We start from the raw sequence: 144,179 nt of genomic DNA, 5'->3' as shown, positions 1-144,179 counted from the left end.
AATCCTAACAGCTGTTTGCCACATCTTATTACCACATGGAACACTGGTTTATTGGATGAGATCCTAAAGTCCTTTGTTATCTCTCACACAGCTTATGTTCCCTATCATGTTTTTAATATTCTGTTGGGAGCCGCCCAGAGTGGCTGGGGAAACCCAGCCAGGTGGGTGGGGTATAAATAATAAATTGTTGTTGTTTGTGGTTGGGGAGAACAAGAAAGAGGCTATATCTTTTCCCCTATGGACTTCCCCTCACCTTCTGTCTTCAGTTGCGCTAGGTGAAGAGCCTTGGGGGCATCGCAGGGAGCATCGCAACTATGATATAGAATGGAAGGTGAGATGTAGGGGACACCAGATTTTGGCATTGGACAGGGCACCACTGAAATTGGAGACCCCAAAGTCCGTAACTGATGCTGATCTCCTGAACCCCCTTTCCCCCGTGTTTCAGGCAAGCTAGTCACATTTCCCCTCTCTTTTTAAATAGCTTATCATTCTTATTCTTCAAAGAGTTTTATATGTTTGAAAATATCCACGAGGTAATTGGGAGAAGGCTGCTTCTCGGTTGTCACAAGGCCCTTCCAGCACACCCTCTCTGACCACAAACTGGTTTCTCTTTGGCTTCAAGCAAAGGTTGAATGTCTGACCCAAATGGGCTGACCCAAATGAGTGTGGTGCTAGAAGAACTATATTTAGAATGTACATTTCATATTCATTCTGCATGAGCATTTCTAGGGCATCATGCAAGCCGTTCATGGTGTGGACATCTTTTCTGTAAGGACTTGTCCTTCGTTGGACAATGTGTTTGCAGCTCCTTTCATGGCAGAGTTCTTGGTTTTCTCCTTCAGTTCATATCACCTTGTTTGTTGTGATGCCACACAGTTAACCTTTACTGGTCCTTGACTGGTTTACTTAAAGATTCAGGTACCTGTTCTGTGCTGGGTCACTAATCTAGACATAGGACAGCTATTTAGGTTGGCCCTAAGGCCATTTCGGAACGTGGGTGGCGCTGTGGGTTAAACCACAGAGCCTAGGACTTGATGATCAGAAGGTCGGCGGTTCGAATCCTTGCGACGGAGTGAGCTCCCATTGTTCGGTCCCTGCTCCTGCCAACCGAGCAGTTCGAAAGCAGAAAGTGCAAGTAGATAAATAGGTACCACTCTGCCAGGAAGGTAAATGGCATTTCTGTGCGCTGCTCTGGTTCGCCAGAAGCGGCTTAGTCATGCTGGCCACATGACCCGGAAGCTGTACGCTGGCTCCCTTGGCCAATAAAATGAGATGAGCGCTGCAACCCCAGAGTCGGCCACGACTGGACCTTTACCTTTATCTAAGGCCATTTCACCCAAGACAGGAAAAAGTCAGGTCTCCCAGCTTGCCAACATGTCTCTTCTGTAATTTTATTTGGAGGAGAGATCTCTGTGTTACCCTTGGGAAGCCCAAGGGGGCCACGTATAGCTGTAGCTGCTACCAGACAACTGTCTTCTACATATTTGTTGTTGTTTTTTTAAAATAATATTTATTGATAATTTCAAAATTACAAGAAAAAGAAAAAATCAAAAACAACACTACAATACAAAAAAGGAAAAAAGAAAACAATAAAAAAGAGAAAAGCACAAGATATGAAAACCAATACGACAATACAACGAAAAATAAAATAAAAAAAAGGAACCCAAATTGCATATCCATAATTTCCATATGCTTGTTTCATTGACCTCCTCACACCTCCGTTTTTGTGTTCTAGTTTGGTAATTATTTCAGCAAATTCTTTCCATCTTTCTCAATTTTTGTTATAGAATTTATCTTAACAATTTAACCTAATAATTAACTCAACATATCCTTACCATCTTTCCCCATATTCTGTTATTCAAATTACCTTAATTTATTTAACTTTATCTTACCCCTAAGTGCCATAAGACTTAAATCTTAAATTTCGAATATACATAGCTCCTGATATCATTTCTGCTAGAGTCATATAGTTTCATTCCCACATTTTCCCTAATATTCATTAGCTGATTTTAAAATTAAAAAAAAAATCCATTATAGATTCTATTCCAATCATATCCAATCTACATATTTGCATGCATGTGTCTCCCTTTGAAAGTGACACAAAAGGTGGGACTCGTTCCATTGTGGAAATGACAGGGATTATCTTGTCTGCAACAATGGAACAGTCCTTGCCATAGTAAAGGCATAAAGAATGCCAGATAAAATATCATTTGTGTTTGTGTAGAAAAAGCGAGATAATGTGCCAAAACAATGGGCTATTTGGGATGCATTCATCTATTTGGGGGGACGACGACCCAGTTGACCATTCTGTCTAGATTTGCTTTCTTTCATTGCACATGGAGCCATCTGGTTTGCAGAACAGAGATTCATAAATAGTTGGTCCTGATTTAGCAGCAGCGGATTGGATATTTTTTTTGTGGGTGGGTTTCCAAAGTGTGCCCGCAATGCAGCAGCTTCTAAAGAGCTAAGGGTATTCATTTGTAGGTTTGTAGCTGCAAGTCAGAGGTGATTCCCAGAGGGAAAACATCCCATTTGTCTTTTTTCATTTCCACCAACGGCATGTACTTAGCTAAAATGGTGATTGTCATAACAGAAATTCCGCCTCATTTGCATTGCTGCTGATAGAGAGTGGAATGAAAAACAAAAGTGGCTGCTTGCATAGAAGACTTTGTTTAAAAAGAGAAAGAGAAAAGAATGGGCCGCTGACCAAATTAATTTATATAAAAAGGGAAAATTAAGGCCTGGCTACAGAAGCAATTATTCTGGAAGGAAGAAACTCATGCTAGCCATAAAAACTGTAGATCAAATACCATCTTGTAGGAACTCGTTCCTCTACCTTTTGGCACTGAGAGCAAAGATCTGGAAGTAAGAGACCCTGAAAGTAATTTTAAGAATTATTGAAGTGCAGCTGTGTGCAGGCAGCTAGCTGGAAAGATTTTTACCCCTAGGATATATTTCTAATTTCGCATGTCGTTGAAGGGTAGTATTCTTATGTTCCTAATGTAGCAGAGGCACACGGAGGTCGTCTATTACAGTTCCAATAAGTGAAATGCTTTAGCAGAAAAATGGTATTAAATTGGGGAGGGTTTTTCTAACAGAAGGCCACAAAATGAAGAGCCGAGAGCATCACTGGCCATGAGCTTGCTTCACCACCGTCAAATATTTTGGGATAAGCCCCTGGGTTATTTTATTATGTTCAGAGCTTGGCTGTCGGGTGAAAAGTGGCTACATGCAGGTATCAACAAATCATCATTAGTCCAAAGTCGACAGAAAAAAATTGTGTGAGTTTTCCAATAATAATAATAAATCCCCTGATGTAATGGATTTGTGTGGGGTATTTTCCCTAAATAGAGGCACGACTTTACCTAATTTAATGCATTTTTGTATGCTATGTTTGGGTCACAAATGTCAGCTGATAACTGCATCATTCCTGATTTTTTCACTATATTAAGGAAGCCAAGTTTCTTCCTTGGCCAACATCATAAGTAGATATGTGGGTTTGTTTTTCCATTTCTGCTGTTCAGCATGGTTGCATTAGCCTTTTATTAAACGAAGGGGCATCTGGCTTACACCTAACTATAGGCTGCACTATCTTTTCTAGAGTGGTACCTCGCAAGACGAAATTAATTCGTTCCGCGAATTTTTTCTTCTTGCGAGTTTTTCGTCTTGCGAAGCACGGTTTCCCATAGGAATGCATTGAAAATCAATCAATGCGTTCCTATGGAAACCGCCTTCAGACCAGGTCCGGGGACAGTCTGTCCCCCGACCTCTTCTGAAGGCTGGGGGGGGGGGGGAACAAGGGCTTTTCTTCCCACCGCCAGCCTTCAGAAGGTTGTTCTGAAGGCTGGCGGTGGGAAGAAAAGCCCTTCTCCCCACCTCCCGCCCCGCAAGCTCCGGGGACAGGAGGGCTTTGCTGCCGACCGCCAGCATTTTAAAAGCCCCCAGGACAGCGGAGACTTCTCTGCTGTCCCGGGGCGATTTTAAAATGCTGGCGGGCGGCAGCGGAGCCTCCGCTGTCCCGGGGCGATTTTAAAATGCTGGCGGGCGGCAGCGAAGGCTTCGCTGCTGCCCGCCAGCATTTTAAGATCGCCCGGGACAGCGGAGAAGTCTCCGCTGTCCCGGGAAGGCAGGCGGGGGGGGGGAGCAAAGACTTTCGCCCCCCGCCGGCCTTCAGAAGAGGTCCAGGACCTCTTCTGAAGGCCGGCGGGGGGCGAAAATCTTTGCTCCCGACCGCCAGCATTTTAAAAGAGGTCCCTGGAGATTTCCCTATGGGCTTTCTTCTTGCGAAGCAAGCCCATAGGGAAATTCGTCTGGCGAAGCACCTCGAAAAACGGAAAACCCTTTCGTCTTGCGAGTTTTCTGTCTTGCGAGGCATTCGTCTTGCGAGGTACCACTGTACATGGTTCACTGACAGCAGAAGGAGAGGGAGAGAGAGAGAGAGAGAGAGAGAGAGAGAGAGAGAGAGAGAGAGATGTGCCCATCCATAAAGAGTGGGTGAATGTATGAGGCTGCCTTAGACTGAGTTCTACTGGCATGTAATGTCTCCTGAATGGCACAGCTCTCCAACATCTGAGATGGGGGGGGGGGCCTTTCCCAGGAAATTGCAGAATGCACAAAGAAGTATACATTATGTACAAAAGAGACTCAAAACTTTTGATTCCTGAGAATGCTTTCTGAGATTCCTTCACCTGCATATGCCAAGGACTGAACCTATGACTTTCTATAGGACATGTGTATTCTACATTTGTGGTTCCTCCCCATGGAACACAACAGAGAATACAGTCTAAAACATGCAGGCTCCAGCCTGCTTAGATTTTGTGCTCTGGCTACTAATCTTGGATGATTTCTTGCCAACACCGTGCATCATGCATCGTTTTATTTGCATGCAGCCTTTCCTTACTTCAAACCACGTTCAAGGTGGCTTACAACCTGTAAAAATTACAAACATCACAAAAGTGGTGTTGTTTAGTTGTTTATTCGTGTCCGACTCTTCGTGACCCCATGGACCAGAGCACACCAGGCACTCCTGTCTTCCACTGCCTCCCGCAGTTTGGTCAAACTCATGTTCGTAGCTTCGAGAACACTGTCCAACCCTCTCGTCCTCTGTCGTCCCCTTCTCCTTGTGCCCTCCATCTTTCCCAACATCAGGGTCTTTTCCAGGGAGTCTTCTCTTCTCATGAGGTGGCCAAAGTATTGGAGCCTCAGCTTCAGGATCTGTCCTTCCAGTGAGCACTCAGGGCTGATTTCCTTAAGAACGGAGAGGTTTGATCTTCTTGCAGTCCATGGGACTCTCAAGAGTCTCCTCCAGCACCATATTTCAAAAACCTTCTTTATGGTCCAGCTCTCACTTCCATGCATCACTACTGGGAAAACCATACCTTTAACTATACGGACCTTTGTCAGCAAGGCGATGTCTCTGCTTTTTAAGATGCTGTCTAGGTTTGTCATTGCTTTTCTCCCAAGAAGCAGGCGTCTTTTAATTTCGTGACTGCTGTCACCATCTGCAGTGATCATGGAATCGCAAAAGTAGTCACAAACAATAATGCACCACAAAGTACACAATGACCCCCTAAATATACCCCAGTCCAAGAGTCTGTTCAACAGCCTCGGCTTTGGCAGCTGAAGTCAATCAGAGCCTATGGAAAAATGGAACTTCCCGAACTTACAGGCCAAGATGGTCAAGCATCTCAATACAATATTAAACCTCCTACCATTAAAAGTTTCAATGTTTGAAGAGGCTGGTGGACATGGCTCAGTCTGGGACCAAACAACCTCTACTTCAACCATCCCTGATGTGGTCCAACCCAGTCACAGATGTCTAAGACAGGGACTTGGGTTCTCCTTTCTTCCCTCAGAAGTTCTGAGACCTCCAGCCAAGTGCAGGGAGAACATCAGTTCATGCACCCATATCTAGTCCTATCATCAATTGCCAGCTGGTGTTCCAGGCTAGAGCAAAGGCCTTCTAGAACCTCCTCTGACTTTTCTCTGAGGTGGGAGGAGGCTGCCTCAGGTGTCCTCTTCAGGAAAGAGAAGTGCTATAGGCCCTGTCAGTAGCTAAGCCCTGTTCAGGCATTTACCTGCCCCACCCCACCCCTTAGAACTAAATGAGGCAGAGGGCAAGGCATGCTCTCGCTACTGCATTCCCATTGCTCAGCCCCAACAACTTCCATGAATTGGAAGGGTAACTAGAGGAGTTGTACTGGGAACCTGATCTCTTTGGGCTCCCCATATGATTTATAACCCTGCCCAGTTAGGTTCTGCATTGTGCCAGGAGCTTACATGGGTAGAGCAGACTTTAATCCAGCAAATGGCTCAAAAATTACTCAAGGGAAATTATTCATCGACTGTAAATAACAGAGATTGATGGATTTTCAGGGAGCTCACAGGTTGGGTACAATGTTCTGGTTAAGAAGGTTAAAGAAAGAGACTTGGGTATTTATTTATTTTAAAGGTTCTGGTCTAAGAAGAACTGACAGAGAAAATGAGGGTAGAAGAGGAAACATATGTGATAACTGGGGGATAGATGAATATTAAATTATAGATCCAGTTACAGATAGGTAGCCGTGTTGGTCTGCCATAGTCAAAACAAAAAAATTTCCTTCCAGTAGCACCTTAAAGACCAACTAAGTTAGTTCTTGGTATGAGCTTTCGTGTGCATGCACACTTCTTCAGATACACTGAAACAGAAGTATCTGGAAGGAATTTTTTTTTAAATTAAATTATAGAGTTTGAGATCCTAAAGCAGGCATGTCCAAAGTCTGTTTCGGGGGCCTAGTGTGGTCGGTTTAATCTGGCCACTGTGGCAGTTTATATCCTGGGGTAAAATTCCCCCCAAAACTCCACAACTTCAATCCTAAAAACAACAACTTTGGTTGGCCTGTTGGTCAGCCCTCACGGCCCTTCACTTCATCAAATCTGGCCCTCTTTGAAAAAAGTTTGGACACCACTGAAGAAAGAGAGTAGCGAGACAGAGTCTAGGCTTTAGAACAGCAGGAGCCTAAATGAAATAGGAGATAAAGGAGGAAATCGAGATTTTTGGCAGTGCTAAAACAGTTGTTTTGAAATGTTTTTTTATTGAAGGTGTTAAGAAATGTGGGAGTGGCCCCTGACTAAAATGATTTCAACAAGGGACATCCTCTTTTGGGGCAGGGAATCAGACTGCCTCATCCATCCAACTGCGGGATCCTTCTAATCCACTCAGAAATGCAAAAACCCTCCAGTAGAAAGTTGTCATAGTTTGGCAGGCTGTTTTAGGACTAATTCTTTAAATATCTAGGCTTAATATTCACCTATAATCTCTCCTGGACCACCCATCTACAATCTGCCTTTCTTGCTGCAACCACGACCTCTAATGCCATTGTCCGATTTTACCACCAGAAGGGCGGCAAACACCTTCCAGCAGCAATTCAAATATTTAATGCCAAAGTTGTCCCTAAATTATTATATGGCTGTGAAGTATGGACTACAGCAATATCAGGTAACTTGGATCTCCCACTTCATATGTTTCTGAGATCTCTTTCCGGCGTCCCGAGATGTGTCTCAGGTGCAGCCCTACGACTTGAGTTCGCCCAGCCCTCAATTGTAAAATGAGCATGGAGTCGAGCCATTTCCTATAGCTCCCACCTACTAGCATCGGATGCTCGAATTAGAGGTGGTTTTTCCAATCTGATCCTAAGAGATATTCATAATTCCCCTTGGAAAACTACAATTAACCTCAAACTCCGCTCTTTTCTCAATCTGAATTGCAAAACTGTTCTTAACTTAGAGTGTATCAGTCCGGCGGCCCTACCTCCAATTAAAAAGAAGCTACAGCAACTTGACTTCTCTAACACAGCTTCCCATGCAAGAGGGCCGTGTTCAGGCCTAGCCCTAGCTATTCCACCCCCTGAAGGGATCCCTCAATACTGCTTCACAATTTCTTCGGAGACTAAGCGAAGGGCCTTTACCTGTGCCCGTCTCAACTGTTTTCCTACAGCAGTTCTGTCGGGTCGTTATTCCAGAGTTCCCATCGCAAATAGAACATGCACCTGTAATGACACGGCTCTGGAGACTATGGAACATGTAATGCTCTTCTGTCCCAACTGGACAGATGAAAGATCTCGGTTTTTAACTCCTCTCGTGAACAAGCTTCATCTCCCAATCCAGCCCTGGATAGTGTCCCTTTTTTTGCAGGATTCTGATTGTTGGATTACCGAGATGACAGCTAACTTCCTGCTCAGTGTGATGAAGAGGAAAGCGGCACTAACTTCTTCTTTAACACCATAGCTGCAGTCGATATGCCGCACAACCGAACGAAGTTCCAAGTAGCCTTATTATACAAGGACAATGGAGCTAGGACAAATCTGAGGAGCCGAAGGACCCTTTAATGATCCTCCGCCAGCCTCAGCAGTTTTTTGTCTTTCTGTTTTTGTACTATCTGTCACTCGATGTTTTAAATCCCCTGTCACTTTTGTTATCCCCCCCTTTTTTCCCCCCTTTCTTTAAGTACTCGCCCAGGACGATATCTACCTTTATCTCCCCACCCCCATTTTATGTTGTTATTTCTATGTATATCATGCTATGGCCACACGGCTAACGCAATAAAATCTATTGTCGACTAATTCTAATACTTTTCATGGTCAGTCAGTGACCGCTTACATATAGAAAATGAGCATTAGCTTGAATTATTCATTCAAGAGTGCAGGATCCAGGAGAGAAGATAACAACTACTTCACTTCTCTCTGGTTGTGTTGCGCTGAGCCAAGTCATGGTTTAACTTCATGTGTCTTCTGAGCCAAGGCTCCCAGTTTAGATCCTGGACAAACCACAAGTTGGAAATCGCAGAACACAGAGCTTGCTTACAGCTCAGGGTCCGTCTGGAGAGCGCTAAACCTGGGTTTGGATGGCACATTGAGCCAGCACAGCAGCAAAATCACCAGGGAAGAATGAAGCAGACACAATCTCCACTCCCAGAACTCAAATGCTCGTTAAGCTGTGGTTTCGCTTAGTGTAACACGTGAACCAAACCAATGGGAGTTTCATTTGAGAGTAAGTTATTAATGTTAAAGAACTTCTGTGCGGGCAGCTACAAAATAGCTGACTTAAGGCATCTGGTCTGCTAAATGTGGATATATTTAACATTCCGAGCTGAAAGAGAACATCTGTGGGAAACTGCTCAGTTTGTAATTTGAGTGTTATAAGATGGATGCATTCATATATGAATCATATTTATGAATGTTGGCGATATTACTAGCAGAATCAAAAAGGAATCTCAGACTTGGCTCATGAGTTCTTACGAACTAACATTACAAGTGCAATCCATTCTGAGGAGTATCTCCATATTTAGAATTTGGTTATTAGACTATAAATTGTTGTTAGTTTCTAACTTTTCATTGTTCCTTTATTTTTTGCCATGTGGGTGTTATAAAACCATTTTATAAAACAACAAACCAGCTTATCCATATTTGGCTGGCAGTGGCAAAAAAATATTTTTAAAAAATAAGTAGAGGAAGAGAAGAACAGGACACTATCCTGATAGGGATGTGAATTGCTACTTCCCCAGTGATCAGATTGATCATTTCGTGAGTGGGGAGGGAGCAAGAATCAGCTGAGGAGGAGGCGCTGTGTGCAACCGAAAGGGTGTGGCCCTTGGCGAGTGAACCTGGCCCTCAGGTCAAAGGGGGCTAGGCATCCTTGCTTTGAAATTAGGCACTCTCTATTGCAAGGTACGGGACGCGGGTGGCGCTGTGGGTAAAAGCCTCAGCGCCTAGGGCTTGCCGATCAAAAGGTCGGCGGTTCGAATCCCCGCGGCGGGGTGCGCTCCCGTTGCTCGGTCCCAGCGCCTGCCAACCTAGCAGTTCGAAGGCACCCCCGGGTGCAAGTAGATAAATAGGGACCGCTTACTAGCGGGAAGGTAAACAGCGTTCCGTGTGCGGCTCTGGCTCGCCAGAGCAGCGATGTCACGCTAGCCACGTGACCCGGAAGAGTCTCCGGACAGCGCTGGCCCCCGGCCTCTTGAGTGAGATGGGCTCACAACCCTAGAGTCTGTCAAGACTGGCCTGTACGGGCAGGGGTACCTTTACCTTTTATTGCAAGGTACATATCACAAAGCAGGCAAGGGACGCAAAGCACACAAGATATTTAGGGCAAAGCAGAAGACGTCTCTTCAGTGAAGAGCTTTTGTTGTGTAGCAAAGTTCCTGACTTCAGCATATCAAAGGACACCGTCATACTTCAATTCATCACAGCAATGAAAGGTTTATTAACCTTATTCTTGTTTTTTTTTAAGAAAGGGAGAAAGAAAATAGAACTTTCAAGGAGACATATTTAATAAGGGCTTTGGAAAAATTGACGGCCTAACTACAAACTGTATTGAGACGCCTGTGGTGCTTTGATGCTTTTGAACTGCCAGGAAAGCCATTATCTAGATTACATTTTATTATGTTTTCTGGTTTTTCATCCTGATAAGGTTTAATGCAGGATCATTACATATGAGAATAGATTTAATCCTGTTTTCTTAGCAGGCTTTAAGGACACCAAGGGGATATTCATATAATAAGATGCAAGGTTGCTATGGAAAGCTCTATAGCAACCCAACATCTTCACAAAAGCAAGCAGCCACTTGTGACAGCAATCTAAATTTACATTTATTTTAGTGTCATTTTTATCGACACTCTTAGTCTCTCATTTTGACAAGATGCTAAAATATATTTTGGTGCCTTTGCTTGAACAAAATTAACACTGTAGCACTGGAATAGAAACAGTTCATAAAAATATTGGGAAATAATAATAATAATAACAGTAGTTTAGCAAAATAAAATTCTAAACTAACATAAAAAATGCTTTATTTCCCCCACAAGAAAATATTGCTACTTTTTCACAAGTATTATCATTTATCATTTATTATTTACCTTGCAGTAATATACTTCATAATGAAGTGTGATGTAATAGTCAGAAAACCTGCTACTAAATGTTTGTGCAGGCTAAATTGCCTGGCATCAGTGGCATCAATGCATACGGTTTGAAATTAAGAGGCCCTGGTAGTTATATACTGAATACTTATAGCTAATAATACATCAAGCCTCAGGACAGAGGTGCAACAGATCACATCAGCAAGGCATGCTCTATCTAAAATTAAGCACTGATTTTCAAGGTATGAAAAAGTGACTTACTTTGACAGAATCATGCCCTAATTAAATGGCTTTCTTCTTACACCATGAGCAGTGTGTGGCAAAATATTTTAATGAGGAAATGAATTGTAATAGATTTTATGCACTTCTGAAATATATGGTTTCTAGCTGTATTCCAAGTTAATATCCAGCTGTTTCCCATTATGCTAGGTGATGTTTTCCCAGTACTCAACCCCAGACATCCCTAGTTAATTCATTCTCCTTTCCACACAAAGAGTCCAAAAGGGATTCTCCAGTTGTTATTATTATTGTGAAATGTTAAGAATAGTCTTCCTCCAGTCCAGTATGTCGAATTTATCTCCGAAAAAAATCCAGCATCCATTATTAGCATAATAATCCATAGTTATTTTCTAGTTGTATATTAATTAATTCCTACCCAATTCCATATCTTCCAATCATTTTTTATGTTGGCCATGATTTCCCATCCTAATTTAACAGGAGAGAATGAGAAAAAAGAGGCTCCTCTTTCTATTTATTCCATTATTTTCCCAAGAGTATCACCATCCCTTCACTATAAATTGTGCGCAGAATCCTTTTTCTCTCAGTTCTATCTCTGCCATCTCAAAATGGTCAATGGTTTCATTATCATCCCCTCCATTTCATCATCTGCTGCCTCCCATTTTACTATTCCACTCTCATGTTCTGGCAGATCTTGATCAGTACACACCCACACACACCCTCCGCAAAGGCTCTGTGTATTCTTTGGTCTGGTCTTTCTCTGATCAATTTCCATTCACCATTTTTTTTCGTCTTGGCTCTGTGCTCTTTCAATTGCTCATCCAATAATTGCTGCACAATACCAACAATCAGTGGTGTGTTTTGTTAGTTTGTTAACAGTCTCCACCTTGAAAACTTGCATGTCTCTTTCAGAAGTGCCTTCTTTTCACGGATGAAGTTTCATTTTTGCCAGCACTGCACAAAAGGGACGGAGAGTTAAAAGTAATAGAAAATGAAGATTCTTAAGAACCAGAACTCCCTTATCCATTTATAATCTTTCTAAGTCAGAAACAATTAGAATAAGCTTTTCACTTTATTTTTCAGTCTGTTTGTTAATGCCTCTTCTTACACCAGCTGTCAGTTTGCATTCCAGTTGAAATAATAATTGGCAGACCAATCACCACAGTTGTAATTCATCCCAATCTCCAAAGTAATTAAAAGAAGGGAAGTTTAGCTGACCTAATGGCCTGAGGCTATTCAGGGCTATTATGTGGTGTCTAGGCATGATGGTGGATTAGGAGGGAGAAATGGTTTCCACTCAATGGAAACCACTGAATGGAAACCTTCAATGGCGCAGACTCATACCACTCATCTTACTGCTGATGGGAATTTGCCTGGCTCCAGTAAACAAACCATTGGTCACCCATGTTGAACTTCCTTTGAATTCCCGCCCTTACCCACCCCACCCCTGGCATGATGTAGGGTGAAAGGTGTAGGGAGGGTGCCCATGGCTGTCCCAAAATGGCCTGGTGGGCCAAATGGGGAGGTCTGCTTGGGCAATATTGCTCTGTGGGGTGGAGGTTCCCCACCCCTGTTGTAGTGGGGGGTTGAAGCCAAAGGTGCTGTGACTCTGCTAGAAGGCAGACTAGTGCACTTCTGTCTGAAAGCCAAAACGGGCCGGGCATTATTTCAGGCATGTCCAAAGTCTGTTTTGGGGGCCTAATCTGGCCCGCCAGGAGGTTTAATCCCGCCCCTGTGGCAGTTTATTTCCTGGGGTATCCTAAAAAACAACAACAACCTCAGCAACTTCAATCCTTAAGCCTCAACAACTATGGTCGGCCCTTTGGTCGGCCCTCACGGCCCTTCACTTCATCAAATCTGGCCCTCTTTGAAAAAAGTTTGGACACCACTGCATTATTCGATTTCTCTTTTTGTTAAAAGCAGCTATAGGGGATATCATACTTGACTGGGACTGGGACACAGGCTGTGGGAGTTAAACTCCCCCCTCTGTAGCACCCTGCTTGTGGTTAACGCTTAGCTGGAATGAAATATTCAACGCAGCAATAGAGAAATTAAAATAATAATTTATTTGTCAGACAAATAAATGAGAGGCACAGTGGTATATGGTTACCAAGCTCTGGCCTGCCTTCCTGCCATTATGGCCAGCACTTATATTCCCTTAATCCAGCCCCCTTTGCTCCTCCTTGGGCTGCCTCTGTCCAATCAGCCTGGTTGGATTTCCTATTGGCTGTTTGCTAGAACCAATCACAATAGATACACCCATTTCCTTCTATCCTTATAAGGGAGACAAAGAGCTATATATAAATGACAAATAAGTAATAATATATCTTACATGGAATCTTAATTACCAGCTCACCTCTTGCCCTCCTTGCCCTATTGCCTTCTAAAACAAATGGTTAATCTTAAATTTTTATCTTAAACATATGTCAAGGATCTTGAGTTTCACATCAACATTGAAAGATCTCCTTCATTTGAAGGTTTCTAAACAAATGCCTGACAACTATATATCAGGACTGCTTGGATGGCGTCTTCTTGTCTGGCAGGGGGGCTAGGCTGGTGGCTGACTTAATTTCAGGATAAATACAACTCTTACAACTATATGAAATAAGAATCTAGCATTTCTTAAATCCTTTGCATAATTACATTTAAGCCAATATATTTAAGCTAATATATTTCATACATTATCATAGGTAACCTTTTAAAAGAATAAAACTTCTCAAAGTAGAAAGGAAGGAACTCAGTAAAAAACAGCTTTTAAAGAAGCCTCTTTAGTTTACACCTCCCCCTTTCACCCTCCTTTCCAGCCTCAAAATAAAATAGGAAGAAGCTTCTTCTTCCCCAGCCAAGCCAGTTGCCTTTCCCAACATTTATTGCCCTTTTTAACTCTCTCAGTTTAAAAAAGAAACTGCTTTTAGAAGATTTCCTAAAAATGCTCTCTTTTTCTGTCAGCTAGATGTTTTCCCCATTTGCCTCTGGCCTTAGAAAATACAGCTCAAGGTTTAAGAGAGGCCCATGGTATCATTTTACTATTTGCCCATTCCTAATTATGTTGGGTCTGTGTAACCTTGCTCTTAACCTGTAATTCCCTTTTTACGACTTTGAGAATTGTTTTCTGCTATAAATCAGGGGGGCCCCTTGTCTTAGGAGAATGGCCAAGGTTTTCTCTGCCTGGCATGAAACATTTGAAAATCTAAGCCCATTTAATTTAGGAACCTGATCAAGATATAAGCCAATATAAGTCTTGATTAAAAATGCAGTCTATATTCAGATGCCACACCTCCTCAGTGCCATTTCTCTAATTTTATTCGCCCCTCAAAGCTGCTGTTTGACCAAGGGCAGAATATCTGTGGTGCAACTGGAGCAATTGTTTTGTTATTAGGATGGTTTGTCTTATTACTGCACTTCATAAGCTTTTTTAGCTGAAAAGCTCTGTCTATTGCAGTTGTATAGTATACGAAAAAAATTAAAATACTGATGCTTCAGGACAGTGGAGTTTCCTTCGCCCCTGGTGGCTACAAGCCTAAAATAACTCCTTAGGAATCAACTGCCTGGGCACACTAACCTGAGCATAAGCTCAATTGAACACAAGTGGGATTTATGCATCTGGAACATGCAGTCATCAGGCCAGATTCAGATTGGTTCAAGCCTTGAGGCTGTACTCATTTGGGAGGAGGCAGAAGAACATGACTCTGTATCGTACAAAGATGCATCGCTCCCGTAAAAGGAACCATATTATTATTATCATTTATTTATTAGTTCATCAATTAAAGCTCCACGCTATCCTTCATGTGAAGATCACAGGCCACTTTATTGTAAAGGGCAGTTTACAGTATGGCGCATGGTTTCTAGCGATTTCATGCTCCCTTAGCTATCTTCACAACAGGAGAGGCGGTGAGGAAAAACAGAGATGACTTAAGTGAAATAAAGTTTAATCTGTGTAACGACACATGTTCAGAGTATTTTCGTTTTTGTTTATTAAAGTTGGCAAAATGCTGCTTCCTGGTGTTTTGCTGAGAGTTGTGAAACTCTGCCAGCTCAAGAATATTTTAATGTAGTCCACAAAAGCTTGTGCTGTAATTAATTAGTCTTTAGACTTGCTATGTGGCACCTTTGGGGGGAGAAAGGGGCCCTCTTTGGGTAATTGCCCCAGGGCCCCCAACCACTGCAATCTGACTTTGCATTTGACTTCCTGGAGAAAACATACATTTAAAGGTGGATATGTGTCCGGCTTTACAGAGGATAGTCCTCTATTAGAAGGTGATCTGCATTTAGTGTCGTTTCAAGGGAAATGATGCTAAGAAGGGAATTTGCCCGCCTACCGTTTGTACCAGGACGAGCCAAGCAGGCAGCCGAGGGCACCTGATCACAGTGTCTTCTCCTATCGTATCTCTCCCTTTGGCCAATGGGAGCTGTCACCCAAAAGATCTGGAAGGCACCAGCTTGGAGAAACCTGACTTAGAGGAAGGCGTTTCTGGTTTTCAGGGCATTTTATCTTTTTATCTCTGTCCTGGCAGCAGGGGAAAAAGAGAGAGAGGTGAATTTGGGCCTCTGGTGTGCCTTAATGTAATTTTAGAACTGCATTTGCCCTAGCCCAGGGGTGCTCAAACTTTTTTGAAAGAGGGCCAAATTTGATGAAGTGAACGTGTGTGAGGGCTGACCAAGACATAAACTGCCACAGGGGCCAGATTAGGCCCCCAAAACGGACTTTGGACATGCCTGCCCTAGTCATATTTGAGAACAGCTCTGAAATCCTCTAAAGAGTCCACCATGACTTGAGATGACGGGAGGCTGTGCCTTCGTTGTGCTCTCCCTCTCTCTGTGCCTCTATTCCTTCCATCCCTCTAAATCAGTGGTTCCATTTGGTGGCCCAGCGGGTTCGCCTATCCCAACCAGGGGGTCTGCGGCACCATTCACATAGCAAAAGCTACCATAAAGAAATCAAGAATGTCAAAAGTAGGGGGTCCACGACTTGGCTTTTGAAAAACAGGGATTTACGGACCCTGACGGTTAGGTCCAGTCGCGGACGACTCTGGGGTTGTGGCGCTCATCTCGCTTTACTGGCCAAGGGAGCCGACATTTGTCCGCAGACAGCTTCTGGGTCATGTGGCCAGCAGGACTAAGCCGCTTCTGGCGAAACCAGAGCAGCACACGGAAACGCCATTTACCTTCCCGCCGGAGCGGTACCTATTTATCTACTTGCGCTTTGACGTGCTTTCAAACTGCTAGGTTGGCAGGACTTAGCTAATTGGGAACCACCGCTCTAAAGCACACAAACACACACCCCTTAAGACCTTTTAATTCTGCATATGTTCTTAAGAATCTGCTGTTCTTTCCCCCTTAATAAATATTTCCTCCCCCCACCCTTCTCTTTAAAAATATTTTAATAATTTTATGTGCTTTTAGTATTTAAAAAAATGTTCCGGGATGTCTCCAGGGTATTGTTTGGTCTCATAAAATACCCTAAACACCAACTGTTAGGTAGGCATGCATATAAATATGGCCTGGATCAAAAGCATTGCATCATTTGAGATGTGGGGGGCTCTGCTATTTAGAGTGGGGGGATTAAAATCCCAGAAGACCTCGGGCATGTCTAAAGCAGCATTTTAGATCTTCGCCTTTGGTTTCAATCTAGGTAAAATTGGTTGAGCTGAAGTCCCATTCAAGTGGGCCAGAAGTTTTCCCACGGCAACTATTTTCAGCTCCTTAAGAAAGCTTCCCACACAGTTGGAGATTTATGGGTTTAAGACAACAGAAACATAATAATTAAAACAAAATACACTATAGGCTTTTTTAAAAAATTCACTCCATTATTAATCACCTCATGAGATGGCCCCAAACTGCTCCATTTCTCAGCTGAAGAGGCAAAGCACTTTATGTTTGATTAATAGCACTTGAGAACTTGAGGAAAATGTTCATGTAATTTCTGGGTGAGAATAAAACATTACGATATGATGAATTAACCTTCTAAAGAAATTGTTTAAAATCATGCCAACAAGTGTGGGAAATCTTTCTTTCTCTGTCTCTCTCTTTTTTTTAACCAACCACAGAAAATTATATCAATTATAAGGAACTAATGTTTCCATACTTTACAAAAGATATTCTCAAGTAATTTTATTATTCCAAAATGTCTATTCTTCTCCAAGCGTAGCTTCAAAAAATGTAAGCAGGCCAACAGGGAAGGAAACTAAAGGCACTTCCAGGCCCTTGCTATATTTGAGGGGTTGAGATTCAATTGTATACCAACCAATTCAGATTGCACAATTAAAGGGCTTTCCAGACTGGTATTTCACTGTGGCACATTAGAGTTAGTTGTGGATATATATTGATTAATAAATTATTCCATGATGTGTCCCTAACACAACCACATTATTCCTGTCATATAGCATATAGCCCAAAAAATGCAGGGCAAAAAAAACCCCAATAGTGTTGGTGGTATGACTTGTTACAGGATTTCAGCAGGAAATTACAGGATATGGACTGACTAAAAATGAAGCAATTATATGCCTGCCCCAACACATTTGCAGGCACAAATAATATTGAAAGTGGGGTTGTATATGACTGCCCTGATCCCACTGTGGCCACAAATAATCATGAATGTGCAATAGAAAGAACGTCTACAGGGGCCGAAATTGGATTTGGTGCTCTTGTGCAACAAACTGGACTTTTTGCAGTACAGAAAGTGATGAGAAAGTGCATGAGAAAGTGTGGGATAACAATGAGGAATAGGGGTGATCAAAAAATTATATTTAATTCAAAAGAGTGACAAAGTTAACCAGGAATTTCAGAATGCATCCGTGGTTTTTTGAATTCTTTTCTCTTTACAGTACCTCATCTTCTATATAACATTTGTACCTGGGCAGGACATCTATGACCTGTTGTTGTACATTATGCAGTACTCATCTTGGCACTGTAGATTGATGGCCTCTTCTGACACCATGTTGCACGACATTATGACATTGTGTCCTTTGTTGAGACGGCGATGGTATATTACAGTGTCATCTCTGTAGTCACTATAAATATTTATGCGTGTCAGCTTCTGAACATCTCCTCTTGGCTCTTTTCTCATATTTTTGTGTTGATAACACCTGCTTCAGCTTACTCCTTTTTGATGGGGCATTTGCAAATATTATTTTACTCTGGTTCAGGTTATCATACATTTTAATACACATGCATGTATATTTCTGAGTGGAGACTACTAAACTGAGGATTAAAACTTGTTAATTTCCCTGTCATTCCATGAATATTTCATTGGCAGGATCTCAGTCCCAATCAGAACGCCCGGGGATTCAGACTTGATGGCAGTTCCTGCTGCTGCTCCATCTCTCCTGTGTGCCTGAGAGATCAGTGTAGCTATAGGGTGTGCATCACTCGGGTGTCTCAATCTGTCCTTGGGGTCCCCTGAATTAGCTGACCTCTGCCCTTTATCTCACAATCCCTACCCCTCTCCTCCCCTTGTGAGCCAGTGCGCTAACCTGCCCCCATCCCCCTCTTCACCTCCTTCCAAAACTGGAAGTCCTTGAGAAATTGCCTGCTGCTAATGAATTGCGATGGTGAGGAATTAATTTGAATCCCTCATACTAACCTATGTATGTCACCACATCCTATTAGCATTGCTTCCCTGAACTGTGATTGCTGCTTACAGCTTCTGTTGTGAAAGTAATTTGAAGGGTGGCTCACAAATACCTTCCTGTGCTGCTTTGTACAGTGTTCCAGGCAATTATTTTCTACCAATACTTCCGGGGATGTAAAACTGGTAACCATTAATAGCACCGTGTTCCTTTGTTTTGATTTTCTTTCTAATAAGAAAGCTTGTTGGCCACATTCGGCATGTTTAACAAAGAAAACCAGTTGATGTCAGTCATCATGATGTATCTGAATCTCTGCTTAGCCACAAGGTTCAGGCTTCCAGGACCTCACATGGGGCCTCAAAATAAAAACAAATCTCACATATGGCCCTAGGGGCATGATATGGAATACAGTCGTACCTCGGAAGTCGAATGGAATCTGTTCCGGAAGTCTGTTTGACTTCCAAAACTTTTGGAAACCAAGGCATGGCTTCCGATTGGCTGCAGGAAGCTTCTGCAGCCAATTGGAAACCGCCCCGGACGTTCATGTTCCAAAGAATGTTCGCAAACCGGAACACTCCCTTCTGGGTTTGCAGCGTTCGGGAGCCAAAACGTTTGACTCACAAGGCGTTCGGGATCCAAGGTACGACCGTATACAGGTTTTATCTGTATGTTGTTGATGATTATTTTACTGTTTTATGCACACAGCTAAGAGATTTTATTTTTTTATTATTGAGCAATTTACTGCATTCCTTAATTGAATAAACGTTGGTCTGCATGCTCCTCGGACTGGAAAGGAAAGTAGACATTGGGAAGCAGATAGGCTGAAGGGCCAAGAAGAAAGAGGTATTAGGAGGTAGAAGAGCCAGGGAAGAGGTACCCACAAAGCAGAAGTAGCTAAGAGATGGAAAAGTAAGCAACTTATTTTAACATGCCACCCTAATCTCGGCTGAGCATCTGCACAAGATTCCAGGAGGTAACAGACTCTCACTCAGGATTGTATTTCTGTTGGGAAATTGAGGCCCAGCGGAGATTAGCATCTTTAAGAAATATGGTTTATTTACACATATTTACTACACCTAAAGCCTTCCATGGAGCAGGTGCAGAGCACCCCAAGATTGTCTCTCATCGCCGCTTCCATAGCTCCAGCAGCCAGTCCTGCTCCTGGGTCTCTCAGGGCAGCTTCCTCCAGGCAGCACCGCATGAAGTTGTTGGTCCTTCCTTCTCCTCCTCCTTCCCAGCAGCCTTTGTAGAAAACAGCTCCTCCCCATCTGTCCACTTGTGAGCGTCTTGCTAAGCTACTGCACTTGGTTTTGGAGTTTCCCTATGGAAGCAAGTGGGTGGAGCCATCCTCCCAACACCAGACCTACTGCTTCTTACCTTGATGGGTCTGAGCTGGTGGTGAGGTCATCTCCACGTGACCTGCCCTGCAGGAGCCCTAGGCTGGTAGGCACTGCTCCTGTTATGTACTGAAGTTCTCACCCTGGGCCAGCAGGGGGATACTGTAGATAGTTATGCAATAAGGGATCGAAAGTGACGTTCAGTGATTGGATAGTTTTAGAAAATTGTTACGGTTACATTGTACTGGAGCTCTATATAAGCAGGCTGACTGAACCCTTCAGTTCAGTTCTGTTCTGGCCTGTGAATAAACAAGAGCTGTTTGAAGAATCGCTGTGTCGTCTGATATGTTCACCCACAACTTAACAGCTCCCACCAGTGCAATTGCCCTGCCCCAGCCTTTTGCAAGTAAGCAGCAGAGAGGCTGGTGTCATGGAGGCAGTTGCATGTGTCTTTTGTGTCCCACTAGGTAGGACATACCACCTGCTTTCAGGCGTGCCTGCAAAGCCTTCCCAGTTTGTCGTAAGAAATACTTCAGCATTCAGCTTTATGGTCCTGCAAGGGGAAATGGACTCTTTTCCGAAGTATGTTCCCATGCCTTTTGAAGTTCCTGCTGCCTATAATTTACGTATACTGCTCCTGTCAGATGACAATTAAAGATTCCATAATATAGAACGTGAAAATTACGCCATCACTGGCATGAATCAATAACGTGCCCTTACTTATGAATGCTCATGGAATTGTTTGCAGTTATGAATTTGATTACAGCTGCTGTATAGTGATGTGAATTCACAACAGTACCAGAATAAATAATATACAATATTTATTTACTAAGCCAAACAGTCCTTGATGTTGCCAACAGGAAAGTTTTTTTCTGGAGGAGCGTAGCAGTGTCCCTAAAATGCTAGATAACACATTTGCCGTCCTGTCTATATTTATGCTCAAATAATTTATTTAAATAATGTTGCTGCTGCGATCTTTATAGCTTCCTGCATTTTGCCACACAAATTTCAGTCTACACTGCAGACGGTGCAATTCATTTGCTAAATGTAATTTCCATCTCTGCATACTAATCGATTTCCTCACAAACACCTGCTATCTGTTATGATAATAAAGCTGCCATTCTAAATTGAAAAGGGGCCAAATGCAGCTTCCTAAGGAAATGACTTAAGTGTCTTTCAATGCTACTAATGCAGTAATGCTTCTGTAGTGCCAACATTTTTTTCCAGAGCATTTGCATTTTATATCACTTGGTTCTGTTCCATAATTTCTCTGTCTATGCATAGCCCAATGCTGAGGAAAGAATCCAAAGGGAAAAATCTTAGTTTTCATCTCCAGACTTTCACTCTAGTACTGACCCGCAGTGTGTGTGCAAATCGGAAACAAGGACACGTTTCTTGGAGACTGGATACTGACCAGAAAATCGAGATATGCATATCCCCCAACTGCTGTTGGAGATTAGGCATATTGTGCACATTCTCCATGAGGTCCGGGGAATGTGCACAACGGCTGGTTGTTATGCACATTAACCGCTCACATTATTCTCAACATATATGTGTATAGGGCTGTTTTGCAGAAGATAGAGAGACTTATTTTGTTGCTGTTTTTGTTGCTTCAGAGGGCAAGATTAGAGCCAATGGATGGAAACTTCAGGAAAGCAGATTTCAGATCAACATTAAGAGAAACTCTCAAACATTAAGAACTTTTCAGTAGTAGAATGGGCTGCCTCAGGAGGTGGTGTGTAAGCAGTGGCTGGATACTCATCTGTCAAGGATACTGTAGTTGCATCCTGCACCACAGCTCCTGCACTGAGCAAGGGTTTTGACTAGATGATCTCCTTGCTTCCTTCCAACTCTATGGTTCTATTATTTTCCCCAATAAACCCCCTAATAGAAATTATCAATCAATGTCATTTTGGGAAATGTTTTGTTAACTTGTACAGTGGAAACCAGCTGAAAGTTTAACCTGTGTTCATAGCTATTGTCTATTTTTCTAGCGAAAGAGGTGCAGAAACGCCTCCCTTGTTCTCTTACAATGGCAATGGCGCTCACCTGTGAGGTGCCTCCACTGAGCTCCAGCTGGGGAAAAAGCCCTTCATATTGCACAATTCTCTGGTTTTCTTTCAGTTTGGGGGTGTGTGGATGGGGTGGAGATGTCCCTCCACGTAACCCAAAGCGCTTTTACCGGCACCCTCCTAGAGAGGGATGCTGGGTTCAGCCCTCCAGCATTGAGCCCCATGTTCCACCTGCCAAACGTTGAGGCGGGACGAAGCATCGCAAACCATGCTGCAAAGATCCTGAGCCAATCCAAGTGGGGCTTGAAGTCACCACCAGTCAGCTGATCAGTGCTGACTTCAAGCACCGCTGGGACCAATAAGCGATTAGGAGCTCCCGAGTGGAACCAATCGCAGTGGAGATTGCATTTGGCACCAAATCTAAAATACGCCAGCCCCACTTTCCAAAGAACAATTCGGAACACCTTTTGAGGCTCTCAGTTGCAGAGGAAGAAAATAACGCAGAAAAGCAGGCCTAAACCTTGGTTTGCCTGGTGTATGCTTGAAAGCTCATGCCGGGGTTTGAGTTCTAATCTGTGGTTGGCAAAACCATGTTCTGTTGTGATGTCTGAATTAAGCTTCTTTCATGGTGCCCATCTGCGTTCCGCTGCAAATTGGCTTATCTAAGATTATCTGCATTATCTGTATTAACTACCAGAGTGTTTCCCTTCTTTCAGCCTTAGCTGCTCAAGCTTATGCACTTAAGGAAGAGAACGACAGTCTCCGATGGCAACTGGACGCTTACCGAAATGAAGTTGAACTCCTGAAACAAGAGAAAGGGCAGCTCTTTCGAACGGAAGAAAGTTTGACCAAGGACCAGCAGTTGCAGTTCTTGCAGCAAACGTTACAAGGCATGCAGCAGGTACTCCTTAACTAGAGGTTTGAACTGTTTTTAAAATCATCCTCCCAAACTGAAGCATGCTGGGGGGGCACCAGAAAGCCCCCACCAAATTTGGCGCACTGCTCTGGAAGAGAACTGATTATTACTCCTGTAACCCAAACAATGGAGAAGCTGAGTGTGCTCATTATTTAAAATTTAACACATAAAATTTCAAAAGAAAAAAAACACCTTAAAAAATTATCTGCCTTTTCTTCTTTTCTTTTCTTTCTTTTCTTTTCTTTTCTTTTCTTTCAATATGTGTATGTTCCCCTCTGGGGTACAGGGAGTGTGCATTCACAAAAAAGATTTTAAAATGAAGAGGTGTAAAGTGTAATTAAATGCAAGGGCGATATTTCAAAAGAGGAAATAGAATGGCTGATATTTATCCATCTGTACATGTTCTCAGACACGTTTTTTGAAACTACATGAATTCTGCCATTGGAGCTGTACAGCAGAAAGCAGCAAGTCACTAAAATAAAGGTGCAGAGAAAAGAATTCAAAATTGCTCAAGCATTGGAGAGTGTATTCCTAGTTGTTTGTGAACGTGGAAGCAGTAACCAACAAATGCCCATTGACACTTGTTGTCTTCCCATTCTGTGTGGCAATTTTAAGTACAATGGGTGGCCTAATAGGTGGAGAATTGTGTTTTACTAGGAACAAAATAATGCTTGAGTATGGGGGAAATGAGATATCCCTACAACCAAGTTCCAGCTGGGAAAAGTACATTTGTATTCCTCTGCCATTTTAATTCCTCTGCAACTGCTGGGATAAGGATGTTTGTATCTACTTCAGCTGCACATAAGGACTGCACATTATTTCTGCAATTATCTAATCTTTTGGAAAAGCCCTCTGTCTGAGGAAGAAGCCTATCAGCGAAAATAAGTGCATTTTTTCTGTTGAAAAATAAGGTAAATATGGCAAAACTGGTTTATTTGCAAGCTACTGCTCCCAGTTCTTCTTTTTTCTCTCTCTTCTTTTCAAGATTTCTTCCCACATTTAAAGGACTAGGCAATCAAAAATTGTATTATCATTTTTTTTTCTTGGGTATAAAAATGGCAACCCTTGCAATTGATATTGTCTGGAAATGAAAATCCATTTGATTTAAGGGCAGTTCAGGCGTTGCACTTATACTTTTTGGAGATAATTCTCCTCATAGAGCTACGTTACAGTTTAATTTCACACCCAGTGTGAGGCCTCTAACAAACAAATGGAAATAATGTCCTGTATCCATGGTAACAAATGAGATATGCTTTACCTGATCTCATGATGGAACTGAATGAGGAAACTACAGAATTTAGCTCTGAAAAAAGCATTCGAGACTTATCTGATCCATTCCCTTGACCTTAAAAACAGGTATTCCATCCAGCTCACATCTACCGTAAATTAGGAGCAAATTGTTTTTGGCATCTGTCTCAAGAGACAATAGAGGAATGTGCCTTCTGGGGGTGAAGTCAAATTGTTGGAGAGTCACAGCGCCTGCTGTAGCTGTAGAGGCCAATACAGGAGAGGCATGTTTTGTTGCATCTGGGGCAGGTGAAGAAGTCCAGTTTCGCTGACGCAGAACAAAATTTGCAGCAGAAGGTTCTCATATCCCATAACCCCTGTGCTTTCACAGATAGTTATTATTCCTTATTATCCAAATTGTGGTCACAAAGTTCAGGTAAAGTCAAATCGCCACTGCATGAAATTCAGCACTTCCTCTTTGACCCCAGCCTTCTGCCTCCAAACATCTCTTTCTCAGCCATCCACTGTACAGTCCCTTCTGGTTGGGTTTGTTTCTGTTTTTCTCCCCGTCTTCTCTGTGCATATTCTTCTCTAGGATATTCTGCTTCTGCTCTAACAGGCTCCTTCCGTCTCCTTGTCCCTTCCACGGCCCACATTTTCAAAGAAATATATGGAGTGTCTGTGCTGACTCAGACTCTGGCCTGGGGCTTTGTCTCCCTTAAGGGTCAACCTCTTGCCCCAAGCTCACAAGAAAACATAGTACTAATTCCTGCAGATTTCCGCAAAGTTTTTTTCTGCCCCTACTGACTTTTCCTCCTTCCCTGCCAACACAACATGCCTAATCCAGCCCCTTGCCCTTGAATGAGTTTTTCACCTGCGCACGGGAGATTGCATTGCAAACTAAACTGGGTTCTCAAAAAAGAGTCATCTGCACTGCCCAATATGATAAATTTATAGAAAGATGGTCCTTTTGGAAACGAAATGTGGATTATAATATTCTTTACCTCCCTCTAAAGGTAACTTTGCAAAGGTGGGGAGGGGAGAATATACAGGGGCTTTTATAAGTTTTTATTTTTTCCTTTCCCCTTTTGCAAAAAGTCTAAATAAGAATAAGAGTGCTTTTCAAAGAATGGCATTAAGGAGAAAATAATAGTGGCTGGGCTCTGTGAATGGATCTGTAAGCTAAATGGATTGTGGGGGGTGTAATGGGATACGGAGATTATTGCCTCCCGGTTTCTGATTCATATCACGCTCAGGGGAAACAGGATTCAGGAGAGGTGACTCACCTGAATGGGGTTTTCAAGGACTGGTTTAAGAACCTGATGGCAAGCTTTTCATTTAGTGCCCATGTTTAATGGCGAGAGAGAGAGAGAGAGAGAGAGAGAGAGAGAGAGAGAGAGAGAGACTATATAAGGTTGCAGTTTCCTATATCTCATATCGCTACTCCAAAAACTGGGAGCAAATCTCAAAATGCAATGTAGAGTTTTGTTTTGCTACTGAATAGCTGGTTATATATATTATTATTGTTATTTTTAAACCCAGTTACCATTTTCCTCTCTAATCGGATCATTTCACATGAGGTGTCATCTGTAACCTGAAAGTTATTAAGATTCTCAGGTTCTTTCGTTCAGGGGGGAAAACTTAAAACACTAGTGACAAAAAATGGCAACGAATCATTCAGTATGGATTGCAGAATATTTCCAGAATAAATGTTGCTTCAGCGGCACATACACTAAAATTGGAATGATACCGAGAAGATTAGCAGGCTAAATGACATGCAGGGTTCTGGAAAGGGAAAATGCATTATATTCTAAGATGCTGTGTTATTCTGGTGTAAGAGATACACATTTCAAGTCAGAGTTGGCAGATAGGCATTTCTTGAATTGGGGCAGGAATGAGGCAGCGGTAGCAGAGCAACTTAGGCATGCGGGTGGCGCTGTGGGTTAAACCACAGAGCCTAGGGCTTGCCGATCAGACGGTCGGCGGTTTGAATCCCCGCGACGGGGTGAGCTCCCATTGCTCGGTCCCTGCTCCTGCCAACCTAGCAGTTTGAAAGCACGTCAAAGTGCAAGTAGATAAATAGGCACCGCTCCGGGGGGAAGGTAAACGGTGTTTCTGTGCGCTGCTCTGGTTCACCAGAAGCAGCTTAGTCCTGCTGGCCACATGACCAGCTGTCTGCGGACAAATGCTGGCTCCCTCGGCCAATAAAGCAAGATGAGCGCCGCAACCCCAGAGTTGGTCACGACTGGACCTAATGGTCAGAGGTCCCTTTACCTTTACCTTTACATACTACACAATATGGGGATGCAGGTGGCGCTGTGGTCTAAAATAGTGGACTTGCCAATCAGAAGGGCGGCGGTTCGAATCCCCGCGACGGAGTCAGCTCCCGTTGCTTGGTCCCAGCTCCTGCCAACCTAGAAGTTTGAAAGTACAGTGGTACCTCGCAAGACGAATGCCTCGCAAGACAAAAAACTCGCTAGACGAAAGGGTTTTTTGTTTTTTGAGCTGCTTCGCAAGACGATTTTCCCTATGGGCTTGCTTCGCAAGACGGAAACGTCTTGCAAGTTTGTTTCCTTTTTCTTAACACCGTTAATACAGTTGCGACTTGACTTCGAGGAGCAGCTCATAGAACGCGGTGTGATAGCCTTTTTTTGAGGTTTTTTAAGACTTTGGTGATTTTTGAAGCTTTTCCAAAACTTTCCTGGCACCGTGCTCCGCAAGACAAAAAAAAATCGCAAGACGACAAAACTCGCGGAACGAATTAATTTCGTCTTGCGAGGCACCACTGTACGCCCAAAAGTGCAAGTAGATAAATAGGTACCGCTCCGGCGGGAAGGTAAACTGGTTCACCAGTGGCGGCTTAGTCATGCTGGCCACATGACCCGGAAAAACTGCAGACAAACGCTGGCTCCCTCAGCCAGTAAAGCGAGATGAGCGCCTCAACCCCAGAGTCGTTCGCGACTGCACTTAACTGTCAGGGGGCCTTTACCTTTTGCATACTACACAATATACCACAAAATCTCAGAATCCTGTGTTTAATATATATTAGCGGGAGGGTGCCCTTGTGTCTTTCATTGAGGCTGGTCTGAAAGGGACACTGCACATGGCGGGGAGAGAAACGTTGGTTTGTATTTAAAGCTACGCATTTCCTGGTCCTGGGCAGCTGCAAACCACAATATGCCACCAGTTCAATGAAATATTCTTGAGAATGGCAAGGCCTGCTATTGAATCAGTAGGGTATGCAAGAGTAATTCAAATGTACCTGATCCAGTACACCCCAAAGCCTCTGATTACGCTTATTCGGTTGTAGCTTCCTATATGTGGATTGTGTTTGCTCATTATGAGTACCAATTATCAGATGAACTTACACATTCTCGTGTTTAGAGAGGATAAGACATTGTGGCAGGGTGCTACTAGCAACAATTCACACAATCCTGCATTGGCCTTCGGAATTTGTGTACGCTTGGGAGCATTTCATGGGTGTTAGCATTCTGGGCCATGCTGACAATATTCATTGCAGAGGCTTGAGCAACCCAGCTTTTGTCTATAGAGCTTTCTATATTTAATGCATCAAAAACACTCAAGATTGGTTTTGAGATGGTGATTTTTCTGGGGTGTATTTATGAGATCTGAGACATGGGATGATGATTGCAGGAAGAGAACGAGCACAGGGTTTCAAGAAATCAGCTGAACTGACTATCAGCAGAGATAATTTTATAATTTCTAAGTGCTATTGTCACCTTTTTGAATTACTCTGTAAATGACAGCAGAGACTTGGGGGGGGGTGTTTCCTATTCATCTTAGAACCCCATCGCAAGAGCTTTAGCTCTAACAAGGCTCATTCAATCTACCGATCCTGTGGCAGCATCCAGGATCTACAGCTTACAGCCCCTGGCCTTGATTTGCTTCGCTTCTTTCCGCCCTTTTCCTCCCCCCATCTGCACTTCATTTGAGCATTGGGGAGAGTGTTAGTATTGCAGCACCCCCTAATCAGCTGCACATTCACCAAAGGCTAAGTTTCAGTGAACTCAGTGGGGATTAAAGGTAAAGGTAAAGGGACCCCTGACCATCAGGTCCAGTCGTGACCGACTCTGGGGTTGCGCCGCTCATCTCGCTTTACTGGCCGAGGGAGCCGGAGTACAGCTTCCGGGTCATGTGGCCAGCATGACTAAGCCGCTTCTGGCGAACCAGAGCAGCACACGGAAACTCCGTTTACCTTCCCGCCACCTATTTATCTACTTGCACTTTGACGTGCTTTTGAACTGCTAGGTTGGCAGGAGCAGGGACTGAGCAACGGGAGCTCACCCCGTCATGGGGATTCAAACCGCCGATCTTCTGATCAGCAAGTCCTAGGCTCAGTGGTTTAACCCACAGCGCCACCCGCCCCAGTGGGGATTACTTCTCAGTAAACCAGCACAGGATAATTTAAGATAACTTGAGAATTGTCTGTCTTTGACCAAATACTTCACCATACATTAAAATCAAAAACATTACGATGCTTCATGGTTCCATGTTCTGTGAACCGCCCTGAGAACTCCAGGTATAGGGTGGTATCTAAATTCAAATTATTATTATTATTATTATTATTATTATTGAAGGCAGTGGGTTTTGCTTTCACTTCACTATTTGTAACAATTGTCCACTCATTAATAGGTTTGAAGCTGACATGCCCAACAGCTTATTTAAAGGAAGTGGTTTTGGGGGGTGAGTGTTTGGACCCCTGGGCTCTCACTTGTGGGGTGTCTCTCCAATGCTTTTTAAAGAGGTGCCAGATCTCATAATTATTCTCTTAGAATGGCAATGGTGCCCACCTGAGAGGTGCTGGAGCTGAGCTCCGGTGAGCTCCGACGGAAAAAAGCCCAAGTTCTACCTTTCTTTAAAACTGGAACCAGTGAAGGTCCTGTGTGAGGGTGTTGAGGCGGTTGGAGGATGAATGGCCGCTAAAAGATTGAGGTTGAATCCCAACGAGAGAGAAGTACTGTTTTTGGGGGACAGGGGGCGGGCGGGTGTGGGGTACTCCCTAGTCCTGAATTGGGTAACTGTGCCCCTGAAGGACCAGGTGTGCAGCCTTGAGGTCATTTTGGACTCATAGCTGTCCATGGATGCACAGGTCAACCTGTGTCCAGGGCAGCTGTCTACAAGAGCCATCTGGTACTCTGGTTAAGGCCCTACTTGCCTGTGCACTGTATCACCAGGTTAGTACATACACTGGTTATCTCCTGCTTGGCCTATTGCAATGTACTCTACGTGGGGCTACCTTTGAAGGTCACTCGGAAACCACAACTAATCCAGAATGCCGCTGCCAGACTGGTGACTGGGAGCAGCCACTGGGACCACATAACACCTGTCCTAAAAGGTCTTATTTGACTCCCAGTATATTTCCAAGAACAATTCAAAGTGCTTGATGTTGACCTTTAAAACCCAAAATGGACTCAGCCCTGTATGCCTGAAGGAGCATCTCCACTCAGCCCAGACACTGAGGTCCAGCTCTGAAGGCCTTCTAGTGGTTCCCTCACTGCAAGAAGAGAGGAGGGGGCCTTCTCAGTAGTGGCACCTACCCTGTGGAACACCCTCCATCTTGGTCTCACTAATGTAGACCAAGAGAAAGCAGAGCAAGACATTTTACACCAGCTTGGCTGCAGGAGTTCCTGGGAGAAGGTGGTACAAGGCACCATCCAACCGTCTTAGGGCTCCACTCCAGATTTGTGTAGGGTTTACTCCTCAGCTTTTTACTTCTCCTGAAGATATCCCACAAGGCCCTGGAGGTTTATGGTTAGAATTTTCCTTCTCCTGTATGGGCTACATTCCCAGGTTGACAAGCCCCATCTTCTTGGCCATTGCATCTGCTATTGGTCTCATCCGCTCAATCTGCCTACGCCTGTCTTCACATGCAGGGAAAGTCCCTAAGTCACTGAGGGTTTGAGACCCATCGGCTACCCTCACCTGGTTTAGATGGCCATTCCCAAGGTGTGGCTGCTGTCGCATGCTGACAGCTTCTAGGAGCCACAGGTGAGAGGTGAGTGGAGGGACCAAAGGTGGATAAACTACCCCAGATGGAGCATGGGTCCCCTGCCAGAGGTACTAGCCCTTCTGCTAACACCCCATACACCCCATATCTACATGGGTCTTTGCAATACACACAAGTTGGCTGCTTCATCCATGTTCAAATCGGCATTCACAAGCAGCACTATCAAGGTGGAGCTCTGGCTGGCAGGGCAACCCAATAACTTCTGGGTTCCCAAGATCCCCGTGGCCTTGAGATGCCCAACCTTTCTCCAAATCTGGTCCTACCATCCTCAGTGTGTATTTCTCTATGCCTGTGACTACATTCACTGGTACACCCTGGCATCCTCCACTTTGCCATCACTGCCCAGGCACATACTGCCCCCCTCGTTAGAATACCATTGTGGGCTGAGGAATGTGCTTTCAGGGAAACCACGTGCTAAAAGTCTGCCTTCATCCTATTATGTGGTTCCATACTGGACTGGTCAATATGACGCCCTTTTTAGAAAGCTTAAGAGTTCCCACATAGAGACCATCATCAGTCATCCGATCTGAGCAGCAGTTTCCTTTTTTGCAGGCTTTGTTCTCAATAGCAGCTCAGGAAGAAAAGCCATATTTGCCTTCTTGGCAACTCAGCATTGATAATAAATATAATAATAATAATAATAATAATAATAATAATAATAATAATAATAATAATTTATTTATACCCTCCCTTCCCGGTTTAAAAACAGGGCTCCAGGTGGCTAACAGCAAATATAAAACATTGATTAAAATGTGACTTAAAAACAGCATAAAACAACATGGAATACAACATAAAATGCAGTATCAATATCAATAAAATTCAAAAATTCAGGGGTCAATTGGGGGGGGGAGAACCCCAGTCAGTAGACATCGAATGATCACCAGGGCTAACTGGCCAAGTTGGTCCTACTAGGGCCAGCAAGGAGACCAGGGGAGAATTTAAATATGGGGTCCCAGAAAGGGTGTCTTCATAGAAGAGGAAAGGGAAAAGGGAAGAGAGGATCAGGCTAATTCAAATTGAAGGCCAGGCGGAATAGCTCTGTCTTACAGGCCCTGTGGAAGGAGATCAAGTCCTGCAGGGCCCTGGTCTCATGAGACAGAGCATTCCACCAGGTTGGAGCCATCACTGAAAAAGCCCTGGCCCTGGTGGAGGATAATCTGGCTTCCTTAGGGTCCGGGACCTTCAAGCTATTTATTCATGGACCTTAGGGTCCTCTGCGGGACATACCAGGAGAGGCGGTTCCAAATGTTGCATTTCAGATGCAATCGATGCATTTCAGATTATGGCTTTGGACAGAATGAGGTGGCTGTGGCCCAGTGACTAATTATATTAAAGGACTGCATTAGTAAATTATTTAGGGGCTGAAGTGTTTACCTCGGTATTATTAAAACCAGAGTGTCTACAAATAAGGCTTTGGCTCAGGTGGATGTGACAGCTTCTCTGCAGATGGCATATCCAACCAAGAGTTTGTGTTCTAATGTGTGGTTAAGCTATTTGTTACATTAAGAGAAGAGCATTTCTCGGCTGAGTGGCAGAAAATGCAGACAGAGATAATTTATGTCTTGTTCAGCTTAGACACAACAGTCACAGCAATAAAAACAGAAAATGAACAGTGTTGCTTGCATGAGACTCTGCCGTCGTGAATATTTATTCACAGGCTCAGGCATCAGTAATCAGAAACATCTTTTTTATTTTTCCCGTGCAGCAATTGTTGAAAATCCAGGAAGAATTAAACAATAAAAAGTCAGAACTTGAGCAAGCGAAAGAAGAGCACACGCACACCCAGACCATACTGAAAATTCTCCAGGACCAGGTAAGTGTGAGCTCTGTTTGCAGAGTTGGGTCCATTGTGCCTCGGTACTGAAAACTTGGCCCAGTAGCATTTGAAATTAGTGCAACGCGGATTTCATCGTCTCTCTCTTGTTAATTACATACGATCCATGTCCTTGCAGTTGTTTGCATATGTAACTGGTTTTAAAGGAGCACACAGTAGAGTTGAAGGAGACGGTGTCGAGGCATAATGGAGCCCTTCCTCTGTGGCAGCGGGAGATCTTTAATCTCATCCCTTGTAGCACATTTTCCTCCGCACAGATACCAGCAATGCCTGAGTGTTTTTCTATCTGAAGACAAATGGATTTGGGGAAAGCTAAATATGCCGGAAAAGCAAACGTATTTCAAATAAAACAGCCATTTCTTTGAAGACCAGTAGCGGGTAAAATGAGTTTAGCATCTCCTGTCTCATTCATGCAGATGCATGCGTGCAGGAGAATGAGTCATGATGACAGCCAAAGATCCCCAGTGTTTCTATACACTTACCCAACAGTGGCAGGAAGCAAGCCTCTTATAAACTTAAGGATTCTGTTGGATACAGTTTTCTTTGATGCTGTACGATGCTGAAAAGCATGGTCCAGGGTGAGATAGTTAAGTCTGTAATAAGGGGATAACCTAATGATTCTGGAATAAAGTATTGGACACAGTTACGTACAGTGGTACCTCGGGTTGCAGACGCTTCAGGTTACAGACTCCGCTAACCCAGAAATAGTACCTCAGGTTAAGAACTTTGCTTCAGGATGAGAACAGAAATCGCGTGGCGGCGGCAGTGGGAAGCCCTATTAGCTAAAGTGGTACCTCAGGTTAAGAACAGTTTCAGGTTAAGAACGGACTTCCAGAGCGAATTAAGTTCTTAACCTGAGGTACCACTGTACCATGTTCGTGTGCTATATTGGTGTTGGAAGTTTAGAAGTGCTTATATTGTCAAGATTGCCATTGTCCATATTCTTTTCTCTCTCCAAGACGGTCAGACTAGCCAGGGAAGGGATAGCCTGCCATGTGTATAAATGTGTCTGCCCCACCCTAAATCTGGGTGACAGGTATTTTAAAAAACAAAATGTGCCCCCTTCAGGCAGCTTCCACTAGTCTGGCCCACTTCCATTATCTGAGCCATGCCGGAAGAAAAATGTGTGGGGTGACAAGAGTCCAGGAAGGTACATTTGTGGAAGAGAAAAGGTTCAGCACATTCCGTTGTCCATAATTGATCCCACCCACTGCTTTAGGGTGGGGACCATATATGGCTGCCTGGTTCACAAAGACTCAACAGAAATCCCTCATTTTATGCTGGGAAGAGGTAGTCATTTGGAAAAGGTGTTTTGGCGAGCAATGAAAGGCAGCTGTGTCTTTGCCAGTTTGGTGCCAGAACTCAGGCTACTAATTACTTTCAGCATTTCAGAAGCCAAACAACATTTACCTGGCAACCATGCAACGATGTCCCTTGCATGGAAGGACCCCTATTTCCCAGCGTAAAATCCAACTCAAGTTTGTCCTGTCACCTTTCAAGCCCTTTCAAGCCTTAAACTTTTAGATGATACACTCTGTGATGTACAAGGAAGGTCCCACAATCAAAAATATTGTAATTTAATATCATCATCAATCTTTATTATGGTCCAGAGACTCATCAAATCGTTACAAAGCAATGCACAATTCATACAGCCTACCTCCAGGTTAAGCAAGCATTTTGTTCAAAAGATAGGGATCATTGGTTCTTGCAACCACTGATAAAAACTTTGCCGCTGCTAATGTTGTAGCGTTTGTCCGGTCTTCCAATAGGAACCTGACATAGCGAGCCTCTGATTTTCCCTGGAAAGGTACCAGCAAGGGTAATACAGTTCAGCCCTGGCTTGCTCGTATTTTGCACAATGCAACAAAATATGTTTTATGGAATCGATGTCTTGAGCACATGAGCAATGTCTTTTCCTTTCCTGAGATTTCCTGAGATATTCCTTTCCTGAGATTTTCAAGTTTTGTGTCCCAGCCCCAGGGGGAAACACATGCCCATGTCCCTCCCCAGAGGAGAGGACGGCAACCCCTAAACATTCTTCTCCTGGCTTGTTAATCTGAAATCAATGTAAGTTGTTCGTTGCAGGTGTTGAAGTCTTAAGTGGGTCAGCACAAATCTTGCCTGTTACAGGCACTGAACAATATAACAAGAGCTCTGCAAGGTGTGTTGCCTATTTCCAAAGCTTGAGGAAAGAGAGGACAGATTCTTTAAGACAGCAAGGAAGGCCAGCAACTGGAAGGAGGCAACCTCATTGCCTCACGATATAGCTGTGGTTTCAGGCAAGTTGTAATTGGTCAACTGAGAAATTGCCTGCATAGAAAAGGGCTGGGAATTAAACATTATGTCATTGTAGTTGGAGCCATTTTAACTGGAGCTGATAAAGCTTTGTAATTTTGGAATCTAATTGAAGTTAATTCATTCTTGATTATCAAGAGATTAAGCAGCTGCCTGAATTAAACAAGGGACCATGTTTGATAACTTGCCTTAATGACGCAGCCGAGGACTTTCACACGTGTTCTCAGCAAGGCTTAGTGGACTCTTGCAAAGATGCCGTTCCTAATACGGAAATCTGAGCATCTGCAGCGATGAACTTTCCCCCCCTATCTAATATTCCACAGATTTAGGCAGGGGCATTCTTGCACATATTTAACTACAGGGTATGCAATATTTTTAAATGGTTATCCATTCATTCTCCCTGTTAAGGATCTCAATTGTTTTGTAATCCGTTGGTTAAAACCACATTCATTATACAATCCATTTGTTAGAATAAACAGTCTGGGGGTAAGTATTGATCCAGCACTGAAGTGCCTTTTCTTTTCTTTGGTTAATATGCCAGCTGGGACCTGTCTTGGATGGAGACAGTTTGGCCAACTGTCTAGACTACTGCAGCGCATTGTACATGGGGCCGCCTATATAAATGGTCCAGAAACTGACATTGGTCCAGAACAGGGATTCAAGATTATTAGCTGGGATGGGTGTTTTGACTATATGGCACTTGTGCTTTTCACCAGTACTAGCTCCCAGTTGATTACTGGACTGCCACCAAATTTAAGCTGCGGAAAAACCTTAAAGCCCTAAACAGCTTGAGACCAGGTTACCTGAAAGGGCATGTTCTCCCATATATACTTGTTGTTGTTGTTGTTTAGTCGTTTAGTCGTGTCCGCCTCTTTGTGACCCCATGGACCAGAGCACGCCAGGCCTCCCACAGTTTGGTCAAACTCATGCTGGTAGCTTCGAGAACACTATCCAACCATCTCGTCCTCTGCCGTCCCCTTCTCCTTGTGCCCTCCATCTTTCCCAACATCAGGGTCTTTTCCAGGGAGTCTTCTCTTCTCATGAAGTGGCCAAAGTACTGGAGCCTCAGCTTCACGATCTGTCCTTCCAGTGAGCACTCAGGGCTGATTTCCTGAAGAATGGATAGGTTTGATCTTCTTGCAGTCCATGGGACTCTCAAGAGTCTCCTCCAGCACCATAATTCAAAAGCATCAATTCTTCGGCGATCAGCCTTCTTTATGGTCCAGCTCTCACTTCCATACATCACTACTGGGAAAACCATAGCTTTTACTATACGGACCTTTGTTGGCAAGGTGATGTCTTTACTTTTTAAGATGCTGTCTAGGTTTCTCATTGCTCTTCTCCCAAGAAGCAGGCGTCTTTTAATTTCGCGGCTGCTGTCACCATCTGCAGTGATCACGGAGCCCAAGGAAGCAAAATCTCTCACTGCCTCCATTTCTTCCCCTTCTATTTGCCAAGAGGTGATGGGACCAGTGGCCGTGATTTTTTTGATGTTGAGCTTCAGACCATATTTTTCGCTCCCATATATACTTACCCAAACTTAATACTGTTTTTGGAGGCCCTGCAGAGGTAATCCTAATAGCCCCAAGATGGGCTGGACATTTTTAGTATGCAGACCTAGTGAAGGTTAGGGCTGTATAGCATTTCTCCACCTCCGCATCCAGCACCAGATTCCAAACTTCCTGAAACTGACCACCTGAGGACTGAGCAGGAGCTGCTAGCCCATCAGGTCACAAGGTTGGCCTCCAGGAGAACTCTAACAGGATTTACCAGCTTATCTGGTAAGCTAATACACTGGTAGGAGGGCCCAGCAGCAGCTAGGAAGGCTGACCACCTAGATATTCTGCAGGGTGGACTACCAGCACTGGCAGAGGAAGAGGAGTGCGGGGGGAGCGCACCGCCCCCGACAGTGCGATCCCAGTGGGGTGCCATCGTGGCTGCCCCCCGCCCGCACTTGGTGCCACGCCCCCAGGACGCACGCCAGCCCCACCTGCTCTCCGCCACTGACTAGAAGTGGGTCTTCAGCCTGTGGCATCTGAATATAGACTGCATTTTTAATCAAGACTTATATTGGCTTATATCTTGATCAGGTTCCTAAATTAAATGGGCTTAGATTTTCAAATGTTTCATGCCAGGCAGAGAAAACCTTGGCCATTCTCCTAAGACAAGGGGCCCCCCTTGATTTATAGCAGAAAACAATTCTCAAAGTCGTAAAAGCTGGAATTACAGACTAAGAGCGAGGACATTGACCCTACATGTTACAGAAGATAAAAAAAGCAGAGATAAACATAATTAGGAATGGGCAAATAGTAAAATGATACCATGGGCCTCTCTTAAACCTTGAGCTGTATTTTCTAAGGCCAGAGGCAAATGGGGAAAAAAAACATCTAGCTGACAGAAAAAGAGAGCATTTTTAGGAAATCTTCTAAAAGCTGTTTCTTTCTTAAACTGAGAGAGTTAAAAAGGGCAATAAATGTTGGGAAAGGCAACTGGCTTGGCTGGGGAAGAAGAAGCTTCTTCCTATTTTATTTTGAGGCTGGAAAGGAGGGTGAAAGGGGGAGGTGTAAACTAAAGAGGCTTCTTCAAAAACTGTTTTTTACTGAGTTCCTTCCTTTCTACTTTGAGAAGCTTTATTCTTTTAAAAGGTTACCTATGATAATGTATGAAATATATTAGCTTAAATATATTGGCTTAAATGTAATTATGCAAAGGATTTAAGAAATGCTAGATTCTTATTTCATATAGTTGTAAGAGTTGTATTTATCCTGAAATTAAGTCAGCCACCAGCCTAGCCCCCCTGCCAGACAAGAAGACGCCATCCAAGCAGTCCTGATATATAGTTGTCAGGCATTTGTTTAGAAACCTTCAAATGAAGGAGATCTTTCAATGTTGATGTGAAACTCAAGATCCTTGACATATGTTTAAGATAAAAATTTAAGATTAACCATTTGTTTTAGAAGGCAATAGGGCAAGGAGGGCAAGAGGTGAGCTGGTAATTAAGATTCCATGTAAGATATATTATTACTTATTTGTCATTTATATATAGCTCTTTGTCTCCCTTATAAGGATAGAAGGAAATGGGTGTATCTATTGTGATTGGTTCTAGCAAACAGCCAATAGGAAATCCAACCAGGCTGATTGGACAGAGGCAGCCCAAGGAGGAGCAAAGGGGGCTGGATTAAGGGAATATAAGTGCTGGCCATAATGGCAGGAAGGCAGGCCAGAGCTTGGTAACCATATACCACTGTGCCTCTCATTTATTTGTCTGACAAATAAATTATTATTTTAATTTCTCTATTGCTGCGTTGAATATTTCATTCCAGCTAAGCGTTAACCACAAGCAGGGTGCTACAAGCCAACTACAGAGAAAAACAATATACAAAATCTCCCTCATCCATGATCATTGGCCGTGCTAGCTGGGGCTGCTGGAGTCCAGCAGTACAGTGGTACCTCGGGTTACAGATGCTTCAGGGTACAGACGCTTCAGGTTACACACTCTGCTAACCCAGAAATAGTACCTCGGGTTAAGAACTTTGCTTCAGAATGAGAACAGAAATCGTGCTCCGACAGTGCGGCAACAGCGGGAGGCCCCATTAGCTAAAGTGGTGCTTCAGGTTAAGAACAGTTTCAGGTTAAGAACGGACCTCCGGAACGAATTAAGTACTTAACCCGAGGTACCACTGTATCTGGAAGGCTACAACATCCCCTTCTCTGCCCTATTGCCTTCCCTGAATGGCTACCCTGCTTCCATGGTGTGGTGTGGTGTTTTCTTTTATACAGTGGTACCTCAGGTTAAGAACTTAATTCGTTCTGAAGCTCTGTTCTTAACCTGAAACTGTTCTCAACCTGAGGTACCACTTTAGCTAATGGGGCCTCCTGCTGCCGCTGCGCCGCTGCCGCACGATTTCTGTTCTCATCCTGAAGCAAAGTTCTTAACGCGAGGTACTATTTCTGGGTTAGCAGAGTCTGTAACCTGAAGTGTCTGTAACCCGAAGTACCACTGTACTTAGAAAGAGTTCCCTCTCTCGCTTTCTCTCTCAACATCTTGTAGTCACACGGAATCTGAGAGATCATTCTGTTTGCAACCATTTGGGATCTAAATGAGCTGCTCTTTCTTTCTGCAGATGTTCCCCTGAGAAGGAAGCCTATCATAGCATGTCAGCCTTTTGAACCAGCCAAAATATATTGCTCAAAAGTAATCATTAGCTAACTGCAATTTAGCAAGCAGCAACTTGCAACCACAGCAAAGTTTCAAATTAACAGCAAGAGGAATGGAAAATGCAATCATTTATTACTCATAAAAGCCAATTTTACATACTTTTTATGCCCTGAGACTGCTTTCTAATCTTATTATTTAAAAAATAATGATCCTGTCTCAGAATTTGCTTCCTTTTATTGTTTTTATTTTCAGCTAACCTATTAGCTTCAAACTAGTTCCAGCAAAAGCTGAAACTATATGTTCCATCTGTTTTGCTCATTGGGATCCTTATAAAAAGCAGTGCTCCAAATAAATCAACAATAAGTATGTGAAATACTCCAGTAAAAAAAAAAAAAATTTTTTTTTTTTGTCTTCACAGTTAAAAAAAAACACCAAGGAGTTTGCAGAAACTAATGGTCGTGACGAATCTCAGGCAAATGTAGGTACAACTTTGTATTTCTTTGTCAAGATCCCATGCTTACTATTTGCACTCTGAAATAAAAGTAACTGCGTTGGGTTAATGGCTAGGGAGACGTCTGCCTTTCCTTGGAATCATAGGTTCACTTCCAAGCATGCTTATTTCAAGACAAATGAACTGAATTTCCCAATATGCCTTTTGGAATTAACACGTCTCTGGTAAGAAATGGCTGTCCTGCTTTGTAGCATTCATCGCAACAAAGCTTTCTTGTTTTTCACTACTGAAAAATGTACGGGACCTAGAAGAATTGTGAAGAATGAAAAAAAAACAAAAAAACCCTGCAGCTTTCAACAATGAGTTTTCAGAATCCTAAGGTCCGTTCTTTACCGTATTTTTCGCCCCATAGGACGCACCGGCCCATAGGGCGCATCAAGTTTTTTTGGGGGGAAATAAAGAAAAAAAATTTATTTCCCCCCCAGGTGCTTGTGGGGCCGGCAGCGGGGAGAAGCGCTCTTCTCACCGCAGCCCGCCTTCAGACCAGGTCTGGGGACAGCGGGAAGACGCGCTGCGCCTCCCAGCTGTCCCCGGAGCTTGCGGGGCAGGCAGCGGGGAGAAGCGCTCTTCTCCCCGCCTTCCGCCTTCAGATCAGGTCTGGGGACAGCGGGAAGACGCGCTGCGCCTCCCCACTGTCCCCGGAGCTTGCGGGGCTGGCGGCGGGGTCTCCCCGCCGTCAGCCTCCAAACCACTTCGGGAGACAGCGGGATGGCGGCGTTCCGCCTCCCTCTGTCCCCCGACCTTGTGGGGTTGGCGCTGGGGCTCTCCTGAAGCCTGCATTCGCCCCATAGGACGCACACACATTTCCCCTTCATTTTTGGAGGGGGAAAAGTGCGTCCTATAGGGCGAAAAATACGGTAATTCTCGCACCCTCCCCAAAGCAGCTTTCTAGACCTTGTAGTAGCAGTGAAGTTTCAGGGCCTAGTTACATTTTAATTATTCTGGTAAAGGTAAAGGGACCCCAGACCATTAGGTCCAGTCCTGGCCGACTCTGGGGTTGCAGCGCTCATCTCGCTTTATTGGCCGAGGGAGCCGGCGTACAGCTTCCGGGTCATGTGGCCAGCATGACTAAGCCGCTTTTGGCAAACCAGAGCAGCACACGGAAACACAGTTTACCTTCCTGCCGGAGCGGTACCTATTTATCTACTAGCACTTTGACGTGCTTTCGAACCGCTAGGTTGGCAGGAGCAGGGACCGAGCAACAGGAGCTCACCCCGTTGCGGGGATTTGAACCGCTGACCTTCTGATCGGCAAGTCCTAGGCTATGTGGTTTAACCCACATTCTTTCACAACTTTCTCAGGGCAGTTTACAATAATGCAGTAAAAACAATAATATAGTAATGAAATACAGGCAAGAACACTTACAAATCTAAAACAACAAATGGCAGAGCAGAAAACGGCTTGTGGAAGCCATTGGGAGCAGAGAAGTGCTGGGATGTCTTCCCCTTCTCCATTCCAAATCCCTCTCCTCAAATCTACCTTTCCCAGGAAAAGGATTGATTTTGTTACACATAGATGCAACATGCAGTCCTACCCTTAAAACTGGTGTGCTAAAGACCCTGAGCTGAGTTGCTTGCCATCCTTACCTGATTTTCTGCGCAGGGGGATTCCTGCTTCCTGTTTCCTCCTTCAGCTGCTCCCCATGTGACAAGGACTGAGGAAAGCAAGAGTGAAGACGAGTGTCTCTCTTCCAGGAGACTCTGTCCGTGCTTGTCAGCAAGTCACAGATGAACATGATAGCTCTACAGTAGCACCCACAGTCCCTGAGGCAGACAGAAAATCTGGCCACCTCAAACCCTTCATCCTCTGCTTGTAGGGATGATGATGATGATGATGATGATGATGATGATGATGATGATGATATTTATACCCCCATCTGGCTGGGTTTCCCCAGCCACTCTGGGCAGCTCCCAACAGAATATTAAAAATAGAATCAAACATTAAAAACTTCCCTAAACAGGGTTGCCTTCAGATGTCTTCTAAAAGTCAGATAGTTGTTTATTTCCTTGACATCTGATGGGAGGGCGCCACTACCGAGAAGGCCCTCTGCCTGGTTCCCTGTAACCTCACTTCTCGCAAGTGAGGGAACCCCCAGAAGGCTCTCGGAGCTGGACCTCAGTTTCCGGGCTGAACGATGGGAGTGGAGACGCTCCTTCAGTCTTCCTTCAGCTAGGAGCTGGGAAGAAGAGGGCTGTGGGCCCGGGGCACAATCTCTCTCCTGCTTAGCTCCACAGCATTTTTTGCCTTTGCACTCTAAAGAGAAATTGCTTTGTTGCAGATTTGGAAGTGGTTCCAGAGAACTATAACTGAGAAATAGGGGACATAGGCTCCAATAATAATATTAATACTAAATAATGCTGAAGGTTTCATTTGCTGCAGTAATGAGCATCATTGATGGATGAGAGCCCTGTAAAGAGCATTTCAAGATTAATACTTCTTCTAAAATGGTGGTTAGTTAATATGCAACAGTGACTTTTGGGGGGAAAGCTTTCAAAAGTACATTTATTACTAAGGAAAGTTTACAGTTCTTTTCCCCTTGAGGCTAGTCTCTAAATCTGAGCCGATCAAAATGCCCTGAGAGGGAAGGATTTGGTGGCTCGTGCTTGGTTATTAGTGGTCTCTGATGCATTTAATGGGATTAGTACCTATTTGATACAGTTGACAAGTTGGATTTAGCAAATACCCTCATATTCAGCGCAAGATCCGTGTGGTGTTGGCAAAGAAATGCAGAGATGCCTGTCCCATATTTTGAAATATCTGTGAGAGGGTGTTACTTAAACTAGTATAAAGAAGTGCATTCCAGACAGGGCTGACAGCCAAACTGTCATCGTGTGCACAACAAAGCTGCACTGCAAGAAATGCTGATCTTTTAGCGTTGCTGTGCAGAAAATAATCCTCCTCAGGACCCGTGAAGCTCCTCCTAGCTTGGAGCTGGCCTTGGTAAGCATCTTTGCAGGGCAATCATCCTTGTTCCTTTTCCTGTTTTAAAAAATAAAATAAGATTGCAGGCAAATGAGACCGGCTTTTTTAGGGAAGCACATAGTTGTCAGGGGAGATGCTATTGCCCTTTCGCTTACCCTACACCCCAGTCAAGGCAAAGTGGAAAGGGAAATGGTTTGTATGTCTTTCCCTTGTTTGGTGGTTGTTTGGTGCTGAGAGCCAGCTGCGCAACATCTCAGAGCAGGCAAATCTAAAAAAATGTAGTATAAATAACTGGGAAACACTGGCCTGTGAGCGCTCCAGTTGGAGAACAGCCTTTACCAAAGGTGTCATGGGCTTTGAAGACACTCAAACTCAGGACGCAAGGGAGAAACGTGCTAAGAGGAAGGCACGCTTGGCAAATCCACACCGTGATCAACTCCCACCCAGAAACCAATGTCCCCACTGTGGAAGGACGTGTGGATCCAGAATTGGCCTCCACAGTCAATTACAGACTCATTGTTAAAACCGTGTTCATGGAAGACAATCTTACTTGGCTACAAGTGATCACCAGAGAAGAAGAAGAAGCTCCCCAGATATTGTTGGATCCCAGTCCTCCTCAGTCACAACCAACATGGCCATTTGGGCATTGTAGTCGGACAGTATGAGAGGCCACCTTGACTGAGAGGACTGCTTGGCAGGGGGTTGGACTCAATGGCCCTTGTGGTCTATTCCAACTCTATGATTCTATGATTTTCGTATATAGCAAAGGGCTGTGGGTACAGGAAGTTCTGCCTCTTTCTCTTCTTGCCTTTGGTGCCAGAGTTTTTCATTTGATATAAAAATCCTTCATCTAGACTATTTCATGCTCTATTTGTTTTGTTTCATGATCAATTTTGACATCTGTAGTTTTAGATTAGGGTGTTGTGGTGGTTCTGGTTCCCCGTGATGAGAGACAAGGAACAGATAAAAGAATAATAAGCTTTTATGCACAATATGGTCCAGCACGGTCGTCATCTGGCAGGTCGGGAGCCCCTAGCGCGTCACGGCCTGATCCACGGAGGGTCACACCAGGAGCACTACCACCATGCAAATACATGGGGAAATATTGAGAAACGAGTCCCCTAAATGCACGTTTGGATTAAAAGGGGGTCCTGAGTTTAAAAAAGGTTGAGGAATACTGTAGTAAAGAAAAGAGGAATCTTTGAATTTCTGTATTTCTACTTTCATTTTCACACCACAGGTTCTAGCAAGGTGGAACATTGATAAGGCAAAACTAAAATGTTAGCTAGTTTGAGAGTAATTTCTAAAACACGCTAGGTAAAAATGTGGAGGCTCTGGCAATGATCATGGTTTGTTCTCAGAGAAGCCACACGATGAATTAAGTCAATCTGGACATGAGCTGGTTGTGTTGAAGACTTTGATCCAGTCGGCTCAAGCTGTGACCCATCGAGCCCAACACTGCCCACCAGCCATATAGGTAAAGGTAAAGGGACCCCTGACCATTAGATCCAGTTGTGACCGACTCTGGGGTTGCAGCACTCATCTTGCTTTACTGGCCGAGGGAGCCAGCATACAGCTTCCAGGTCATGTGTCCAGCATGACTAAGCCGCTTCTGGTGAATGAAGGCAGCGCACGGAAATGCCGTTTACCTTCCCGCCGGAGCGGTACCTATTTATCTACTTGCACTTTGACGTGCTTTTAAACTGCTAGGTTGGCAGGAGCAGGGACCGAGCAATGGGAGCTCACCCCGTGGCAGGGATTTGAACCACCGACCTTCTGATCGGCAAGTCCTAGGCTCTGTGGTTTAACTCACAGCGCCACCCGCGTCCCATATAGTGACCGGCAAAATGCTTAACTGCTGCCATGTTCTTTGCAGTCCAGGCTGGGGGGGAAGGGTCAGGCGCAGGGTGTTGCAACTGTGATGTAGTGAACTGAGCAGAATGGAAGGCAAGAGGTGGGGGGGGCACTGAATTTTAGCCTTGCACAGGGTGCCACTGAAATTTGAGACCCAAGTCCGCCCCTCTTCCTCATACAGCCACACCGGTTTCTTTAGATGCCTCCCACTTTTCTTTCTTGTGTGCATTTGGGCCTTCGATATTTCACCTTTAATAAACTCCCACCCATCTTGGACTGCCTTTTCTTTGATTATTTCTGACCACATTGGGATATCCTGTGTTCGGGCAACATTTTTTACAATGCTGTCTATAAATTAGAGATTTATAGAGATGCCTATAAATTAGCTGCAGACCTTTTATAGGACTACAGTTCCAGACCTTTTATAGGACTACAGTTCCCAAGATGCTGTAAACGGGAACCTTGCAAACTAAACAAGTTTCAAAACTGTTTTTTTTAAAAAAATGTAATATAGACTATCCTAGACATCAACATTGATTTAACCTGTTGATTCTGTCGTTATATATATGAGCCATTTTCTTGCAGAAACAGCTTTTGGTAAATGCATTTCTTAACTGAACGCTTTTCAAACAGAGGTGCTATAGTTTATTCAGTTTGTTATGGAATTCTGAAGCTATGACCATCTCTACAAATACAGGTGCCTCAGTGTTTGGGGGGGGGGGGGTGTCAGCCCATATTATCTCTGCAGCAAAGGGAGCAAAGATAGATGACAGATAGGTTCCCTTGAACAACTCTTATGGTGTGCAAAAGAACTTCCCCGCGGATTGGGCTCAGCGTATGGTAATGCTGCGTCCGTGAGCAGCAGAGCAACAGGAATGGGGTTCTTCGCTTGCCTCTGCTGCGTATTATTCATAACAGAGCAAGAATAACTTAAGTTCAAGGCTCTGCCTGACAGTTGTGAAGCTATTTCACGAATGGCTGGCCAGCTGCATATGGAAATATTGGTTCCAGCCTAGCTGCTTTTCACATTGTTTGAAGCAGCCTCTCGCCTGTTGCCTTCTGCAGCAAGGAAAGCTAAACAGAAGGGGACTCTCAGGCCTCCTGGAGTGGATCTCAGGCCCCTGTGATGTTGCTCTGCTGGCATGTCTCAGCCAGTAACCAACCCCCCAAACAGCACATGTAGGAGAAATTGCAAAGCACAACGGCCAGGTCATGTTGGTGTTGACCTTTAAAGCCCTAAATGGACTCGGTCCTGTATACCTGAAGGACCGTCTCCACCCCCATCGTTCTGCCCGGACACTGAGGTCCAGCGCCGAGGGCCTTCTGGCGGTTCCCTCACTGCGAGAAGCCAAGTTACAGGGAACCAGGCAGAGGGCCTTCTCGGTAGTGGCGCCTGCCCTGTGGAACACCCTCCCAGCAGATGTCAAGGAAATAAACAACTATCCGATTTTTAGAAGACATCTGAAGGCAGCCCTGTTTAGGGAAGTTTTTAATGTCTGATGCTGTATTGTTTTTAATATTCAGTTGGAAGCAGCCCAGAGTGGCTGGGTAAACCCAGCCAGATGGGTGGGATATCAATAGTAAATTATTATTATTATTACTATTACTATTATTATTACTGCTACTTCATACTCCATTTGAGGATGACTTGGCTGCAGTGGCTCCTTGTTCTTAGTGTAGCTCCAATTGCAGCTGCTTAAGCCAGGGGTGCAGAGCCATCCGGCCCATAGGTCAGTCTTGGCCTGCTAGGTAGTCCAATTTGACCTGCAAGGCCATTTTCGCCAAACCATGCTCACCAGTCCATCAGCCGACGACATGGGTGACATCAGCAGATGGGGGTAATGCAGGATTCCTGCATTGGCTCTACACACCTGTTGCCTCAGCCAAGGCAGCAGGATTTCAGGGTTGCCAACAAAGGTCTGTATAGTTAAAGCCATGGTTTTCCCAGTAGTGATGTATGGAAGTGAGAGCTGGACCATAAAGAAGGCTGATCGCCACAGAATTGATGCTTTTGAATTATGGTGCTGGAGGAGACTCTTGAGAGTCCCATGGACTGCAAGAAGATCAAACCTATCCATTCTGAAGGAAATCAGCCCTGAGTGCTCACTGGAAGGACAGATCCTGAAGCTGAGGCTCCAGTACTTTGGCCACCTCCTGAGAAGAGAAGACTCCCTGGAAAAGACCCTGATGTTGGGAAAGATGGAGGGCACAAGGAGAAGGGGGCGACAGAGGAGGAGATGGTTGGACAGTGTTCTCGAAGCTACCAGCATGAGTCTGACCAAACTGCGGGAGGCAGTGGAAGACAGGAGTGCCTGGCGTGCTCTGGTCCATGGGGTCACGAAGAGTCGGACACGACTAAACGACTAAACAACAACGACAACAAAATAATCTGCATTGTTTTGCTGCTGCAAGAGCAATGCATGAGATAAATTGAATTACATTATTCTTATTTGCCTTGATTTTGAAATCATCCATGGTAATCTTCAGGTCTTAACTAAATTTGCTGAGGAAGGTAGCAAATCCTAAAGAGACGATTACACAATCTGGACCTTTTCCTTCCACCTCCGAGAAAGAAAAGGAAGAGACAAAGCTGACCTAGTTTGCAACTGGGAATAGAGAGCTTCCGGAAACAGATCAATAACTTATAATTATCTTTCCTGTAGTTGTAAATTAAAGTAATGATCTTTTTTTATTGAGATGAAAAATGCCAGCAATACTTATTGAAATGGATAAATCCTACATAAGCACCTCTTTTATTTAGTTTTGTTTGTAAACTTTATAGGAAATCAATGTGTTGACGGTACCAGTGGTCAGCCAAGACAGAGAAAAAAATCCTGAGAAGCGAAGCCAGCCACTAAAATCAGAAAAAGAGGCCCTGTTGATAGGTAAGGTGACCTGGGCTCCATTTCTGAATCATAACATCGCCTGCAGCAAATGAGAGGTGGCTTTGCAGGAATTAGCGGCCTTGAAACCGTGTCTTACTGTGTGAGAGACAAAGAATGTCATTGTGACCAGATACATTTGGTGAATAACACTGCAAATGAAAGCATTGTTGCAACATTAAGCATAAGTGTAAAAGAATTAGATCAGTAGAAATGGCACAATCAGTGCAGAGGTTGCAGGCGTGTCCTAATAGTTTGATTCACCCATTGCTTTTTTAAAAAGGATAAGTATACCCTACAGCAGCAGCAGTACAGGTTTCAGTGCAGACTGGGCAAATGAAAAATGACAGCAGAATAGTTTTGCTTCCTTCCTTCTTTCCTTTCCTTTCCTTTCTTTCTGCATATACCCTTTGGCTTCTCAAACGCAACCTGTCCCTGGCTCTTTTAGATTTAAAAAAAGGTGGGTTAAGAACCACAAAATGCTTCTGCATACCTAAAACTTGTTCTACTGACTCTGTTAGGTAAAGGTAAAGGGACCCCTGACCATTAGGTCCAGTCGTGACTGACTCTGGGGTTGCGGTACTCATCTCACTTTATTGGCCGAGGGAGCCGGCGTACAGCTTCCGGGTCATGTGGCCAGCAGGACTAAGCCGCTTCTGGCGAACCAGAGCAGCGCACGGAAACGCCGTTTACCTTCCCGCCAGAGCAGTACCTATTTATCTACTTGCACTTTGACGTGCTTTCGAACTGCTAGGTTGGCAGGAGCAGGGACCGAGCAACGGGAGCTCACCCCATCACGGGGATTCGAACCGCCAACCTTCTAATCAGCAAGTCCTAGGCTCTGTGATTTAACCCACAGCGCTGACTCTGTTACCAGTGCTCAATAATTGAGGTCCTCTCTCCTCTTCACCAACTTTCCCATACAACATCCCTTTGTATGTCCTCAGCAGTTTGGAGCCAGACAGAATAGGTGCACATGCATTCACAAGAAATTTAGAAGAAAACCAGTTTGCGTCAGAGAGATCCCAGCATTTTGGCCACAGAACTAAATGTCAGATAATTCAGGAAGAGTAGCCATTTTAGTCTGAGGCAACATCATGACAATAGTCTGGTGGCACCTAAAAGATGCAACTAGATTTTATGTTGACTGAGCTTGTATCATTTGATGTGGAGAAAGATAAAAGCAGACAGAGGAAGTCTCTGGACGAAAGCACACACTACCAGCTTCTTCTGGTAAGATGTGATTCTTTTTTCTTTTTCTTTCTTTTTACTAAGGAATAAATAATACAGATAAGACAGACAAAATGGGTAGTTTTAAAATGGAAAAATAGAAACCCGCCTGGAAAAAATGTTTCTGTTTGCCCACTAATCTGGATTAAACACAATCCATGCTGAAATTATTAGAGCAATTCAAGACAGTGCAATTTTGGATGCATTTGGTATCCAACATTTTCATGACAAGAACAACTGAAGAAGAAAATGCACAATATTCTCATTTCCATGCCTACAATTTTTTATTGGCAAATTAAGCATTAAACTGAGAGCTGAAACAAATCTTTCCAGAAAGTATTTGCTGTGAAATCTTCCCCTTCATCTTGGTCAGCTGTTGGGGAACTGCAGTCATTGTTGAAAAGTGAGTGATTGCTTTTAAATGTGGTCATCCTAATTGTTTAGCAAATATAAGTGACCTAATTTTAGTAAGAAGCAGGCATGGTCGTATGCAAACCTTATTTTGTTTTGCTATGTTCTGTTTTGCCTAAGAAAATGTTCAAGTTTTGTGTTTGCTTTAATACAGGTATCATCTCTACCTTCCTTCACGTCCATCCTTTTGGAGCTAATATAGAATATCTTTGGTCTTATATGCAGCAGTTGGATTCCAGGGTAAATTGAATTCACTATTATCAGTATTGGGGTTATAGAAATATAAGATTGCGTGTAACTGTGTGGAGCAGATGCAGGACAGAGGCAGAAATCCTAGCCATTCTTGATCAAAGAACTGTCCAAAAGATGTATTGAGTCCCATTCTCTACTGTTTTTGCTGTAAAAGCAAATTGATTAATGGGCACCCTTACATACATAGCCAGGAGACCATTAAGATGATTCAATCTGCCTACACAGTCCAGCCAAACATTGGTCACAGCTGCCCAGTGAACTTGCCCCTAGGGCAGGGGTCTGCAACCTTTAAGACAAAAAGAGCCGCTTGGACCCGTTTCCGAAGGGAAAAAATCTGGGAGCCGCAAAACTCGTCATTATAAAAATAACTTTTTTGTCACTTTTTTTATTATTTCTTTGTTTGACCCCGCAGAATTACTCCTCCTCATAGAAATAAACGTTAAATTAACAAGTTACCTTTTTGTGTGTGTGTGTTCTTCACTCCCCTTCAAAACAGTGACCAGCGTACATGCCCCCTTTCAATGCAGTGACCAGCGTACATGCCCCTTACAATGTAGCGGGCGGGCGGGAAGGTGACGTCGGGACGGTGCGTGACTAACGCACGCACCGCCCCCATGCGACGTCACAGCCAGTACAGCGCCCGCCACAGTGGGGAGTGTTTTTTTTAAATAATATCTTTATTGTCATTGCCCCCTCTCGGGGACAACGAGATTACTGTTGGGGCGCACAATGCGCCTCCTCCCCTCACTAGTATCCGCCCCGGATACTTTTACAAAGGTGTAAAAGAGCCACATGCAGCTCCGGAGCCGCGGGTTGCAGACCCCTGCCCTAGGGGGATGAGCCACACTACCTGCTGAAGGGAAGGGAGAAACCCCCCCGACAGCTGCCTCTCCCAGTCTGGCCATTTTGCCACCATCCGTTTTAACAGGAGTAGCCAACATGGTGCCATGCTGATGCTGTGAGGCACAACTCCCATCAGTTTCAGCCAGTATGGGCATTGCTCAGGGGTTGTGGGAGTTGTGCTGCAAAGCAGTTGGGTGGCACCATGTTGGCTAGTCCTGTTAGACTCAAGTCAGGTAAGATTTGACTACCAAAAGTGTTACCAGGATATCTGTTGCTCCACTCCCTTCAGACACCAACCTAATTTAGATATGTGCTTCCAAGCAGGAATAGCTTTCCCCACTGTTACCAGGACAGGGATCTTAAATCCATCCCTAGTTCATTCACAGATGAATGCCAAGTAAGCCAGTGTGGTGTAGTGGTTCAGAGCGGTAGTCTCGTAATCTGGTGAACCGGGTTCGCTTCCCCGCTCCTGCACATGCAGCTGCTGGGTGACCTTGGGCCAGTCACACTTCTCTGAAGTCTCTCAGCCCCACTCACCTCACAGAGTGTTTGTTGTGGGGGAGGAAGGGAAAGGAGACTGTTAGCCGCTTTGAGACTCCTTCAGGTAGTGATAAAGTGGGATATCAAATCCAAACTCTTCTTCTTCTTCCCTGCACTGTTTGCTGCTGTTGTGATGGGTGCAAAATATGTGCATTTCACCACAAAATAAAAGTGGAGGTGCAGCCATTAAGCCCTGGCAGAACCGGCAAATGTCACAAAAGCTTTTGAACAGAGTTCTCCTGCCGGGAATCTCTGAGCGTTCAGGCTAGGACAGCCAGAAAAAGGTTCCCATGTGTCAGAGGCAGCAAACGTGGCTACAAGGTCCCTTTCAACCTTACTCAAAATTAAGGTGTAATGCACCAGAGTAATATCTGCGCTGGGTGATTTGCAGAACTGCCCACCTCTCTGCGCGAATTCTTCCAAGGGCATTCAAGGAGGGCAGATGAGAGAATGTCAGTGATGCAAACAGAGCTCTGCCTCAGCCATTATGGCAAGGGTCCCCAACTTCTCTGGGTTCAGGCGTACCTGGAAGTCTATGAATTGTGATGGCGATATATCTAATTAGAGCCGCACAAAGGGCAGTCCCGTTCTCAAGTTGCCACCCTCCGGACCTCTTGAGGAGGTACATGGAGAAGGGCCTCAGGTGACGATCGCAGAGTCTGGGTGGGTGCATACGGTTCATTGATCTGACTAAATGTGCTCATGAATGCAGTTCTGCTACTCTCAGCTGCCCAAATCTCTTAAACTCCAGCGGGTGCAGAATGCTGCAGCGAGGCTCCTCACGGGGTCTCTGCCATGGGAGCATATTCACCCAGTGCTTTTCCAGCTGCACTGGCTCCTGGTGGAGTACAGTGTCAGATTTAAGGTGCTGGTTTTGACCTTTAAAGCCCTTCATGGCCTAGGACCCTCGTACCTACGGGACTGCCTCTCCCGGTATGCCCCACGGAGGACCTTAAGGTCCATAAATAGCAACACCCTAGTGGTCCCAGGCCCTAAGGAAGTTAGATTGGCTTCAACCAGAGCCAGGGCCTTTTCAACTCTGGCTCCGTCCTGGAGGAACTCTCTGCCTCATGAGACCAGGGCCCTGCAGGATCTGATTTCTTTCCGCAGGGCCTATAAGAAAGAGTTGTTCCGCCTGGCCTTTGGCTTGGAGCCAATTTGATTCCCTCCCTCCCTCTCTTTCTTTTTTCTTTTCCTTCTCCTCCTGCGATGAGGCTACATTTTAATATTTTAATGTTTCAATATTTTAATGTTGTATTTTAATGTTGTATTTAAGTTGTAATCATTCAACTTGTTTTTATTATTGCTTGTAAGCCGCTCTGAGCCCGGCCTTGGCTGGGGAGGGCGGGGTATAAATAAAAATTATTATTATTATTATTATTATTATTATTATTATTATTATTATTATTATTATTAAACTATTTTGCCTGTTCTCCCAAACACACCTGGCCAGTGGTAGGAGAAGCCAACAGCAACTTGTAGAGAGAAGAGAGGAGGGAAGTCTGTTCGTCACCACCACCACCTGAAAAGCACAGTGGCCTTTGCAATTTGTATTCTTCCCAAGGACTACTGCAAATGTTTTCATCTGAGCTGTGGAAGAATTTGGGGGCTTCACCCCTTGCCTCTTGTCTGAGGCAGGTTTTCATGACCTCCGAAGTTCTTATTCAGACCTGTCTCAAGAGCGTTCTGTAGACATCTCCTAAGAGAAATACAAGAGATATCCCTTAATTAATGGGTGGGGGAGACGTATCAATTACCGTATTTTTCGCTCTATAAGACGCACCAGACCACAAGATGCACCTAGTTTTTGGAGGAGGAAAACAAGAAAAAAATATTCTGAATCTCATAAGCCAGAACAACAAGAGGGATCGCTGTGCAGTGAAAGCAGCAATCCCTCTTGCTGTTCTGGCTTCTGGGATAGCTGTGCAGCCTGCATTCGCTCCATAAGACGCACACACATTTCCCCTTACTTTTTAGGAGGGGAAAAGTGAGTCTTATAGAGCAAAAAATACGGTAATGGCATAAATTGCCCTAGACAAACGATCATGAGAACCCACCCCTGGCAGGATCTGAGCATATCCATCAATTATTTGAGATCACAAGTGTTTGCTGTGTTTTCTTCCTTTTCCTAGATCTCTGCAAATGAAATAGAGATGCTTTTGATGAGGCTTCCACGCATGTTTAAGCAGGAGTTTTCTGGAGTAGGAGCAACACTGGAGAAGAGATGGAAGTTCTGTGCCTTTGAAGGAATTAAAACAACTTGACTGTGGACGGGAATGGAACTGTGTCGGGGGGAGACTGGTGGACATGGCAAGGGCGAGCGGAAGTATTAAAGGGCAACCCTTAGGTTTGGCATACACCTTCCCAGAGTGCTCCAAGCCTGGTTTTAGTTGAATTTGTGATGTCCTCTTGTGAAAATGTAGTTGTGTGCCAGTTCCAATAAAAAAGGGGAGGGGGGGAACAAGACTTCTGAAATGTGACAGTTCTGTTTCCTATGAAAACTCAAAATTAGCTCACTGAGCGAACGAGAAGAATTTTCGGTTCCTAAGCTCAGCGATATAAATGTAATATGTAGTAGATCTTCCTCAAGTTCCATTCCTGAGAGTCTTTCCGTTTAGTAAGAATACAAAAGTGATTTCACAGTAAGAGAAAGTATACCAAAAGCAAACTTGAAAATGTGTCTCAACGGTTATTGTATTTTGTAAATTAAGTTATCTCCTGTACCAGGGACTTTTGCCTTATTGCTAGAGGCCTGAAAAAAAATATGTGATTGGATTCCTTGAGAATGCTTTATCCAAAATATTATTTTTCTATTGTAACTATTCTCCGTTCTAAGTTCATTTAACATAGATTGCATATCGATTTTCATAAACATGTAAATAACGGAGGAAGTCAGTGTTATTGTATTGTATTTGGTATGTAACATTCAGGGTTATTGCATCCAAAAATAAGTATCCAGTTGCATTACTGTTATGGATTTTATAGCAAATATATTAATTTTTCCCAATAAATAGGACTTCTACCATAATGGCTTTTTCACGAGCTGTTATTTGATCCCATCTTATTAAAAATCCCAGTTCAGTGTAATACCATTGCTGTCTTTCTGCTGCAGCAGAAGTCAGAGATCCCATTCATTCTGTTGCTGTGTGTTAGACGTCTGTGTTCTAGTAGGGACAGAATAAAGTAATGTGAGGCTGGATCCGGGGACTGAGAATGGTCACCAAAGGAGCCTTTCACGTTACCTATTTTTTGCTGAAATGAACAAATTCTATCTTATCTACCATCCATCATTCATTTAATTTATATGCTGCTCTTCATCCGAGGATTACAGGGCAATTTACAGCATAGAAACACACAAATACATAACATAATAACAGGATAGTAACCCACCCATCCCCACAGTTTAAAAGGCCATAGACGGTTTAATCAGCCAAATACCAATGTTGCTTTAAAACTTCATCATCCAGATTTCCTTTTTAACTTAAAAAACACAAAATGAAGCATATACATTGCCACATTATGCAGGATATCTAGAAGACCATCAATAGTTGTTTATAGCCTTTTCAAAGTAGGCTGAAGAAATATATTTGTTGTCTTAAAGTAAGAATTGTCTTTTTCTGAAAGCATAGTGTATTAGAATATTCTATTCAGAGAGAGAGAAAGAGAGAGTGAAGTCTCACTGAAAGGTAGAACCTTGTTTTGCAAAAATAATTAGAAGTGAAAGACCCCCCCCCCTTCCCTCAGTGTATTATAACAAAAGGATCGTTACAAAAGGTCTGCAAACATGTTCGTTTATGGTAATTTCCATGTTAAAATTATAGGGAACAACTTATGACAGCCAGTTACATCGGTTTCTCGTTGCAATTATGACAGTGGAGGGATGTGTTAGTTTCTATTTTGAAAAATGTCCATATGGAAAATTTACTGCATTTTGGCCTCACACATTTGGAAACACCTGCATGTGGCATCCCCACGGCTGGACTCAGCTCATTATTTCTTATTTTAATCAGCAAGGGGGGGGGGACTATGTTTCAGTGGCAAGAGACAGCAAAAAAAATTACACTACAGGCATATTTGCTGAAATTATGCCAAGTGGTAGCTGAGAATCAGCAGAAGAGTGACGGTGTTTTCATTTTCTTTTCTTTCTTTCTTTTTTTGGCAATGTGCAGTTTGGAAGCTGAAGTCTTATTTGTGTGCAGAACATGTGCCATGCGGTATAAGAACACAAGGCGCACTTCTTGTCCCCCCAACCTCATGCTACCATCTGCTGTAGCTACAATAAAATATCTGTTTTATTGGACTCCCATTGCCATGGAACCACGGGAACCGCCCGTTTCCAAATATATTTATTTCCACCCACGAAGGAGAAAGGGAAGCGTTACTGTGATGGGAGATTTCTACAGTACAAAAATCCAGAGGAAAGTTCCCCTTCCCCAGTGACTTCCCATCAAGTATTTAGTGAGCCACAATATTGTGAAATCAGCTCTCAGTATCCCTCCAGGCCTACTTAACCTGATCTATTTCGCATCTGAGGAAGCAGCATGGGTGGGCTCGTTCCATATTGCTTGCTCTCAATGTGAGGGGGGGAAGGAAACTGGAGGAAAAAGAATGCCAAGACATGGCTAAAAAGCAACACGGGCAGCTGGTGTAGTCTATGTGCCAAGACGATGAGGTACAATCAGCTCACCCCTGGCTCACATGTTGCCCACCTGGTCTTAGGCAAACCACTTTCAGCACAACAACTCCCGTCCGCAGCGCAAGTCTCCTCCACCTGCTCAAGGTGTGCTGGGCCTGTGTCAGGCATTTCGGAAGAGATGCTTGCTTAGCAGAGTCACGCACGCACCTGCCCTATTCCTGCCTCTCAGTGCTGAGCCAAGAACTACTGGGATCACAGACAAAACGGCTTATTTGTAGATTGAATTGAAATACTTTATTGTCACTTGTACAACTTGTATACAGTGAGATTACACGATTGGGAGCTCAGAGCCACAGCGTATGAACGCGCCGCCATCTTGGAAGACAAACGGACTATTAAAGTAATGGTTATTTTAGTAACTGTCATGGTCGCCCCAAAATCTCCGTTTCAAAAGAGAGAAGCTAGTGGTGCTCAGAACCCCCAATTGAAGCAACAAGCAAAACACACACAAAACCAATAAAAAACAAAGGCGTAAGCACACACCCACCCTCTTAAAAACAACAACAGAAGGAGCAAGATGTCATGTTGGAAACCCGAAGTTAAAATCCTAAGACTTTCTCAAATAAGGGAATCACTGGGGAGTGGGGAGTTCCTGTGTCCCCTTTATGTGGCTGGATCCTTTGGGCTTTTGCTCCAATCTGGAACCCGGTCAGGTTCTGACACACATTCCAAACCGTCCCTCGAATCTTACACAAATGCTGAGTTTTAATAGGTTTATTCCTCAGCACGGAGGAAGCTGCTGGGGTCAGACTATTTGACCATTCGCTTTGGCTGGCAATGGCTCTCCAAGGCCCTCCCTTACCCTGAACAAATGGAGATAATTTTTCCTTGCTAGCTTGCTCCCAATTTACAATATTGTAAGAGTGTTTGTTCTGCTCATGGTTTTATTTCTTCCATTTCATACAGATAAAAGAAGGGAAATATGAGCCTCATGTCAAACTGCTTAGTCCGAAGTAAAATAACTTACTTTCATCTTCTCTGGGAGTTTCTGACCCAACTCCATAAATCCCTTCTTGCACCCATTACCTCCCAGTCTAGCAAGACTCATGTAAGTCCTTCAGCTGCTTGTTCTCCTCTGCATCAGGTGCCTTTAATTAGTTTGTTATGTAATTTGTTTTCCTGGAACTCTTATGAGTAAAATTAATTGCAAAGGAGGGATCTTATCAACCCACATAGTAAAATAAGTAAAATATGTATAACGACAATGTTCCATGTACAACACATTTACATGCAAATGGCCACCCATATAATTTACAAAGAAAGCCAGAAGCCAGCGATTGCAAGGAGAAACCCATAAACAGGGATATAAATTCACAACATGAATTAGCCCAGAAAGATGAAAGGCAACTTGCAGGTGGTTATTTAACTCCTGAGAGAGGAGCGGCTACCAGCTCACCGGCATATAGATTTGCATCCTGATTTCTCCTATGTGAAGGGGCAGAGGGAGTTCAGCCCAGCGCATGTGGCTCTCACTCTGACAGCAGCCACAGAAAACATCTTTGGTCTTAAGACAGATGGTTGGCATCAGAGAACTGCGTTTCCCAGCTATTACAACACTCTTATTACATCCGTGCAATCTCATCCCGCCGGCCTCGCACATTTGCATAACAAGGAACGTCAGATATCCAAATCTTAAGAGACAGTTTCAAGTCAGCAAATTCTGAGATTTGCTTTGTTTCTTTGGGGGGTGGGTGGGTTGAGAGACAGATATGCTGAGCACCGCAGCATGTGAGTGTATGTAGCAGAATACACGCTATGGACCTTGTATGGATGGTTCTAGAAAGATGCTTATGGACAAAGACACCAGCAATGAGGATTCAGGGCAAGCCCAAGGCAATCTTTCTAATCTCTTGGTCTATTTGTGAAATTTTGGCAACATTGAGTATAACTGACAGTGAACAGATTTCTGTGCTTTTGCATCAGTTGAAGTCCTGGTCGCGCTGTTGTGAAACATTTTGTAACCAAGCTACTGTCTGAAGTGACGAAAATATTTGTTTCTAAATAGGCAAGAGTTTGTATAATTCAAAACTTTGCACCAAGGAAAGTTGGCCAGCCAGCTGTTTTGTATCTGGCAGAATTGGGCCCCTCATGACAACTGAGACAGCATCACCTCACTGAGCTGAGAGCAGGATGGGAAAAGTGACAGTCACTGAAGCCAAAGGTCAGCACAAAAATATTTTAAAAATTGGTGCAAATACAAAATATCAGGGGCAAGACAACCAAAATATACTTACGTAGATTGGTCACCTCAACACGATACAGCAACAGACAGTGCCCAACAGAAATCCTCTCTCTTGCAGATTTATTCAGAAGCTTTTCTAGGTTTTGCATAATTGTAAGATATGTATTTGTCCAAGTCAGCCAACACAAAGCAGATCTTATCAGAATCAGATAATTAAACTGCCATGAATCAGACTCCTAAAACATTTTTCTCTAGGAACCTGACAAAAAGGACAGGATACTACACAATGGACTGCTACTATATCGTGTCCACACTCACAAAAGGATCATTCTAGCTGTATACATCCTTACATCTGCTGCCTGCGTATATGTGCTGGAAATGTCTGGAAATGCAGTTTCCAGGTGTGGAAGGTCGTCTCCTCTAAGTAACATTGTGGGGCATCATCAGCCCAAAACAATGGCTAATGTGAAGCAGGAGGGAGGAGACAGGAAGTGTTGAAAAAAAGGACATGTGCATTTATGTCAACAACTGGCTGGCTAAGGAAGCCAAGATGGAGATGGACTCAGAGGAGGAAAGCATAATGCCACCTACAGCCCTGATACTGAATGGATCTTTGATGCCGTGCAACTCAATGTCTCTTCAAGTAACACCAGCTTGCTTCTTGTGTTGCTCCCTACATTTGTTACAACAAAACAAGAATGGAGTTGATTTCCAGTCCTTGGAAGTGGAAGCTATAATAAACCTGCTAATCTTTTAGGTGCCACAAGAGTTTCTTTCTTTGCATCCCTCAAAAAATTTCTTTACATGGAAATGTATGGCAATTCTAGCCTCCGGTCTTAATAACTTTATTGACTGTGTGGAGAGTATCTTCAACAGCTCCAGTTTTTCAACAGAACATTTTATGCTGGTGAGAGAGGATCCCCACAGCAGAACTTCAATTTCCCCATTTTGGGTCCCATAAACAGCTCTTCAGACACTCCTGAAAAATGCCCTGAGTCATTCTGAAATGCTTGCTTCCTTCGCAGGCCATTGCTTGCTCCACCTGAGGTAGCAACTTCCTCTTCTTCCATTGCCTGCAAAACCCAAACTACAGTGACTATCATTGGCAAAGATGTGGCAGTCCTGAGGCACAATGGCCTCCAGACCCAATTAGGAGAACAAGAATCCCGTGAGCGATCAATTAGAGAACCTGCAGATGCAAACAACCGGGCAGCCGTAAATCCCTCCATTTAAAGGCAGCTGCTGTGTTTTAATTTTTTGTGTATCATAAAAAATACAAAGAAATGGATCTAATATTGATCTGGCTTAAGGGGTGAAGGCTGGTTCAATTGAAGAGTAATGAGAAACTCATTTGAACTCAAGTGGGTGTTTTTTCACGTTCTTCCTTTGCAAGCAGTATTTACATAGCTGTGTTCGTAGGACTGGGAAGGAGTAAAGACTATAGGAGGGTAGAGAACACAGAGATATTGTGAGTTGGCTGGCTTGATCACAGTCCCACGTTTTGTCATCTCCACGGGTCGCTCAAACACATGCAGCTTCCAAAACCCGTGGAGAGTGGAGACCAGCGAAGGCGCTCTGTTGCAGACATTACTCCTCCATCCATGGGCGTTGGCAGGAACCATGCAAGTGTGTGGAACTAGGAGGCCCAGTCTCACTCTCCCTCATCGAGAGAGGGGTTTAGAGTGCCTGCATAGAGCTTCTGTCTCTCTTTCCAAGTGTGCTGCTATGGAAGTGTGATTCCCTCCCTTTCTTATAAGGGAAATGGGAATTCGAACCTAACATCCAGCACTGCCACTTCTTCTGAGCCAGTGTGGTGTAGTGGTTAAGAGTGGTGGACTTGTAATCTGGGGAACCGGGTTCGCTTCCCCGCTCCTCCACATGCAGCTGCTGGGTGACCTTGGGCCAGTCACACTTCTCTGAAGTCTCTCAGCCCCACTCACCTCACAGAGTGTTTGTTGTGGGGGAGGAAGGGAAAGGAGAATGTTAGCCGCTTTGAGACTCCTTAGGGTAGTGATAAAGCGGGATATCAAATCCAAACTCTTCTTCTTCTTCTGCATCATGGCGATTCAACTCCTACCAGCTTCCGTGACTTTCTTGATTCCACCCCTAATCTAAATGTTCTCCCTAATCTAAATGGCATGCCCGTCCTCCATCCCAAAGCACACATTAATTTGTATGAAAGAACTGTCACTGCCAATTGCATCTTACTGAGGTTCTCTGGCCTTGTTTGATTTTAGTGAATTCTCAAGTGCATGGGAGATCTCACGGCCTCAGTGGTTTGAGGAGCCCCTCCATGGGTCCCCAACTCCACCTCCTGCAGACAAGGCTCAAATCCAGCATGCTCATTAACACTACCCACGGACAGATAAACCAAACAGCATCAAGGCCTGAAGTGAATAAAGGATACAAAGTGGGCGTGAGCAAACAGAAGGAACAGCATGTGGGAAAATCACAAATGTTAAGCAGTAGCACCAAGCAAAGCTGGGGTTTTTAAAAACTGTCCATACTCTGTTTTACAATTCCATCCACTTTTAATGAGGGTGAACTTCTGCGGGAAATGTGGCAAAAACATTTTTTAAAAAACCTTGCCATCACAATCAAGCCAATTATTTCTTAAAATGGTAAAAGTAAAAACAAAACCCTCAATTTATTTTACAAAAAGGAGACTCACTGTCTGTCCAGCGGAGCTCACTCACACAAATAGTGAAATAATGAAACTACAAAGCTGGCCCAGAGCTTTGCTAGTGTGCAGGTGTGGCCTTCAAGGAAACAGATCTGAGCATGCCCAGAACAGACGTATTGGTTCCTGGGTCTATCAGGATTGTCATCATGACAACAGGAGGCCGGGGAAAACTGCTAAGAGGCAGTAGCTCCATTAAGCAAGGGTGGAAAAATTTGTGGCTATCCAGACATTCTTAAATTACAACCCCACCATCCCTGACTGTTGGCCATGCCAGCTGGAGCTGATGAGAACTGAAATTCAACAACATCTGGAGGGCCACAGGCTCCTCATTCCTGCTGTAAATAATGCCTCATACTAGGGGCACACAACGGCAGTTTTCATATTTCCTAGAGATGATTTTATTTTTTAGAATTCAACACACGGGATAACAAACTAATGGAGACTTTGCCAACTCAGCAAATCCCTCCCAGCAGGAGGAGATTTTATTCTGCTCCGTCTTACTTGAGATGTTGTCATAGTCTCAAAGTCCTTCCAACTGATTTCCCTTGGGACTTTTAGAACTTGTAATCCTCTTTATCTAGCTCCACTCTAATTACTTCTGTTATATATTAGAAATTAGGTTGTGGTTTGAAAAGGACATTTTTTTGGTCAACTGCTCTGAATTAAATGGGAAGAAAATATGGCTTCGTTCTAGCTTCTCTGCAGAAAAGCAGGGGGCACAAAACGCTAAACTCTCCATTGGCCAGCTGCCGCGACCCACCCGCTTTTTCTGGTTGTGAGTTGATAAGGTTGTGAGAACCCCCCAAATGGAGAGAAGACTGAAGCTTTTAAACCCAAACCCTTAATCATCTTGGTCTGTGTGATTTTATTTTTTATAAAGTGGTACCTCAGGTTAAGTACTTAATTCGTTCCGGAGGTCCGTTCTTAACCTGAAACTGTTCTTAACCTGAAGCACCACTTTAGCTAATGGGGCCTCCTGCTGCTGCCACGCCACCGGAGCACGATTTCTGTTCTTATCCTGAAGCAAAGTTCTTAACCTGAAGCACTATTTCTTTCTTTCTACAATCCACTATTTCTTTGTTAGCAGAGTGTGTAACCTGAAGCGTATGTAACCTGAAGCATATGTAACCCGAGGTACCACTGTATTGCATTTATTTATTGATTTTATTTCATGAAATTTATACACCCCTTGATTGTAAAATCCTCAAAGCGGGTTACCAAAAAAACAACAACACACACACACACACACACACACAAACACACACACACTAAAATTCAGAATGACAGGAACATGGCTGTGATTAATGTAGCAAACTGAACATGGCCAGCCTTAGGGGCTCCTTGTCTTCACTGCAGGGACCTTGGTATGGAGACCTTTCATGACAAAATCCTCCCCGCTTCCATCCCATGCAACCAGATGATGTTTCTCTGTGCGGTGGGGCATGAATTGAATTCAGTTTGCATTAAAACAATATGGGAACTTAAGCACAGCCATGCTTCGAAATTCACACTTCTCCGAATTTTGCAATGCAATTCTGGAACCAAACAATGTTTACAGAAATGCCTATATTAAGGGGGAAGTGTAAATAAAAACGAATAAACGGTATACAAACATGTGCTTATTAGGAGAAATTCACATTAAAATGCTGATGGATTCTGTAAGGATTTTTTAAAAAGGAGATTACTGCAGATATGTGGACGACAATTAAAGATTGGGAAAATGAGAAATTAAGAAAACCTAAATTAACAGATGCATCTGCCCCTCGTTTCAAAGAAGTGCGTGTCCAGCTTCTCGAATCTCCGGACAGGCCTAGAAAAGACTCATTTCTGACAATCTGGAGAGAGTTGGCACCAGGCAGCTTCTCTGTCCTTATCCATGTGTCAATGGTCCTTTCTGTACGGCCGCACAAACTTGCTGCCACCCCAGCACCAACATGCAAACCATGCTGCTAGTTCTGAGAGGACTGGAAAGACTCTTGTACATCTGTAAAGCCTGCAGTAATAGATGTGATTTAATAGAATCAGGAGCTGCAAAGGAGAATTTGCTGTTGCTGGTGGCTGCCTCAAATTCCCTTGTCGGAAGGACAGGTCACAAGCTTAACTTAATAACTAAGAAGTACACCTTACTTGGAGGTCATGAATGAGACATTTGGAGGAGGAAGTGTGTGTGTGTGTGTGTGTGTGTGTGTGTGTGTGTGAAGCTTATTTTTAGTTGCTCTTTTCTTAATACTGTTTTATACTTTTACATGCTTTGTTGATTATTCATTAATAATATAATAGGATTTATGCTGTAATTGTGATGTGTAGACTATTTTAGAAATCCCCACCTAGGCTCCTCTTTGCAGTCTTTTAATAATGAAATATGGAGGTTTGTTTTAGGCTTTCATATTTTACGGAGCTGCTTCCTTCTTTTCTGAGCTGGCTGCCTTTTGAGATTTCCCTTCCTATTTCTGCCTGTGTACCCATAACTCATCCTGGTCTTCTCCAGATCTTGGGGGACCTCCCTTCAGCAGCACCCTGGGTGCCAATTGTCACGGAGGGGGAGGACTTTTGTTTTGTTTTATTTAATTTATTTATTTTATACCGCCCTTCAGCTGAGGATTGCAGGGCAGTCTATAGTCTAAAAGCACAAGAATGCTATGGCACAGTAACAAAAAGGCCATAGATTGTTTAATTGTTGTTGTTGTTTAGTTGTTTAGTCGTTTCCGACTCTTCGTGACCCCATGGACCAGAGCACGCCAGGCCTTCCTGTCTTCCACGACCTCCCGCAGTTTGGTCAGACTCATGTTTGTAGCTTCGAGAACACCATCCAACCATCTCGTCCTCTGTCGTCCCCTTCTCCTTGTGCCCTCAATCTTTCCCAACATCAGGGTCTTTTCCAGGGAGTCTTCTCTTCTCATGAGGTGGCCAAAGTATTGGAGCCTCAGCTTCAGGACCTGTCCTTCCAGTGAGTACTCAGGGCTGATTTCCTGAAGAATGGATCGGTTTGATCTTCTTGCAGTCCATGGGACTCTCAAGAGTCTCCTCCAGCACCATAATTCAAAGGCATCAATTCTTCGGCGATCAGCCTTCTTTATGGTCCAGCTTTCGCTTCCATACATCACTACTGGGGAAACCATAGCTTTTACTATATGGACCTTATTGTTTAATTAGCCAAAGGCTAAATAAGTGGCTTCTTTTTGCTGGGTACCTAAGGATATGTAACCAACACACCAGGCAAACCTCTCTGGGGGGAGCATCCTACAAGTTGTAGCCCCAGAAAATCTGGAAGGCACCAGGCTGACAAAAGCTGTTGTTTCTGAAAAAGAACAGTTATGGTCTCAAGTGATTTATGGAAGTAGTGTTGACCTTTACAATGAAAAGAACTTTACCCATGACTACGTATCTCTGTATCTATCTATGTCTATATCTATCTTCTAGCTGCTAAATATTTCCCCTATGGAACTAGTCATTTGTACTCCCCTCTTTTTAAATGTCTCGTAGTGATATAAATGGTTTGTTTATCATTAACAAAAGCAATAAACCTCTCAAGAATTGGTTGTTGACAAACACACTGCCATTCTGTTTAATATTCAGTAGCAAGTCCTAAGTGCTGAAAATCACCAATTTATTGCAGATTATTGCCTGAATACATTTCAGAAGCAAATGCAGATCATTAGAGCCTACAAGATAAAGTTTAAAATTTAAAAAAGCTAACTAAAGCTACTGATTTTCACTGAGCCAACTAGTGACATGCATTTTTTTTTAATTTGAATGTTAAATGAAGCTTTGTTCATTTAAGGATTGCTGTTATCTACAAAAAATAAGCTCTAACCCCTTCCCATTTCTCTTCAGCAGTAGAGAAAACAGTTATGCATTTTAAAATGGGTGAAGACTTCACATCTATGTGTGTGTTTGTATATGCATATATCACAAGAGAAGCATACGCCTCACGCAGTCTGCAGTATGCTAGTGAACTGCACTTACTTCAATAGCAAAAATATATTCCGATGGATCGTGCCATGGATGCCACCTTTTTTTGCAATGAATGGCAGGGACCTTCCTCACCATAGCAACTACGCTTATCTCCAAAGAACGTTAGTCTCCTGCATTAGCAATTTTACATCCTTAAATATAAGAAGCAGTTGCATGGCATTTGGCTAGATTATATTGTTTAATATATATACAGTGGTACCTCAGGCTAAGTACTTAATTCGCTCCGGAGGTCCGTTCTTAACCTGAAACTGTTCTTAACCTGAAGCACCACTTTAGCTAATGGGGCCTCCAGATGCTGCCGCACCGCCGGAGCACGATTTCTGTTCTCACCCTGAAGCAAAGTTCTTAACCCGAGGTACTATTTCTGGCTTAGCGGAGTCTGTAACCTGAAGTGTATGTAACCCGAGGTACCACTGTAAATATATATATAATATGGTGTGTGTGTGTTTTTCTTTCTCCAGCACTTACTAATGAAAAACTGAAAAATACAGTGAGATAATTGAAGAGCTAAGAATATACAAATCACATCACCCCATTATTAATGGGGGGGGGTGAGGAACAGAGGCCTTCTCTCACTCTGATGCTCTCTTTTCCACACGTGACCCCCCCCCCCCCCGTTGTTGAGAACATTTGCTAAGTGTCAGATGTCTTTTTTAAAAAAAGGCTGTGAGCGGGGAGGAAAGCAGGAGGAGGAAAGATGAAAGACTGCAGAATTTCTCCTGATTGGTATAATATCTCATTTTGCATGGCAAATCTGAATAAACTTTTATGGTTCACGCTGCCAGAAAGCTTCCTTTGCGCCAGAGGTTCCCAGTTACCTAAATAATGCGGACCTCCAGTTTTTCAAAAGCCAAACCATCGACCCCCTACTATTGCCATCTCTTTGGCAATTTTTGTTCTGTGACATGCACCCTCCCCCGGGGACCACTGAACACCCGTTGGGAACCAGTGTGTTAAAAGAAGTTTGCAGACAAGCACGGCAGGCCTTGTCCCGTCATCCACTGTAATCTCAGTAAATGTCCAAAGGGCCACGGATGGAGGGCAGGAAGTTTCTCTTGTTCTTTTTGCCCTGATGTTTCCTCTCTCGGAAGCCGCACCTCAAGGCACAGAACAAAAACTGGGAGATAATCGGGGGGGGGGGGTTGAGTTTGGCGAAAGCCCCACTCAGTGCCATCATGTGGCTGTGTGCTCCTTTGTGGCAAAGCACATCTTTCCACCCCAGCAATTGGGGGGGGGGTGTTGATTTCTTTATTTCCTTTCTCATACCCCCCAAGCATCCCGATGTAATGTGCTTGGATTTTTCTTAATCAGCTGAAATGGGGCTTACTATGTATCTATGTATCTCGATTTTCCTGTAGCTAGTCTTTCTTTCTTTTTTTCTGGCAATCATTCGTAGCCGAGTAAGATTGTTTTCCATAAACACAGTTTTAACAATGAGTCCGTAAGTGACTGTGGAGGCCAATTCTGGATCCACACGTCCTTCCACAGTGGGGACATTGGTTTCCGGGTGGGAGTTGATCACGGTGAGGGTTTGCCAGGCATGCCTTCCTCTTAGCACGTTTCTCCCTTGCATCCCGAGTTCGAGTGTCTTCAAAGCCCGTGACACCTTTGGCAAAGGCTGTTCTCCAACTGGAGCACTCGCAGGCCAGTGTTTCCCAGTTGTCAGTGTTTATACTACATTTTTTAAAGATTTGCCTTGAGAGAGTCTTTAAACCTCTTTTGTTGACCACCAGCATTACGCTTTCCATTTTTAAGTTCGGAATAGAGTAGTTGCTTTGGAAGACGATCATCAGGCATTCGCACAACATGACCAGTCCAACGAAGTTGATGTTGAAGAATCATTGCTTTGACACTGGTGATCTTTGCTTTTTCCAGTACAGTGGTACCTCAGGTTACATACCCTTCAGGTTACATACACTTCAGGTTACGGACTCCGCTAACCCAGAAATAGTACCTTGGGTTAAGAACTTTGCTTCAGGATGAGAACAGAAATTGCGTGGTAGCTAAAGTGATGCTTCAGGTTAAGAACAGTTTCAGCTTAAGAATGGACCTCTGGAACGAATTAAGTACTTAACCCGAGGTACCACTGTACGCTGATATTAGTTCGCCTGTCTTCCCAAGTGATGTGTAAAAAATTTCGGAGACGCCGTTGATGGAATCTTTCGAGGAGTTGGAGATGGCGTTTATAAGTGGTCCATGTTTCACAAGCATACAGTAAGGTTGCTAGTACAACAGCTTTGTAAACAAGCATTTTGGTTTACCTGCAAATGTCCTGGTCCTCAAAGACTCTGCACTTCAGTCGGGAGAAAGCCGCACTCGCAGAGCTCAGGCGATGCTGGATTTCGGCATCAGTGTTGGCCCTTGTGGAAAGATAACTGCCTAGGTAGGAGAAGTGATCGACAGTCTATAAATGGACTCAATAAAGCAAGTAATGAAATGCACCTTCATGTCAGTAACTGCAAAGCAGCTACAGGAATGTATGGATGCAGATTGCTTCAGGGCCTTCCAATGCTATCCATATGTTCCTCTGGTCAAAACGGGTTAAATCAACTGGAATACAGGGACCTCCTCCTCCTGCCTTGCTTTGTAATGATATCCAGCCTGAAAGGGATGGGGCATTCTGGTAACATCTGCAGAATGGTGCTTATTATTACGTAGGTGGGTAGGTAACCTCGACTGGCTAGACGCAGCGCAAAAAACAAAAGCCTAATTGTGTGTCATCAACATACATAGGTTGCAATTGAGCATGAAAACTACTTGCAGATGTTACATCTTGCCGCCTTCACACCTGGTTTGCAGCAGCCTACAAATTCCCAGGGCCTTTGCTGAAGTGCTGTCTTCATGCTAGAAACGGCGTTTCAACACTCCGTGGAGAGCACAATCAAGAAAAAGCAGCACCCTGCCTTACTCCCAAGATCCAAGGAGCCCTTCATCTTTTTAAGCACTTTTGTATACAGGGAAAATGTAGTATCAATTCATCTATTTAGGTTCATCTGGGCAGGTGGTTTTCTCCCTTTTAACGTATCAGCACAAGCCGCATTTGGGCCCTTTGGTTCTCATCCCCGCCACCAGAACTGGATCTGCCATTCTCCATGTTAAAATCCTGAAATTCTTCCACTGGAAAATGTAAATTAAGAGGGCATGCAGAGGGTCAAGTGGGGAGGCCTCTGTTGGTGCAGACAAGTCTGGAGGAGACTCCTTAAGGATGCTGCTGTTGGGAATTCCATTCCACCCTTTGCTGCAGATATGTGGATTGTTGCATGTCACATGTCACAGATTGCTGGTGTGAGCAGAACTTCTGCTCTGTATTGCTTTTGTTCAGTCACTCTCCAAGAAGATGGCAAGGAGAGAAGCCATGTTTTCTTTGTCCTGATTTATGTATAATACAGTGGTACCTCGGGTTAAGAATTTACCATATTTTTCGCTCTATAAGACGCACCAGACCACAAGACGCACCTAGTTTTTGGAGGAGGAAAACAAGGGGAAAAATATTCTGAATCTCAGAAGCCAGCAAGAGGGATTGCTGCGCAGTGATCCCTCTTGCTATTCTGGCTTCTGGGATAGCTGTGCAGCCTGCATTCGCTCCATAAGACACACACACATTTCCCCTTACTTTTTAGGAGGGGAAAAGTGAGTCTTATAGAGCAAAAAATACGGTAATTCATTCTGGAGGTCTGTTCTTAACCTGAAACTATTCTTAACCTGAGGTACCACTTTAGCTAATGGGGCCTCCTGCTGCTGCCACGCTGCCCCCACACAATTTCTGTTCTCATCCTGAAGCAAAGTTCTTAACCCGAGGTTCTATTTCTGGGGTAGCGGAGTCTGTAACTGTCAGTGTTTGTAAAAAGCAAAAAAGGTTCTGACCTCCCTTTGTCGCCTCAGCCTGGTCCTCGGACCCTTGTCGGCATAAAAGAGTCCACGAGAAAAATATCCTTGCAGAGTACTTTCTGCTTTTATTATTAAAAGTCTTTCTGCAAAAGCGACTGACCAACTATACACATCAACACTACCAGCTTTCACTAACCAACCAACCAACAAACTAACATTTCTCACTCTATATATACAACCCGGTGCAGGCCGCTGACTCATGCTGACCCAGCTTTTTTAAGCATTAAAGAAACAGTGGCCATTTTAGCAGTGACAGTAACCTGAAATGTCTGTAACCTGAAGCATATGTACCCCGACGTACCACTGTAAATGCGTAGTTTAGTATCATGTCCACACCTCAAGCCTCATCTGCTGTGCAGTTTACACTGCTGAGCAATGTGTGCTCAAGCCTGCTCTGCAGCTTGAGTCACAGATGCACATCAGGGAGGATGACTGATGGATCTCTGCAGCGGCAAGGCTGAGAGGGGAGACACTCCAGCTGGGGCCAAGCCAGCTGGTTTTTCATCCCCCGGTTCCGACAGCTGGGGACATCACCTCTAGGTGAAAATGTTTCTGTGAATGTAGAATAAAAGCCAAGGAGGAACCACTCACATTCCCTAATGTCTCATCAGACTGCTGTTTCTCCTAGTCTAGTGGAGGAGAACCTGCATTCATGGAAGCCACGGGATTCTCTGGAAGCATCCTTTGGCCGTCCCGAATGAGAATACCAGAATCTGCCAATCCTGGTTTCTCTCTTTCCCATTTCCCCCGTTCTTCACATTTCTTCATATTTGTGTTTTTTCTTTTCAAGTGCTGATGGAAATTTGTCAGCATTTTAGTGCCAATTTCTCCAGATATGGAAGTCTGGAAATGAGGCTTTGCCTGATATATACATTTTTGCAATTTCTCCTGATGTTAAGTGCATTATATATGCATTTTATGCACACTTCCCCCTAACACACACATTTTGTACACATTATTTGATTGGAGAAGTGAATCACACAAGATGGATACGTGCAAATTTTGAAGGATACCTGCATTTCACTATGCGTATTCTTTCAGGAAGTGCAAATCAGGTAGGTTCACATTAATATCCAGCCCAAATCTAATTTATCCTCAAGATCTAGCAATGGGTAATAAAGTTTCCTGCAACACAGTTTGCCCATTTATCTCTCCATCTTCCTGCCACGCCACAGTGGTTGGGGGGATGGATGAGAGACAACACGCAGATCACAAAGGGTGGTGTTTTATATGAACAACCTTTTCCTTAGGATACTCAGGAATTCTTTGTAATTTGCAAATAAGTTGGTGTGGAAAGAGTGCCTTGAATGCTGCAAGTCTGAAAACCTTTACTCCACTGTGTTGCACTTGGCTCTGCTAAACCCATGTCAGAGCCTCCCCTGTGTTTTCTGCCATGTTATCAGAAAAATAAGTACTGTAAGCTTCCTAGCTGAAAAAACAAGGGGAAAGGGCTTTCAACTATTCTTCACAAGCTGCTATTGCAAAATAAAGTAGCCCTCTCTCCTGGCATCCAAAATATGACCACCCAAAATATGTACAGTGGTGCCTCGCAAGACGAAATTAATCCGTTCCGCGAGTCTCTTTGTCTTGCGGTTTTTTCGTCTTGCGAAGCACGGCTATTAGTGGCTTAGCGGCTATTAACAGCTTAGCGGCTTTAAGAAAAAGGAAACAAACTCGCAAGACGTTTCGTCTTGCGAAGCAAGCCCATAGGGAAATTTGTCTTGCGGAACGACTCAAAAACCAGAAAACCCTTTCGTCTAGCGAGTTTTTCGTCTTGCGAGGCATTCGTCTTGCGGGGCACCACTGTATGTGCATTATGCATCTGGGAGCCTTACAGAAAATATAAAAAAACTGGAAAAAGTGTGAGCAAAGCATCCTGAAGGCACATATGCCAGGAGGCAGATAAGCTTCCTTGACCCTGTTAAGTATCCCTCTAGGAGCTAGAGGGACCCCTGGCTGGCAAAGTGTCAAGGCCAGTTAGCAGATGGGCAAGTTCAGCAGCAGGGTGAAGAGGCCACTCTGCCCAACAAAATCCTAATCCCAAAAACAATTATGGCGGTAGAAAGCCAACAGGGTGTGGGCAGGGGCAGCCCGGGATGTTTTGCTGCTGTAAGCAAAATGCCCCACCACTGCCCCCCGCAGATCTGGGCCCCCTCCCTGCTCCTGCCATCATGAACACAGAGTTTGGGAAGTTTAGGAAACTGCAGAATTTGTTGGGGTTTTTAAAGGCTATATTCTCTGCCATCAACAATATCAGCAGCTCTTTTCTGAACAGAATCTGGGTGGCCAACAATTAAGGCAAGAGCTTTGCTCAGTTAAAGTATTTATATATATTTAAAAATACTACTATGCCTATTGAGTGTTTTCTTGCTCTGTGCTATATGGAATTGGGCAATAGCCAACTCTGGGAAGCAGCTTATCAAGATGTTTTTGACTATTATCATTTTCCAGAACTGAGCTCTGCTTTGACCTTGAACAGGTGTCAACTAAGAGGTTGTCTCTTCTAGGTAGACTCCAGAAGGGACCTGCAACCCATTAGAAACACCAATTTCCCCCCTTGGTATCCAATCTTGAGAACAGAGCATTTCAGACCTAGTTAGCTGATCAAATTCATCAGCTTCCCTAGAAAATGCCTTTAGTGAGCTGAGTTTCCAAATGATGCCCATTGCAGTCTTGGATGGCTGCTACAAGGTCCTGTATGCAGACAGACTTTGCATTTGTGGTCAACCTCAGTTGGAAGACATCACACATTATCTGTAAGTGTGCTGGAGTGAACACAGGTTTCAGAAAGCAGTACAGTGGTACCTCGGGTTACATACGCTTCAGGTTACAGACTCCGCTAACCTAGAAATAGAGCTTCAGGTTAAGAACTTTGCTTCAGGATGAGAACAGAAATCGTGCTCCGGCAGCGCGGCGGCAGCAGGAGGCCCCATTAGCTAAAGTGGTGCTTCAGGTTAATAACAGTTTCAGGTTAAGAACGGACCTCCGGAACGAATTAACTACTTAACCCGAGGTACCACTGTATCTATATCACTTTCTGAAGCCCTTCTTCACTCCACCAGGCCGGCACACCCCAGCAGAAACCGTCTGTTTCTTTGGAGTGACAATAATACCTTCTTGACACACAAAGTGGCACTCTATGCACTGGCTGCAAAAACAAAACCAGGAAAAAGGAGTTAGATAACAACACTATAAATTGTTGTGGTGATTCAGGAGTTCTATTTGAAATCAAGCTAGATTTGGCTTTGTTGGTGTCTCTGGTAACCTCTCTTACATAATAGATGCTGGCTCATCGACGCTGGATGTTGTTTTATTGGTACAGTGCTGCAGGTTTAGTATGGACTTTGGCTAGAATAATAAACTTATACAGCGGTACCTCAGGTTAAGAACTTAATTTGTTCCAGAGGTCTGTTCTTAACCTGAATCTGTTCTTAGCCTGAGGTACCACTTTAGCTAATGGGGCCTTCCGTTGCTGCTGCTGCGCCGCCGTGCGATTTCTGTTCTCATCCTGAAGCAAAGTTCTTAACCCGAGGTACTATTTCTGGGTTAGCGGAGTCTGTAACCTGAAGCGTCTGTAACCTGAGTACCACTGTATTGTATTGCATTATCTTATAGGGGAGGTCTTCCTCACCTGGGCTGCCATTGCTGATGTCTCTCACTGTTTTGGCTCCTAGAGGCAGATGCAAGGGCCGGGGGGGCGGGTGGAGTTTATTACCCATGCAAATATACTTCCTACAAGAACGGCACATGTGAGGTTTCTAATACTGAAAGTGAATTTTATTATTAAGTGCTTGAAATTACAAATTCAACTTTCTGAATACACTGTAGCTGAAGATGAGATCCAACATTAGCACCCAACACAAAACAGAAAGCTGCTTTACAGGAGTAAGCTGCATGATCTACGATGCTTCCTAACGAAACAGAATCCTGGAGCCCTAATGTTTACTGCTTGATTCCAACAAATCTTTTGCTTCATTGATTTTCGTTGCCAAGTACGGAGAGCCACCTAAATAAAGAGAAGAGAGAATAAAGTGAAGACTACATAATGCTGGATTTAACAATAAGCCTACTCCGCAGTTATGGAAAGTAAATTTCACATGTCATCTCACCAAGTTTCATTAACTTTCTAACAAGAAATTGACACAAGTATCACAATGAACCACAATCCTAAGGGCAATTAAACTGCTTTTTCTGCGCAATTCTATCTCTGTCTACTTGGAAATAAATTCCATTAGAGTCCACTAGGGTTCAACTTACTCCCAGGTATAGTATAGCATATGACACAAGACAACTGACTTTCCTAAATCTATTGACTGGCTAATGTCTCGTTTTGTTAGGCAATGGGTTCTCTGGAATATCCACAAGCAAAATTTTGGAGTGTTGCAGTTCAGAGCCTTCTCAGTGGTGGCACACCATTTGTGAAACCCTTCCCAGTGAGCCCTACCTGGTGCCAACACACTTTCAGCACCAGACAAGATGTTGTGTTTTCCCAGGCTTCTTAATAAGCTGCTTGTGTATTGTCTTAGCCGACCCGGAACTTCTGCTGAAGAGCAATATAGACATCTTTTGAATGAATGAATGAATGAATGAATGAATGAAGTGAAGCACTGATTTCTTCAAAGTCATTCCAGTCCAGTGCTGGGCTTTGAAGTCTATGTCAGGGCTGAGGAACATTTAGAACCCGGGGGCCGTATTCTCTCATGGGCAGCCTTTCAGGGGCCGCATGCCAGTGGTGGGCAGAGCCATGGATGAGGCTCTTCACCAGGCCCTGAAGTTCCCCACTCCTGACCTAGAGGCAAGGAAACACAGCTCTCCATCATAAGAAAGTTAGGATTGCTTTCCCAAGATCAATTCCACAAGGACAGATATATCGTTGTGCAGTAACAGCATCAAATCCTCAGACCACAGGCAGATTAAGGTACCGCACCATGTTTAATTTATTTTTGACAGCATGCTTTGAAGGAAACTCCAGCAGGAATATTTTAACGTAGAATCATTAGGTGTGCACTGCAAACATGGCCCATTTTTCAGTTAAGGCACAGGCATACCAGCCAAATGCGTCACATTAATGCTGTTAGGCACAGAATACTGCCTTCTTCTTCCCTGTCCTCAACGCTGCCACTGCTTTCCAGTCCATCTAACAATCTGATTACAGTTCAGCAGCCTCGATGTTTGTTTTTTTCACTCTCCTCGAGTGCCAACCATCTGCCTCCTGCCACTGAAAATAACAACCAAAGGTCTGTTGTCGGGAGCTCACCGTGCAGCAACAAACACCTAGATGTTTTTCTGGGACAATGTGCTTTCCACTGCAGAACGTTACAAACAACCTTTTCTAAGCATCTGCTCGGAGGAATCACATACAATGGAAATTCCAGCTACAGATCACCATGCTATGAGAACCCTGCACTTGGTTCCCTTCTTTTTATAGTTTTTAATCCATGTGCTGACACCTCTGCATTTAGGGAAGGAGCAAAGTTGTGCAATGCTGCATGCATATAGGCCCCTGCATAGAATAAACACCATCTGAAGCATGATGCAGCAGGATACATGAAACCTTGCATGGGCAAACACATTTTGTACACCCCACATCTTGTATAACATTATGTTAGCATCAGAGAAGCAGGACGACAAGTGGGAAAGATATCAGACACTCTGCAGCACTTTCACAGCAGGAATCTGAGCATGCACACAACAAAATCCTAAGTGAAGTCCATAGTGCCTTTACACCATTTAACAGGAACAGAAAAACCCCACAAATAAATTAGTACATGTTGACAGGATACAGCTTCTCAAAGTGAGGCGTCTAGATCACCTTTGGTTAATGTGGGGAGGGAGAGGGGGGTAGAAAATTGGGCGGATGTTGCTATACAGGTGGGCTAAGCGAAAGAAGAGAAAAACAAGTGAAAGACGAGGAAGGAAACTATGCTCTGGTGAGATGGCAGTGGGGCATCCTGTGGGTAAAAGGAGAACCCTGAAGCCCCAAACTCTGAAGAGGGGCAGGGAGTGCTGCATTGCACATGCTCCTGATAAGGATCTCGACAAACAGGAACAGAAATACCTGGTAGATAACAAACCTATCGTGGAATACGGATGTAACAGCAACAACGCTTACGATTCTTTGATACTGTATTATGATCTCCCATCAGGAGATTTTACCGTAGTCACTAATCAATATATTTTTATCTGTGTCTAGGAGCGTGTAAATATGTACGCCAGAAACTTGCCCCCACGTTTATTCAGGTATATAATGCCTGAATACACAATATTACTCCGCCAGGGCAACGCTGTAAATTGGCTGGCCTCAGATCTCATTGCTGAAAGTGCAGTAACTGGGAGAATCCCAAGCAGATGATGTTCCTTATCTGTGTTAGCCTTGGAATCACTAAAGAGCAGCATATAGCTTACACAGCATAGAGATTATTAACACAGCCTCTCAAAATGTCCCATATTACAACTGGCTATAATACGGCCTCCGTCAGAGGATAATAGGCATGGAGACAGAGCAAAAATACAAACTAGGCCACAGATATGAAAACATGATATTATCTACATTTGTCAGCTATGTATTTTCAACTCTTCTAATATTTGCATCTAATGTTATTTCACCCGTTGCGATTGCTTTTTCAATTTTTCAACTCAAACCTCCATTAAGGAAATTGGCATTGCGCAAGACATTGTACCTGCAGCATTCTCACGGCTGCTCTTGGAGCTGCCACGGCTTCTGCTGCTGACAATGATTGATGTCCAGGACGTTGACTGATGCCAGCAGAAGTGTCATAGTCAAGGCCCACCCCCTAAAAATGATCAGAATGAGCTTGACCTCCTGTGGGAAACTGGAATGGAAAAATCCCATGAAGGTCGCTTGGACAACTAAAACTTCACGCTGGGCCAAGAGATCTGATATATGTCCAGCCCTTTTATGTCCTGGAATGATGGATGGGCTGGATGAAACGAAGGAAGGATTGTGCCTGGTGCTGTCTCAAAAGCATTCTGCCCGTGTGTATGTGGGTGCTGGGGAGCCATTAGAGTTTTGTGCTATAGCAACTGCCCCTTCACTGCAGCTGAACTGCAAACCTCTTCCCTTTGCCCGTGTCTCTCCAAGGTGTTAAGCAGCAGTGCTTTGACCACAGAATTACACTTCTTTGTTTGCCTCCAAATGCGTTTTTCTTCCATCATTGTCTCGTTCCTGCATCTACAGAGTAAATCCAATTTTACTGATTTATTTAATGAATAAATTACTAGTAAAAAGAGGGGGAGGGAGAAATAAGAAATGGTGTGCTCCACACCTTTCACCTTAATGAGGTCAGAATTAATTTTATACTCCTGAAATGAGAAGGAATAAACTATAAATCTGTCAACGAGATATAAACGTCTTCACTTCCCCCCTTTTGGCTTTTTAAATACTGTGCAACTCTATACCATCTGTTGTATCAAAGTACAAACAGCAACGAACATATGGGCTTTCCTTCTCAACCAGCTGTAGTGTAGTTAAAGTTATAATAAGAGCTTTTTGGGGAGATACATACATTAAAAACCTGGCTAGTTAAAACATCTGTGCCTGGTTTTATAGTTTTTAAGAGCGCTAAAATCTAGTACATACATTTGTATGACATTCTGCTCAAAAAGGTGTTTGTCTATTTATGGCTGCACATACTCTGTTCATATAGACATGGATTTTTGCAGCCTCATGGTTAATGTTTCCCCTTCTTCAAAAGCAAGCTACTTCACACAGTGGTTCTTCACGCTGTGTTTGACAGCTACTTTGTTTGTGATCAAGTAAATGACCCCAAAGGCAGCTATACATTCCTTCCTTTGGATCACAGAGACCAGATGCAAATCTGTCTCATACTGCAGGCAACACTTCCAAGATATGTCTTGAAATGCACTGCAGTGAATTTGTGAAGTTAGTGATTAGCGTTTTGCTTCATACACATGTGAAGAGAGAAGGTCTGGCAGCACGTTACCTATCAACTAATATTTATGAAACGCAAAGCTTACCTTTATCAGGGTGATTCAAAAGCATGATTCGTCTGTGAGCATTTCTAATCTTGGCCTTCCCAGCGGATGGACTGTAAAGATAAATTTAGAGTGTTTATCATAAATAAAGATTCTTGCGGGCTATAAATTAGCAAAATTGTTTTCTTCTGATAAACAACATCTAGAGGTAGTTACAGGTAGGTAGCCGTGTTGGTCTGCCATAGTCGAAACAAACAAAAATCCTTCCAGTAGCACCTTAGAGACCAACTAAGTTTGCTCTTGGTATGAGCTTTCATGTGCATGCACACTTCTTCAGATCCGAAGAAGTGTGCATGCACACGAAAGCTCATACCAAGAACAAACTTAGTTGGTCTCTAAGGTGCTACTGGAAGGAATTTTTATTATTTTGTTTTAACATCTAGAGGTATTTGCCATCTGGTGGGGAAGCGACAGTATTACATCCTTGAAGAATGAAGTTTCAAAGTAATCCATAGCTTTGCGTTTTGGGGATCTTTTGAGAGTGGTCTACACACATTTACACATGAGTATTCACCTGTGCTGATCAGTGGTACGAGACACCTGCAAGCAGTGCCAACAGTCAAAACACAGGGCACTGACAGAAAGTGTCTTGGTGGAGCATGAGATGGAGAAATCCCCTCCTAGTGGTGCAGCAATAAAACTGCTAGCACTTTTGCAAAGCTAAGCAGGGTTTCAAATTGGATGGGGGACCACGTGTTGAGATTCCTGCATTGCAGAGGGTTGGACCAGACGACCCTTGGGATGCCTTCCAACTCTTGCCATTGAGTGGAGAGAGTGGACTATCAAATCAGGCTTTAAGAGTACATCTTCTTCCCAACAGGTCCACCAGCCTGGGCACTGCTGTGTTGCAGCAGCCCTGTTGGGAATGTCCAGCCCAGAGATCTATGGTGGGGCCTCATCCCCTCTGTCTGTTGTTTGGATAGCTGCTGTTTGTGGGGGGCAACTGGTGTGTCCTCTTCAGTGAGGCCATCACAAAGTTTACTCCAATCTGTTTGTCAGAGCTCATGTTTGTGGAAGAGTAGCCTGGCTGGGGACGTGGGTGGCGCTGTGGCTTAAACCACAGAGCCTAGGACTTGCCGATCAGAAGGTCGGTGGTTCGAATCCCTGCGATGGAGTGAGCTCCCGTTACTCGGTCCCAGCTCCTGCCAACCTAGCAGTTACAAAGCACGTCAAAGTGCAAGTAGATCAATAGGTACCGCTCTGGCGGGAAGGTAAACGGCGTTTTCGTGCGCTGCTCTGGTTCGCCAGAAGCGGCTTAGTCATGTTGGCCACATGACCCGGAAGCTGTATGCCAGCTCCCTCGGCCAATAAAGCGAGATGAGCGCCGCAACCCCAGAATCGGTCACAACCTGCCTTGTGAATTTCAGGGAAAATCCTTTACCTTTAGCCTGGCTGGGAGTAGGGCTGACGCCCACAAATCCAGGTCTACATGCCTGGTGTGTGGGAGACTGAGTGCTTGTTATAATGTAGTTCTGCTTGTAGGCACTGGGCCATGTAGTTTAATGAACTGAGCAGAGTGAATGATCATGGGCTTGGGGGAGGAAGTTGGGAGGCTGCTTGGCAGGGCTGGCCTATCAGGTAAAATATTGAGGGGGGGGAGGGGGAGTGAATGGGTCACATGCGCTGCTGGAAGGAGGAAATGTCCCCAAATGGCTGGTTTAACCATACAGAGGGTACACTCTTAGTCTACACATGACTCCTTCTGACTAGCTCATGTGCACAAAGCATAGATTTTAAGCCATCCAAGTTCTGAATCATGTAAAATTAAACGTGCAAAACTGCAGAAGTATAACTGAATGCGCCACTTAAAACTGTTTTTAATACGGGAGAATTAGTACCCAAATTTGCTAATTTCCCCCTTCCATCTTCATCCTTTTTGTACTGTCCAATTTGGTATAAGCTACTTTTTTATTTTGTAAGCTATTTTGAATTTATTGGCAGAGGTATACAAGTATATAAAGGTAAATAAATACCAAGAGTTCTTTCAACACAGCAAACTGGGTAATTTTTGAAGGCCACTTCTTTTAGTGTTTTTTATCTTTAATAAAACTACTGGATAAGATGGGCCTACCCCACATTTCACACCACTTTTCTTTCAGGCTTTGGCACTGAATAGATTCTGTTTCAATGCAAAACACTTACCTTGTGCCTAAAATAAGACTAGCTTCTCGATGATTCATTTTCTGTTCGAATCCGCCTTTATAATAGGAAGAAAGATTCTGTATGGGAGAGACAAGATGAAGTAATTTGATCTGTGTGTGAGGTATAATGACCTTGATTCAATTTTGTAGCTAGGGCAAAAAGTGGCAGCTAGGCATCTCAACGTTTTGTCATGCTGCAGTCGCACGGCATTGCTCTCAAACGAGCTGCGCTGCCTACCGATAACCGATTGGGCCAAGTTTAAGGTTTTGGTCCTCACCTGTAAAGCCCTAACACAGGCATAGGCAACCTCGGCCCTCCAGATGTATTGGGACTACAACTCCCATGATCCCTAGCTAACAGGACCAGTGGTCAGGGATCATGGGAATTGTAGTCCCAAAACACTTCTGGAGGGCTGAGGTTGCCTATGCCTGCCCTAACAGTTTGGGAGCAGGTGATGTAAGGGAGCATCTTCACCTCTCTTGTACTATTCAAGTGTTACAGTCAGAGGAAGAGGCTTTTCGATGATGGCACCCTTCTTAATAAATCACCTCCCCTCTGAGCTCAGGCAGGTGCCAACACTGATGAAGTTTTGATGCCTACTAAGAATATATCTAGGGGACGCGGGTGGTGCTGTGGGTAAAAGCCTCAGTGCCTAGGACTTGTCGATCGAATGGTCGGCGGTTCGAATCCCCGCGGCGGGGTGCGCTCCTGTTGCTCGGTCCCAGCGCCTGCCAACCTAGCAGTTCGAAAGCACCCCCGGGTGCAAGTAGATAAATAGGGACCGCTTACTAGCAGGAAGGTAAACGGCGTTTCCGTGTGCTGTGCTGGCTCGCCAGAGCAGCAATGTCACGCTGGCCACGTGACCCGGAAGTGTCTCCGGACAGCGCTGGCCCCTGGCCTCTTAAGTGAGATGGGCGCACAACCCCAGAGTCTGTCAAGACTGGCCCGTACGGGGAGGGGTACCTTTACCTTTACCTTAAGAATATATCTATGTTCCCAGGACTTTACAAGTGTTTAATTCCAACAGATTGCCCTGTGTATATTGATTTTAATGTGAATAATATATTTTATAAATGTGTTGTTACTCTGCCTCTAGACTGATGTGGCAAGTGGTATGGAATCATAGTTAGAAGGGGCCCCGAGAGTCATCTAGTCCAACCCGTGCAATGCAGGAATCTCAACTAAAGAATCTCTGACAGATGGGCATCCAACCTCTGCTTTAAAAAGATCAGATTTGGTTTTGAAATATGATCACTGAACAAGACTTTTGCTGTTGCTAGAGGAGATAAAATCATATTGTATCTACTGTAAAGTAGTCATATTTGACACAATAGCTGAGAGAAAAAAGTAAGTCATAAGGTCTCTTTGTAGTTTTCAAAAATGATTCTTAACTCCTAAGTCCTAAAGTATTAGTAGGGTGCTCTTTCCTACGTTTTGTGTGATTCTGAATATACTGAACTTCTATTTAAAGCTGTAGCTTTAATATTGATCAAAGTCCCTTTGAATCTAATTTCATTTGCATTGAGGGATCAAAAGATTTCCTCCAAGCGAACTAGTTGATCTGGAACCTGATTTATACAACTATACTGACTAAAACTGGAAGGATGCACTTATTCGCTCTGTAGAAATGCAAGGGAATTACGCATAGTAATGGTTTACTATCTCAATCCATTATTTAAATGCACAATTTTTTAAAAAAGATATTATTGGCAAGACCTAGGGAAAACATGTGTGCACAGAACCAAAAGAAGGGGGGAAAGTTAATATGGAAGACATGAAAGGGAGAGTTGAACTAAAATGTTCATTTTTCTTAAAACTTAATTCTGCTTTTTACGCCTGTCCTCTTGCCTTTTCTAAACAAGCTTCTTAAAATTGGCTATTGCCTGCAAGACTCAAGGAGATACTGTCATGCTCATCTGCCCTAGACCCTTTGGCTCAATGCTACATGAGGTATAAGTGGGATTTGACAGAAGAAAGCTAACTACTTTGGATTCTAGTGAAGGACAAGTAGGCTGGCTGCTTGCCTTGCCAGGTTTCACTTCCACCCAGGACTGGAATAAATGTAAAGGAAATGTGGTAACCATATACCTGAGAGTCCCTTGACTGCCTGGCCAACGCAGACTTACAGCCATGGTGGGGCAGGAAGTGAATGAGTCCCTGTTCTGTTATTGTAGTCATCACCTAGTTGGGTCAGGGTTAGGTATCCTTATCCTGCAACGTTATCTCTGTCACTCTCAAGCTTCTAATCTCACTAGAGAGACCTGAGCTCTAAACTTACAGCGGCTGAAATTTTCCTTGCTGTTTCTGTGATTACTTGTTCTAGTGGTTTCCAGAGCTGGAATGCATAACGACCTATAAAATATTGAAACAAAAGGCAATTTAACATCTGTTCATCTGCTAAGCAAGCATGCAGCAACAGTAATTTCTGCAAGAAAACAGAGAAGAACCCAATTTTTCATCTCATTTGTCTGAAGGTCCAAATTGTTGCCCTTTCCTGATTCAAAACGTTCCCTGAGTGGCTGCTTTTGGAGGCAAGCCCAGCAATGCGCCACGATGAGCTGGCAGGCATATCTCCCATTTATAGCATCACCAGGAAAGCTGTCTTTTAAGAGAATCATTAGGAGTAGCAAAATTCTTAGGTTAATAAGCAAGTCTTTTATGAACCTGCCCTGTGAATTTCAGGGGAAATCTTTCTACTCAAATTTATTTCCTTGGTCTGGAAGTCCCCTTGCTTAGGATACTGGAGAGTCACTGGTAGCTAGAGTAAGCAATCCAGGGCTCAGCGGGTCCATTATAAATATAGAAAGTATAAAATATTACAATATAAAAAGAAGTTCAAGTCCTTTTCTCATTAAAACACATTCCATTACTATTCAGTTTGTCTTAAGAAATGCAGTAATGGGTGACACATTTGTTTCTAAACACACACACACACACACACACACACACACACACACACTTACCAGCAAAAGCAATGGCTGCAACACCAAGGCCAATACTTATCATAGATCGAGCCTGTTTAAAATAATAACATAATACAATTATATAGGAATGTATTAAGTTGGAAGTAGTCAAGCTGCCAATATATATAACAAACAGTGTAGGAAAATACAAAAGGAGTCCAAGTAATTTTAAATATTGACACTAGATTTCTAGATGTCAATATTTAGTATTTTAATATGTTAATATGTTTTCTAAGGCACAGTACATACAGCCCTGCCCATAGCTCAATAGGCAACTTCCTTTCCTTTCCCCACAAAATCTTCCCTGAAGCACTATCTCACGCCTGATGTAACTGGATTTTCAGCAGACTGAACCACACCTCTCGCTTCCAGCCACTGTTAGAAATTTCCCAGGCACCAGGTGCTTTTTGCGACTGACAAGGGTCCAACTGGGACTACGTGGAGATCTCTGGCTGCCAGGTTGGCGACAGACATCTCCCTCTGGCTGGCCTCTCCAGCTTTCTTAAGCAGGTCAGCAGCAGAGCTTATTTATTGCATTTATATCCCACCTTTTTCTCCAAGGAATACAGTGGTACCCTCGGGTTACATACGCTTCAGGTTACAGACTCCGCTAACCCAGAAATAGTGCTTCAGGCTAAGAACTTTGCTTCAGGATAAGAACAGAAATCGGGCTCCGGCGGCAGCAGGAGGCCCCATTAGCTAAAGTGGTGCTTCAGGTTAAGAACAGTTTCAGGTTAATTTGTTATTATAATTATATTTGTATATAATAATATATAATTATTATATTTAATAATAGAATATTATTAAATCAATTTATTTTAAATTAAATTAAAATAATTAAATTAAATTATTAAATTAAATAATAATATAAAATAAATATATAATAATATATAAATATATAATAATATATAATATAATAATATAATAATATATAAATATCTATAATTATTATAATTATAGTTCAGGTTAATCTGACCTCCGGAATGAATTAAGTACTTAACCCGAGGTACCACTGTACATGGTCGCCCCCCGCCCCACTTAATCCTTACAACAACCCTGAAAGGTAGGCTAAGAGGTTGCTACTGACTCTAAGGCATAGCTGTCAACTTTTCCCTTTCTGAAAGGGAAATCCCCATATTCCGAATAGGATTCCTCGCAAGAGAAGGGAAAAGTTGACAGCTATGCTCTAAGGTCACCCAGTGAGCTTCATGACAGAATGGGGGTTTGAACCCTGATCTCCTCGTCCGACACTCTCACCACTACACCCCACTGCCTCCCAATAATCCTTCTGCTATGGAGCAGCTATATAAACTGAGCAGGTAAATAAATATGGGGAAAGCAAAATGTCACTTTGTGAAAGATCTGAAATATTTCCCTTGAAGCTTGAATTTGTTTTATTCCAGATTGCTCTATTTGATGTTTTAATGTGTTGGAAACCACTGTGATATTTTTTTCTTTAAAATATAAAGCAGTATAGAAACCTAGACACGAATGATAAATTTCACAGTTAAAAAAAAAGCACTTAGACATTACACCGTGGCAACTGCAACCTAGGTTTAAGGCACCATTTGGCATTTAGCTTATACACCTGAGTTTCTAACACTTTCCAGCAATTTCCATACTTTGGGAAACATGGTACCATGACTGTTTACCAAGATTCTACACGTTTTATTTTACTTTCAGACCACTCTTCAACCTGCATATCACAAAATATAAACATGAGATTTAACAGGATTAAAAACACTGCATGCAACCATTAAAAAAAATAAGCATGCTTAGGGTTGCACACATACCCAATGCCTGGGGTGAAAATATGTTTTAAGCTGCCACTGAAAAATCATTGATGAGAGAGAAAATTGTACCTCCAAAATGGTGGAACATCTACATATGAGGTGCCACCATAAAGAAGACCGTATCCTGAATTACCATAATATCAGCTATACCCATTGGTAGGATACGGCTTCCCCTGAAGATAGCAAGGCTTGGATTGGCTGATACAGGGAGAGGCATTCACGTACAGTCGTACCTTGGTTGACGAACAGAATGCATTCCGGGAGTCCGTTCAACTCCTGGAACCATTCAAAAATCAAGGTGCGGTTTCCGATTGGCTGCAGGAAATTCCTGCAGCCAATTGGAAGCCACGGAAGCTGCATCGGACGTTCAGCTTCCGAAAATTGTTCAAAAACCAGAAGACTCACTTCCGGTTTTTGATCATTTGAAAGCTAAAACGTTTGGCAACTAAGCCGTTCGTCAAGCAAGGTATGACTGTGTACTTTGTTTCTCAACAAACCAGCAAAAGTAATAGTTGCAACACCAACACCAGTGCTGACAAAGTCGTTCAGGGCTTTATACATTAAGATCAACACCCTGAATTGGCCAGTGCAGCTCCTGAAGAGTCCCATTTGTTGCATTGCTCAAACCACTTGTGGCTGCAATCAGCACCAGCTGCAGCTTCCAGACCCTATTCCAGGATAGGTCCACATAGACTGTGTTAAGTGTCATCTAGCTGGGAGGTTATTAAACCATGAATAACTGCAGCCACGTTGCTCTAGTCCAGGAAGGGCTATAGCTGGCAAGCCTGATGCAGCAAGAAATAGGCCCTTCAGCACCAAATCCATCTGGGCCTTAAATAACAAAGCCTCCCATTTTCAAGTTCAGCCCTGTTATTTCAACAGGAGCACAACTCTATCAAGAACACTATATTACCGAAATGCAGTGTGCTCTATATGGGGCTGCCCTTGAGGCTACTGCAAAATTCAACAGCTTGACTGGGGCAGTATACAGTGGTACCTCGGGTACCACTGGGGCAGTATACAGTGGTACCTCGGGTTAAGAACTTAATTCGTTCTGGAGGTCTGTTCTTAACCTGAAACTGTTCTTAACCTGAAGCACCACTTTAGCTAATGGGGCCCCTGCTGCCGTTGCACTGCCGCCGCACGATTTCTGTTTTCATCCTGAAGCAAAGTTCTTAACCCGAGGTAATATTTCCGGGTTAGCGGAGTCCGTAACCTGAAGCGTATGTAACCCAAGGTACCACTGTATCACCATCGTATTATGGTGCTACTGACATAATTGCTTTGGCTGTCCATTCTCTACCAGACTAGTTTCAAGGTGGTGTTATTGGTGTACAAAGCCCTACATGGCCCATGACCATGCTAATATCTACAAGATGGGTTGACTATGTAGGGGGTAAGACCATCACCACATTCCACAGGAGAGGGTACCCTGTAGTTCCAAACCATTAGGAGCGCCATTGCACACAATTGCACACAATGCTGGAACGGGACCTTTAGTGCAGCCGCAACCACCTTTTGGCACCTGCTAAAGACATTCCTCTTTCAACAAGCCTTCTAAATGAAGATCTTTTCCCTAGTTGCTGTCTGCACTGGATTTGAAGTGATTTTATGTATGTGCTGTTATTTTAAACTGTACCGTTTTTTAAAATTGATCTTATATGCAGTCCACCATCAAAGGCAAAATCTTGCAAAGTCAGGAATCCCCAGAACTTAAAGGTCTACTGCCAGTAAGAACTATAAAACCATTTATGTGCCCCCAGTGGTGTTTCCACAAACTGCAGTATGAGAAATCTTGCTATAAACATGGATTCAATGAGAAATGCAAGGTCACATTTAAAACAAATTTTTAAGTGTTCAATGACAGCAAGACCCAGCCCAAATCCTATAGCACTATTCAATTATTTTCTTAATTTCTGCATCGATTGCTTCTGCAGAAAGAGATTTACAGGTTTTTGTATCATCCACACATACAGTTGCTGAACATTTACAGCTGCATATTCTTGCATGGCAGGGGAATGGACTAGATCAGGGGTCTGCAACCTTTAAGACCAAAAGAGCCACTTCAACCCGTTTCTGAAAAAAACACACACCTGGGAGCCACAAAACCATTGCGACATTTAAAGCATGCGTGCCGCTGCCCTCCGACCTGACAGCGGGCAGGAAGGTGACGTCGGGACAGTGCGTGACTAATGCACGCACCGCCCCCATGCGACGTCACAGCCAGTACAGCGCCCGCCACAGTGGGGCACAATGCGCCTCCTCCCCTCGCTAGTATCCGCCCCGGAGCCGCGGCAAAAGTGTAAAAGAGCCACATGCGGCTCCAGAGCTGCGGGTTGCAGACCCCTGGACTAGATGATCCTAGATGATCCTCAGGGTCCCTTCCAACTCTACAATTCTCTCTTTGATGCACTAATAATATTGATTTCACAGAAAATAAAATTGTTAAGACTTTCTTTTCCTAGTCACATGTAAATAAATAACATGTGGAACTATCAATAAAGGTACTCAGTACTGTTCTAAGCTAAAATGCAAAAGAGCTCGGATTCCTGGATAGCTCAGTTGGTTAAAGCTTTAAAGGTGCTGCACTTAATTGAAGTAAATTGTAACTTTTCTCTATAAACTCATTGTGAAATGATAGTAACATTTTGTAGCATACAGATCTTTAAACAGGATGAACTTAGAAATTCTAACAAACTTCATCTCACCTGTTAACGTGGCTACACTTTATGGCCCTGCATAGAGTGAATATGCTGTACTGATTCAGCGCTTGCTTTCATTCCCCAAGAAATCACATTAATATTCTTTAACACCCCAGCAGATGCACCACTTCAAGTGATTACAGTTCGCTGTTGGAATTCTTGTCATGTTTTGCCTGGTTACAAAAACCTAACTCATCATTTTCAAGACTAATTCTTTCCACTTGTATGGCATCTTTAATCTAAACCTCTTGAAGCAGTTTACAAACATTAATTCTTACAATAAGAGACACAAGGTAATTAGATTGTTCATTTTGCTAATGGGAAAAGGCTATGTTTCCTGCCCCTGACCTCCAATATATGCCAGAAGAAAACAGGTACTTTGTGTTAAGTGATCAAGAGGTTCATAGTATATTAGTACAAAACTAAAACAGATAACAGAAGTTGATCAGGAAGGGACTGGTGGTTGAGTGGCTCAATATGGCAGCAAACAACTAAAGTAAATGTCATTTAGGTTTCTGACCTGCTCTATTGATCTCTGCAATGAAAGAATGATATGCATCCCAACCCTGCAATTAAAATGTTTACATAATACACATTTTTATTTGCCTACAATCCCTAAGCCTACCATGACATTTCATTTTGATATATTCCTACATAAATCATGCAGTCTCATTGGAGCAGTGTTAGAAACTCAGATATGTAAGCTATTTGCCGCTTAAAGCTAGGTTAGAGGTGCAACAAAGGAATGCCTAGTCACCATTCCCCCCCCCCCAAGATTACAAAGCAAAAAATGAATTTTGTATATTGGCAACGTTTTAATATATTTTACAATTCAGTCACACATTTTACCAATTACAGTCATCTCTTTTTTTGAAATGTGAATTAATGCATAATTCACATCAGTGACACATTTTTAATATCACATTTTAAATACCAATTGTTAACTGGATACCACATAAATAAATGGGGCTCAGCCACAGCAATAATGGCCAACAATAAGTATTTATAAATACCAGTATGTATATCTATATATACTCTTAACCCAATATGTCGCAGCTTCAGCAAGTACTGCAGTCACAGTTAAATTTGCCTTTTAATCAAAATTATTGGAAGAACGGGCCTAACAGCACAATTCTAATCATTTCTAAATAGAAATAGATGTTACTGAATTCAACAAGGCTTACTCTCAGGCAAATGGGATTGTGATTCATTATTTTTGAGCAGTCTCTCCAGCAGCATGCTTATGATTTGCAAGATAGCAGTGGAAAACTACCTATGTAAATGTTAATTCATTTTGCAGACCTTCCTTTTAATATCCAGAATTTGAGAATCTCTTAAAACATAAAAAGATTAATGTAAGCACTACCCTCCCTCTCTCCCTTGATGGCTGTCGTGTCCACTAAGTAATGTTTTATTGTGTAAATACAACTAATGGGGCTCCAGTATTAGGGACTCATCACAATAAAACAACAAGGAGATGTCAGACCTATGACACTGTAGCCTAAGCGAAACAAACATTTGTAGGTTACAGTTGCCTTCATCAGATTCATACAGCAGTCTGACGAAGTGGGCTGCTTAAGTCTTTAAAATGCCATAGTATTAATTTGCAAGAAAGGGTGGTATACAAACTTAATATAAATTTATATGATGTAATATAACTTGACTATCCCTCAAAATGCCCATTTTGTATTTACGCTTTTCCATCAGCTTATCAGCTGTGACAGAAAGGTATGTAACATGTTCTAGGTAACTTTCTGGGTATAGGAATGCCATCTTTTTCCTGGCGAGCACCTGTGGCTGCAGCATATGTAGATCAGGTAGAAATTCAACTGGTGATGCTTATTTTATCACCATCTGTCTGAAATGGGGAGGTTCCAGCAATTGGACCTCTGCCTGTCATCAAGCTGTCACAGGTACAGAAATCCTGTCATTAAAAAGTTGTAACTGGGTAGGAGCTTGTTTCTCAAATAAGAACAAAACCAGTTGCTTTAATATATTTAACTATGTTAAATGTGTAGGAGGAAGAAAACAGAAGTGCAAAACTGGACTGCTGAATAGAAGAATTGGCTTCAGAAATGGGTTGGGCAGGTGAAAGCAAGCTTAGTAACTGAATGGTGTAAAAGGCAAAATATTTGTATGAGAAACCAGAGGGTTGGTGTTGTGGTATATTTATTGTAATTAATGATGTTTTAATAGATTATATAGATATGCTGTTCTACTTATATTATTGTTTAATTGCTTTCTAATGATTGCTCCCCCCCCCCCCTGTTTTTAGCTGTTTCTATTTTATCTACAGTTACAGATAGGTAGCCGTGTTGGTCTGCCATAGTCAAAACAAAAAAAAATTCCTTCCAGTAGCACCTTAAAGACCAACTAAGTTAGTTCTTGGTATGAGCTTTCGTGTGCATGCACACTTGTGTGTATCTGAAGAAGTGTGCATGCACACGAAAGCTCATACCAAGAACTAATTTAGTTGGTCTTTAAGGTGCTACTGGAAGGAATTTTTTTTTGTTTTGTCTATTTTATCTGTAAGTCACTCTGAGTTCCTATCTGGGGGGAAAAGCAGGATATAAACATATAACAAAACTTGCATCTATCTGGCCACTGGAGCAAATACCAAAGCCTCACAAGCCAATCCTGTTAAGAACCGGCGCTATATATCTCTAGTTAACAAAGTGAAAGAACATTTCCACTTTTCTTCTCGCCTATCTGCACAAATCAGTGTGCCCCGTGGCACGATGGGTTGACAGGCGTAAGCACCCTATAGAAATACTCTTTTATGTTTCCATTAAGTCGTGGAAATTCGCATAAGGAACTGCCAACACCAGAAACCCCAAATGGAGCAAGTGCCCAGATGCTCACAACGCTCATTGGTCAGAATAGGGTGGCGAAGTTGGAAAGAACACCCCCCCAAAAAAATTCCCCCCTAGCACCAGTTTGGGCGTAGGGCAGGGATAGGCAACCTAAGGCCCGGGGACCGGATGCGGCCCAATCGCCTTCTCAATCCGGTCCGCTGACGGTCCGGGAATCAGCGTGTTTTTACATGAGTAGAATATGTGCTTTTATTTCAAATGCATCTCTGGGTTATTTGTGGGGCATAGGAATTTGTTCACCCCCCCCCAAAAAAAAAAAAATACAGTCCGGCCCCCCACATGGTCTGAGGGATGGTGGACTGGCCCATGGCTGGAAAAGGTTGCTGAATAAGCAATGGTCAGCAGCTGCAAGAGACAAGCCCCGAATGTTGATGCTTGATAGGTATGTGAGCACAAGTGACCATGAGAGCGCATGTAAGAGAAGGGCTCTCCTAGTGTCCTCCCCTCAGACTCCTTTCCCCTGTTGGGGGAGAACATAGAGCAATGGAGACAACTGTGTGTGAGGGTGCTATGGCACTCCCTGTGCAGTGGTTGGTTGTGCTGCTCAGACTGTCTTCCTGCAATACCAAAAGCACCATGACTGTGTCCTCCGCGCCTTGCTGCTTGTTTGCTGGCCTCCTGTACCTTTTTTAAGCTGCAGGGTGCAAATCAACTAACATTTTGCTTGCTTTCCGATTCACTCTCTCTGTAGCTCATCTCAGCCATCTTCCAGGTAGGCTTCTCCATGAATGACTTGTCCACTACCTCATCCCGGCAGGGCTCAGGGTCTGCTCTCAGCCCCTGAGCAGATGCCAGCCTCCCTCACACTGCAGGCATAATGGACACACACCATCCCAACCTCCAAGCAGGGGAAGATTCCAAGAGTTCCAAGCACATACCCAGGGTTTGCGTTCCCCTTGGAATTGGGGGCAGTGGAGTAGAATGCATACAGTGGTACCTCGGGTTAAGTACTTAATTCGTTCCAGAGGTCCGTTCTTAACCTGAAACTGTTCTTAACCTGAAGCACCACTTTAGCTAATGGGGCCTCCTGCTGCTGCCACGCAGCCGGAGCACGATTTCTGTTCTCACCCTGAAGCAAAGTTCTTAACCCAAGGTAATATTTCTGGGTTAGTGGAGTCTGTAACCTGAAGCGTATGTAACCTGAAGTGTAAGTAACCCGAGCTCCCACTGTATTAGTCGCCGTGTTGCATGTGTCGTACTATTGGGTTAAGAACTTTGCTTCAGGATGAGAACAGAAACCGTGCTCCGGCAGCGCAGCAGCAGCGGGAGGCCCCATTAGCTAAAGTGGTACCTCAGGTTGAGAACAGTTTCAGGTTAAGAACAGACCTCCAGAACGAATTAAGTTCTTAACCTGAGGTACCACTGTATAAAAGAAAACACCACACCACACCATGGAAGCAGGGTAGCCATTCAGGGAAGGCAATAGGGCAGAGATGGGGATGTTGTAGCCTTCCAGATACAGTGGTAATTCGTTCCGGAGGTCCGTTCTTAACCTGAAACTGTTCTTAACCTGAAGCACCACTTTAGCTAACGGGGCCTCCTGCTGCTGCCACACCCCCGGAGCACGATTTCTGTTCTCATCCTGAAGCAAAGTTCTTAACCTGAAGCACCATTTCTGGGTTAGCAGAGTCTGCAACCTGAAGCTTATGTAACCTGAAGCGTATGTAACCCGAGGTACTATTGTACTCTTATTCAAACTGCATCTCGGGGTTATTTGTGGGGCACAGGAATTCGTTCTTTTTTCCCCAAAATATAGTCTGGCCCCCCACATGGTCTGAGCGACGGTGGACCGGCCCACAGCTGAAAAAGGTTGCTGACCCCTGGCATAGGGCAGGGGGGGGGGTCTCCGCACAGGCCCTGCACTCCTTTCTCTCTCCCTTCTGAGGAGGTGGGCTTCCTCCCATGAGACTTTTGGGAGCTGGAGGGGGGGGGGGTTCCCTTTTCGAAAGGGCTTCAGTTTAACGGCCGACCGGCCGCCTGAGTCGTAGACGCTGGTTCTCGCCCCTCGAGCACCAGCGGGGTCTGCAAGGGCGACGGCGGGTCCTGCGCCGCCCAAGAAGGACGAGGCGCGACAGAGAAAGGAAGGCCAGGACGAGGCCTCCCTACTGCGCAGGCGCGGCGGAGGGACGTCGCCATGGCGACAGCCGGGCGCTCGAGTGGGCGCCCAACGCCCGCTAGGCCGCAGGGTGCGTGCGCACGCCGCTGAGCCACCCCCGCCACCCTATCCGACCCCGTCCACTCACCAGCCCCTCGTTCGTGCCGGGCCCGCCACCTCCGCCGCCGCCCTTGTACTCGGCGTAGCGAAGGCGCTCTCCCTCCGAGGCGCCCTTCGCGCTCCCCATCGCGGCCAGGCAAAGCGAAATGGAGAAAGCGGCGGCTACGGGGCGCCGCGAGGGACAAACTCGGAGCGCCTCTCTTCGCTTTTGCCCTCCCATGGACGGGGAAGCTGCACTGAGCATGCGCGAAGTCCGTCAGCCGCCTCGAGCCCCGGCTGGGGAAAAGGCGGCGTGTAAATGAAATACGCAGTCGAAACAAAATTTAAAAATTCCAGTAGCACCTTAGAGATCAACTAAGTTTGTTATTGGTATGAGCTTCCATGTGCATGCACACTTCTTCAGATACACATTTTGTGTGCATGCACACAAAAGCTCATACCAATAACAAACTTAGTTGCTCTCTAAGGTGCTACTGGAAGGAATTTTTTTTATTTTGTTTCGACTACGGCAGAGCAACTCGGCTACCTACCTGTAATGAAATACATAGTTATCTTGGGGATTTTAGCACTCTGGGTTAGCTGCTGGCAACCCTACAAAAGAGATGCAAGAAATGAATTAAGTCATTCTGCTCTAGGTGCTTAGCATGGGACTGATAAATGCTCACTCTGTTTTTCAGGAGGCGTTCACATGGTATCAAATCTGTGTTCTGGATTTTCCTGGTGTTTCTTCCCCTACCCCCCTGTAATGACCCAGCTCGAAAAGGCCTACCATGAAGGCTAGGGGACCCTTCTGAGGTGTAGGACAACCCTGCCATCTTGCTAGACACCTCCCAGTCTGCTGAGTTTACCTTAAACACCTATTTACTTCTGATCCAAAGCAAACCTTGTCTTTTTAATGATGTAATGGACAAAAATCGAGTAAGCGCACTTAAATTAACAAATGCTTTCAAACTAATTAAATAAATCACTGAATGGTCAGGTGAATTTACCCTTCCCCCTCACCACCTCAGAAGTTTATGTCATGCCACTGGTATGAATGGAATATTGCAAGAAGTTCGCACAATACCTCCCAAGATTGTGGAAAGCATCTTACAGTTTTACCTGAAGAGCAATTATTGGATAATGCTGGGAGCCACTCATTGACAGAAACTTCCAAACAGAATGTTGGGCTCTGGGAAGGCGGCAGTTGGGAGAGGTGAGCCAGAGCAGCTCAGTGATGTGCTTTGTATGTTGCCAAATCTGCCGGCAACCTGTGGACTGCTTGTATAAGTGTAATAGATGTCGAGTAAGAGGCCTCAGCATCGGTTGGTGCCTTTGTGCACAAAAACAAAGAAAGACCCCAACGTGAAGAAAGGCCACAAAATGGGGTGAGTTTTGACTTGCCACACAAATGCCAACACAACAAAAGAACCCGTGAGTTTGTTTATGATAAAGGCTTAGGCGCATGCCTCCCTCGGCAATGCAGAGTCCAAAAATTTCCCTCAGCTCAATTCAGAAAGATTGGAGCCAGTGTGGTGTAGTGGTTAAGAGCGGTGGACTCGTAATCTGGTGAACCGGGTTCGCGTCTCCGCTCCTCCACATGCAGCTGCTGGGTGACCTTGGGCTAGTCACACTTCTTTGAAGTCTCTCAGCCCCACTCACCTCACAGAGTGTTTGTTGTGGGGGAGGAAGGGAAAGGAGAATGTTAGCCGCTTTGAGACTCCTTCGGGTAGTGATAAAGCGGGATATCAAATCCAAACTCTTCTTCTTCTTCGATGCTATGGACTTTATTGACATTTCTCAGAGCAGTTTCAAGAGTTCTCACCTGGGTTGTAAGGTTGGTGCAGAGATACTAAACCTTAGGGCTGGATTCAACTGACCGGTCCCACACCAAGACTTCAGCTAGTGCAACAGGACTTCTCCCCCTGGTGCCCCCAAATTGTCTTAAAGGTAAAGGTAAAGGAACCCCTCACTATTAGGTCTAGTCGTGACTGACTCTGGGGTTGTGGTGCTCATCTCGCTTTATTGGCCGAGGGAGCCGGCAGACAGCTTCCGGGTCATGTGGCCAGCATGACTAAGCCACTTCTGGCGAACCAGAGCAGCGCACGGAAACGCTGTTTACCTTCCCGCCGGAGCGGTACCTATTTATCTACTTGCACTTTGACGTGCTTTCAAACTGCTATGTTGGCAGGAGATGGGATCGAGCACCGGGAGCTCACCCTGTTGCGGGGATTCGAACCGCCGACCTTCTGATCGGCAAGTCCTAGGCTCTGTGGTTTAACCCACAGTGCCACCCGCGTCCCTCAAATTGTCTTAGGGGGAGATTATTATGTTGGGCAAGCTCCAATGGGAAACATTTGGGAAAGCGTGGTGTTGAATTCTTCCCCTTGACACCTGAGATGTATATTTTTTAGGACCCACTCAAGTTGGGATTGTAATTTGTTTTATACTGCTTTTTATTGTTGTATTTTACATTGTTGGGAACCACCCTGGGATCTTCTGGGTGTGTTTGCCCTGCACCCACCCCACAGTGCCTGCCGTTGTGTGTACTGTTGTACCTCCTTTTGCGTCCCGGATCCCAACGAAAGGGACGCTCGACAAAGTGCCACTCTGAGCATGCACGAAGCACGATTGGCCGACCTGAAGTAACCTGTTCTGGTACTTCCGGGTTTGCCACGGACGTTGGACGAAATGGACCCTAAACAGGGCGGACTCAAAATGAGGTACCACTGTAGATCCATCTGGATTTTAGATCTGGATGGTAGACAACATCCATGTAAAATGCCTGCAGCAAACAAGAGAAATCACTAGCCCAAATACAGTGGTGCCCCGCAAGATGAATGCCTCGCAAGATGAAAAACCCGCTAGACGAAAGGGTTTTCCGCTTTTCGATGCGCTTCGCAAGACGAATTTCCCTATGGGCTTGCTTCGCAAGACGAAAACGTCTTGCGAGTCTTGCGATTTTTTTCGCTCCCCCCCTTTTTTCTAAGCCGCTAAGCCGCTAATAGCCTTTTAGCCGCTAAGCCGCTAATAGCGCTAATCCGCTAAGCCGCTAATAGGGTTGCTTTGCAAGACAAAAAAACCGCTAGACGAAGAGACTCGTGGAATGGATTATTTTCGTCTTGCGAGGCACCACTGTATAGAGAAGAAATGTAGAGAAGAAAAGAGTGGTTGGGGAAACCCAGCCAGATGGGCGGGTTATAAATAATAATAATAATAATAATAATAATAATAATAATAATAATAATAATAATAATAATAAAGTCTACTTGGTTGTATGTGTTGTTTGCACAGCTCATAGCCACTGAGAGTTTTATTTAGAACAAGGGGCTAATATGAGTTTGCACCTGAAAAGGGAACATATTTCAGAGGCCATTTTCTATTATTAGTTTAGTCACTTGAGCACGAGACTCTGAAGCCCTGGGTTGTGGGTGCAAGCCCCACATTGGGCAAAAGACTCCTCCATTGCAGGGGGTTTAGACTAGATGGCCCCTCGTAGTCCCTTCCAACTCTACGGTTCTGTGATTCTGAGTTCTGCACGATGATCTACAGAAGAACTCCAGAAATAACTGCTGGGACAAACCATACTTTACAGGTTTGCAGGAGAACACCTAGTGAAAATGGTGCTTAGGAATAAACCTAGCCATTACACGATGGACAGGTTCATAGTCTGAACCAGAACATCTCTAATGTGAAATGAAAAGAACCAGGGTATATTTCCCTGACTGAAGAAGCTGTTTTCCCTATTGCCCAACAACCACACCTATTTCTGGATTTATTTGTTACATTTTAATCCTACTCTGTCCTCCCAGGTGTTTTTAATAATAATAATAATAATAATAATAATAATAATAATAATAATAATAATAATTTATTATTTATACCCCGCCCATCTGGCTGAGTTTCCCCAGCCACTCTGGGCGGCTCCCAATCAGTGTTAAAAACAGTACAGCGTTACATATTAAAAACTTCCCTGAACAGGGCTGCCTTAAGATGTCTTCTGAATGTCAGGTAGTTATTTATCTCTTTGACATCTGATGGGAGGACGTTCCACAGGGCGGGCGCCACTACCGAGAATTTTAGGATGGGCATATAGTGTCTTCGCCCCCTTTTAACCCTCAGAACAACATTGTGAGGCTAGGATGAGTAGCCCAAGGTCACTAGGGAATACCTAGATTTCAAATCCTATATTCAATAGGATTCAAGTCCAACAGTTACCCACTACAGCACCACTACTTGTACAACACATTTAGGGTAGGGGACTAGACCCAACAGTAGCAGATTCGTGTGCCAGAATTTGCCCACAGATTTCTTATAAAGGGGGTGATTCAAAGTTCAGCAGGAGAGGAAGGATAGCTGAATTCTACCCCTGTTGAATTTCTACCCTCCTGCTGCTTCTCTCTGGCTGTCATCTTTTGAGGCTCCAGTTCTGAAAGTAACCCATAGCAGAAGAAAAATGGATAGGGAAAACCAGGTGGGGGGGGCATGTAAAGCGCTCAGTTGCCCCTTCCTGCCTGCCCAATCTGTGCTTTAAGTTACTTCTCCAACTTTATATGGAATAGGTGCAAACTGCATACCGAAACAAATGCTGTGTACCATCTAGTTTTGCCCTTAAGGTCTCCTTTCTTAAGCAGGATTGCCACACACATCGCTCTTCTATGGGGGATGGGAGCCCCCCCCCAATAATTATGGGGTTCTGTATGCCAGAAAGAGCAGCAGACCACCATGACTTCTATTTCCATGCCAGAAAAGTCCCCACCATAAATTCTTTCTGTGGTGTGGCTATTAAAAGCACAGGGGGGAAAAGACGTCACCTGAATTATTCCAGAGAAATGTGTTTGCATACAGCAGTCTAGAAAATTGCAAGCCATTTTCAGAGTGCGTTCTGGGACATTCCTATTGACTTCAGCGGGGCCAAACTGTATTTGCTTCAGCAGCAGAAATTATGTGGGTGAACTTCTCCTGGCTGCGAGATAAGTGGAAGGAAAAGACTTGCTTGCTGTGCATCAGGCTGTTGTTAAAGGCACAAAGCAGGCCCAGTGGTTTAACGCTGTGGGTTAAACCACAGAGCCGATCAGAAGGCTGGCGGTTCGAATCCCCGTGACGGGGTGAGCTCCCGTTGCTCGGTCCCAGCTCCTGCCAACCTAGCAGTTTGAAAGCACGTCAAAGTGCAAGTAGATAAATAGGTACCACTCCGGGGGGAAGGTAAACGGCGTTTCCGTGCGCTGCTCTGGTTCACCAGAAGCGGCATAGTCATGCTGGCCACATGACCCGGAAGCTGTACGCTGGCTCACTCAGCCAATAAAGTGACATGAGTGCTGCAAGCCCAGAGTCAGTCACGACTGGACCTAATAGTCAGGGGTTCCCTTTACCTTTTGAGGCCCAGGAAAGCGAAAGCGAAGGCTGGAAACCTTGGAGCTGGCAAAGGCCTTACCAGGTAACCATTTCCAGGTTACCTTCCCAAACATACTGCCCTGCACAGCTTGGCTCTGGCAAAGTGAATGTCCTTTCACCCGTCATGTCTACTAGGCAGGTTTGCTCACAAGTGCCCCCCAGCATATAGTCTCCCCCCCCTTGATTCTCCCACATTGAGGCTACATTCGTCAACCCACATCCTAAGGCGCAATGGACCTGCAGAACTCGCACCAGAGGACCGTGGCAACGGGATTGTTCCCTGAGCCGCCACTTGCAACTCATGAGAACGCTGGTCCGAGTCAACAGGCAGTGTGTCTCACTGAGCACTGCGGGGTGCATATGGGGCTCGTCTTGCCCCTCTTGTGCTGGAATTTGGAGAGGCAGAGCTGAGGAAAGTGGCACCTACCAAGGGGCTGGGCCTTGCTTGCCTCCTCTTTGGGTGGGTGTGGTGGGGAGCCCTCCTTGGTCCCTGAGCTTCCTCTACGTGGAGGCAGCATGCAGGCCTTAGAGCGCCAGCCCAGCCACGCCTGCCCAACAGCGAGTCCTGTTGCATTGCATGGCACTTCTTGTTGTTGTTTAGTCGTGTCCGACTCTTCGTGACCCCCTGGACCAGAGCATGCCAGGCACTCCTGTCTTCCGCTGCCTCCTGCACTTTGGTCAAACTCATGTTCATAGCTTCGAGAACACTGTCCAACCATCTCATCCTCTGTCATCCCCTTCTCCTTGTGCCCTCCATCTTTCCCAACATCAGGGTCTTTTCCAGGGAGTCTTCTCTTCTCATGAGGTGGCCAAAGTATTGGAGTCTCAGCTTCACAATCTGTTCTTCCAGTGAGCACTCAGGGCTGATTTCCTTCAGAATGGAGAGGTTTGATCTTCTTGTGGTCCATGAGACTCTCAAGAGTCTCCTTCAGCACCATAATTCAAAAGCATCAGTTCTTTGGCGATCAGCCTTCTTTATGGTCCAGCTCTCACTGCCATACATCACTACTGGGAAAACCATAGCTTTAACTATACGGACCTTTGTTAGCAAGGTGATGTCTCTGCTATTTAAGATGCTGTCTTGGTTTGTCATTGCTTTTCTCCCAAGAAGCAGGCGTCTTTTAATTTCGTGACTGCTGTCACCATCTGCAGTGATCATGGAGCCCAAGAAAGTAAAATCTCTCACTGCCTCCATTTCTTCCCCTTCTATTTGCCAGGAGGTGATGGGACCAGTGGCCATGATCTTCGTTTTTTTGATGTTGAGCTTCAGACCATATTTTGCGCTCTCCTCTTTCACCCTCATGAAAAGGTTCTTTAATTCCTCCTCACTTTCTGCCATCAAGGTTGTGTCATCTGCATATCTGAGGTTGTTGATATTTCTTCCGGCAATCTTAATTCCGGCTCGGGATTCATCCAGCCCAGCCTTTCACAAGATGAATTCTCCATGTAAGTTAAATAAGCAGGGAGACAATATACAGCCTTGTCGTGCTTCTTTCCCAATTTTGAACCAATCAGTTCCATATCCAGTTCTAACTGTAGCTTCTTGTCCCACATAGAGATTTCTCAGGAGACAGATGAGGTGATCAGGGACTCCCATTTCTTTAAGAACTTGCCATAGTTTGCTGTGGTCGACACAGTCAAAGGCTTTTGCATAGTCAATGAAGCAGAAGTACAGTGGTACCTCGGGTTAAGTACTTAATTCATTCCGCAGGTCTGTACTTAACCTGAAACTGTTCTTAACCTGAAGCACCACTTTAGCTAATGGGGTCTCCTGCTGCTGCTGCGCCGCCGGAGCACGATTTCTGTTTTCATCCTGTAGCAAAGTTCTTAACCTAAAGGACTATTTCTGGGTTAGCAGAGTCTGTAACCTGAAGCGTATGTAACCTGAAGCGTATGTAACCAGAGATACCACTGTAGATGTCTTTCTGGAACTCTCTAGCTAATCCAGCGCATGTTTGCATGGCGCTTACTCGCAGGTAAGTGGGATCCAGGCTGGCCCTGCAACCGAGCATGCTCAGCGGGGGCGGCCCCGCGCATTTGGGCCCCTGGGGGGTGTGACTCCATCCTTCATGGAGACCACCTGTGTCCCTCGGCAGGTGAGGCGAGGGGGCGTGTGTTCGAGGGCGGGGCGTGTCTTGGCGCGGAAAGCGAAAGTAAAGCGCCTGCGGCAAACTTTCGATTTCGTTTCCTGCGGCTGGGCGAGGGAGCAGCTGTTCTGGGCGCGCGTGTACCCGCGAACTGAGTCCTTGCAGCAGGAGCCATGAGCTGGACGCGATCGGCCTCTCTGTCTCCCTTGCCAAGGGGCGCCTCGCCGGGCGACGCCTCTGCCGGCCCCCGGGATGGGGGCGCTTCGGGGCCGGAGGGCGGGCAGGAGCAGCGGCCGCAGCAGTAAGTAGCCCGGGCGCCGTCAAACTCCCCCGTCTGAAATAATAAAAGGGAAAGATAAGCAGAGCCGTCTCATTCCAGTGACCCATTTCGTCCCGTATTAGGATCTATTTCTTGCTTTAAAAAATAATTTCTTACTGAAGACTTTCTTAGTTTGCAAATACATGCGTTGCTTCTCTTTTCAGGTTGTGTTTTCCACAGATCAGTTGCATTCGTGGCGATTGTATTGCGTTGCATATTTCTTGCTTTCTCTGAAGCTCATTATTCTCTTCCCTTCATTTCCATAGGGACCCCAGTCATGTCCTTCGGCCCTTGCTTCCTATCCACTCTCGACTTGTTCCCAGTGGGTGGTATTTATTCGTTTATTTATTTAGTGTAGCGCTACTTCGTTGTAGCGTATCAAACTCTAGTGTTCCCCGGCACAGGCCTGTCATTAAGAAACCTAGTTGTCGACTGCCAAATAATATATTTCAAGAACCTCTTTGTGGTCACAGGAGATTTTGGGTTGAATTTGTAAAGTATCCTGGATAAAAGGGCCCTTACAAAGTCCAGTAAACTACTGCGGTTTTCAAAGTATGCTGCCATCTCATGTGAATGATGCTAACAAGGTCTTGTTACTGTACTACCAGCCCTATTATAATACAGTTTGTGCACACTTCCACTTCTCCCTCACCTAGAAAGCACGGGTCCCAGCGGTTTACCATTTGTCCCACAGCTCTCCCTGGAAAAACCTGCCATTTTCCGCTGAAGTGGAGCAGATGGCGATCCATTGAAACCCAGTTGACATCCAGTTGAGTGGCAATGAGGAGGCTTCCCTGTGAGAAAGCAGCAGGGCAAGCAGAAGTCCTGCTTGGGCTGGGTGTTCATCAGTATGCAGATGACACCCAGCTCTACCTCTCTTTCAAATCAGAACCAGTGAAGGTGGTGAAGGTCCTGTCTGAGTGCCTGGAGGCGGTTGGAAGATGGATGGCGGCTAATGGATTGAGGATGAATTCTGACAAGACAGAAGTACTGTTTTTGGGGGACAGGGGGCGGGTGGGTGTGGGGGATTCCCTGGTCCTGAATGGGGTAACTGTGCCCCTGAAGGACCAGGTGCGCAGCCTGGGAGTCATTCTGGACTCACAGCTGTCCATGGAGGTGCAGGTTAATTCGGTACGCAGGCTAAGACCCTACCTGCCCTGTCTCGCCAGAGTGGTGCATGCTCCAGTTATCTCACGCTTGGACTACTGCAACGCGCTCTACGTGGGGCTACCTTTGAAGGTGACCCGGAAACTGCAATTAATCCAGAATGCAGCAGCTAGACTGGTGACTGGGAGTGGCTGCCGCGACCACATAACACCAGTCCTGAGAGATTTGCATTGGCTCCCAGTATGTTTCCGAGCACAATTCAAAGTGTTGGTGCTGACCTTTAAAGCCCTAAATGGCCTCGGTCCTGTATACCTGAAGGAGCGTCTCCACCCCCATCGTTCAGCCCAGACACAGAGATCCAGCGCCGAGGGCCTTCTGGCGGTTCCCTCATTGCGAGAAGTGAGGTTACAGGGAACCAGACAGAGGGCCTTCTCGGTAGTGGCCCCCATCCTGTGGAACACCCTTCCTTCAGATGTGAAGGAAATAAGTAGCTATCCTATCTTTAAAAGACATCTGAAGGCAGCCCTGTTGAGGGAAGTTTTTAATATTTAATGCTGTACTGTTTTTAACACTTGATTGGGAGCTGCCCAGAGTGGCTGGGGAAACTCAGCCAGATGGGCGGGGTATAAATAATAAATTATTATTATTATTATTATTATTATATATTAAGTGTGGTTGAGCCCTAACTGGCATGTTCCTGAGTCTTTAGGAGTCATTTGTGGGAAGCAGCCATCCTGTTCCTACAGGTATGAAGAGAAAACCAAACAGCAGGTCTGGTCAAAACTTCTGTCTCCATTAAAGGCGGCCAGCTCTCATGCGCAAAGCATGTAAAACCTCCTTTGGTGTAGCATGTAGACATTTCTCATCTTGCAAAGGGGAGTTTGGGAAGCTTTGCAAGACCACGCCCTACCAGGGACACGGACTTATAAAAAATATTGGGGGGGCCCGGGAAAGCTCATGAATAATAAATAAGCTCATGAATATGCAAATAAAGTGGCGCCGCCTCCTCGTGAGCGAATAGGGGAGAGCGTGCTGCGCCTATTAATCAGCTCCAAAGGAAATTGGGTGGAGCTTTTGCTCGGGAGGGAGGGCAGGAGGCATGCAGCCCGCCCCTCCCTGTGCATTTTGGGCTGGGGGAGGGGCGGCGATGGCGCTCTGCTGGAGGGGCGCCGGAGATTATTGGGGGGGCGGAGCCCCCCCAAACAAATTTTTGAGGGGGCTCGGGCCCCCTCAAGCCCCATGGAGTCGGCGCCTATGCGCCCTACCTAGAAACTTTATTGAGTCATGCTCTGGAAAACTCCCATGGCTACATAGCAGGAAGTGAAAATAGGAAGTGTTTAGTAAATCCACTAGCTCAGTTTGTTGTGGCGTTTCCAGTACTCAACTTTTTAGAAGCTTGAACACGACATTAATTGTCTCTTAGGTGCAACTGCACAGTCCTTGTGTGTTGCTGTTTGCGAATACGTTCCGAAATCGAGACAATCCACAAAATTGGAACAACAAAATGCACTCTGCTTGTTAGCTCAGCTTTTGGTTCATTGGAATTGGGTTTTGAATAAACTATTGGGGGCTTTTTCACTAATCAGTTCATGATCTGATCACCACCTCCCTCAAGCACTCCAACAGCATTATTCTGAAGTCTAAATGTAGACGAAATGAGAGTGCCATTATCATAGCTGCCAATGCGTACTTTAAAAGGCTACATGGGGCTCCAAACTGGATAAATAAGGGCTGCAGTACTGAGAGTTTATGTGAGAATCATTTTTCTCCATGTAATTTCGCTTAATCTCTTTCCCCGAGCTGCTTTTTGCCCTGCTGAGTTATTGGGAGTCTTCTGGACCCATCCAACTGGGTCCTAAGAAGAAGCTGTTTCCCTAAGAGTTTGATTGTTTCTGCTGCAGCGTGAACAGCATGGGAACCTAGGATGTATTGTTTATAGTCAATGATGAGCATAGCTCCCTGCAAAAATGCCCTACCAATTCAAAACAGGCTTGTATTAAAAAACAAAAATGTACAGTGGTACCTCAGGTTAAGTACTTAATTCTTTCCGGAGGTCTGTACTTAACCTGAAGCTGTTCTTAACCTGAAGCACCACTTTAGTTAATGGGGCCTCCTGCTGCTGCCGCGCCGTCCGAGCACAATTTCGGTTCTCATCCTGAAGCAAAGTTCTTAACCTGAAGCACTATTTCTGAGTTAGCGGAGTCTGTAACCTGAAGCGTCTGTAACCTGAGGTACCACTGTATTTGAAAGCTACTTCTTAGTAAAGGTAAAGGGACCCCTGACCCAGTGGCGTAGCGTGGGGGGTGCAGGGGGGGCCGGCCGCACCGGGCGCAACATCTGGGGTTAGGGCAAATCCACGGGTTAGGGGGCGCAAATCCATGGGTTAGGGGGCGCAAATTACTTGCCTTGCCCCGGGTGCTGACAACCCACGCTACGCCACTGCCCTGACCATTAGGTCCAGTCATGGCCGACTCTGGGGTTGCAGCGCTCATCTCACTTTATTGGCCGAGGGAGCCGGCGTACAGCTTCCGGGTCATGTGGCCAGCATGACTAAGCCGCTTCTGGTGAACCAGAGCAGCACATGGAAACGCCATTTACCTTCCCACTGGAGCGGCACCTATTGATCTACTTGCACTCTGACGTGCTTTTGAACTGCTAGGTGGGCAGGAGCAGGGACGGAGCAACGGGAGCTCACCCTGTCACGGGGATTCGAACTGCCGACCTTCTGATCGGCAAGTCCTAGGCTCTGTGGTTTAACCCACAGCGCCCCCCGCATCCCTAAGCTACTTCTTACATTATAAAAAATGTGCAACCCACCCTTCGTCCGTATCGGTATCGGGGCACAGTGCCACAAACAAAATAACCAAACCTCAGAAATGGAATTTCACAAGCATAACAAATTAAGATCACTAAAACCTTCAACAGCACGGCTGGGTTAAGCAATCAAAACTAAAACTCTGAAAATGCCTGGATGAGGAAGTATCCCAAAGCGACAGAGTTGGTGCCAGTCAGACCGCTTTGAGGAGAAAGCAGTCTATACCCAGAGTGCCATTACCCATTAGGGTCTCTCATGTGTTGCCACGTAATGGATTTCCGTAGATGGTGGAAGTTGAAGAAGATGCCACTCCTCAGCCCCAGACGAAAGGTGCAGGCAGGCTAGAATAGGGAGAGGTGGTCGTTGACGAGTGTTGTCTAAGGCTTTAACATGCATCTTCAATTGGTCCAGGAAGTGAACAGGCAGACAATGGAGTAGTTCTTCTAGAATTGGTGTCCTGTTGTTGCATCTGACTGAATTGATTAAAAACGTAGTAATGGCAGCCCCACGGGCAGTGTGTTAAAGTAAGGCAGCTGGAAAATGACCAGAGCACAAGATACTGTGGTACCTCAGGTTACATACACTTCAGGTTACAGACTCCGCTAACCCAGAAATAGTACCTCGGGTTAAGAACTTTGCTTCAGGATGAGAACAGAAATCGTGTTCTGGCGGCACGGCAGCAGCAGGAGGCCCCATTAGCTAAAGTGGTGCTTCAGGTTAAGAACGGACCTCCGGAACAAATTAAGTACTTAACCTGAGGTACCACTGTACTTAACTCGAGTTACCACTGTACTGTGGCCAAACACTCTCTGTCCAGAAATGGTCCTAACGGGGGAACCATCTGAAGCCAAAAGAAGGCCACCAAAGACATTTTCATCTCTAGGGACAATGTTGGGTCCAGGAGTCCTCACAAGTTATGTAGATGCTCCCTGAGAGAGACTGCAATCCTCTCGAGAACGGGCAGGGCTCCTAAATCTCAGGTTGGAGAACTATCTCCATCTTGTCAGTATTTGCTTTACTGGTCTCCCGCTTTGACCGGTAGAGCCCACAGTCCAGAACCCCCAGGTCAGGTAAGTGCAGTTTTGAGGTGGCAGTGGGTAGGGCTGGGAGAGCCGGAGCTGCTTTTTTGCTGTCGCCAGTGCTGGGTCCGGTGGCAGCCTGGGCCTGACACTGCAATGCGCAGGGTGCAATCCACCCCAGCGCCTACGGATGTTGCCAAGGGGCGCAGGGCCCGTTGGCAGTGTTGGCCAGCTCTTAAGGGGTGGGGTCGTTTGGTCCTGCTGACATGCATCTAGTAAATAACAAAGTGTCTACTCAGAAGAATGTTGTTGTTGTTGTTGTTGTTTAGTCGTTTAGTTGTGCCCGACTCTTCGTGACCCCATGGACCAGAACACGCCAGGCACTCCTGTCTTCCACTGCCTCCCGCAGTATGGTCAAACTCATGCTGGTAGCTTCGAGAACACTGTCCAACCATCTCGTCCTTTGTCGTCCCCTTCTCCTTCTGCCCTCCATCTTTCCCAACATCAGGGTCTTTTCCAGAGAGTCTTCTCTTCTCATGAGGTGGCCAAAGTCTTGGAGGCTCAGCTTCATGATCTGTCCTTCCAGTGACCACTCAGGGCTGATTTCCCTAAGAATGGATAGGTTTGATCTTCTTGCAGTCCATGGGACTCTCAAGAGTCTCCTCCAGCATCAGAATTCAAAAGCACCAATTCTTCGGCCATCAGCCTTCTTTATGGTCCAGCTCTCTCTCTTTTTTTTTTTTTATAATAAATTTTTATTAGTTTTCCATAAATAAAGAATAAACAAAACAAAAACATAGACATAAACAAACAAAAACATGACTTCCCCATACCACCCCTTTCCTGCATTCTTGTTTCAAGATTTTTTAGCAACCCTCTGATCATAACTTAAGTATATTTCATGTATTTAACTTCAGTTAATTATTAATACCACTGTAGTTCTTTATCTCTTATAACTCTGAGCCCCTAATTTTCCAAATTACAACAGTTTTTAAGATAAACTTTGAATTTGTTCCAGTCTTCATCCACCGCCTCTTTCTCCCGGTCTCGAATTCTGCCAGTCATCTCTGCCAGTCCCATATAGTCGATCACCTTCGTCTGCCATTCTTCCAACGTGGGTAAATCCTGCGTCTTCCAATACTTTGCTAGAAGAATTCTTGCTGCTGTGGTGGCGTACATAAAAAATGTCCTATCCTTCTTTGGCACCATTTGGCCCACCATACCCAAGAGAAAGGCCTCTGGTTTTTTAACAAACGTTCTCTTCAGAACTTTTTTTATTTCATTATAGATCATTTCCCAGAAAGCCTTAATCTTCGGGCAGGTCCACCAAAGGTGATAGAAGGTTCCCTCCGTTTCACTGCACTTCCAACACTTGTAATTGGGCAAATGATAAATCTTTGCTAACTTAGCAGGAGTCATGTACCACCTGTAGATCATTTTCATAATGTTTTCTTTTAAGGCATTGCATGCCGTAAATTTAACACCAGTGGTCCATAACTGCTCCCAGTCTGCAATTTCAATGTCATGCCCAATGTCCTGTGCCCATTTAATCATATTAGATTTCACCATTTCATCTTGAGTATTCCATTTCAACAGCAAGTTGTACATTCTTGACAAATTTTTAGTATTGGGTTCTAACAGTTCTGTTTCTAATTTTGACTTCTCCACCTGGAAGCCTTTCTTTCTGTCCTGTTTAAATACTTCATTTATCTGTCGATAATGTAACCAATCTCTCACCTTAAATTTCAGTTTCTCAAAACTCTGCAATTTTACATTTTCACCATCTTGTTCTATAATTTCACAATATTTAGGCCAATTAGAACCCATATTCAATTTTTTCACCTCTTTTGCTTCCATTGGTGACAACCACCTGGGGGTTTTACTTTCAAACAGGTCTTTATACTTAATCCAAACATTATACAGAGCTTTCCTCACCATATGGTTCTTAAATCCTTTATGCAATTTTACCTTGTCATACCATATATATGCATGCCAACCAAATCTGTTATCAAATCCTTCAAGGTCCAAAATGTCTGTATTCTCGAGGAGCAGCCAATCTTTCAACCAGCAAAACGCTGCTGATTCATAGTAGAGTCTTAAGTCCGGCAGGGCAAAACCCCCTCTATCTTTCGCATCTGTTAATGTCTTAAATTTTATTCTTGGCTTTTTGCCCTGCCAAACAAATTTCGATATGTCTTTCTGCCACCTCTTGAAACAGTCCATCTTGTCTATTATTTGTAATGTCTGAAACAGAAATAACATTCTAGGCAATACATTCATTTTGATAACAGCAATTCTGCCTAACAAGGAAAGTTTCAGCCTTGACCATATGTCTAAATCTTTCTTAACTTCTGTCCAACATTTATCATAATTGTCTTTAAAAAGATTCACATTTTTCGATGTCAAATTCACCCCCAGGTACTTCACTTTTTTTGCTATCTCCAAACCTGTTTCATTCTGGAATGTCTCTTTTTCTTCATTTGTTAGATTTTTTTCCAAAACTTTAGTTTTTTGTTTGTTCAGCTTAAATCCTGCAACTTGACCAAATATCTCGATCAGTTCTAAAACTCTTTTTGTGCTAGTGATTGGCTGTTGCAAAGTCAAAACTAGGTCATCTGCAAATGCCCTTAATTTATACTCTTTCACTCCGACCTGAATTCCTTTAACCAACTGGTCCTTTCTAATCATATTTAACAAAACCTCCAGAACCAGTATAAAAAGTAGGGGGGAAATAGGACATCCCTGTCGTGTTCCTTTCTCTATGGCTATCTCTTCCGTTACCACATTGTTCACAATTAGCTTTGCCTTCTGCTCAGAATAAATTGCACCTATACCATTTTCAAAACCTTGGCCTACCCCCATCCCTTGGAGATTCTTTTTCATAAAACTCCAACAAATATTGTCAAAGGCTTTCTCCGCGTCCACAAAAATCAAAGCCGCTTTTCTGTTAATGTTCATTTCCAACAGTTCCACAATGTCTATTATGTTCCTCACATTGTCAGACATGTGTCTACCCGGGAGAAAGCCAGATTGATCCTTATGAATCTCACCTGTCAATACTTTCTTCAGTCTTTTTGCTAAAATGTCTGCAAAAATTTTGTAATCCACATTTAATAATGATATCGGGCGGTAGTTCTTAACCTGGTTCTTTTCAGTCTCGGTCTTTGGTATAAGTGAGATAAAAGCCTCTTTCCACGTTTCAGGTGCCTTTTTCCCCTCCAATATTTCATTGCAAACTTCTTTTAGTGGTTGCACTAAACCTTCTCTCAAAGCTTTATAATATCTAGCCGTCAGTCCGTCTGGTCCTGGAGACTTTCCCAGTTGTGCCTTTTGAATGGCCTCCTCTATTTCCTGTTCTGTTATTTTCTCATTCAAAATCAACTTGCCCTGTTCTGGAATTTTCGGTAGTCCATAATTTTTAAGAAATTCTTCTATTTCTTGTTCATTTACTGGCCCTTGTGTGTATAATTTCCTAAAAAAACTTTGAAAACAGTTACTTATCTCATTTGGCTTATGAACATTCTTTCCCTCTATCTCCAAACAAGTAACTGTGTTCAATTTTTGTCTCTTTTTCAATTGCCATGCAAGGAGCTTCCCACACTTATCTGCAGACTCAAAAGTCCTTTGTCTCATTTGTTTAATTTTCCATTCTATCTCTTGATTTGTCAGTTCCATATATTGCGTCTGATAATATTTTATTTCTCTCAAAATTTCTTGAGACTTTGGTTTTGACCTCAGTTTCTTTTCTCCTTCCTTCATTTTTTCTAAAATTCTTTCTTTCCTTTCATTTTGCTTTTTCCTCTTAATTGAATTCTGTTGTATCAGGAAGCCTCTCATCACGGCTTTACTTGCGTCCCAAATTGTTCTTTTTTCCACATCTGTTCTCAAATTTATCTCGAAGTAATCTTTCAATGTCTTTAGGGCCTTTATACAGAATTGTTCATCTCTAAATAGGGAGTCATTCATTCTCCATCTAAAGGATCCAGTTGTTGTCATTTTCATTTCCATCTTTACGGCATTATGGTCGGAGCAGGTTTTTGGGCAGATTTCTACTTTTTTAATCTTTGTAGCCATCACACTAGATACCCAGATTTGGTCGATTCTCGTCCATGTCATTTTAGATTCCGAGAAAAAAGTTCCCTCTCTCTCGAGAGGATTCTTTGTTCTCCAGATATCAATCAAGTCCATATTTTCCGTCATCTCGAAGAAAGTCTTTGGTAATCTTCCTTCTTTGGATATTGTCTGTCTTTGTGCCTTGTCCATATTTGTAGAAACCACTCCATTCATGTCCCCCATCATTATTATTTTGCAGTCGAGATAATCTAGTAAGGTCTCATGCAACTTCTTAAAAAATTCTGCCTTCCCATCATTTGGTGCATATACTCCAATTATCAAATATTTTTCCCCCTGGATCTGTACTTCAATTGCCAGGTATCTTCCTTCTTCATCCTTAAATTTTAGCTTCGGGTCCAATTTTTCCTTTGCATAAATCACTACTCCCCTCTTTTTTACTTTATCGGAAGATATAAATTCTTGTCCCAGTCTTTTGTTCACCAACAATTTCCTGTGTGCTCTAGTTATGTGAGTTTCCTGTAGACATATCAGATCCAGTTGTTCCCTTTTCAAAATGTGGAAAACCTGTCGTTTTTTTCTGGGATGGTTCAAACCGTTGCAATTCCAGCTTAGAAGTTGCAGAGACATTTTGTTTGTTAGATGTTTGATCCTCCGACTGCTCCAAGTTTTTCTTCCTCTTCAGTTGTGGTAGTCCAAATGATAGATTTGCAATGTCCGTTAGCCCTCCTCCTTCTGGTGTTAATCCTTGTCCTTCTCTTGCCGGATCCACCGTACCTTTCTGTAGGTCCTCTAGGTTTCTCTCCAAAAAGTACTCTTTCTCCTGTACTGTTCTTATTCTTACTTTCTTCCCTTTGTAGTTAAAGGACAACCCCTGTGGGAATTCCCACCTGAAGGGTATGAAGTTCTTCCTCAGCAAATTGGCAAGATCTCTATAAAAAGTCCTCACTTCCAAGATGTATTTAGGGATGTCCTTAAAGATTTGGACTTGAATGTTTCCAATCACCAAAGCTTTTTGATAATGAAGGTTCAGTATCTTGTCTCTTTCCTCTTTGGTTCTAAAGGTGATCAGACAATCCCTTGACTTCTTGCTTTGCTTTCTACCAAGTCTGAAAGCAGTTGTTATCCCCACTTCATCTTCCTCCAGATCTCCTTGCCAATTTTCCAGAATTGCCTCTGTGAGAAATTCCGCCAGATTGTCCTCTTCTTTCTCTGGAACCTGTCTAAATTTCAGATTTCGTTCTTTCCGTTGTAATTCCAGTAAGGAGAGGGCTGCTTCATGCTCATTCACCTTTTTCTCAATCGGCACAAGTCTTTCCTGTGTCTCACCTGCGACAGATTTTGCACTCTCTGCAATTTTCCTTGTTTCTGAAGATTCCTGAATCAGTCTATTTATAGATTCTGTATTTGTTGCCACTGATGTGGTATTCAAGTCCAATCTTGCTGTAAGTTCTGTCAATTTCTTTGAATTTTCTGCTGATTGCTTTGTTAAGGCCTCAAGGGATTGATTTATTTTAAGCAGTGCCTGTGTCATAGGTTCCATTGATGCTGCTGTCACACTGTCTGGTGCAGGCACTGTGTTGCCAGAGATTGAGCCTCTTTTCTTTTGTGTTAGTTTAGCTTTAGATCTGGTTCTTATCTCCTCTGCCGTGCCACTCATATCCCAAGGCCGTTCTCACAGGAAAAACTTGCAATGGAAAATCCCAGTATTAGTCAGTTACTTTACAATTTTTCCCTCTTAGCCCTCAAGAGGGAGCAGTTAAAAGTTTCCAAGTTAGAAACAACAAAGAGACAGAAAGCCGGATGTAGAAAATCTCAAGTCCGCCATTAAAGTTGTAAAACTTTTTCTCCAATTTAAATTTGGTTAGTCCAATATCAGTAACAAAGTCCCATTTAAATCTTAAATGTCTTAAAATTTTTCCACCATTTAAGGTATAGTCTATATCCACTTCAAAGTTGTTTTAAAGAACAGTTTTCCCGGTGTTAAGTCCTGGCAGGTCGTCCCGGGGATCAGAGCAGTGAAAAACTTTGTTTCCCTTTAAATTAAAAGTATCTTCACAAGACTGTCTTTTTTTCCCCCTTCTCCTGCCAATCTGGAGGGGAGAGATACTTTTGACAGCTCAGGTTTGACAGTTCGCAACTAAGTTTCTAATAACTGCAGCGAGGTCTTTCGTTGCTTTAAATTCCTGCAGTCCGGGGGGGGCAGACTTCCTTATTTTTTGCCCTCCCGTTTTCAGCCAGATTTTCAATTTTTAAAGGTTCCTAATTTTTTTCCCTTCTTACTCACGGGAATCCAGTCCAGATTTTCTTTTCAGGAAGGAATCGGCGCTCTCCGCTAATGGCGACGCGGCTTCACTCCGCAGGCTGGGTAGCGACTCTCAGCACCGCGCTCACTCCCGATGCCGCTCCGGAGCCTTTAAAAAGGCTCTTTCACAGTACCGGGGGGCGCAAAGGTGCCCACCGAGTCTCCTTGCTCTCAGGCTTCCGCGCCTGAGATTTTAGGGGTCCCCCACTCGCCGTAGCGGGTAAGACCCGAACTTGCGGAGCAGTCCTTCTCCGGAGCTCGGAGGTAGGACCGCCATTAAGCGCTGGCACCGACCGGAAGTCCTTTATGGTCCAGCTCTCACTTCCATATATCACTACTGGGAAAACCACGGCTTTAACTATATGGACCAGAAGAAAGCCGCACTGAATTCAGTGGGCCTTACTCCCAGGTCTATCGGGTTTTATCTATGCCAAGCTTCCTCAACCTTGTCCCTCCAGATGTTTTGAGACTACACTTCCCATTATCCCTGACCACTGGTCCTGCTAGCTAGGGATCATGGGAGTTGTAGGCCAAAAACATCTGGAGGGCTGAGGTTGAGGAAGCCTGATCTAGGCAGCCAGGGCTCCTCCAGATAACAAGATCTTTTTCCAGCAGGTCAGTGAGGACCCCTTGCTTTTTAAAATTCTCTCATATATACAGAACTCCCTGCGCAGCTTTTGGACTTTACAGTGGTGCCTCGCAAGACGAAAAGAATCCGTTCCGCGAGTCTCTTCATCTTGCGGTTTTTTCGTCTTGCGAAGCAAGCCCATTAGCGGATTAGCGCTATTAGCGGCTTAGCGGACTTAGCGGATCAGCTGATAAGCGGCTTAGCGGATCAGCTGTTAAGCGGCTTAGCGGATCAGCTGATAAGCGGCTTAGCGGATCAGCTGATAAGCGGCTTAGCGGCTTGGGGAAAGGGGGGGGGGAGGAAAAAAACCCTGCAGGAACTCGCAAGACATTTTCGTCTTGCGAAGCAAGCCCATAGGAAATTCGTTTTGCGAAACACCTCCAAAACGGAAAACCCTTTCGTCTAGCGGGTTTTCTGTCTTGCGAGGCATTCGTCTTGCGGGGCACCACTGTATCTGTAGGTTTCCCCCTCTGTGTCAAATAACTAGGGTCAAATAAATGTTGTATTCGTTTTATAATACTTGGAAGATGGATCTCCCTCAGGAGGTTCTGGACTCTTCTTCCTGGGAGGTTTTTAAGCAGAGGCTGGATGGCCTTCTGTCACGGATGCTTTAGCTGATTTTCCTACATTGCAGGGAGCTGCACTAGAAAGATTACCTTTGGGGTCCCTTCCAGTTCCATGATTCTCTGTTTTTCTGCTTCAACAATATTTCATTATGTTCCTATCATTTTATGTAATTGTATTTTGTATAAATTATAAAAAGTCTAAATAAAGCATCTTCTACTTACAAGCAAAGCATTTAAATAGCTACCTTTCTACCGGTAGGATGGGGGTAGCCAGGATTTTTCTTGGGGGGGAGGCAGAACCTCAGATTTGTATTGACTTTTTTTCTTATTGGGGGGCAGCTGCCCCCCTGCCCCCCCTGGCTACATCCACGGGGGGCACAGGAAAGAAACAAGGTCAGAAGGGGGCCCCATTCAGAAAAAGGTTGTGAAACACTGGTGTACACAGATCAGATGCAAGCTGATATTGATAGTTTCTTACAGCAACTCTCTAATGAAAGCTTTAAGAACAGTCAGCCTGAGAGGCAACCGCTTGCATTTCTGCAGGGCGCAGAAATTACATAATTAGGTTGTACAGATGTTAAAATCCATTTGCTACACGTTCATGTGCCTAATTAACTGATGTCATATAGAAAAGGGTCAGCAAGAGATGTATTGTGCGAAAATGCAGCAGTTTTGCAACAAAGGTAAATTAGGTCAAACTGCCACATTGCATTTTTAATCCCCCCCACCGAACTCAGAATATTGCTGAGTTTAGATGCACTATATGTTATCATCACTCTCTAATGATGTACAATAAATGGGGATATCATACTAAAAAAGGAAATCAGGGTGTGTGCAGTCTAGTCTTTGGGTATCTCTTTAATTCTCTGCTAGTGTTTGGCAACCCTTTCCTTCTGTGCTCCAACTTATAAATCACTTTGGCTTCTCCTTTCCTTACAGGTGTCATTGCTATTCTTGCTGACTTGCAGAGCTGTCATACAAAGTGTTAAATGTATTTGGATCTTGCCTTGACAGATTGTGTAGAAGGGCTCTTGTTCTAAGGCGGTGTTCTGTAAGCGTCTCACAGAACTGAGCGAAGGCCTCTGTCTGCATAATAAAATAAGATTTGTTGCCTTTTCCTCATGTGCTGACATTTCCTGTGTATGCCACAACTTTCTCATATCTAAAAAAAATAAAATGCTAGAATCTATCTTTTGCTATTACCAAAAGCTACACAAGCCTTTAACTTTGATGCCATGGAAATGAAATGAGAATCTGGCCAAGCTGTGACAGAGTTCTGCTACTGCGCTTGGCAGCAGACATTATGATTATGATCTAGGAAGTTTTGTCCTGGGAAATAAAATGACATCCTTCCAACTTCAGAAGCGTCTGTAAGGACACATTCACCACTCTCCTTCCTCTGTAGCAGGGAAAAGGCAGCATAACTTCAGGTAGGGTGGTGGCGGCGAAGGAAAAATTTTGTATTCTGTGCGAAGTACCGGAGAGGTTAGAATAGGTAAGGAAGCAAATAGAAGCGCTAGGGTAAGTTCATATTTCTTCTGATAAATACTAATTAAAAGAAATATGAATGAACTATTTATATATTACTTACTATAATTATTTATATGGTTTGAAGCTCAGCATCAAAAAAACCAAGATCATGGCCACTGGTCCCATCACCTCCTGGCAAATAGAAGGGGAAGAAATGGAGGCAGTGAAAGATTTTACTTTCTTGGGCTCCATGATCAATGCAGATGGTGACAGCAGCCACGAAATTAAAAGACACCTGCTCCTTGGGAGAAAGGCGATGGCAAACCTAGACAACATCTTAAAAAGTAGAGACATCACCTTACCAACAAAGGTCCGTATAGTTAAAGCCATGGTTTTCCCAGTAGTGATGTATGGAAGTGAGAGCTGGACCATCAAGAAGGCTGATGGCCGAAGAATTGATGCTTTTGAATTATGGTGCTGGAGGAGACTCTTGAGAGTCCCATGGACTGCAGGAAGATCAAACCTATCCATTCTTAAGGAAATCAGCCCTGAGTGCTCAGTGGAAGGACAGATCGTGAAGCTGAGGCTCCAATACTTTGGCCACCTTATGAGAAGAGAAGACTCCCTGGAAAAGACCCTGATGTTGGGAAAGATGGAGGGCACAAGGAGAAGGGGACGACAGAGGATGAGATGGTTGGACAGTCTTCTCGAAGCTACCAGCATGAGTTTGACCAGCATGCTCTGGTCCATGGGGTCACAAAGAGTCGGGCATGACTAAACGACTAAACAACATAATTATTTATGGCCTGTGTTTCAGGATAATGCTTCCAAGGCAGTATGCAATTAAATTGATCCCAAGTGAGACTTTTTTATTTTCTTTGGGGCTTCTCTTTCTGGAGTCTTCTTTCAGATTTATTTAGCTTCATACGTTTTGGGAGAGAAGCAGCTGTGTCTTTTCATAGCTGGCAAAATGAAACTACAGGTGGTATTCAGCTTTGGCTGTGTACACATTAGTGGCTTAAAAGTTGAAGCAATTTACCAACTTCCTCCCTCTGCCAATTCAATTCACATTTGCCCTTTGCTGTACACACCAGAGAGGGGTCGGGGATGTCTTCACCCAACAAGCGTTACCTGCTTGGTTTTCCTGCCCCTGCAATGCGCACGCACACAGAACCCCTGTTCGTGAAGCTATTGCCTGTGAATGCTCATTCATCTGAACGTGCACAATGATTCTCTCAAAGGCACACACCAGATTCAACATGAGAATGGGGCCCAACTTTTCTAGTTGCATTGAAGCAGGTTTGAAGAAAAACATATCAAATACCAGTGGTTATCTAGAACAGGCATAGGCAAACTCTGGCCCTCCGGATGTTTTGAGACTACAATTCCCATCATCCCTGACCACTGGTCATGCTAGCTAGGGATCATGGGAGTTGTAGGCCAAAAACATCTGGAGGGCCGAGGTTGAGGAAGCCTGATCTAGAAACTACAAAATTGGTATGGATTGTAGGTAATGTGTAAATATGGCTTCAAAAATAGTGGGAGTGCATTGGATAGCATTGTGTACTCTATGTGTACCCATGTTTTTACTCAGAGGAGACCCATTGAAATTAATGAGCATGACTAAGTTATGCCCATTAATTTCAGTAAAATACTGGTTTTTTGCTCTTATGAAATATGGTTGCCATACTTCATAGCAACCATCACCATTATTTTCCATTGAGGGGAAAGACTGGATCTGTGCAAGAAATAGTTTTGGAGGGTGGCATATGAATGTCCTTGTCTCAAATGAAATAAATACAACTAAAAATCTACAACAATCTAAAGACACATCAAGTGAAGGCTAGATAGTAATGTATTTTCTCTCTCTCCCTCCCGTATCTCCTCTTCCAACCTGCAACCTTCTCTAGTCTGGGTGCCTTTGCTGTGATTCCTCCAAATCCAGTGAGGAGGAATCAGTTACAGAAAAGTAAGTACGTTATCCTGTTGACGAACCTCTTCATAGCGTATCAGTTCCTGGGTTGTATGTTGCCTTTGTGGGCAGGAATGAATGCTTGCTCACAAGTCTTCCCTCTTGCTGACAAGTCCTGAGAAGAGGATGGGTGTTGCTAATCTAGAAGGTTGCAGATGCTTCAAACCATCTGGGCTAGATTAGTAAATGGTAACAGGCAGCTCCTTATGCTTCAATTTTAACAAAGTGCACCTGCTAATTGGTGTGCTCTATGGCTTTTTTCAGGACACGGATGGCCCTGTAGTCTAAACCACTGAGCCTCTTGGGCTTGCCGATCAGAAGGTCGGTGGTTCGAATCCCCTTGATGGGGTGAGCTCCCATTGCTCAGTCCCAACTCCTGTCAACATAGCAGTTCAAAAGCACGTTAAAGTGCAAGTAGATAAATAGGTACCGCTCCAGTGGGAAGGTAAATGACGTTTCCATGCGCTGCTCTGGTTTCTGTGTTCCCTTGTGCCAGAAGCGGCTTAGTCATGCTGGCCACATGACCCGGAAAAACTGTCAGCGGACAAATGCCGGCTCCCCCGGCCTATAGAGCGAAATGAGCGCTGCACCCCCAGAGTCGTCTGCGACTGGACTTAACTGCCAGGGGTCCTTTAAAGGTAAAGGGACCCCTGACCATTAGGTCCAGTCATGGCCGACTCTGGGGTTGCGGCGCTCATCTCGCTTTATTGGCCGAGGGAGCCAGCGTACAGCTTCCGGGTCATGTGGCCAGCATGACTAAGCCTCTTCTAGCAAACCAGAGCAGCGCACGGAAATGCCGTTTACCTTCCCGCCGGAGGGGTCCTTTACCTTTACCTTTTTATAGCTTTTTTCAGCTAGAGAATATTTTTATTGGGCAACTCATGCGTTATTAAAGTAAAAACAAACATATGGCCTTTTCAATTCAATTGCACGTGGGTGGATCTGATGAGATCTTTCCATTCTGTCTTGAAAGTATTATGAGGACTACAACCTCACTTCTGCATTTTGTATATCCGCTGAAACATTGACTGAATTGGATCTCACTCCTTTCACTACTGCAAGACTTCTGCCCCTGTGGTCAGGGTATCATGACCGACTTCAGCTATTACAGTGTAATCCTACAAATGTCTTGTTGGAAGCAAGCCTACACTTTGCAAGTGGCCTTAAAGTTCACCCTTTCAAATTATAGTGCCCTGTAGAAGTCATGGGCGTTGATGAGTGGCAGAGCTTTGCTCTCCAGGGCCGGCCCACCCACGAGGCAAGGTGGGGTGACTGCCTCAAGCAGCCGAAGCCCCTGTGGGCACCTTGCCACCAGCGTGGTGACACATTCCCATTTTGCCTCAAGCAGCACTTGAGTCCACCAAGTGACCCCTGACACTAACCTTGTGAGACATGTGGGGGCCATTTATTTTCTGCCTGGCCTGATACCTTTTCCTTGCAGTATTTTGACTCTTTGCTTCACTTACCATATTTCAGTTGCTACCAAAGAGTTGGAAGACCTGGAGAAATGGAAGGAACGGCACAGGCCGGGGCTAATTACCTTGACACCCCAGAAACTGGGTAAGCGAACAAGGGGGGGGGGGAGGGAAATACATTTCAGATGCTGTGTTTTTCTTAGCTTATTTTGAAGAATTGTGAGAATTAAAACTTCCTCTCTTTGGGGAAATGGAAGCTTCAGTGGCCAGATCATCAGGCTTCTATAACTTTGAAGCTTTATATCACACACTTGGTAACCTTGAACAAATAGTGTAGGAATTCCCATAATTATTGAAATATTCCATGTCCATGGCTGACACCCAGGCAGGCAGCTCCAGTGTCTAGCTGATCTACAGAGCCAGTGATAAAAGCAAATAAGATCACAGAACTCGTTGTCTCTTCCGTAATGGAGTCCCAAGCAATAACTAGCATGGGTTTATAAATAGTTTGTGCCTGAAAAGCTTGATTGGAACTGTTCATCTCAAGAGACTGCGATCTACTCACATAGTTAAAAACTAGCAGTGATCAACCCCATTTTTTGGGGTGCAGGGCAAAAATGTTGAGCTTTTTTTTAAGGGGAGCAAAAGTTTCAGAGCTTCTTTGGGGGGGTGATCTACCTGTTGGACGTGCCTGATCTACACCTTTCAACAAAGGCCTCTTCCAGCATTAAGGAAAAACTTCCCCAGTGTCTGTCCTGGGGTGGGGCTTGCAAAAACTAGGGAAGGAAAAAAGGCAAGAAACTCAGAAATTAAAAGTAAATGCCTTGCAGAACAATACAGGGTTAAACATCATCTCCCTCTCCCAAACTAACGGATAGTGCTATGTAGAGAATTAAATATATTGTCCTAGGTGGTGTTTAGTCTCCCTGTTGACTTTCACTGGGGATGTCCTGGATACATAATATAATAATAATAATAATAATAATAATAATAATAATAATAATAATAATAAATTTATTATTTGTACCCCGCCCATCTGGCTGGGTTTCCCCAGCCACTCTGGGCGGCTTCCAACAAAGATGAAAGATACACTAAAATGTCACATATTTAAAACTTCCCTGAACTTTTGACATCTGATGGGAGGGCGTTCCACAGGGCGGGCGCCACTACCGAGAAGGCCCTCTGCCTGGTTCCCTGTAACTTGGCCTCTCGCAGTGAGGGAACCGCCAGAAGGCCCTCGGAGGTGGATCTCAGTGTCTGGGCAGAATGATGGGGGAGGAGACGCTCCTTCAGATATACTGGACCAAGGCCGTTTAGGGCTTTAAAGGTCAGCACCAACACTTTGAATTGTGCTCGGAAACGTACTGGGAGCCAATGTAGGTCTTTCAAGACCGGTGTTATATGGTCTCGGCGGCCGCTCCCAGTCACCAGTCTAGCTGCCGCATTCTGGATTACTTGTAGTTTCCGGGTCACCTTCAAAGGTAGCCCCACGTAGAGCGCATTGCAGTAGTCCAAGCGGGAGATAACCAGAGCATGTACCACTCTGGTGAGACAGTCTGCAGGCAGATAGGGTCTCAGCCTACGTACCAGATGGAGCTGGTAAACAGCTGCCCTGGATACAGATTTGACCTGTGCCTCCATGGACAGCTGTGAGTCCAAAATGACTCCCAGGCTGCGCACCTGGTCCTTCAGGGGCACAGTTACCCCATTCAGGACCAGGGAGTCCTCCACACATGCTCGCCTCCTGTCCCCCAAAAACAGTACTTCTGTCTTGTCAGGATTCAACCTCAATCTGTTAGCCGCCATCCATCCTCCAACCGCTTCCAGACACTCACACAGGAGCTTCACCGCCTTCACTGGTTCTGATTTAAAAGAGAGGTAGAGCATCTGCAAGTTTTTTTTGTAGCCATAACCATTGTGTCAGCAATGAATCCCTCAGCTAGCTTACAATGTAGTTTAATGCTGCCTCTGATAATGCCATTTTGTTGAGAGTGAACTTCAGAAGAGATGATGCATTTTTGTATTTATAGGTGGAAGAATATCGGAGGCCGAAGTGAGGCAGAAACAGCAACTTGAGCACATCCAATCTAAATACCAGCAAAAGGTCAGGCAGGATGCGACTGTCAGTTCCTTGGTCACAGCATGGAACCAGGAGATGAATTTGTTTGCCGTACCTTAACTTTTTTATTTTTTTGTAAAGGAAACAAGTGCATGGAAACACTGGTGACAAGAGGATAAAATTCTGAAGCAGAAATTTCTGAACTCAATAATTATCCTTTATTTTTTTATTTTACAAGATTCCTTAACTGCCATTTACCACAAGGTCCCAGGGTGTGTCTGTGTCTGTTAAAAAACAAATAAAGCTGTTACAGCCATAAAATACTCTTATTTACTCGAATCTAATGCTCACCTTTTTTGGCCAAATTATGTTGCGAAAATTAAGGTGCACATTGGATTTGATAGCACGTTTACATTTGCAAATACTATTTTTTGGTTTCGAGGTTCTGTTTGTCAGTTTCCTCCCTGAAATGTGAGAAGGGTAAAAGTTAGCTTGCAGGTAGGTGTCTGGTCTGTAAAGTGACAGAACTTTTTCTCTCTCTCCTTGTAGCTGAAGAAAGAAGAATATGAAAGACGCAAAAGAGAAGCTGAAGAAGCTGACATTTTAAAAATGAAAATGATCCAGAGAGAGAAAGTAAGAAGACACACTCAGGCCATTTTAACATTTTCCCCCCTCACGTACCCCTTGCAAATGGGCGTGTGGGTGTGCCCTTCAAACAAACTGATGCTACTTCATAGAAATATAGTTGTAATTACTTGCCAGGACGCGGGTGGCGCTGTGGGTTAAACCACAGAGCCTAGGGCTTGCCGATCAGAAGGTTGGCGGTTCGAATCCCCGCAATGGGTTGAGCTCCCGTTGCTCGGTCCCTGCTCCTGCTAACCTAGCAGTTCAAAAGCACATCAAAGTGCAAGTAAATAAATAGGTACCGATCTGGAGGGAAGGTAAACGGCGTTTCCGTGTGCTGCTCTGGTTCGCCAGAAGCGGCTTAGTCATGCTGGCCACATGACCTGGAAGCCGTCTGCAGACAAACGCCGACTCCCTCAGCCAGTAAAGCGAGATGAGCATCGCAACCCCAGAGTCATCTGCGACTGGACCTAACAGTCAAGTAATTTTTGATATAACTGTAAAAACTACTCTGAAAATTTATTATTCCAAAAATGAAACCTTCCTCTGGTTGTAAATATTAAGATTATACCAGCAAGAATGAGTCTTTCTGTAAAAAGAAAAGAAGAAAGATTTAAATCAAGTCTTACTAGTGATTTAAATCGTGATTTAAATCAAATCCACTCTGGAATAAAGTCACCTTTAAGCCATGGTTTATGACCCAGGGAAGATCCCTAAAGTAACCATAGTTAAGATTAACCATGGTTTTGCCTTTGCACAGAATATCAAACCATTATTGATTGAAAAGATAAGCCGAAGCTTCCAATATCCTCAGCAGCCGGAGGGAAGGGAGGATCGATACTAAACCATCAGCACTAATTCCAAAGCTGACCATTGTCCCACAAACTGCTAGGAATGAAACCCTGGTACCTTTAATGAGGTTGGCCCTTGTGAATTGTGTCAGGGGGTGGGGGAATAAGTCACTGTTACACTTGTACACTTTTTCATTGTCCTGTGTGTCTGGTTTTAATAAGGCCCTCAAATGAGAGCAGGTATAATAGTTAGCACCTGCCCAGATCCCTACTTGGCTATGGAGCCTGCTAGGCTACTCATAAGTTTGAGATTTAAGAATAAAACAGAGAAGAAGCCATGTATGCTACCCCGAGCCCATTGGAGAAACGGCAGGATAAAAACGCATGAAATAAATAAAATATATTTACTAGTACAGTGGTACCTCGGGTTACATACGCTTCAGGTTACGTACGCTTCAGGTTACACACTCCGCTAACCCAGAAATAGTGCTTCAGGTTAAGAACTTTGCTTCAGGATAAGAACAGAAATTGGGCTCCGGCGGCGCGGCGGCAGCAGGAGGCCCCATTAGCTAAAGTGGTGCTTCCGGTTATGAACAGTTTCAGGTTAAGAACGGACCTCCGGAACGAATTAAGTACTTAACTAGAGGTACCACTGTAATAAGGGACAAGCAGGTTGCAGAAAAATACGGCTGCAGAGAATCAAGATTAACTTTATATCTTTGGGCCTTCTCTTGGCATGTGTGTGTTTAGCTTCTGGCTGACCTCTGTTAATTATTTTTCACCTGCTGTGATGACACCTTGTTTGGATGCCTTCCTATTATAGGCCAGCAAGCTTGAAGAAAAACAAAGGCAACAAGAATGGCAAAGACATCGGATGTTTGCTGAAGACCACTGCTTGTAAGTTGAGCTTTGCCTTCAGCCTGAAAGGTGATGCTTTTTGCTTCCTGTGCCCAGACAACTTGCCACCAATTCCTGATAACAAGCAAACAATATCCTTCAGTTCTTTTTCTTTTTTTAAAAAATATACTTTTTAAATAATTTTTACATATTAGTCATCATTCATACAACAGAACTTCGCATCTTATACAGTCTTTTTGGACTTCCATCAGCCCCTCTGATGGTCTTCCGTTCTTATCACTTATTCTGCATTTCTTAAGTTCCCATTGCCTTTAATTATCTTAACTAACAGTCCCCCACGTTACCTCCCCCCCCCCCGCAATATTTCAAATAATCCACCTTACAAAACTTCTTGCAAACCTACAAGCGTAATATGATCATCACAATTCCTCTCCAAATAGTCCATAAATTTATGCCAGTCTTCTGTGAATCTCTGGTCCCGCAGATTTCGAATTCTTCCTGTTAATTTATCTAATTCTGCATAGTCCATCAGTCTCATCCTCCATTCTTCTTTTGTCGGTAATTCTTCTTGTTTCCAATTTTGTGCCAGTAATATTCTTGCTGCCATCATTGCATATAGAAATACCGTATTTTTTGCTCTATAAGACTCACTTTTTCCCTCCTTAAAAGTAAGGGGGAATGTGTGTGCATCTTATGGAGCGAATGCAGGCTGCACAGCTATCCCAGAAGCCAGAACAGCAAGAGGGATTGCTGCTTTCACTGCGCAGCGATCCCTCTTGCTGTTCTGGCTTCTGAGATTCAGAATATTTTTTTTATTGTTTTCCTCCTCTAAAAACTAAGTGCGCCTTGTGGTCTGGTGCGTCTTATAGAGCGAAAAATACGGTAATTTACAGCCCTTTCTTTTTATACAATCTCCTACAATACCAAGTAAAAATGCTTCTGGTTTCTTAATAAAAATATCCTTCAGTTCTGGCAGTGTCCTTTTGGATTCAGGCTCCTATGCTATAGCTGAACAGTCCCTTCCCCTTTTCCTTGTTGCATGACATTTCACTTGGCGCAGTGAGATGTGTGACCTACTGTTCTCCTTCAGGGTAGGCTAGCTTCTACAAAGCATGGATCACCATATGGTTCCTGTCGACACAAAGGCACCTCAGGTCTTGCCCAGTTCCTATGAAGGCTCTGCCCCCACATCTGCTCCCTGGTCCCTTGATGATGAGGTGGGGAAGATGGTTAGCTTTTTAATAGAGCGGAAGGGGGACGTTGGAAGAGCGACATTCTTTCCTGCTTCCTCTCTCGGTTCTATGTACTTTTCAAGGCTTAGATTAATTTTACAGGATCTGATTCTCAGCATCCCCTGCTATAAATAAATTGTTGCAAACTAACACAAGGCATCAGAAAGGTAGCTATGTCCTCTTGCAGAATCTTGGAAGTGGATAAAAGGGTCCTTGAAGTTTATGATGGACAGAGTGCAGTACTGCATTTTTCTAGTAAGATAAGAAAGATAAGGTCATTGACAGATCCTTGGGGTGGTTCATCTACAGTCCCTGAACAGGTTGGAATATGTTTTAGCTTATTATTTTCAAGGTTATTTCTTCTGACAATAAAACAGGTTCTAGATTTTTGAACTGTATCCAGCTTGTGGAATAAATTACACATTTTTAAAATTACTGCACTACCGAAACATTTTTTTAAAAAAATATTGGGAAATATTCAGAAGAGAGAGTTATAGACTTAATCCATATAAATATATAATCAGAGACTGCTACAACAGAATAACCATCCAGGACCTGTCTCTGAATATAAAATGCCATTCAATACTCAGAATTATCAAACCTATTACCAGCAAATAAAAGTTGATGATTGAAGAGCATTCTTTGTTAAGAACTCCATAAACAAAAATAAAAATCTGTCTAATTATAAACATGAATCAAACTTAATTTTAATAATATGACTGTCCCATTAGGGTAACAAAATCAAAGGGAACCTTTGAGAATTGTTCTAATATTAAAACAGATTCTCATCCCATTAGATGGAGCAGTTTTTTCATTCGCTGTAAATTTCTATTTTAGCTACAGCAAATAAACAGTTCTCCATATTTGTAGGAATCAGACTAAGAACCAAGGGCAGATGATTTTCATGTCTGCTGGAGTTATTGAAAATTCCGTCTTTTTGCAAAGGGGTTTTGATGATTAAGAGATACAGGCCTGATTGATTCACAGGTGACCTCTTTTGAATATTCCAAATGGGCTCCCAAAGGGTGTTGGCAGTAAATTGCATCTTTAATTATGAAACCATGTTGCCAAAGGACTTGAATTTTTCAGTAACTCTGCTGTCCACGAAAATCATTTGCCTCCGGTTCTTGGCATTATCACAAAAAATCTGGAAATTTTGGGGGTTGCATTTGTGTAATTTTAATAGGTGTAAAGTGTCCTCTATAGCAGTGTTCCTCAACCTTGGGCCTCCAGCTGTTTTTGGACTACAATTCCCATCATCCTTGACCACTGGTCTTGCTAGCGAGGGATGATGGGAGTTGTGGTCCAAAAACAGCTGGAGGCCCAAGGTTGGGGAACACTGCTCTATAGAACACCTTAAAATCATGTTCCCTAAGAGCGGTGACTATACACAGAGTGCTTAACTTTCTCATTGGAAACAAGTTTCTGCATTTGTTAAAGTTAGTCCTTTCTCAGGCATTTTCCAATAGAAAAATTCAGGGGCATGTGTGGAGAGGAGATTGCAGGCCAGTTCCATTGCACAGCTCAAACTCCTTGTACTAGGGGAAGTGTCTAGTTGGATAGCAACGGAGGATTAACCTTGTTCCACTCTCGGCAGTGCAATCTACAGCTGTGCAGAGCCTCTTTGATTGCTCAGCGTAGATCTTGAACTCCAAACTTTTTAGCTACCATATTTTTCGCTCTATAAGATGCACTTTTCCATCCTAAAAAGTAAGGGGAGCTGTGTGTGCGTCTTATGGAGCAAATGCAGGCTTCGCACGGCTATCCCAGAAGCCAGAACAGCAAGAGGGTTCGTTACGCGAAGCCTCTTCAGGGCAGGGAGAGCCTTCCTCCCGCTGAAGAGCCTTCTCGTTGCTTTCGCTGAAGCCAGAACAGCAAGAGGGATCGCTGCAGGTGCGTCTTATGGTCTGGTGCATCTTATAGAGCGAAAAATATGGTACTCTGTCTGACCATTTATTGTCATTATTTAAAGCCTCCCCACTACAGTCAAGAGTGTGAATCCACTGCAAATGGGAATATCAGCTTGTTTCCCTTGTATGGCAGAGGTCCTTTTCAGAAGTACTAGATGTGGTGGTCAAGCTGTCTCTTGCAGTATGGCAGGAGGCAGAGGGTCCCAGTAACTCCTCAGCTGCTGTGTATGTTTAATATTCTGCTGACCATCTGGTTTTAGTAGAACTTTGCCAAGATGTCGCAAGGGTCTGGTGTCTTCAAATGTAGGATATGAACCTTGCCAATGGAGATCTTCTAAAATTGTCTATCCACGTAACTATTCCATGTCGTAGAATTGATTACTTAACAATTCAAAATAGGAATGCCTTGGGAGCAGGGCTTTTTTCAGCTGGAGCTCGCAGGAGCTCAGTTGTGGTTCGAGGACCCGTACCCCGCGCAGTGGAATGAAACACAAGGACACGTGATATAAGGTTAATGGGCAAGAAAAGGCCACATCTTTATTGATTACAGCAAGTGAAAAGGTATTGGCTTAGGCATTGGATTACGTCAGCTGACTCCACCCACTTGGAGAGGGGTGAGTCTAAAAAACAAGGGGGGTTTATTCACCAGTAGGTGGAGCCTGTTGATGCTAATACAACTATAAGCTCTCCCCTGATGTCACCGAGGGTCGTGCCATGACCTCCCGCCACGCAGGCATCGGACAGAATACACAACCGCCGGATTCCTTTAACGGAATACCCAAAAATTGAAGGCGCAGGCGATGGCCACACCTAGCCCTTCGACACCACAACACATTATTCCAATGCCTAACCTACCCACCAATACCACGAAAGTTGTGACGATTGCTACGAGGTAGGCGAAAAAACCAAAACGCCTAATGCCAAATGGAAAAATTCCTACCAGGCCTCCCGAACAACCAGGGTGACCAACCTAAGGTCCATAGCAAGGCCAAAAGAAAACTGGAACCCTGCTCTAAGGGAGTGGAGGGTGGGTGACTCGCGACGGGACGACGAAAAGTGAGGGCTGGAGGCTGGCGCTGCCGCAATTTAGGCTGCTGTACACGCCCCCCCCCCTGAAGGCACCTGGTTGGGTGCCTGGCCGAGGGCGTGGGTGCCAGCCAGGTGAGTGGGAGGCAGGGGGCAAACGCCCCCTGCTTGAGGCGGAGTCCGGCTCCCAGCCACAACCACTCCCCTCTCTTGCTGGGAGGAGAGTCTTTCCAGCACCAATCAGGTGGGCGCCATTGCCATTCTAAGAGAACGAGGGAGGAGTTCGTGGTGACTTCTGGCACCTCTTTTTCTGGAGAAATAGCACTGCTGAGGAGGAATGGAGCCATTGCCGATCTCGCTGCTTTGTGGCTGTTGCTAAAAGGCTGAAAACCCATTTCCTCCCCTGAAGCCCTCTCGTTGTGTCAGCACTTTAAACCTTTCTAACTAGGTCTGCTGGCTGCTATGCCCAGTTTTGTTTTTGCCCATATGGGCATGGTCAAGCATTGATGGCTAACCAGCAGAAAACTAGGCTTCTGTAGGCAACCTCTTGAGCATCCTAATGAAGGCAGTTTGAATGCCTGTGAGGGCGCTTTCTAATTGTACCCATTAATCTGCCCATTCAAGCTGGCTGAAAATGTAGAAGCAGATTGCCCACACAGATGGGGAACCCAGGATGGCTTGCATGAGTCAAAACCCCTGCAATATACACTTCATGGCTGTAATTTCCTATGCGCTATGGGATTTATGTCAACTGTTTCAAAATAATAAATGAAATCTTGATGTCTGAAATTGCCTCCAGCAACACACTAATAGGTTAGTGTAAAAAGAAGGTAGGCAAGCAGAGAAGCCAAGTCTGCCAGCCAAGAAAGAGACATGAAATAACATTAAGGTATTGGCAATAAAAAAAAGCTGATTGGGAAAGTTAATGAGAACTGAAATAAGATGATGCCATGAAATTTTCTATTGATCTTTTTCTGCCTACTTGCTATCAAGGAAAATAAGGTTAGATTACCAGATACTTGCACCGTTTATCAAAATTCTATCTCTCTGTGTATTCATTCCACTCTTGAGGGGAGAGAGAAATGAGTGTTGGGCACTGGGGGCCTCTGTTTAGTGACTTGATCTCCATCTTCAAGTTCTGTGAAGGACCAGATGAATTATTTGGGGGTTTAGAGAAAATCAAAATAATAAGTTTTTTTAAAAAAGCATCCTGTTATGTACTGAAGTTCTCACCCTGGGCCAGCAGGGGGATACTGTAGATAGTTCAGGTATGCGAATAAGCGATCGAAAGTGACGTTCAGTGATTGGCTAGTTACAGAAAATGGTTACTGTTGCGTTCTAGTGGAGCTCTATATAAGTAGGCTGGCTGAACCCTTCAGTTCAGTTCTGTTCTGGCCTGTGAATAAACAAGAGCTGTTTGAAGAATCGCTGTGTCGTCTGATATGTTCACCCACAACTTAACACATCCCTTATAAGAAATGAAAGCAGGACATTGTTCTGACAATGATTCAACAATTCTATCACCTCCCTAGGACATGATGAAAAGGAGAGAGCAGAATCTCATTGGTAAACTGGAGACATCTCAGCCTAGATCTCTAAATGACTTCACTCAGCTGTTTCATGTAGATGTTCTTGCTGAGATTTGTTCTCCCCCCAAACTGGAGCTACCTGAGCATGGTCAGAAAAAGAAGCCCTCTGTGCTGCATTGCTTCCCAATTCATTTTCAGGAACTTGATAGCTAACAAGCAAAAATCAAGTTGTCTTGTAACCACTGCACGCCTTTAAGCCTTTGTGGGCAATGTTTTATGCATGGTCCCCCATTCTGTGTTCCAAATACTGCAGGAGTTTTCATTCCACCTCTTTTGCAGCACTTAGTTTATTTTGGGTGGTATTCAACTCAGTTATGTCTATAAATTTGAATCGGTTGACTAAATTGAATACCACCCCATATTTTTGTATTCATTTTAGTTATGGTCATCTTTCTGAAAATCGCCCTTGGAATATAATTCAAGGATGATATAAAAATTCATTTGTTATTCCTCTTGTGACTGAGCAACAGGAAAGCCATCCAGGAAAGCCTGCCGCAACTTTAACTAACTTTAGATAAGGAGGTTTGGATGAAATGCAAGACATTGGTAGCTGCACGCCTATGTTTTCTGTGGTTGAGTGTGAGGAATATAATTCTGCTGCTGCTATATCCAAGATGGAAAAACACCTCGGATACGTGGTTCCACATGTTTTCGTATGGCTAATGATAGCTTGCATTCAAGCTGTCCTTGACCCATTTTAAGAGGTAATTCAAAATAGAACAGACTGTTTAGATGGATCACAGAAATGGGAAGGTGGGAGAACCTGTGAGAATTTTCGGGCTATTGGACAAAATGAATGGACTTGTTTGGAGACATGTGGAAACTACTGCCTGCTGAATAGCAGAGTGGAGAGAATGGAGAACAGGACTTACTAAGTGTCCAATGGGTCCTTCTGATTCAGCATGTAATCCAAACGCAGGTTTGTGGATGTCTGGCTATAAACTCGAGAACAAAACATGGTTGCAGCTTATGGTTTGTCTAGAGTGAGACAAACCATGAGGCTGGCTTCAAATGGCACACTAAGCCAAACTATGGTTTAGCTCATAGCTATGCAGCAGCAGCAGGACTGCGGGAAGAGCACAGCTCCGGTGTGGTCATGCTAAACCATGGTTTGGCTTAGTGTTACATGCAGACCAGCTCAGCGTGAGAGAAGTTAGCTGGAGAAGAGAGATTTGGGTTGAGTGGTTGCTACATGGCAGGGATAGAAAGAACAAGGAACAGACTGTATTGTAATTTTTAAAATATATATCTTTATTAATTTAAAATAAATACATTTATGAAAAACAGACATACATACAAGTAAACAAACATACAAATAACAGAAAAATCAAAGAAACCATCACACTATAAGGTATAAGTATTTTAATATAATTATCATCACATATACTCCTGGTATTGAACACAATTATAACATTTATAGAAAAGAAATTTAAAACTGACTTCCAATTAATCTCACTGTACTTTGTCTATCCAGTTACATATTTCTTATATAATTTCTTTTTACCTCCCTACAAACTTATATTTATACAACACAGGGATCAGTTTAATTCTGCCAAGATGTTTCCTTTTATTCCATAGTTTTCTAAATATTCTTTAAAGATTCTCCAATCCTTATAGACTTTTTGTTTTAGTTGGCCTCTTACTCTTCCTGTCACTTTCGCTACCATTAGGATTTGCCAATCTTCCGTGTTGGGTATTGTTGTGTATTGTAATTTTACGTTGCGAACTGCCCTGAGATTGATGGGTGATGGGTGACGTACAACTTCAATAACTAATAATAAAACACCTTGCTGACAGCTAAGTAAGCAGTTCTCTTTTGTAATCAGCTATTTTCTTTGGCATCTTACTTTCTGGACTCTTTCTGATCTCCAGTTCTGCTTGCTATTTCTTGGTCCTCTTGCAGATCTAGCTGCAATCCAGGGTCTGACAAAATGCATAATCCTAACACCCTGAAAGCTCTGACGGCCATGTTTGTATCCATCTTACAGAAAAAACACTGAATTGTTGCACAGATTGGATGCAAGCCCATTCAACAGAACACCTTGTCCAATGAACCACCATAACCTCCAGCCTACAGCCTGGGTAACTGCTTTGCGTGAATTTCTTTTCTTTAGCAAGTGTGGATCGCCCTTTCTGTTTTGAAAACCGTAAGGGCTACAAATTACGAAAACATGGTGTCAAGGTCTAAATTCTAGATAGTTATTAATGTATATCATTTTTGCACATTATTTACTTTGCAACAGACCAGGAGCCAGTCATACAAGCAAATCCAAAGAGAAGACGAAAACAGGAAACTTCAGCAGATGAAGGAAGAGCAGCGGAGAAAGGTGAAGAACAGCAGCAATCATAGAACAAGCTTTTTCCATAGCTTATTCTACAGCTGTTGCCTTGTTTTGCCCCACGGCGTCTTAAAGACGAACAAATTTATGATGGCATAAGCTTTCGTGGATCTTGTGGAGTCCACTTCATTAAATGCAGGAAATAGTCTCCTGAATTGCAGGTTGGAGAGGTTTGCAAACAGTGAGGTATCAGGGATAACTTCGAAGGATCCTTGTGGAGCAAGCTTCAAACACTGTTTAGAGGACATCTTGGGGATCTGTTTTCCAACTATTATGTTTTTAATTTGTTAATTAAATTTGTATACCGCCCATCCTCTGAAGATCGCAGAGTGGTTCACAACACAGAAATACAAAATGAGAACACAGAATACATAACAAAACAAAAACAAGCTAATAATGGCTGCCTCCCACAAACAATTTTTTTTAAAAAAATAATTTTTATTAAGTTTTCCATTTAACAATCTAATCATGTCACATTAATTAATCCGAATTATACCAATACATCTCATAAAATCCAAATATTTTGCCAAATTTTTAAATTTTTGTTGGGGGTACCCATGCTTCGAGCTCAGTAAGGGTCCAATCCTCTCATATTTCTGCTGCTTTGATGTTCACAAGTCCCATCTTCCACTCTTCTTGTTGTCATCATATTTCTTCTTAATAACCTCTGAGTTGTTTCTCCCACAAACAAATTTATAAGGCTATAGAATGTTAATTAGCCAAAGGCCTGGTTATAGAGGAATGTTTTCGCCCGGCACTTAAAGATACGTAATGAACATGCCAGGCAAGTCTACACTTTTAAAGGTATTATCTGCCAAGCTTTTTCAAAAGGAAATGTGGTTAGTGTTGCACATTTAACCAAGCCATGTAGGTCTAGTTTTGCTTCTGGGAGAAAACATCAACTTGCATACTTTTACCACATTTTTGAAATCCAGAGGTGATTACTTCTTGTATTGGAGGGCAAGTGCAGAGTTCCGTACCATAGAATTACCACTGTTTCCCTCCTTCCAAGGAGACCCTTGCCAATGCTTCTGTGACGGTTGAGAACACTAATTTGTGTACCAGTGATAACTTGACAATAGTGGAACCGGTTGTGTTGGTGTGGCTTGGCAGGGCCTTTGATAGTGAAGTATAATGCTAGTTGATTATCACAGGATAATTGCCTATTGCGTTCTGCATGACTGTTAAACGTTAACTCACAGTTTTTCGCTTTTTATTGTCAGGCTGAATTGTTGGAACTTAAGAAAAGGGAAGAGGAGAGAATAAGAATGAAAGCGCATCAGAATGAGCAGAGGAGGTAAAATTAGTGGAAGGAAGCCTGTAACTTGTCATGTGAAACTTTTTTAGGTTTGAATTCAGATGGCAGTTTTTATGTATGCTTCATATAATATGACGGGACGCGGGTGGCGCTGTGGGTAAAAGCCTCAGCGCCTAGGGCTTGCCGATCGAAAGGTCGGCGGTTCGAATCCCCGCGGCGGGGTGCACTCTCGTTGCTCGGTCCCAGCGCCTGCCAACCTAGCAGTTCGAAAGCACCCCCGGGTGCAAGTAGATAAATAGGGACCGCTTACTAGCGGGAAGGTAAACGGCGTTTCCGTGTGCAGCTCTGGCTCGCCAGAGCAGCGATGTCACGCTGGCCATGTGACCCGGAAGTGTCTCCGGACAGTGCTGGCTCCCAGCCTCTTGAGTGAGATGGGCGCACAACCCTAGAGTCTGTCAAGACTGGCCCGTACGGGCAGGGGTACCTTTACCTTTTTATATAATATGACAATTGGTTATAGTTCTGTAGAGCACAGGAGTGCTTTGTGGACCAAAGAGCAGGGTATAAATGTTGTTGTTTTAAAATCTTCTGAGTAAGATGTATTAATCTTTTCCCCATACCAAAGCTTCCAAGCCTTTTGCTGTGTCTCATGTGAAGTGTGTAGGAAATCAGGTGGAATGCATTGCCCAAAAATGCCCATCACTTTTATTCTAAACAAATTTAGTGGGTCCCTTCCAGCTACATTTCTTGACTCCAAAGGAGACTTAAGTGTTTAATCTTTTGGTTTCCATCTAAGTTAAGAGAATTCATGCGACTAACTCAAGCAGTGCCTTGTATTACAGCATACCACTGGATTTTTAAAAATCAGGTTCTGCACTGATAAAAAAGCAAGGTTGGGTAATGAGTGAGTATCAAGAGCCATATTGTAAAAAGTTGCCATTATAGTCAGAGGTGGCCTTGCAAAATGAGGAAGCTGTGGGTTTTAATCAAATATAGTCTTTAGGCTCAAAAGTTACCTGCACAATTGGCTGTTGTCATGAAAAGCAAAGCAAATTTCTATACTGAATTCAATTTCATAATCTCTGCCTTTTGCAAGATTCTGTAAATGTTCATTTCCTCATTTCTGTTTCTAAGGGTGAATAATGACTTTCTGGACAGACTACAAAACAATAGTCAGCCAGGTGGCGTGTACCAATCTGGATGTCTTGGGAATATGCCTTTTATTGCTGACAGCTGGGTAAGTAACAAACCTCATATTTCAAAATCCTGAAGAAGAAAAACAGTGAGGTGTTTTTAAAAAGTCACGCTACCTGAATAGCCTGTGTTAGTAATGTTCACTGTCTGGTGTGGGCATGGAGCCAGGCTGATGAATATAAATTCAACAATCGCTTTCGAGGAGAAAGGAATCAGGACTTAAAACAAGCTTATCTAAACACAAAATGACAGCTGCCCACTTCTGCAGAGTTTAGATTGCCTTGAATGTTCTGTTTTATCACTCCTTCTGTATACCACAACAGAAAGGGATCTTGAGAAAATGTGTTTATCTGCGGAGGCAGAAATAATAGCTCATATATAAGCATGGCAAGCAATACAGTCTGTTCAACCTCTAAATATGAAATGTTTAGAAGTTGTTTAAGGGAGGGACATTTGGTGCTCTACTGTCGCAGCTCCTGCTATTTTCACCTGCTCCGAGTAGTACAGGCTGTTTGGGGGGGGGGGCAGAATAACTAAAATGCAGGTGCCCAATTCTCTGAGGACTGAGAAATAGGGGGAAGGGGGCACTGATCCCCCTAATAGTTGTGACCTTGATGGGCCCTGCCCGCACCCTGGCATTTGCCTCGGCGTACCTACTGCTGACACCAGGCCTGCACACAGCTCCAAATAAAGTGCTTTGTCTTTATTCCAAACATCCCGTGCTGCATCCCCATCGATCTTAGAGGTACATTTGCTCAGAAGAAGCATGTCTTTCCACCTCACAGTCTTACCTTTGAGCCACAAAGAAGATTATCTTCATGACTGAAGTGGCTCCTTTTTCCCCTGTATCATTCTTGAAATGGCTTGTGGATAAATCATTCATTTCTGAGGCAATACAGTGGTGCCCCACAAGACGAATGCCTCGCAAGACGAAAAAACCCGCTAGACGAAAGGGTTTTCCGTTTTTCGATGCGCTTTGCAAGACGATTTTCCCTATGGGCTTGCTTCGCAAGACGAAAACGTCTTGCGAGTCTTGCAATTTTTTTCCGCTCCCCCCCTTTTTCTAAGCCGCTAATAGCCTTTTAGCCGCTAAGCCTTTAATAGCCGCTAAACCGCTAATAACGCTAAGCCGCTAATAGGGTTGCTTTGCAAGACGAAAAAACCGCTAGATGAAGAGACTCGCGGAACGGATTATTTTCGTCTTGCGAGGCACCACTGTACAGTCATACCTCGGGTTACAGACACTTCAGGTTGCGTTTTTTGGGGTTACGGACCACCGAAACCCGGAAGCACTGGAACGGGTTACTTCCGGGTTTCAGCAGTTGTGCATGCGCAGAAGTGCCGAATCGCAACCCGCACGTGTGCAGACGTGCAGCTGCGGGTTTGCGAACGCTGCGGGTTGTGAACGTGCCTCCCGCACGGATCACGTTCGCAACCCGAGCAACCACAGTATTTTGTTTTAAAGGATCGTATAAAGCAGGGGTCAGTAACCTTTTTCAGCCGTGGGCCGGTCCACCGACCCTCAGACCATGTGGTGGGCCAGACTATATTTTTGGGGGGGGGGGGATGAACGAATTCCTATGCCCCACAAATAACCCAGAGATGCATTTTAAATAAAAGGACACATTCTACTCATGTAAAAACACGCTGATTCCCGGACCGTCTGCGGGCTGGATTGAGAAGGCGATTGGGCCGCATCTGGCCCACGGGCCTTAGGTTGCCTACCCCTGGTATAAAGGAATGCACACACTTGAACGCTGAGGGTTAACTGACTGCAAACTTTCTGTCAAGAGATCGGAGGAATCAGCAGGCGGGCTGCAGGTTTAACTGACCTTACAGCATTGTCAGCAATGGGATTGGCTTTGCTGTCCCTGTGGATTGAAAGCTGTTGAGTTGTCATTTCAGTATCACCGCTGTAGGAAGGAAAGAACAAGTATAAGCACCAGATATTGGAGAACTTTAGATAAAAGGGGTTTTTTTGCAGCATATTAGGAGACAATTAAAAAACAACAACTCATAGCCTAAGAAAATCACAGAACCCTGAGATGAGTGAACACAATCCTAGATGCACATGGTAGTGTTTGGGTGGTAAAAATTAGTGTTTGGGGAGATCATCGGACATGAAAGGCAGCGGAATGTCTGGAGGTTGTCTAAGCAGAACCAGGATGGGTGAGAAAAGCCACCAAGCAGCAGCAACTTTGTCTGATTTTATTCTTCTTTACGAAGTCTGCTTCGCTGCATCAACTTGTTCCACTCCCGGTTCTTTCTCCAGCCTCTTCCCCTCTTCTCTTCCAGCTACCTGGCCGTCCGGCGGCAGGACTTGCTTTTAGAGGCAGACACCAAATTGCGCAGAGAACTTTTCCAAAATGTATCCTTGGAATCTCCCTCCTTGGAGGTTTTTAAGCAGAGTTTGGGCATGTTAAATTTGATAGCGCTGTAGTCACTCTCCTACTTGGTTGAACAATATCTTCCATTTCTTGCCAGGTCCTGAGTGCCACTTAATCTTAAATCCAGGGTTTCTGGCCCTCTGCTTGGTTTCACGACCTATTGTTCTTCTTCTTGTTGTTGTTTAGTCGTTTGGTCGTGTCCGACTCTTCGTGACCCCATGGACCAGAGCACGCCAGGCACTCCTGTCTTTCACTGCCTCCCGCAGTTTGGTCAAACTCATGCTGGTAGCTTCGAGAACACTATCCAACCATCTTGTCCTCTGTCATCCCCTTCTCCTTGTGCCCTCCATCTTTCCCAACATCAGGGTCTTTTCCAGGGAGTCTTCTCTTCTCATGAGGTGGCCAAAGTATTGGAGCCTCAGCTTCAGGATCTGTCCTTCCAGTGAGCACTCAGGGCTGATTTCCTTCAGAATGGTTTGATCTTCTTGCAGTCCATGGGACTCTCAAGAGTCTCCCCAGCACCAGAATTCAAAAGCATCAATTCTTCGGCAATCAGCCTTCTTTATGGTCCAGCTCTCACTTCCACACATCACTACTGGGAAAACCATAGCTTTCACTATACGGACCTTTGTTGGCAAGGTGATGTCTCTGCTTTTTAAGATGCTGTCTGTTGTTCTAGGGCACCTTTATTTAGGATATCTAGAAATTTTGCCTCTTAGTTGTGACTGGAGCATGCAAAGTTAAGTGAAGACACTGCAACACTTCTCCTTTGTGTGCCTCCTTCATTTCATCATCCATTTAAAGATCACTCTGGGGATTTTAGCTGAGGGGGATGAAGGTACAACCACTGTACTGAATTACTCTTGGATCTCAGTATTGCCACCCAGAGTAATTCTGTGGCAGTGTTTGCCCCTTCTGGGATTTCTAACTTGTTAGACTCCATGTCCTCTTTGTTGCACACCCTTCCCTGGCTCTCCTGTGCAGTTTGCATCCAGAGATAACTGTGATCCATTGGTTCTCCCCATTCCACCAGGTTTCCGTCATGCCTTCCAGATCTCTGCACTCCTTTAAAACCATACACCCCAATTCACCTGCGCTGGTTCAGGGGCCTCCAGTATGAGCGCACATGCATTTTACTCTGTAGCACTTTGACCTCTTCCGTATTGTTTCCTTGCAACTTTGATCCCCCTACCCCCCCCCTTTGTAACTAGTTGTTGTGCCACAGCATAAGAATGTACTAATATATAATGATTTTTTGTAACAGCCTGAACATTTCCAGTAAAAATTGATCTACAGAACCCAAACTACAGAGGGTAAGTGGGGTTTTTTTCCTCCTCTCAAAATGGAACTAGATTTGCATTAAAGCATTATGTTGGTTTCCTGAATTTCTCATATATACATACATACATATATATTTGCTTTCGTAGATTTTCACGGGTACAGGAATGCAGGTTTTGGTGTCCTCGGGTATCTTCCCGTGTAAAAGTTGGGGTGTCTAGGCGACGTTTCGACGAGGTCTCACTCGTCATCTTCAGGCTGGTGCTTTCGGCTTCTTGTTACTGGAACAGAGCAGGATCTCAGTGTTTGAGTTCCTATAAATACTGTTGAGGAGGTGTGGCCTCCAATGTTCTGGGCAGAGAGGAAGTTCCCAGGCTAGTGTGCCTTTTCTTCTTTTGTTCCTTAATTGCTTGAGGGATATCTTGAGTGATTTCTTGAGTGATATCCTGAGTACCACTTAGGTGGGTCATTAGGTGTGGATTAGTTGCTAAAGCCTTTGTGTCTTGACCTCTTGAACTTTGTGAAGAGTTTTTCTGAGAAGATGGGTGTACTACATTTAGTTGTGCTCTGGCTTGGCTTCGTGTATAGGGGCGAGCTGTGGTTTTGTGGCCTACAGATAAAATTAGCAAAATCCTCCATAAACACAATATCAAAACAGCCTTTTGCGCCAACCAAAAAATAGCCAATATCCTCAGAAACCCCAAGGATAAAATCCAGTTGGAAAACCAAGGGGTCTATGAAATACCCTGCAAAGTCTGCCCAGCCACGTACATTGGACAAACAAACAGACGAATAAATGCACGTATCGCAGAACACAAGAATGCCGTCAAAAAAGAAGAAAAAACTTCCTCTCTCTTCCAACACATGAAAGAAACAGGACACGAAATTAATTTTGCAGATTCCAAATTGCTCTCTAACATGGAACATCACCACAAGAGAATAATCATGGAAGCCATCGAGATAGAGAAACACCCTCACAACATGAACAAGCGTGACGACACATCCCGCTTGCCAGACATCTGGAAATTAGCCCTCCCCACAAAAACTGACACCAGATCCAGAGGCACACAGAACGCCATCACCAATCAACCACACCAGACCCAAACCCAGACCCTCTCCACAGATAAATTACAGACACCATCCAGTAGCCAAACCATGGTGGCACCTCCGGATGCTGCACCCCCCTGCAATCCCTACACAGATCTGGCTGGCACAGGCCACAAAACCACAGCTCGCCCCTATACACGAAGCCAAGCCAGAGCACAACTAAATGTAGTACACCCATCTTCTCAGAAAAACTCTTCACAAAGTTCAAGAGGTCAAGACACAAAGGCTTTAGCAACTAATCCACACCTAATGACCCACCTAAGTGGTACTCAGGATATCACTCAAGAAATCACTCAAGATATCCCTCAAGCAATTAAGGAACAAAAGAAGAAAAGGCACACTAGCCTGGGAACTTCCTCTCTGCCCAGAACATTGGAGGCCACACCTCCTCAACAGTATTTATAGGAACTCAAACACTGAGATCCTGCTCTGTTCCAGTAACAAGAAGCCGAAAGCACCAGCCTGAAGATGACGAGTGAGACCTCGTCGAAACGTCGCCTAGACACCCCAACTTTTACACGGGAAGATACCCGAGGACACCAAAACCTGCATACATATATATATATATATATATATATATATATATATATATATAGACGCGGGTGGCACTGTGGGTTAAACCACAGTGCCTAGGACTTGCCAATCAGAAGGTCAGTGGTTCGAATCCCCGCTACGGGGTGAACTCCCGTTGCTCGGTCCCTGCTCGGTCCCTGCTCCTGCCAACCTAGCAGTTCGGAAGCACGTCAAGTGCAATTAGATAAAAAGGTACCGCTCTGGTGGGAAGGTAAACAGCGTTTCTGTGTGCTGCTCTGGTTCTCCAGAAGCGGCTTAGTCATGCTGGCCACATGACCCGGAAGCTGTACGCTGGCTCCCTCGGCCAATAAAGCGAGATGAGCGCCGCAACCCCAGAGTCGGCCACGACTGGACCTAGTGGTCAGGGGTCCCTTATATAAAAGTTAGGCAGCTTGCCTCCAGGTATGTGAATGAGAGGTGTTCTTACAGGTATACGGCTTTGCTGTATGGGCTTGCAGGCCTACACTTGTTGCCAAAAATACTGCCCTGTATGCAGGGACTCAATACAGCTTACCCACACTTACGGTTGTCCTGTGACTTATTCTATCTGTCCCGTAAACTCAGTGTTTGCTGCTGAATTGGAAAAGGCCTCAATCCGCAGAAAAACCCATGTCGGAGAGGCCATGGCGCTGCCGCTCTCTGATGCTGCGGTCCTCACGCTGTAGCCAAATACAGGCTCCAGTGGGTGAATGTCCCGGGCAGCAATTGGGGAGTGCAACACTCCTGGATCAAGGGGAATAATAGCCCTGCTCTGTTCTGCCTTGTTCAGACCACACCTGGAATCCCGTGTTCTGTTCTGGGCACCACTATTTAAGGAGGATATTGACAAGCGGGAAGGTGTGCAGAGGAGGGCAACCAAGATGGTCAAGGATCTGGAAATGGAGATTTGATAAGGGATGGTTGAGGGAACTGGGTATGTTTAGCCTAGAGATGAGGAGACTGAGAGGAGATAGGATAGCCATCTTCAAATATCTGAAGGGCGCCACATGGAGGATGGTGCAAGCTTGATTTCTCCTGCTCCGGAGGGTTGGAGTCGAACCAATGGCTGCAAGTTACAAGCAGGAGATTCCGACTAATTATCAAGAAGAACTTTCTGACAGAAAGAGCTGTTCAGCAGTAGAATGCGCTCTCTTGGGAAGTTGTGAGCTCTCCTTCCTTAGAAGTTTTTAAGCAAATGTTGGGTGGGCATCTGTCAGGGATGCTTTAGTCAGGGTCTTATTTTAATCACTAATCAGTAAGACTTGATTTAGATCAATTTTACAGAAAAGTTCAACCTTGCTGGCATCCTCTGAATATTTTCAATCAGCTGAAGGCTTCATTTTTGGAATAATAGTTTTTTGGAGTAGTTTTTACAGTTATATCAAAATTGCTGATTTGACTATACTATCAGAAATACATAGACAGATAATTAGGAAATTATTGTTTATTATTTGGACAGCTTTTCTGCTGTACTTTATTGGAAGGAGAAAAATAATCATTTCCTTAATAACAGCTTAAACAATTTATTTAACTAAAACAATAACATTATAGCATATGTATCCAGGTTTGTTAACCGATGTGGTTAAACGAGTGTGAATGAGCCTTAACAGCCAGGAGGGTTCAAGGATGCAGAAGAGGAGAAGCCCGGGTCTTAAAATGGACGCACTGCCAGAGTTTTCATTTATCAGAGAGAGGAAGCATACATTGTTGTTGCCCAGCCATAGATTTTGGAGTTCTTTCTTTTCACTTTTTTCAACAATAGTCTTTGGACCAATTCTAGTACAGTGGTACCTCAGGTTAAGTACTTAATTCGTTCCAGAGGTCTGTTCTTAACCTGAAACTGTTCTTAACCTGAAGCACCATTTTAGCTAATGGGGCCTCCTGCTGCTGCTGCTGCGCCGCCGAAGCACAATTTCTGTTCTCACCCTGAAGCAAAGTTCTTAACCCGAGGTACTATTTCTGGGTTAGCGGAGTCTGAAACCTGAAGCGTATGTAACCTGAGGTACCACTGTACCTTGGTTTGCAACCGTTTTAGATTACAACCATGTCAAACCCGGAAGTGCATGTCCCTTTTTTGTATTACAACCCCTATTATTATTATTATTATTATTATTATTATTATTATTATTACAACCCATTTTTTTGGAGGCCCCATTGGCGAAAGCGCCCTTGGGTTACAACCTGTTTTGGTTTACAACCAGACCACCGGAATGGATTATGGTTGTAACCCAAGGTACCACTGTACTTTGGTGCCTTATATTTAGTATGAAATACATTTTGAATTCTATGTTTCTTCTGCTGTCCTTTGACTAGAAAGGGTATTATATACTTCTCACATCTCAAACATGGAAAGCTTCAAGCTTTCCCTACCATTCAGCTCAATAGCTTTAGTTGTTGTTTTTTTCTGAACACGATAGCACTAATTCCAACTTCATCTTACAGGATTCCAGGCATATTATCTTGGAGAAATTATCTTGGAAAAAGCTTCAGGGATCTATTCTTCCTCTGCCTGCACATCTCTCATCGCTTTTTTTTTTTTAGCCTTGCTGGTTTGACCTGCTGTCTTTCCTCTCCAGCTTATGAGTATTTCAAGCTATTGATTATGGTGCTGCTATTAAATCTCAAAGAAATTGTTTCTCTCACAGCTTGTCTTGCTTGTTGTGGCAGTTTTTCATCTCTCAGAAGTTTTATGTCCCTTTACTCTTGACTACCACACCATCTGAGCTGCAGAAACCTGGCAGTTCCGACATGTGTGTACATGCTCATTTTTAATGTTCCAGAGAGAAAAAGTAATTTTTTATACTGTATGTTGTAACTGGTTTTAATTCAAAACTCCTCTAATGTGCAAAAGCATAATAAAATATTACATAAATAAATTAACAGTGCCATGGTCATTTGTACCACCTGATACCTTTTTGATGTTTTGTGTCTTGTTGGGGAAAACCTTAGAAGAACAACTCCAAAAATGTTTATTTAGCAGTCCTATGGGAAAAACAATACTGGACAAATGTTGTGAGGAAAGCTTAAATAGCTGATAGAAATATTGTTAGGTTATTTAAAAAATAGAGAACTATAAATACAGGGGAGAAGAATTTAGATGATGTAATAGCTAAAATACCTCAAGCTGAGGTATAAAACATAATAAAACATTACACATTAAAAAGTACTCCTATACAGGGCTGCCTTCAGATGTCTTCTAAAGTTTATATAGTTGCTCATCTCCTTAACATCATCTGGGAGGGCGTTCCACAGGGAGGACGCCACTACTGAGAAGGCCCCGTCTGCCTGGTTCTCTATAGCTTCACTTCTCACAGTGAGGGAACCACCAGAGAGCCTTGGAAGATGACCTCAGTGTCCAGGTTGAGTGATGGGGGGGGGGGTAGAGATGCTCCTTCAGGTATGGTGGGCTGAGGCCATTTAGGGCATTAAAAGTCAGTACCAACACTTTGAATTGTACTTGAAATGTACTGAGAGCCAGTGAAGATCCTTTAGGACTGGTGTTACATGGTCCCAGTGTCCGCTCCCAGTCACCAATCTAGCTGGCTGCTGCATTCTGGATTAGTTGTAGTTTCTTCACAGGTAGCCCCACATAGAGCACATTACAGTTGTCCAAGCGGGAGATAACTAGAGCATGTACCCCTCTGGCGAGACAGTGTGCAGGCACGTAGGGTCTCAACTGGCATACCAAATGAAGTTGGTAGACAGCTGCCCTGGACACAGAATTAACCTGTGCCTCCACAGACAGCTGTGAGCCCAGAATGACTCCCAGGCTATACAGCTAGTCCAGGCTTCCTCAACCTCGGCCCTCCAGATGTTTTTGGCCTACAACTCCCATGATCCCTAGCTAGCCAGTGTGGTGTAGTGGTTAAGAGTGGTGGACTTGTAATCTGGGGAACTGGGTTCGCATCTCCGCTCCTCCACATGCAGCTGCTGGGTGACCTTAGGCTGGTCACACTCTCAGCCTCACTCACCTCACAGAGTGTTTGTTGTGGGGGAGGAAGGGAAAGGAGAATGTTAGCCACTTTGAGACTCCTTAAAGGGAGTGAAAGGTGGGATATCAAATCCAAACTCTTCTTCTTCTTCTTCTTCTAGCAGGACCAGTGGTCAGGGATGATGGGAATTGTAGTCTCAAAACGTCTGGAGGGCCAAGGTTGAGGAAACTTGAGCTAGTCCTTTAGGAGCACAGTTACCCCATTCAGGACCAGGGAATCCCCCACACCTGCCCACCCCCTGTCCCCCAGAAACAGTACTTCTGTCTTCTTGGGTTTCAACCTCAATCTTGTAGCCACCAATCCATCCTCCAACTGCCTCAACATGCTCACACAGGACATTCACCGCCTTCACTGGTTCCGATTTAAATGAGAGGTAGAGCTGGGTATCATCCGCATACTGGTGAACACCCAGCCTAAACCCCTTGATGATAACAGTCATAGCATGATAGGGCCAAGAAGGCAGGGAATACTAGAAAGACACAAGTTGGTCATGAGCCTCTTCCATGCCATAAGCCTTTCCCAACCTTGGCTCCCCAGATTGTATTGGACTACTACTCCCATCATGCCTAGCTCACAGGCTCAGTGGTCAGAGATGATGGGAATTGTAGTCAAGCAGCATCTGGGCACCCAAGCTTGGGAGATGCTACCATAATGGAATCCACCTGGGCAAGGAATTTTGAGATAAGTCAAATGAAAATGATAAGGATATACACAACACCTGGAACAGGACTACACCTTACTGGATAGCAGAAGCTCCTGGCTTGGCAAGTGTCTTGCAAATTGGCTCGCCAGGGCAGCATGCCAACTTGTTGAAGGTGGTATACCATTAGATATTAACTGATATTACGGATATTAGGGACGCGGGTGGCGCTGTGGGTTTAACCACAGAGCCTAGGACTTGCCGATCAGAAGGTCAGTGGTTCAAATCCCCACAACGGGGTGAGCTCCCGTTGTTGGGTCCCTGCTCCTGCCAACCTAGCAGTTCAAAAGCACGTCAAAGTGCAAGTAGATAAATAGGTATCGCTCCGGCGGGAAGGTAAACGACGTTTCCGTGCGCTGCTCTGGTTCGCCAGAAGCGGCTTAGTCATGCTGGCCACATGACCCGGAAGCTGTACGCTGGCTCCCTCGGCCAATAAAGCGAGATGAGCGCCACAACCCCAGAGTCGGTCACGACTGGACCTCATGGTCAGAGGTCCCTTTACCTTTTTACTGATATTAACTTTTTGTATCTTTATTTTTATGTGGAAATTGTTCAGTTTGGTTATGTAGTTTTTAATGTGTTTTATTTATTTTTATGACTACTTTGCTATGTTTGTAGTTATGTAAATCTCTTCATATTGTAAGCCGCCTTGAGCATTGTTTTAACTGTGGATACAAATAAAATGGTGATGATGAAGATGATGATGAAAATAGGCCATGTGCATTGAGGTGAAGAATTGTATTAATGAACATCAGAGTGAACAAACCATTCAAAAGACATTTTGTGTCTGTCTGATCTTGGGTCTGTAAAAAGGAATGCATGTGGCGATTGAGAGCTGTATAACAGCTTTTAGTACAATCAGGCTATTTAGTGATCAGTAACTTCTGGAGAAGTTAAATCAAGGAGCGATTCACCTGCTGCAATGGGGCAGGGGATTCCCTTCTCAGGGTTCCTTGAGACTGCGACTATTTTGTTTGATGGCTTCAAGCATAGGCCGGAAATGATCGGTTTGCTCAAAGTGTTCCCTCACCCTAGTGCAACAAATCCCCCCCTTTTTTTTAAAAAATGGACATTTTGTATTTTGTTAAGAGATGTGGAAATGCACAGAAAAGGGTGCATGGATAAAGTATTGATGGGAAGACATAAGCGCCTCACAGGCAAATTGAGATGAATAGCAAATAAATCAGAATGAACACTCAAGAAAGACTGGACACAGTTCCATCTCTGAATCCAAATCTGGACGAATGGCCAGAGAAGAGGTCATCTGGAAGAATGTTCAGTTTTACTTTGTAGCAAATGTAGGGTTGCTATATTTCAAAAAGTGAAAATCTGGACAAAAAAGTTGTTGAGCTTTCTTTGCAAAATCTTGGGGAGAAAAGGAAGTTTGTGAACTATTTTTAAGGGAAATCACCCAAAATGACATTGCCGACGTGGGTTGCCAGACGTCCGGATTTTCCTGGACGTTTCAGCGATTTCCGCCCAGACACAGCTTCCGACGGCCAATTGCCAACTATGTCCGGTGTTAAGTTGTGGGTGAACATATCAGACGACACAGCGATTCTTCAAACAGCTCTTGTTTATTCTGAGGCCAGAAAAGAACTGAACTGAAGGGTTCAGTCAGCCTGCTTATATAGAGTTCTAGTACAACGTTACTGTAGCAACTTTCTAAACTATCCAATCACTGAACGTCACTTTCGATCCTTCATTTGCATAACTATCTACAGTATCCCCCTGCTGGCCCAGGGTGAGAACTTCAGTACATTGTTGTTGTTTAGTCGTTTAGTCGTGTCCAACTCTTCGTGACCCCATGGACCAGAGCACGCCAGGCACCTCTGTCCTCCACTACTTCCCGCAGTTTGGTCAAACTCATGCTGGTAACCTCGAAAACACTATCCAACCATCTCGTCCTCTGTCGCCCCCTTCTCCTTGTGCCCTCCATCTTTCCCAGCATCAGTGTCTTCTCCAGGGAGTCTTCTCTTCTCATGAGGTGGCCAAAGTACTGGAGCCTCAGCTTCACGATCTGTCCTTCCAGTGAGCACTCAGGGCTGATTCCCTTCAGAATGGATAGGTTTGATCGTCTTGCAGTCCATGGGACTCTCAAGAGTCTCCTCCAGCACCAGAATTCAAAAGCATCCATTCTTCGGCGATCAGCCTTCTTTATGGTCCAGCTCTCACTTCCATACATCACTACTGGGAAAACCATAGCTTTAACTATACGGACCTTTGTTGGCAAGGTGATATCTCTACTTCTCAAGATGCTGTCTAGGCCTGTCATTGCCCTTCTCCCAAGAAGCAGGCGTCTTTTAATTTCGTGGCTGCTGTCACTGGGAAAATCCAGATGTATGGCAACCCTCAGCAAATGTGTTTCTTCCGGCAAAGAAAAGTACGGGGCCTGGGCATGAGATCCCAGAAAAGAAGCAGCTTTTCTAGAATGCCACTGAACTGTTTGATGTTCAGTAGGTAACGGAATAAAATTCCACAAGTACAAATTGCAAGTGATTTTTTTTTTTAAAACAATCTCAAGTCTCCTTCAGCTTCACCTTTTAAAAATGTGGAACTGTGATTCATTTCCTTTTTAAATGCCTTGTCTGGTCAAATGCATTGGTATTCCCTCCCTTCTCTGCCTTGTACAAGAGCCAAGCAATAGGGAGAGCTGGAATTGGAAATGGCTCCCCCTTTAACTTAACCTGCCGCATCATTAAAAATGGCCCTTAGGTTCTCATTAGGTGCAGTCAGGATTCAAAGCAAACTTCTTATAAGCTCTGGATACCTTTGGCACCCTCTAGTGCCATTGAGGCAATTGTACACCTGTTGTTTGAAATGTGTGTCTGGGTTGAAGGCTCAAAACTGGAAGCTTGCGGGCAGAGAGATGGTGCTGATTTTGAAATGCAATGCAATTTTGCCTTGGTATTTAAAGGCTTCGTACAACCATTCATGGGATGAGCGGTACCTGCTGCATGGAAACTTACCAATGCGGAACTCATCTAGTCTTCCAAGGCTAGTAATAAATGCTCTTGTTAAATTTTATCAGTACAGTCATACCTCGAGTTGAACGTGCTTCGGGTTCAGCACGTTCGAGTTGCGCTCCGCGGCAACCCGGAAGTAACGGAGAGTGTTACTTCCAGGTTTCGCCGCTCACGCATGCGCAGATGCTCAAAATGACGTCACGTGCATGCGCGGAAGAGGCGAAACACTACCCGCAGATACGCCGTCGCATCTTGCGTTCCGTTCGGGATGCGAACGGGGCTCCGGAACGGATCCCGTTCGCATCCCGAGGTACCACTGTAGTACTTCACTCATAGAAACAATGCACTCTCTTCAGCAGAATCATAGCTTTGTAGGATGTTTATACCAGATCAGGTCCAGCTTCAGGCATTCTTGGAGGAGACTGGATATCTGGATGCATTTGAGTCTGGCTTCCAGCCTGGTCATGGCACTGAAACTGGCTTGGTCTTCCTGGTTGATGACATCAGTCAAAGAGAGATTGGGAGAGTTCATCCCTGCTTTTGATGCTGTTGACCACAGCATCCTTCTGGGATGTCTCGTGGAAGTGGGGTTGTGGGCACTGTACTTCAGTGGTTCTGCTCCTCATGTATGGTAGCTCCCCTGTGCTGTCCTTCAGGGTCTCATCTTCTCCCCTGTGCTATTTTAACACATGTGAAGCCGCTGAGAGCTCTCACCAGGAGTTTGGGAGTGAAGTGTCACCAGTCTGCAGATGACACCCAGCTCTATCTCTGTGTCATGTGAATCAGGAGAGGTGACTGAGGTGCTAGACAAGTGATTGGCTTCCCAAACATTGTAGTCCCGTCATCCCAATCCAGGTCACTTCAAGCTAAGCTTAGCTAAACTGCCTGGGAATGGTAAAAGTAGTAGCCCAACACTGTCCAGGGACCCAAAATTGAAGAACATGGAACTGTAGACCTGAACTGGTCTAATAATTATTGCCTCTCTCCAGGGGTGTCTTGCCCATAGAGGCAAGTGGTGCGGGGTGCCAGGGCGCCAAGTTCTGGAGGGCGCCAGGGAAGAGGTGAAGGCTGGGTGTGGCACCTCCCAGCATCAGCT

General features: G+C 44.2%; 3 protein-coding genes across 11 annotated transcripts in view; 2 read left to right on the top strand and 1 right to left on the bottom strand.

Moving 5' to 3' along the window:
* Positions 1–52,974, top strand: part of ENOX1 (ecto-NOX disulfide-thiol exchanger 1) — a 273,652-nt gene extending 220,678 nt beyond the window's left edge. For all 8 annotated transcript variants that reach the window (XM_077933440.1, XM_028738095.2, XM_028738100.2 and 5 more), the window contains 6 exons: positions 22,759–22,943; positions 31,919–32,026; positions 38,920–38,979; positions 46,571–46,673; positions 48,466–48,551; positions 52,079–52,974. In XM_077933440.1, the coding sequence (XP_077789566.1) occupies positions 22,759–22,943; positions 31,919–32,026; positions 38,920–38,979; positions 46,571–46,673; positions 48,466–48,551; positions 52,079–52,210 (674 nt within the window). In that variant the 3' untranslated portion in view covers positions 52,211–52,974. The remainder of the gene's footprint in view (positions 1–22,758; positions 22,944–31,918; positions 32,027–38,919; positions 38,980–46,570; positions 46,674–48,465; positions 48,552–52,078) is intronic.
* An 18,151-nt stretch (positions 52,975–71,125) lies between these two features.
* DNAJC15 (DnaJ heat shock protein family (Hsp40) member C15) lies at positions 71,126–90,282 on the bottom strand. The gene is made up of 6 exons (XM_028738092.2): positions 90,103–90,282; positions 80,492–80,543; positions 79,807–79,880; positions 77,529–77,605; positions 75,369–75,439; positions 71,126–71,376 (listed from the first exon to the last, which is right to left on the bottom strand). Exons 1-6 carry the CDS (start codon positions 90,199–90,201, stop codon positions 71,306–71,308), a joined length of 444 nt encoding a protein of 147 aa, XP_028593925.2. The 5' UTR covers positions 90,202–90,282; the 3' UTR covers positions 71,126–71,305.
* Positions 90,283–97,603: 7,321 nt separating this feature from the next.
* EPSTI1 (epithelial stromal interaction 1) lies at positions 97,604–138,301 on the top strand. 2 transcript variants are annotated; one of them, XM_028738088.2, is made up of 12 exons: positions 97,612–97,835; positions 113,745–113,803; positions 115,283–115,366; positions 117,252–117,325; positions 117,830–117,913; positions 119,519–119,592; positions 127,299–127,392; positions 127,554–127,637; positions 128,873–128,946; positions 130,042–130,144; positions 133,753–133,801; positions 137,868–138,301. In XM_028738088.2, exons 1-11 carry the CDS (start codon positions 97,708–97,710, stop codon positions 133,768–133,770), a joined length of 876 nt encoding a protein of 291 aa, XP_028593921.2. In that variant the 5' UTR covers positions 97,612–97,707; the 3' UTR covers positions 133,771–133,801; positions 137,868–138,301. The 2 variants fall into 2 exon arrangements, with proteins under 2 accessions (XP_077789564.1, XP_028593921.2); XM_077933438.1 differs by lacking the exon at positions 127,554–127,637 and having other exon boundaries at positions 97,604–97,835.
* The last annotated feature ends 5,878 nt before the right edge of the window (positions 138,302–144,179 follow it).

The sequence above is a fragment of the Podarcis muralis genome, chromosome 8 (assembly GCF_964188315.1).
Source record: "Podarcis muralis chromosome 8, rPodMur119.hap1.1, whole genome shotgun sequence".
NCBI classification, from domain to species: Eukaryota; Metazoa; Chordata; class Lepidosauria; order Squamata; family Lacertidae; genus Podarcis; species Podarcis muralis.
Note: the sequence above shows the minus strand (reverse complement) of the source record. Positions and strands in the feature narration are given on the sequence as shown.

Coding starts and splice junctions, on each gene's coding strand:
- DNAJC15 (XM_028738092.2), bottom strand. CDS start 90,201: ATGGGGAGCGCGAAGGGCGCCTCGGAGGGAGAGCGCCTTCGCTACGCC. Junction 80,544..90,102: donor CCGGCACGAACGAGGGGCTG/GTGAGTGGACGG, acceptor TATTTTAAACAG/GCTCGATCTATGATAAGTAT. Junction 71,377..75,368: donor TTTGAATCACCCTGATAAAG/GTAAGCTTTGCG, acceptor CTCTTTATTTAG/GTGGCTCTCCGTACTTGGCA.
- EPSTI1 (XM_028738088.2), top strand. CDS start 97,708: ATGAGCTGGACGCGATCGGCCTCTCTGTCTCCCTTGCCAAGGGGCGCC. Junction 113,804..115,282: donor GAGGAATCAGTTACAGAAAA/GTAAGTACGTTA, acceptor ACCATATTTCAG/TTGCTACCAAAGAGTTGGAA. Junction 127,638..128,872: donor AGGAAGAGCAGCGGAGAAAG/GTGAAGAACAGC, acceptor TTTTATTGTCAG/GCTGAATTGTTGGAACTTAA.